At 35.6% G+C, this 144,179-nt stretch overlaps 3 protein-coding genes across 6 annotated transcripts in view; 1 reads left to right on the top strand and 2 right to left on the bottom strand.

The window, feature by feature from the left end:
• Nucleotides 1–41,396, bottom strand: part of LOC136025943 (E3 ubiquitin-protein ligase SMURF2-like) — a 74,252-nt gene extending 32,856 nt beyond the window's left edge. For both annotated transcript variants that reach the window (XR_010617181.1, XM_065702038.1), the window contains exons 1-3: nucleotides 41,249–41,396; nucleotides 10,939–11,022; nucleotides 7,402–7,440 (exon numbers count right to left, since the gene is read on the bottom strand). Coding sequence is in view for 1 of the 2 variants with exons in the window: in XM_065702038.1 (XP_065558110.1) it covers nucleotides 7,402–7,440; nucleotides 10,939–10,990 (91 nt within the window). In the remaining variant the exon portion in view is untranslated. The remainder of the gene's footprint in view (nucleotides 1–7,401; nucleotides 7,441–10,938; nucleotides 11,023–41,248) is intronic.
• Nucleotides 24,256–25,068, bottom strand: LOC136025687 (probable RNA polymerase II nuclear localization protein SLC7A6OS). Its single transcript, XM_065701665.1, has one exon. The coding sequence runs from the start codon at nucleotides 25,066–25,068 to the stop codon at nucleotides 24,256–24,258; it is 813 nt and encodes a 270-aa protein (XP_065557737.1).
• Nucleotides 41,397–48,217: 6,821 nt separating the features above from the next.
• On the top strand, nucleotides 48,218–126,935 carry LOC136025942 (tRNA (guanine(26)-N(2))-dimethyltransferase-like). 3 transcript variants are annotated; one of them, XM_065702035.1, is made up of 11 exons: nucleotides 48,218–48,373; nucleotides 80,174–80,633; nucleotides 84,068–84,089; nucleotides 84,211–84,376; nucleotides 87,498–87,726; nucleotides 102,094–102,242; nucleotides 109,713–109,866; nucleotides 113,239–113,459; nucleotides 116,908–117,060; nucleotides 120,169–120,309; nucleotides 126,506–126,935. In XM_065702035.1, the coding sequence occupies exons 2-11, from the start codon at nucleotides 80,238–80,240 to the stop codon at nucleotides 126,618–126,620; spliced, it is 1,746 nt and encodes a 581-aa protein (XP_065558107.1). In that variant the 5' UTR covers nucleotides 48,218–48,373; nucleotides 80,174–80,237; the 3' UTR covers nucleotides 126,621–126,935. The 3 variants fall into 3 exon arrangements, with proteins under 3 accessions (XP_065558107.1, XP_065558106.1, XP_065558108.1); XM_065702034.1 differs by lacking the exon at nucleotides 84,068–84,089 and having other exon boundaries at nucleotides 48,219–48,373; nucleotides 84,189–84,376; XM_065702036.1 differs by lacking the exon at nucleotides 84,068–84,089 and having other exon boundaries at nucleotides 48,235–48,373; nucleotides 80,314–80,633; nucleotides 84,189–84,376.
• Nucleotides 126,936–144,179: the final 17,244 nt, after the last annotated feature.

Here is a 144,179-nt window from a genome sequence, read left to right as displayed (position 1 = left end):
ATTAAATAGCAGTTTTTATCTTCCAATATCGAGGAAAAATAGACCCGTAAAAAGATAAGAGTATTTGCTAGAGGATTCATTGAACATTAAACGAATTTGCACATATTAGATAATATTCTTTGGTTTTGCCCATCGCAACTTAAAACTGTCAAAACAGGTATGGTTGCAATATCCGGGTTAACACCTAGCAAAGAGCTAACTACATCCCATACTAAGTTAAATTTTAAATTGGGAAAGTGAGGGACATCACATACACATTAAAGTTTAGTTTTTGCTCTCCTTCCAAGCGTACCACTTTTATCGTGGCTAAGCCTAAGACAAGAAGTTTACATTAGGAATTTTTGAAAATAGAACAAACTCTTCAAAGATATGATAAACTATCAATAAAAATCTCACCATTTAATTGACCAGGCCAGAAAGCCCTACATCCAAATTTTAGCCTCACCTCTCAGTTAAATCTGTGTCTTATAACATAAAACCAATGGCCAAAGACCATTGGTAGTGAAGTGGTGCACTGGAACACAAAAACCATTGAGTATCTGAACTTTCAAATGCGGTTTAATAATAATTTGTGAGGTATTGATAATACCATAATAAAATCCTAATGATAAATCCTCCCTAATGATAAATAAATCCTTATTTGGTAAATAATGCGCTTTTTAAATTTGACAGAAATCACACTTGTAGCTTCGTAGGTCTCCCCAATACCTCAAAGATACTTCATCGTTGGTTTTTGTGTTCCAGTGCACTACCCCACAACCAATGGTCTTTGGTTATTGGTTTGATATATACCTCTTAATTAAATCTGTATCTTATTACATGATCATATTTGCTTTAGCCCCCCCCCCCTCTCCCATGGATAATCGTAGCAAACCAATGGACAAAGACCATTGGTAGTGGAGTGATGCACTGGAAAACAAAAACCATTTAGTGCCTTATTATGCAATTAAATAAAAAAACAAGTTTTTTAACTGAAAGTAAGGAGCTACACTAAAACTTAAAACGAACAGAAATTACTCCGTATATGAAAGGGGCTTTTCCTCCCCAACGCCCCGCTCTTTACGCTAAAGTTCGACTCTTTCCCTTAATTAAATAAAAAAAAACTAGTTTTTTTTAACTGAAAGTAAGGAGCGACATTAAAACTTAAAACGAACAGAAATTACTCCGTGTCTCAACGCCCCGCTATTTACGCTAAAGTTTGACTCTTTCGCTCAATCCTATTTTATTAAACACTAAAAAACCTTAGCGTAAAGAGCGGGGCGTTGAGAAGGGAACAGCCCCTTTCATACACGGAGTAATTTCTGTTCGTTTTAAGTTTTAATGTCGCTCCTTACTTTCAGTTAAAAAAACTTGTTTTTTTATTTAATTTCTGATTGTTTTTGAATTAATGCATGTTTGGATTTTGGCTCTCCGCACATAAATAATTAAAACGAAATTTGCATATTAATTCTTTTTTTTGGCTAAATGGCTTTCTCATAGTTTTAATTCGAAGATTTTGAGAAGAAAAGGAGCGGGGGAGGAGGCATAGTTGCCCCCCCCAATTTTTTGATTACTTAAAAAGGCAACTAGAACTTTTGATTTTTTACGGACGTTTTTATTAGTAAAAAATGTACCGTAGCTTACGAATTAACTTACGTAACGAACTTCTATATTCATATGGTTTTATTACGTATATGAAGGGGTTCACCCCCTCGTCAATTCCTTGTTCTTTACACTAAAGCTTATATTTTGTCCCAATTCCTTAAGAATGGCTCCTGAATCATAAATGCCGTAGAATAAATAGTTGAAATTACTAAAAATACCGTAGCGTAAAGAGCGAGGTATTACGAGGAGGTGAACCCCTCACATGCGTAATAATTTCTGTTCGTTTTTAGTTTTAATGCTGCTCCTTCCTTTCAGTTGAAAAAAACTTTTCATAATTACTATTTCATTGTTTTTTTAAATAATGCTAGAAAATCCTGCCCCCTCCTTCATTGAAATTCTCTTCCCCCATTACAAATTCCATGATGGAAAGATCCTCCCACGTAACCCCCCTCAACTCCCCCCCCCCCAAAAAAAAACACCAAAAACATCCCCCTGAAAATGTCCGTACACTTCCCAATAACCATTACTATATGTAAACACTTGTCTAAGTTTGTAACTTGCAGCTCCTCCCATGGGGACTGTGGGGGAGTAAGTCGTCCGCAAAGTCATAGTTATTAGGTTTTCGATTATAGTGAATAAAATAGCTATCGCAGAATTTTGATCCGGTGACTTTGGGGGAAAATGAGCGTGGGAGGGGGCCTAGATGCCCTCCAATTTTTTTGGTCACTTAAAAGAAGCACTAGAACTTTTAATTTCCGTTAGAATGAGCCCTCGGAAAAAAAAAATAAACACGCATCTGTGATCTGTCTTCCGGCAGAAAATACAAAATTCCACATTTTTGTAGATAGGAGCTTGAAACTTCTAGGCTTGAAACTTCCCAGGAGCTTGAAACTTCCCAGGGATTGTGGGGGAGTAAGTCATCCCCAAAGACATAGTTATTTTGGTTTTTGACTATGCTGAACAAAATGGCTATCTCAAAATTTTGATCTGTTGATTTTGGGAAATAAATGAGCATGGGAGGAGGCCTAGATGCCCTCCAATTTTTTTGGTCACTTAAAAAGGGCACTAGAGCTTTTCATTTCTGTTAGAATGAGTCCTCTTGCAAAATTCTAGGACCACTTGGTTGATATCATAACCCCTGGGGAAAAGAAAAAAAAAATAAATAAACACGCATCTGTAATCTGTCTTCCGGCAGAAAATACAAAATTCCACATTTTTGTAGATAGGAGCTTGAAACTTCTACATTAGGGTTCTTTGATACGCTGAATCTGATGGTGTGATTTTGGTTAAGATTATATGACTTTTAGGGGGTGTTTACTCCTGTTTTCTAAAGTAAGGCAAATTTTCTCAGGCTCGTAACTTTTGATGGGTAAAACTAAACTTGAAGAAACTTATACATTTAAAATCAGCATTAAAATGTGATTCTTTTGGTGTAACTATTGGTACCAAAATTCCATTTTTTGGAGTTTCGGTTACTATTGAGCCGGGTCACTCCTTACTACAGTTCGTTACCACGAACTGTTTGAGTAAAGAGATTGTTTCAAAGCCAAGTGTCGTATTTTTACCAGAAAACCAACACTTTAGGCCTCAAAATAGCCAAATCTGGCATCGAGAGAGAAGAAAAAGTCTGAAACAGCCCATCAACAAAATTTCTGAAAGTGTAGACCAGTTACCTCAGAGTCTGAGCATTATGCTGAAATATGGTAGTGCTTTTGTCTAAAGAAGAGAAATGGACTACAAATAAATTGAAAGGTTTGAACAGGCTATAATTTGAGGTTCTATGTACTGTTGTAAATATTACAGCCAAGCCTGCAAAAAGGAGATATAAAGAAGAGAAAATTACCCTCTCCTTCCCCAAATTTACACGAAGGCCTACGTATAGCCTACGAAGGCGTCTTCTACGGGAATACGAAAACCATTAGCATACTGAACAAATTTTAAGAATCCTACCACGACCAGATTTAAATCTCGGGTGCCCCTAGGCCCAAGCAATTTTTAGGGGGAGACACCGAGATTTAAGGGGAGATCCTCGAAAATACGGAGATAATGAAAGTTTTGGACCGAAGGCAACTGGTGAGCGATGACTCCAAAGTAATGCAAGGTGATGCCGAGCTCTCTGTTGCGATTCTTGGAAGACATCTGACAGTTTATAAGCGGCTATGGCATTTCTGTGTGTTTCTTTTTAAATCACTTTTCCGTGAATGAGAAGTACAGCAGCAAAGTTCACCTTGCACTTTAACAACAAATCACATCAGTCCAGTATTTGTTAATAAAAAAATTGCTGTTTTTTTTTTGCTCTCTTAGGCCCGGGCCTTCTGGGCCTAGGCGTAAATCCTGGCCTGAATACTTCCCCTTCCTTCAAAATGGCAAAAACAGTGTCTAATAGCGTACGTGTCTAAACACATCGTTTATAAGATACTTAATCAAAAATATAAACGTGAGTTGACACGCCTGCCATTCGTGCTTTGTATGATATGTATAACCATCTTGCTGTTGTAATCAGGCTACCTGATGGGACCATAACACATTTCGTTATTCCAGCCCATCGAGGTGTCAGACAAGGTACCCTTACCTCTCCAGTTGCCTTCAATAAATGTATCCTTAACGCCCAATCCATCGCAGTTCCTTCGTGTATTTTAAAAGGGATCGATGTGTCGCTTATGCAGATGATATTTTTAACCCCAGTCGAACAGTACAGTCGTTCGAAAGAAATTTTGCTATTTAAAGGAAAAATGTAATAAGATTAACCTTAAATTCAATAGAGAAAAATCGGACGTGGTTCTGTTCAATTGGGGTGAAATTCGGGCAGGATTTACTGTGAATCTCGACGGCGCGTCAGTTTCCCCAAAATCACAAATGAAATATTTAGGGCTTCCTATCGGTGACACTCTTAAAGCAGCTAGAAGGCTCTTGATCCTTCATTTTCAGCGTCGAACAGCAACTGCATACGGAAGCTGTGTAGCAAACAAACTTCGACTCAACCGCAAACTTCTAGCTAAACTTTACAATGCTTCTACACTCCCCAATGTCTTATACCTCGCACCTGTTTGGCGTACATTTACGATAGCTGAGACGAAGGAGCTTCGGCGAATCTATTTCCGATATGCAAAATACCTGCTTGCCCTTCCACCATGGTCAAGCAGCTCCTGGGTCATTAAAAAATACGGCATCATAGAACCGAATGCTTCTATCAGAAAAGGCATAGAAGTTTATAATAGTAGAATTGGTCAGCAACCACGGAGCGCTATTTTGATACAATGAATGTTTTGCTTTTGCTTTTGTATGTTTTAATTATTTTTAAGTCAGATGAAGTTTTGTTTAGTCTTTTAGGTCATTTTCTTTTTCCTCTTTTCTTTTATTCACATTATACTCCGTTTTCCATGTGCAGTATAACGGGTTATAAATAAATTCAACTCAATTCAATACAACACTTGCAGGATTAGAATATTTAATATTGGACTGATGCACGAATACTCTTCTTTTCTGTTAATCGCTTTTTTTGAACTGACCTCGAGTGAGATAAGAGCCCCCACCCAGATAGAGGGAGTCATCCGTGAGAACTTGCCTACCTTAAATCACAACTTGGAATGATAAAGGACTTTGACGTCCTATAAACTCACTCCGTTTGCTAACTGTCCGTAGACTCGCCAAGCCAGTGTCAAATAGAGAATCAGTAGGGCAGTATAGTACATCAGTAGGGCCAATATGTTTTTGAACATCATTGCCTTGCTGATCCTCCTTCTCAGATCATCTTAGCAAACCATTTTTGACAGTTATACAGCAATTTGAAAGTATCGAAACGTGGGATTTATGCTTCAAAGTGACCCTAATTTAGTGCCCAATCTTGGGTGTGCACAACATGCCCATTAGTAGGCCGTTTATTGACGTTACTATAGAAATACGGTAGACAGTAAATCTACACGGTCCAAGCAATCAATATACGGTGTAAGTGTTGCAGCATATTTTGGATATTGGATATATTTGGAGAGCCAATATTTTGGACATATATTTGGAGAGCCAAAATCAAACATGCATTAATTCAAAAACGTTCAGAAATTAAATAAAAAAAACTAGTTTTTTTAACTGAAAGTAAGGAGCGACATTAAAATTTAAAACGAACAGAAATTATTCCGTATATGAAATGGGTTGTCCCCTCCGCAATCCCTCGCTCTTTACGCTAAAGTTTGACTCTTTGCCACAATTCTACTTTTTAAAACAATTAAAAGCTTTAGCGTAAAGAGCGAGGGATTGCGGAGGGGAAAAGCCCCTTTCATATACGGAGTAATTTCTGTTCGTTTTAAGTTTTAATGTCGCTCCTTACTTTCAGCTAAAATAATTTTTTTTTTTTTATTTAATTTCAAACAGTAGTGTCTATTTTGGATTTGCCTTTGAAACAAGTTGAAGCTTAAGAAAGAGAAGGTTAGAGACACCAATACAATATAAATTAGGAGCCTTCGAACTAATTAAGACAGCATTGCACAGAAGCCATAACATGTCACAAAGTTTCCAAATTTTAAGGTTTCTGTAATTCTTTTTTTACCAAACCAGTTAATTCCACAACAAGTGGTAAGCTTTATATGACATTGTGATATAAATTTTTGTAAGCTTAAATGGGGCCCAGCGAATATCTAATAGACGAAACAAAAGCCCCTTTTATCTAAAATGACCTATTGTCATGGCCAAGGCCGTATACAGGGGTACTAGGGGATTTGAACCCCCCCTTCCCTCCCGAATGTTTGTCTCACTCGTAAAAACATAAGAAAATGGAAATAAACAAATTTTATATACATTTTTTGAGTTTTTTTTTTTGTGAACCACCCCCCCCCCCCAACCGAAAAAATCCTGGATACGGCCCTGGTCATGACCAAAAACAAAACGACATATATTATACCTTACCAAGGAAAAAAGAAACTAGGATTTGTCAGAATCCCCCATCAATAATTATTTTTTCTCTTTCTTTCTAATACTTTATACTGTAAAACTAATAGCAAAGTTTTTCGATTTTGGTTTGATACACAGTACATAAAATTATTTGAGATATTTTTTTAGCTACAAGTCCACTAAATATTTTTGTTCCAGTCTTTGCTCCTGTCTCATCCTTTCCTGCCACACATGAAGCAAAAAATCCACTGCTAATACGAACAGAACACAAACATTCACTAGAAAACCCACTGATATTTGATATAAATTCACAGATTGAATGTATATATCTATTATATATATATATATATATATATAATAGCCTAAAACTTAAATATTTTATACAGCCTAAAACTTGTTATTCCAATTATTTTTATAGACACGCACAAGCATGAGAAATATTAATGAATTATTAATGAATATTAATGAAACTCTTTTAATGTCAATCCTTTAATGTTTGAAATTGTTTTTAAATCTCAACGGGCTGCTTAAGTAAGAATTCATTGGGTTTTTAAATTGACAAAATGAAAGATAGTGTGTTCTGAAAAACACGATCAGAAGGATTGTAAGACATTTTTTTCCAGGGAGGGAGGGGGAGGTTGAAATTCGAGAATACCTTTTTACGTGACGATTGCATTGTAAAAGTGCATTTTCAGGGGTAGAAGGAGGTCCTTTGGACTCACATTTGGGAAGCAGGATTTCCAATGTCCCCAAATGTGTGTATACATAGCGTGCTAAAGCACCTTGAGTGGATGATTCAGAAAAGAATATTTCCTGAATTCTGTTTAAGCCAATCACACATGCAAATACTACAGGTATATCAGAATTAAGGTGCCTAAAAGAAGAAAAAAATCCTTTTCTGATATAAATTAATTTTAAACAAGGAACATTACTTACGAAACAAATCTTTCTTTGCCAAATTCTTCGCACAGAGTACTGAAATACAAGGAAAGAAATGATTAAGAATGTCAACAATACCATATAACTTATTTTTGCCAATTTTTGGTAAGAGACTTAAGTTTTCAGTTATATATACATAAAAAGAGACAACCTATAGCTTTTTCGTCCTGGACTAGCCAAAAAATTTGTAAGGTCTAAACAAAATTCACTGTCTTAGGAGAATTCTGTGTTGTTTTACAATTCCAAACATTTGCATATAAGGGCTTAAGTCTCCACAATGGGTTATTATGATTGTTTTGTAGTTAGGGAAGGAAACACCCCAAAAGGGTGCATTTTAACACCACAACATCCCAGCTCTCAGTGAACCTTCAGATACAAAATTGAGCCTTCATATACAGAATCAGTCCTAAGGGAGAGACGAGGGTAGGATGAAGGTAGAAATTGATACATGATCCCCAAGGCTGTATCCAGGACTTTTGTTTGGGGGTTGGGGTATTTTTTCGGGGGGTGGGGGTTTAAAAATTTTTTAAACATATCAAAAATGTGAAATCAATATTTAATCCATCTTGATTTCTGTGAATATTTCTGGTCTATGAAAATAAAATAGCCGCCCTGGCCGAATGGGTTGGTGCGCTGGATTCGGGATCCCTTGTCTGAGAGGATGCGGGTTTGAATCCCGGTGTACCCAATTCTTCAGTTTGGGACGGGGGTCAGTGGCGTGACTCTGTAAGCTTAGCCAGAGTCAACCCAGCTCTAAATGGGTACCTGGAGAAATATGGGGAAGGTAAACAGGACGGGTGTCCGAAAGCACAGGATGGCTGGCCCCCAGCCCCCCATTGCACTTCCTGGCTGAAGGGCCAAGAAACGGAGATCAGCACCGCCGGTACAGACTGTAAAGTCTAATGCCGTATCCTTTATCCTTATGAAAATAAAGAGTAACATTAAACCCAAAAATGAGCAGAATTTATTCCGTATAGGAAGGATGTTCCCCTTCCTCTACCACGAAGACCAGTCTGAAATATCTACCATTTCTTTTGCTGTTATTAACCTTACTGGTTATGATTAGCTAGTTATCTTTGCAGAATATTATTGCATTATTACTTAGTACTTACGCAATCAATTTCAGCCCAATTTTTCCTTCTTTATCATAACCAATTGATCTTAAAAAAATACGGTAAATTGCGCAATTCATCAAAAAATCATTATCGTCCTAATTGGTTGGATATTACTCTAAATGCTACAGATAAACATGATAATTAGATTATTCTCTTGCCAAATGCTTTTTGCAAGTCTTTTGATCTTTAATAGAATTGCAGAAGATTTTAATTTTTACTTATCTGTACGTAAATTGTGGCTAGTTTTCGGAATAATAAATCCTAAGTAACTCGGTACATGGACATAAATTGACATGTTTGCTATAGAAGTGAGTCATAAAAATATTGCGGGTAAATTTTTTGGATATTATGGACAAAATTATCAACATATACGAATAATTTCTAAGACTACACTGGCTAAGCATAACAAAATGATAACAAAGCTTTCTATAAAATAGTTTATCGTGTTTTCAAATGCTTTCAGTGGCTGATGCTTTTATCTAGATGACCTTTCACCATTGCTTTGAGAGTCTTTTTAATTCAGTTTATTTTTATTTTATCCTGAGGAGTTTTATGTGTATTTCTACTCATTATTTTCTTTTTTTGCACCGAGGACGGTTTAGTGGAGGTTTAAACTGAAGTATCTGAAAAATATTCTCCAATTTTTCAATGGGTGGAATTAACCTCGTTTTTCCTTCTCTACATTTTTTCATTGTACCAACAAACACACGGATATAGTTTTTTACTTTTTAAATATCGATCTAATTTGTAATCCTTCCCTTTTCATTGTCATTTTCGTATCCAAAGTTTATGCCAAATAGCCAAATCAAGTTTGTCTCTAAGAAAAAAAACACCAAAGAACTAACAATGCCATCTAATGTTACCCACCAGAATCATTAAGTTTTATTTTAAGAACGTAATTGAAAATACAATTCGAATTTTCGTTTGACATTTTTCGTTTTGATTTAAAATGGGCTAAACCAGATTTTCTAAAAAAGAAAATATGGGTATCATTACTTTTTTTTAACTAGCGTATATTGTGCATACTAGCTTAGCTCTAGTTATTTATGATCACTAAAAATAATTTAAACAAAGAATATGCCCGCTTTTAGGACTTTCACGCTAAGCCTATATTAAAAGAGTAAAGCTGAAATTTAAATTGATTAAAATGAGCCCTGCTTTGCATTTTTGTAGTTTAACAGCACGGCCATATCCAAGGAAAGGATTACCTGGTTTGACCCCCTCCCAATTAAATTTAGATTCGATCAAATGTAGATTCAACAATTCAATTTGTAATCAACAATAAAGTTACTTTATTTTCAAATTCAGTTGACATTAGGACTTTTTAAGCTAGAATATGGCCTTTTTGTCAGTCGATTCAATATTGGTCCAAATTGGGATAATGAATTGAATATCTGAGCTTAGCTTCGACAGTAAATTTTTGTCCAATTCATACAAAAAAACAAAATGAATACGAAGAAATTTTTGGACACAGAAACCTCGATAGTCCCTAGTCTTTTTCTGGTACCCCCCTCTCCAGAGCAAGAATCCTAGATGCGGCCCCGGAATATATTCAAAAATCAATTTAACAATTAGCTTTTAATTTTTGTTAAATCCATGCTCTGAAGAGATCAGAACAGAAAAGAATTAAATGAATAAAAACGGTATCATTAGATTCCATATTTTACGCCCTTAAAAAATATCATGGTCGCTTTTCTGAAAATACACCCCCCCCCCCCGCTCTGTCGGTGCCAAATATAGCCCTAGGATATATAAAGAATTAAACAAAAACAAATCCTTACTTTGTAATAATCTGACAGTTTTCTTATATACAGATTATCATGTTTCCTTCTGCTGTTATTCATATTTTTTTTTATAATTTCGAATAATACTTTTATTCAATATTGTAAGAATTACTCGGGCGAAACTGGATTTCATCAAGCCAAGAATGCAGAAAACCATTTTAGCGAAGAAGTTGACGAATCACGACATTGAAACAGAAGAAAAATAAATTATTAGGGCTATGTATGGGGTCATCAGAGTAGTGGGGTGAATTGTCAGAAAAGTGACCATGCTATCCAGAAAGAGATAAACAAGGAGCCTAATATAACTACTATATCATTCATATACAATGTTTTCTATAAAAATAAATATATGAAAGAAGACCCTTAAACTAGATACTGTAAAACAGATCTTGTGTTTGCAGAGCTTTTACTAGGCACCCAGAAAAATTTAATTACGGCACCCTATCCGACTCAAATATAAAAAAAACTAAAGCCAAATCAAATCGAAAATTTGATCTAATTGGGCACCCCCCCACTTGCGACCCGGGTCAGCTGACCCTGTTGCAGCCCTTCATTGACAGACTCTGTGTGTTTGATTTTATGACCTTGAATTTCCAGTTTAGAAACAAACTAAGGGTGGTGAAACATTAACTTACTTGTTAGTCTTAATTTAACTCCACCATTACTCCTTCTACTCGAGGAAGTCATTTTTTAATCACTGACACCATTGCTATTTCTACCTGAAAATAAGGATACAGTGGTTATCTCATTTACAGACTGAACAGAAAGGACAGTATCCGTATTCGATTTTGTACTAAAAAAAATATATAAGAAAAACCAGAAATATTATCTTGTAATTATTTTTCGTGGCCTGGAAACTCCTTATTTTGAATTATTAGTTAAATTTTATTTAGTTTCGCTGAAGGAAAGTAGGATGAAGCTGAGAATAGATTTTCACAAAAAATTGTCGAGATATCCTAAAACACATTGATATCCTTCCCTAAGATTTTATCCCCAAACTACCTCCAAAGCTAGAAGCGAGGCCAGTTCGGACTCTGACAGAAATTAAATTAAAAAAAAATAACAAATTTTTTCAACTGAAAGTAAGGAAGAACATTAAAACTTGAAACGAACAGAAATTATTACGTATGAGAAGGGGGTTGCCTCCTCCTCAACTCCTCCCTCTTTACACTAAAGTTTTTATTACTTTTGAAAAAAGGTTCTTATTGTTCCAATTAAATGAGCACAGTGTTTCAGGAGTCGTTCTTAAAGAATTGGTACAAAATTCAAACTTAAGTGTAAAGAGCAAGGTATTGAGGAGGATGCAACCCCCTCCCCATACGTAATAATTTCTGTTTATTTTAAGTTTTGATGCTGCTCTTTACTTTTAGTTGGAAAAAAAACTCGGTTTTATATTTAGTTTCTGATAGTTGTTAAATAATCACAGGAAGTCTGGCTTCACCTCCACGGAGAAATACCCTTCCCACGGATATATCCTCTAGACAATTCAATCCTGGTGAAGATTTACCAAAATTCAGACGGAAAAGAGAAAGCCAGAAATATAAAAAGAATTTTGTACAGAAATTCTGGAAAATTCACCCAGTGTATAATTTTCATTGACAAGTTCACCCCCTGGAAACTTCTCTTCCCAAGGAAAGTTCCCCTGTGAAAAAAAAAAAAAAAACAGTAGAAAATTCGCCTTCCCATCCTAAGATGTATGCATGCTTCCCAATAACAAATACTATGCGTAAACAATGAACAACTTTTATAACTTAGACATTTCCCCTGGGGCCGTGGGAGGGGGGGGGGGGTTTAAGTCATATTCAAAGGCATAGTTATTGTATCTTCCAACTATGATGAACAAAACGGCAATCTCAAAATTTTAATCGGACGATTTTGGGGGAAAAGGGGTGGAGGAGGGGGCTAGTTGCACTCCAATCTTTTTGGTCACTTGAAAAAGTCACTAGAACTTTTAATTTTCGTCCGAATGAGCCCTATCGGAATATCAAAGGACTACTTGGTCGATACAATAACCCCTGGAAAAAAAAACAAACAAACACGCATCTACGATCTTTCTTCTGGCAAAAAAAAAAACACAAAATTCCACATTTTTGCACGTAGAAGCTTGAAACCTCTACAATAAGGTTCTCTGATACGCTGAATCTGATGGGTTTGACTAAACTTAATAAAACTTATATATTTGAAATTAGCATATAAATTCAATTCTTTTGATATATCTATTGGTATCAAAATTCCTTTAGAGTTTCGGTTACTATTGCTTACGTTACTATTATTCTGTTACGTTACTATTGTTCGGTTACTATTATGAGTCGCCTTTTACTTACAGTTCGTTATCACGAACTGTTTGACAAGCACGAGGCGTATTTGGCATGAAAGAGAATTTGTCTCGATCTTCGTGCACGAGTACAATGCAACCATGGTTGTAGCCAGGGAGGATATATCGGTTTTGAACCCCTCCCCCCACCAAAATTTTCGTCTGACCCGTAAGAACTTAGCGAAACTGCATATAAACAAACTTTTGGTGCGTTCTTTAAAAGCTTTTGTACTCTCCCTACTCCAAAAAGTCTGTCCAGATCCTAAAAATGTAACAAAATAAACAACAATTTTTGCACATTTTTTTAGCTTTTTGGTAAACTCACCCTCCAAAAAAATAGGCCTATCCCCCAACAAAAGCCCTGGATACGCCTTTGAGTTCCAGATTTAAGAATACAAAAAATATCTCTCAGCCCTCAAGATTGTTTAAACTTTAAGTCTAGAGTATAGTATTTTGATTTATAAACTTATACACTTTGAAGTGTACAAAGTTCTTTTTTTCGCACCCCAAAGGAAGTCCCAGGAGCCATAGGGATCCTTTTGATTGATAGAACTGTCAACAAAATGTACCTTCAATAGTCTTTGAATCAATATTCGGTGGAGCAAGGGGTTTGCAGAAATTTTTTGACTAGGTAAATATAAAAAATTCATGCGAAGCCAAAACGCTCTGTATTCAAAAGGTATACAGAGCTATCGAGAAGAAAGAGACAATTTTTTTTATCTAGCCAGGCCCAAATCCCCCTTCCCAGCACACAGGTGCCTCGGTAGTGTGCATTCCTCATTTTAAATGTATTTTTTAGCTATAAAGGTATCCAATCAAGATTTTTTTTTTCTTCTAGATTTATGATTTCATAATAGTCATATAAAGTAACAATAAATTATATCACCTTTTTCTTCTGATAAAAATAGACACTTCATGTTTCTGCAGTAATAGTTCAGTAAAATTAAAAAAAGGCCCAATCTCGGGATTCGACAGAAATGCTTTTGGCGGCAAAATGTTGAGAAAAATTTGCTCAATAGCCTATCCAAAATCGGCCAAATTGACCGTAGAGAAATATCGGTTTTTTTTCAGGAAAAAAGGGGGAGGGGTCTAAAATTTTGATCATTCCTAAGGTCATTTCCTATTAATTCAATTCCAGGTAGACCAAACCGGCATCAGGATTGGAAAATCAAATAATTGAAAGGAGGTTTCCTATTAAGTCAAATCTGGGAAGACAAAAAATGACATCAGAATTAAAAATTCCCTTCACTTAATATCTTGTATACCCATTTTTTCAATTATGTATTATATCATAATAATGCCACAAATGGTACCCTATATTTTACCCCTTCTGATCTCACCTAAGGGAGAAATGGGGTGGGCCTACAAAGTGATGAAATTTTTCACTCTTGATGTCATTTTCGGTCTCTCCCCACTTGAAATCATAGGAAATTACCTTTCAATCCATTAAAAATTGCAGAAACTTAGATTCTGTTTTTCACCCCCCCCCTTAGAACTTGCTTGGGTGAAAATGGGGTACTAAGCAATGAAATTTTCCGATTCTGATGTCATTTTCAGTCCCTCCAGACTAGAATTAACTGGAAAAGGCCTTATAATCTAGAAAATATCAGAAATTCAAATTCCAGATTTTCCCCTCTTTTCCCGAAAAAAGGCACATTTCTGCACGACCGATTTTGGATATGTTATTGAAGAAATTTTTATGAACATTTTGGTGCCGACCTTTCATAGAAAATCGAAGTTTCATTGTTTGTGTAGGTTCAGCTTCCTCACACAAAACTACAATAACCAAAGGTCTTCAACAGGGTGCAGTCCTGAGCTGCCTCCTCTTTTCCCTATTTCTCTGGGACATGAACCTCCCACACACCAATTTACAGTATGCTGATGATCTGGTATTATGGGTAACTGTCAACATCTTTGAGATTGCACATTCAAAGTTGCAAAAGTCACGTCTCCTATTTGAAAAGTTTTCTCAAAATTCTGATTTACCCATTACACTCACCAAGTCGAAAATCATCCAATTCCAACACAAGCAAAACAATCTTAATGCAAGGCTAACTCTAAATGGAATAATTATTCCAGAGGACAATCAAATCAATTACCTAGGCCTCACACTTGACCAAAAACTTAATTTCCACCTTCACATCACAAACACAATAAAAAAAAATGCTATAGAAAAATAAGAATAATAAAAAAACTACTATCCACACCTTGGGGCTGTAATGAAAAAAACATAACTCCATTTTTATAAATCACAAATAAGATCCCGTATTGATTATGGCCGCATTGTTTATGGTGCTTGTACAAAGACCCATTCGCAAAAAACTGAAACAACACAAAATGATATAAACCGTCTCATATTCGGTCTTATGAAACCAACAAACACTAAGTTTCTGCTTACCGAGAGTGGATGATCAACAAAAAATAAAAGACGAAGATTTCTTTTAATTAATTATCTTACAAAAATTGAAGCCAATAGTTCTCATACCCTGCACAACTGGTTAAGAAATCCATCCATATATAGAGGCATTGCAAAGTATAATATCAATACCCAGAAGAAATTCCCAGTGCCCCTAAGATCGATTGCACACAAATTTCCCCTAACCCCCCTCCAAGGAGTTGGTCAATTCCATAATAAATACTTATTTCTCAAAATGGACAAGAGAACTTACCCCCATTGCCTTTATCCAGAAAAAAATTGCCGAGCTTAATACAATCAAACAGTTCGTGGTAACGAACTGACTTGTGACGACAGTAACGAACTGACCGTGGTACTATTGAGCGACCCGACTCAATAGTAACAAAAACTCTAAAAAACGGAATGATACCTAAAATCTAAGAATGATATCAATAGCTACGTCAAAAGAATCGCATTTTAATGCTGATTATCTATATATATAAAAATGAGTTGTCTGTGTGTGTGTCGAGTGACGTCATGTTTGTGTGTCAACTGACGTCATGTTTGTCGACTGACAAAATTACAGACCGGGACATCGGGACACAAATGACGACCGGGACCCCGGGACATCTATATATATAAAAATAAGTTGTCTGTCTGTGGATCAGGTGACGTCATGTTTCTGTGTCGACTGACGTCATGAAGTTAGTTGTCGTCATTTTTGCTATGACGGTGACGTCATTAAAGATATTTAAAACATATATGTTCACGTAGAAATCTATTAATGTTTAAGTTTAAAATGACTGATGAACTTACAATGGCAAAAGCCGATGAAGATGCTCAAAGAGTCTATGCCAAAAAACTTGCTGTTGATAGAGAAAGTCAGAAAAGAAAGCGTGCCGAGGAATCAAAAGAACAGCAAGGAAACAGGCTTGAGGCTAAAGAACGCAAAACCGCGCAGTTAGATGAAGATCCACCTGGACAGCGAGAGTCAAAACATATCAAAACTGAAAATGATAGCGATGATGATTGGGTTTGGGATTTTGACTTGGATAAGGTCATCAATGCCTACCAGATTTTAGTTAAAAAAACGAAGGTTCGGCGATATGTATTTCATAGTGAAGCTGAAAAATAAAGAAGAAAAAGAAAACTGAAAAAAGAAAAAATGTAAAAAACTAAAAAATACTAAAAAGAAAAAACACTCAAAGAGAAATTACAGACCGGGACACAAATGACAACCGGGACAGAGGGAATATAAATGACGACCAGGACACAGGTATTTAAGAATATCGTTCGGGACAACTCAAAGAGAAATTACAGACTGGGATACCGGGACACAAATGACGACCGGGACACAGGGAATATAAATGACGACCAGGACACAGGTATTTAAGAATATCGTTCAAAGGCAAATTTTTAATTGTAAGAAGACCGTTGAAAGAGAAATTTCTAATTGTAAAATGACTGAAGAACCTACAATGGCAACACCCGAGGAAGCTGCTCAAAACGAATGTATTCAAGCCGAAGTAGCTGAGTTGGTAAAGCGTTATGTTTCAGGTTCTAGGTCCGAGAGGCTCCAGGTTTGAACCTTGGCTTTAGCATTCATACAAAGGAAGAAAAAAACTAATAAAGGTAAAAACTAAAAAAAAACTAAAAAGAATATTTATATATATATATATATATATATATATATATATATATATATATATATATATATATATATATATATATATCTTCTATATATATAAAATAAGTTGTCTGTCTGTGTAACGATGACTCTGGTCAAACATTTTCAGATCAATTGCTGGCAATTGGAAACGGAAAGCTCCCAGTAGTGGGAAAGCCAAGAATGTTGTATATTCGCAATTTTTACGTAGTTTGAAACACATATATAAATCTATCTATATTCACAGGTGGGACACAGGGACACAACTACAATGGCGCGTAACGACTTACGCGCGCGCGGGGGGGGAGGGGGGCTTGGGGGGTTGCGAAGCGCCCCGCCAACTAGGTGTTAGGGTGGCGCGAAGCGCCACCTTAGCAGCTAGTAGGGAATATAAATTACGACCGGGACACTCAAAGAGAAAGCGACCGGGACACAAGGAATGTTCGATTAGCAATCACCATCAACAAAGAACCGGGACACAAATGACGACCGGGACACAGGGAATATAAATGACGACCAGGACATAAGTAAAAAAAAAACTAAAAAAACTAAAAAAAAGGTAAAAACTACAAAAAAAACTAAAAAAAAAACAAACTAAAAACTAATAAAAAAACTAAAAAAGCTAAAAAACTAAAAAAACTAAAAAAGAAAAAAATAAAAAAAAACTGAAAAATAAAGGAGAAAAACAAAACTAAAAAAAATAAACATAAAAAAAAACTAAAAAGGTAAAAACTACAAAAAAAAACTAAAAAGAAAAAAGAAAAAACTAAAAAAAAGTAAAAACAAAAAAAAAACTAAAAAGAAAAAAAAGGAGAAAAACACAAAAATTAATTTCATCATATACCAATTTAAAAACGAATGTATATACAGACCGGGACACAAATGATGACCGGGACACAGGGAATATAAATGACGACCGGGACACAGGGACACAACTACAATGGGGACGCGGGGGGCACAGGGGGATATATAAATGACGACGGGGACACAGGGAATGTTCGATTAGCAATCACCATCAACAAAGCTCAAGGGCAATCGTTAGAATCATGAGGTATAACAAAAAAAACTAAAAAAAAGTAAAAACTCAAAACTCAAAAAAGACCAATTCAAAAACGAATGTATACACAGACCGGGACACCCGGACACAAATGACGACCGGGACACAAGGAATATAAATGACGATCGGGACACTCAAAGAGAAATTACAGACTGGGACACCGGGACATAAATGACGACCGGGACACAGGGAATATAAATTACGACCGGGACACAACTACAACGGGGACGCCGGGGGGCACACGGGGATATATAAATGACGACGGCGACACAGGGAATGGTCGATTAGAAATCACCATCAACAAAGCTCAAGGGCAATCATTAGAATCATGAGGTATAGATCTGAATACGGATTGTTTTCCCATGGACAGTTATATGTTGCATGTTCAAGATTCGGTAAACCTGACAATCTATTTATATGCAGAGACAATGGGACAGCGAAGAATGTTGTATATTCGCAAGTTTTACGTAGTTAAAAACATATATATATATATATATATATATATATATATATATATATATATATATATATATATATATATATATATATATATATATATATATATATAATATATTGTGTGTGTGTGTGTGTAGTGACGTCATGTTTTGTGTGTCGACTGACGTCATGTTTGTCGACTGACGTCATTATAAGGAATGAGCTGTATGCATCATGAAGTTGTTTGTCAACTGACGTCATGTTTGTCAACTGATGAAATTACATACCGGGACACAAATGACGACCGGGACACAGGGAATATAAATGACGACCGGGAACCTCAAAGAGTAATTACAGACAGGGACACCCGGACACAAATCACGACCGGGACACAGGGAATATAAATGACGACCGGGACACAGGGACACAACTACAACGGGGACGCCGGGGGCATAAGCGGGATATATAAATGGCGACCGGGACACAGGGATTGTTCGAATAGAAATTACAGATCGGGACACCGGGACACAAATGACGACCGGGACACAGGGAATATAAATGACGACCGGGACACTCAAAGATAAATTACAAACTGGGACACCGGGACACAAATGACGACCGGGACACAGGGAATATAAATGACGACCGGGACACAGGGACACATCATTAGAATAATGAGGCATAGATCTGAATACGGATTGTTTTTCCCATGGACAATTATATGTTGCATGTTCAAGAGTAAGTAAACCTGACAATCTATTTATATGCACAGACAATGGGACAGCGAAGAATGTTGTATATTCGCATATTTTACGTAGTTAAAAACAACAAAAATGTGGAATTTCGCATTTTTTGCCAGAGGGCAGATCACAGATGCGTGTTTTTTTTTTTTTTTTAACAGGGATGATCGTATCGAAACAGTGGTCCTAGAATGTTGCGGAAATGAAAAGTTCTAGTTCCCTTTTTAAGTGACCAAAAAAATTGGAAGGCAGCTAGGCCCCCTCCCAAGCTAATTATTTTCCAAAAGTCACAGGATCAAAATTCTGAGATTGCCATTTTATTCAGCTTAGTCAACAAACCTTATAACTATGTCTTTGGGGACGACTTACTCCCCCACAGTCCCCGTGGGAGGGGCTGCAAGTTACAAACTTTCACCAATGCTGACATATAGTAATGGTTATTGAGAAGTGTACAGTCGTTTTCAGGGGGGATTTTTGGTTGGGGGAGGGGTTGAGAAGAGGGGGATATGCTGGGGGAACTTTCCATGGAGGAATTGGTCATGGGGGAAGAAAATTTCCATGAACGGAGCACAGGATTTTCTAGCCTTATTAAAAAAACAATGAAAAAATAAATATGGAAAGTTTTTTCGACTGAAAGTAAGGAGCAGCATTAAAACTTAAAACGAACAGAAATTATTATGCATGTGAGGGGTTCACCTCCTCAAAATACGTCGCTCTTCGCGCTAAAGTATTTTCAGTAATTTCAACTATTTATTCTACGGTCTTTGTGATTCAGGGGTCATTCTTAAGGAATAGGGACAAAATTTAAGCTTTAGCGTAAAGAGCGAGGTACTGACGAGGGGGTGAACCCCCTCATACGTGGAATAAAAACATACGAATACAGAAGTTCGTTACGTAAGCTAATTTGTAAGTTACGTATATTTTTTACTAATAAAAACGTTCGTAAAAAATTAAAAGTTCTAGTTGCATTTTTAAGCAATCAAAAAATTGGAGGGCAATTAGGCCTCCTCCCCCGCTACTTATTTTCTCAATACCATTCAATCAAAACTCTGAGAAAGCCATTTAGCCAAAAAAAAAATATACAAATTTCCTTTTAATTATTCATCTGCGGAGAGCCAAAATCAAAACATGCATTAATAAAAAAACGTTCAGAAATTAAATATAAAAAAAGTTTTTTAAAATGAAAGTAAGGAGCGACATTAAAACTTAAAACGAACATAAATTACTTCGTATATGAAAGGGGCTGCTCTCTCATCAACACACCGCTCTTTACGCTGAAGTTTTTTACTGTTTTAAAAAAGTAGAGTTGAGAGAAAGAGTCAACCTTAACGTAAAGAGCGGGGCGTTGTTGAGGGAGCTGCCCCTTTTATATACGAAGTAATTTATATTCGTTTTAAGTTTTAATGTCGCTCCTTACTTTCATTTAAAAAAAAAAAAATATTTATTTAATAACATATAAAAACCATTTCAAAATTTTTGTTGATGGGTCCAAAATGAATGAGAAAGTGGCAAGTGGAGCGTTTATTATAGTTTATTCTGACTATTTATCAAGCCTAGAGCTGCTTTCTGCTGCTGTCTATATCCATAAGGTGGATATAGACACATTTCATTGTCATAGCATTATTGATAATCTTGCTTCAAGGGGAATAAAAACTTATCTCCTGTATGTTCCAAGCCACTCAGGTATAATTGGTAACCATAAAGCAGATGAAATTGCAAAAAAATGCATTAAATATTGACCAGCCCAGTGGGAGACCAATCCCCATTAGAGATATTTACTGCTGGAGATTACCAGAGGTACTGTTAAATAAGAATAATACAAGCCTATCGCCTTTCCCCAATAAGCAACTTTCCAAGATTTATCATAGAATTCGGTCTGGCTCAAATGGGCTAGATTTTAAGGGGTTTTCATATCAGTTTCCTAATTCAGGTGGCGCAGTTCCCTCTTCCCCCCTTTGCAGGTCTTGAAATTTTAAAAATAAAACAATTGATCGTTGCCTATTTGAATGTAATAGGCTGACGTCAGCACAGAATATTCTGTAATTTAAACTCTTGAAGTGCTTCAAACATCACAAAATCTCACGATCAGCCAAGAGTCTAGCTAACCATACCTGCACATAGAGAACAGAACTAAATGTATATCCTCTTATAATTCCACTCCTAAAATCAAAAGATTTACTACAAAAAATCTGAGCAGATTCAAGATAAATAGGAAAAACCAATCCACTACCTCTATCCATCTCAGAGAGTGAGTCAAAAGGAAAAGGGTTGAATAGTCATGACTGAAAAGCCCTCGTTTGCTGAAACAGAAGAAGAAGGAAACAAACCATATTTTATAAATCACATAATTTCAAAATGTTTGAATCATTCTGCCGATTACAAACTTATGTGGCATTACAAACATTATAGACAAAAAGAAGACAAAAGGTACTTGTATCTGAAAAACTAATTTTTTAAAACAAGTCCACTGAGATAAGCACCAACAGATGCCTGGGTATCTGTCATTCTGTGTGTAGTCAATATTTTGGGAAAGTGAAAAAACCTTTTTATTTAATTTGTCTTATGAATGAACGATTCTCCTCCCAAAAGAAGGAACATATCCCATCCCAAAAGTCAACCGAAAAATGTCAAAATGGAGAAGTACAAGACAAAGTTTATCCCAGCCTGTGTAAACTAGCACATTAAAATCATTTGTGTTCGATTTCTACATGAATAAAATACTATCTATATTCTTTATGTCTTTGTTATTGTTTGTGTATTTTTTTTTCCAGTTGGGTTGATTTGTTTTCATATATTACTCAATTCATGATGTTGTTTTATATTCTAGGTCAATCCTTGTTTTATCGACACCACCTTCTATTTTAGCACTTGTAACTTTTTGGAACCAGACACATCTTAGCTACATGTAGAAGGGGGACTCACGGGTATTGTTGTATATCATTATGGTTTTCTTTAAAGGGGATAATAATTGTCTAGTCTCAGCTAGTTTCCATAGTCTAGCTAGATTCTGATTTTTATACACGAATCTGGTTTATACACGAACTAAAAGATATAAATAACAAAAGGCCCAACAAGGAATTATTTAAAGACATCAACATGAAGAAGAAACAAAATGAACATATTGACAATATATCAAGCCCTTTTCAGCAATGTAAATGAGTAAAATAGACATATAATGAAAGCTAATTACCCTGCTAATAAGCAAGTCAGGATGCTTTGCCCCAATTTTCTGCTTTTCTTCCAAAAGTACTTTTGGATATTACATCAAAACCTCAGAAGAAGGAGAACCCTCTACTCTTCTGCATGCCAGTATATAAAAAGACGTGGGAAACTTTATAGGACAAGAGGGGAGATGATTAAAACCGCATGCTTCCCTTGAATCAAAATTCAGATGCGCGAATTTACCCATTGCAATCCTTCCTGTTATCCCATGCTGGAAAGGGTAGCATCTCTTAAAACAATTTCTTAGACAGAGAGGAATATTTTTAATCATGTATAGAAAACTCTGCATACAATCCGAATTGAACATTAATCTATAAATACACAGTTACATACCCAACCTTATCTTAAAAATTATTCCTTGTATGCTGCTTATAAGGATAGTTATATCTGCTTTTTCTGACTGATATGTTATAAATTAAACTAGACATGACCTTGGAAAGAAATGACTTTAATTATTATACCCAATTTCGATGCTAAGATACATAACAGACTAACTGGATCGAATGCTATAAGATCTTTACTAAGAATACTTTGCATTGAGCCAATACATATACCTCAATTCCCTAGTACACTATTCAATTGGCCATTTTAACAAAGGGTTTTATTATTAAACTTTGGCTTTTATTCATTTTACTGATTTAACCCCAGTGTATTTGCTAAAAATTGTCTTTAATGTATTGATCCACTTGCTTTAGTTTCAACCTTTAAAAGCTGATGAAGCGATGTGTTCTTTAAACTAAATATATTTCCACATTTTCTACTATAAATTAAACCAAAAAACTGGCTGCAAAATAGAAAAAAAACATAAGCCACACTAATTCACAGCAATTTATACACTGACTAATTGTGCTGGAACATAAAAGATGTCACTGAGCAATATCCCTAAAACAAGCATCCGTTTTTTAGCGATTCTTTCAAAAGATAGGAGGGACAGAAGAGTTTTGTATTATGTAAACAATTTTATAACCTATACCAGCAGTGTCAAGATGGAAATTTCTAGAGGGGAGTTAAATCCTAAGAAAACGACTTTTGGGATTTACCACACAACCCTCTAGTGTCCTGACATAGTTTTCTTTTAAGTTTAAAAAAATGTACACACTTAAAGACTTGAAAATCTCACAAAAATCACATATAATGACGATCAACTTCTTGAAATCTGCTCCTTTTTTTGTGACCCGATCCCACCCGAAATGCTAGCAAAACATGTTAAGCTCCTTGGTGTTACAATTTCTGATGATCTTAAGTGGGAGACACATGTTTCCAACATTGTCAAGCAAGCAAATGTTTCACTATCCAATTTTAAGCTGCTAAACAAATTTAATTGTCCTAAGATACATTCCCTCTGTGTTTACTTGTCCTTTATCAGGCCGTTATTGGAATATGCATGTCCAGTCTGGCATTCGCAACTTTCAAGTGAACTTAGTGACAAAATTGAGTCAGTCCAAAAGCGTTCACTGAGGATCATTTACAAAGAAGGCAAAATTCCATACTCCTCCCTCCTTAAAGCTGCACGCATTACCACCTTTAAAGAAAGGACGGAAAAAATTTGCTTGCTTTTTGCTAAATCAGTCATTTCCTATCCCCATACTGAGGACTTACTCCCCGAATTTCACAATTCCATTAGACCCCGACTCCCCCGGTCAGCCTCCTAAGCAATCCCAACTTACCCTCCAATCCATGCTGTTACAGAAAGGTTTTGTAAAAGTTTTATCCCCTTTATTCTGGAGCACCTTAATAATAATTCATGATTACGTTCTTGCTAAAATCCCCTTTTCCTCTATTGCTGTTTTTATGTTTGATTTATTGTAATGTTTTTGTAATTTAATTGTCAAGTTTACTGATTCGTCCTTTATCTTTGATGATTTTGCCTTCTTATTTTTTTAATTTTAAATATTTGACTTACTGTATTGATTTGAAATTTTTTTTTCTTAACTTTTACTGACATATAAAGCGAATTTGGCTCTATAGAGCTTGTGATAGCCTTTTGAAATAAATATTATCTTATCTTATGTCTAAGAACCCTGAAAATCACTTTAAAGTCATACAAAGTCAATTTCTGGCCATACAAATACAGCAAAAATTTAATCCAAAGAGTTATATACAACAAACTTAAAAAATAGGATTTAATAATAATCTTCATAGTCACTATCCTGCTTGCTTTCTGTCACATCTAAATTCTGAACATATTTCTCCCAATCTTGATATTCTGCATCAGAATTTTCAGCACTATCAACCACAAAACGACTGAAGTTTTTTACCAACTTATCATCACCATATAATTCATCATCTGAGTCATCAGGTGTACTTGGATATTCATTTGTATAATAATTTTCCTGATTTGAATCATCACTATCATCTTCAATGACAAGCTCTTCAGTGTCATCAACAATTACATCATCATAAGGGTGAACTGATAGAAGACCATCAACACAATTAAGAGGTATATTTGAAAAGTATAAATCATAAACAAAATCTTCTTGCTTAAGTGTTTCTCTTACCATTTCAGCACCATTTAATGTTAAGCCACTTGAAGCTGTTTCTTCAAGAAAATCAACAATATTATACTTTTGAAAATTTTCACCTTCAAATATTTTGTATTTCTTTGCACTAGAGTTTTCTGTTTGATTCTCAACCTTTCTTTTACAGCTCATATGCTGAGAAGCCTTCTCCAAAAGCTTCTTGTTTTTCTCACAACAATCCATTAATGCAAGTTCTTGTATCTCTGACATTTCTCTAACTGTTCCAGCAAGACTGATTATGTGAGAAAAATCTTCAGCTTCTTTATCCAGTCTTTGCCTTTTACCAGCAACAACCAAAATGGGACTTGGCTCTTCATCATGTTTTCTCTTAATTCTTACAAATGTTGGTGCTGAATCAATGGCTTGCCTATGCCAAAAGATTTTATATAAGTTTATTGGTACAACATGAATAGTCATAAAAACAAATAGTGGCTTATTTAGATTGTGATTCTACCAAGCCCATCTTAAGTGTGCAAGCATTAGATGTTAAAGGGTTTTAACATCAAAAATTTGTCATGCCATTGAGGAGGGATAACTTTATGCCCTGATAAAGGCCTTCTTCTGATGTGAAAAATATGGCTAGATCTTGTCTGTTAAAGTGTTCACATGCACAGGGTTCAGTTAACATACATGTCTTGTCACTACAGAAAATCAGATTGCTGAAGAAACTCTGATTTTGGTAAGAACAGGTTTTAGAGCATCATCATAATGCTCATTAGAAAATTTTAATTACAACTAGGACCATAAAAAAAATCACGACCCCCTGATCTGGAACTACCATTGGTCCCCCTTCACAAAGCTACATGGGACAAAATACAGTTTTTTTTATGTCAGTTACCATAATAGATGCCAGTGGAATATTAGTCAGTTTTTTTGCCATAATGGATGTCAGTGGAATATTAGCTTTTTTTTGGGGGGGGGGGGGGTCTGGCCCCTAAAAAAATCAAATCTTAAAATTCATTGCATACATCAGCAGGAAACCCATTCCACAGACTGAGAAAGATTCCTAGTTTTACTGCTCATGACCCAGAAGAATTTCCTGGTACAAGTAGTATCCTAACTTAAAGGTTATCCTTCTTTCTAATTTATTTAGTTTTTTCAAAGACTTGATTGTTAGAAAACAGCCATTGGACAATATAATAGCTACAAATCAACAAATTTAGCAAGTATGCTATAATAATGCAGTTAAAATAATAGAGACCTTAGAGTATATGAATAGGTCAGAATAATGTAATTACAAGGAAATGAGTTCTAAAACAGAATATTCTGCTTATGATAGAGTTTTTAGAGACGAGAGAAATTATTTATAGGCTTTTTAGATTGAAAGAAGATTATGAAGTTGCAGATAGACAAGGTTAATTTGGTTAATTGTCTGTTATAAGTTAAAGGTTTCTGCTACTTATAGTTAATAATTAATTTTGTTTATTTTTAGATCCTCGGAAGAACTGGCATTGTAGAAAACATGCAAAAGGGAAGAAAAATAAACCATTGAGACCAACAATGGATGAATTCAAAACTCAATGACCTTGACCTATACTGAAAGTTAAACATTATTTAAAAAACTTATATTATTTTTGCTGTATTCTCTGAGTGTTAATTTGAAGAGCCTCAGAGCAATAAAATATTTCATCTTAACAAACCTTTGTTATCTATTATAGCCTATATCTATTTAAGTTTTATACTTTTAAGCTCTATCATACACAATCAGCAGGGATGTGCTCCCTTGGCTGATCAGTGCTTGAAGGTACTGCTACTCTTACTGCCAGTACACCCAACATGATTTACCTTAAACCACACGTGCCAGCAATAAAGACAAATCCTGTAGACGCCAGTCTTGATGATGATGATACTGCTCAGTGGGTGCATCCTAAAGTGTGAGCCAAGGCTTGCTGCAACAGCCTCAACCAAATGTTGAATTGAAGACGTAAATGCTACAAGCCATAACCACGTCCTGGCTAAGGGAGCTCTATAGGTTGACTACATGGTTAGAGAATAATTTGTTCTGTAGCCCAGTGCTAGCAAACTTCGAAAATAGTTTCAAGAGGTGTCCCCTTGTTCTAGAGGCGCTGCCTATCTTGAATACATTGGGGATGATATTCTCGTCACTGATCAACGTCTGTCATTAATACAGGCCTGCATTGGTGTGCAAGATGCCATATTTTGAGCCAGGTAGAGTATGGTAGGTGCATGAGACCCTTTATGCAATTGCAGAGACTCTAAGATAGAATACCACAATCTATGCCTTGAGTAGGAGTGTGCATCCCAAATTCTATTTTTGGTAAAATTATGCCCTTCATGAGCTTGGTAATTGCATCAGGCCATCTACTAAGGAATGCGATTTTTACCATACCAAGAGTTTGTTTGGCCCTGGCCACTACACACTGTGTATGCAAACTAAGCTTGAACATATCGTCAATTGAAACTCCCAGATGTCTTTTGCTAAGACTATTTATAAGTTGCTGCTTTGAATTATCATTTGATTCCAAGAAGTATTGGCACTGAGGATTGTTTGCTCTAAAATGAATAACCCTACATTTCTGAATATTAAATTCTAGTTACTAGTTTTTTGTCACCCCAAATTCCAGCATATCCAATAGAAAAGCATTTACTAAACTATACTTCAGTTATTGCAACCATGCAGTTCTGCTTATGGCCAGTGTTTACATTTTACTTGGTACTAGAAAAATCGTTGATGTTAAGCTTATGTATTTCAGATATTTCAATTATTTTATTTGCTGTACCTGACTTGCAGATACAGCAATAGGAAAATTATGTGGGTTTTTGGTGCTCCTGATAAGTTCTTTTACAAGGCAAAGCTTCAATGTTAATAAATATGTTTATGCTTCACTGGTTGCCAGTTCCTCCCTCCCTCCTATCCAAATATTCACCACAAAGTAATATATTATTGGTGATTTTGATTTAGTTTATATATATATATATATATATATATATATATATATATATATATATATACTAGCTGTTGGGGAGGCGCTTCGCGCCACCCCAACACCTAGTTGGTGGGGGCGCTTCGCGCCCCCCCCAAGCCCCCCCGCGCGCGTAAGTCGTTACGCGCCATATTAGTTACGCGCCATTGTAGTTGTGTCCCTATGTCCCACCTGTGAATATAGATATATATATATATATATATATATATATATATATATATATATATATATATATATATATATATATATATATATATATATATATATATATATATATATATATATATGTTTTTAACTACGTAAAACTTGCGAATAAACAACATTCTTTGCTGTCCCATCATCTGTGCATATAAATAGATTGTCAGGTTTACCGACTCTTGAACATGCAACGCATAATGGTCCATGGGAAAACAATCCGTATTCAGATCTATACCTCATGATTCTATTGATTGCCCTTGAGCTTTGTTGATGGTGATTGCTAATCGACCATTTCCTTTGTTGCCGTCGTCATTTATATATTCCCCTGTGCCCCCCGGCGTCCCCGTTGTAATTGTCTCCCTGTGTCCGGGTCGTCATTTATATTCCCTGTGTCCCCGTCGTCATTTGTGTCCCGGTGTCCCAGTCTGTGATTTCTATTTGAGTGTCCCGGGCGTCATTTATATTCGTCAGGATATTGTAGGGCATCGTAGCATCGATGAGTTTAAGCAATTCTTGTCAACTGATTGTTTCGCCTATAAAGAATATTATCTCGAGGTAAGAACTGATCACCGACCACAACGATTGCCACTTTGTTGATAGTTGCGTATCAGCAGGCATCAATTCGATTGCTGTTTTTAAGCAGAAGCACTAAATTATTATTTTTGTGGAAAAGATGATATATATAAATATATATATATTTTTTCTTTTTAGTTTTTTTGTAGTTTTTACCTTTTTTAGTTTTTTTCTTCTTTTGTATTAATGCTAAAGCCAAGGTTCAAACCTGGAGCCTCTCGGACCTAGAACCTGAAACATAACGCTTTACCAACTCAGCTACTTCGGCGTGAATACATTCGTTTTGAGCAGCTTCCTCGGGTGTTGCCATTGTAGGTTCTTCAGTCATTTTACAATTAGAAATTTCTCTTTCAACGGTCTTCTTACAATTAATAATTTGTCTTTGAACGATATTCTTAAATACCTGTGTCCTGGTCGTCATTTATATTGCCTGTGTCCCAGTCGTCATTTGTGTCCCGGTATCCCAGTCTGTAATTTCTCCTTGAGTGTCCCGGTCGTTATTTATATTCCCTCTGTCCCGGTCGTCATTTGTGTCCCGGTCTGTAATTTCTCTTTGAGTGTTTTTTCTTTTTAGTATTTTTTAGTTTTTTACATTTTTTCTTTTTTCAGTTTTCTTTTTCTTCTTTATTTTTCAGCTTCACTATGAAATACATATCGCCGAACCTTTATTTTTTTAACTAAAATCTGGTAGGCATTGATGACCTTATCCAAGTCAAGATCCCAAACCCAATCATCATCGCTATCATTTTCAGTTTTGATATGTTTTGACTATCACTGTCCAGGTGGATCTTCATCTAACTGCGCGGTTTTGCGTTCTTTAGCCTCAAGCCTGTTTCCTTGCTCTTCTTTTGATTCCTCGGCACGCTTTCTTTTCTGACTTTCTCTATCAGCAGCAAGTTTTTTGGCATAGACTCTTTGAGCATCTTCATCGGATATATATATATATATATATATATATATATATATATATATATATATATATATATATATATATATATACTAGCTGTTGGGGTGGCGCTTCGCGCCACCCCAACACCTAGTTGGTGGGGCGCTTCGCGCCCCTCCAAGCCCCCCCGCGCGCGTAAGTCGTTACGCGCCATATTAGTTACGCGCCATTGTAGTTGTGTCCCTGTGTCCCACCTGTGAATAGAGATAGATATAAATATATGTTTTTAACTACGTAAAACATGCGAATATACAACATTCTTCGCTGTCCCATTGTCTGTGCATATAAATAGATTGTCAGGTTTACTGACTCTTGAACATGCAACATATAATTGTCCATGGGAAAAACAATCCGTATTCAGATCTATACCTCATTATTCTAATGATGTGTCCCTGTGTCCCGGTCGTCATTTATATTCCCTGTGTCCCGGTCGTGATTTGTGTCCGGGTGTCCCAGTCTGTAATTTCTCTTTGAGGTTCCCGGTCGTCACTTATATTCCCTCTGTCTCGGTCGTCATTTGTGTCCCGGTCTGTAATTTCTCTTTGAGTGTTTTTTCTTTTTAGTTTTTTTTTAGTTTTTTACCTTTTTTCTTTTTTCAGTTTTCTTTTTCTTCTTTATTTTTCAGCGTCACTATGAAGTACATATCGACGAACCTTTGTTTTTTTAACTTAAATCTGGTAGGCATTGATGACCTTATCCAAGTCAAAATCCCAAACCCAATCATCATCGCTATCATTTTCAGTTTTGATATGTTTTGACTCTCGCTGTCCAGGTGGATTTTCATCTAACTGCGCGGTTTTGCGTTCTTTAGCCGCAAGCCTGTTTTCTTGCTGTTCTTGTGATTCCTCGGAACGCTTTCTTTTCTTACTTTCTCTATCAGCAGCAAGTTTTTTCGCATAAACTCTTTGAGCAGCTTCCTCGGCTGTTGCCATTGTAGGTTCTTCAGTCATTCTACAATTAAACATTTTTGCGTGAACAAATGTCTTAAATACCGTTAATGATTTCACCGTCAAAGCAAAAATGACGACAACCAATTTCAAGACGTCAGTCAACACAGAAACATGACGTCACCTGATCCACAGACAGACAGACAGACAACTTATTTATATATATATATATATATATATATATATATATATATATATATATATATATATATATATATATATATATATATATATATATATATGTTTTTAACTACGTAAAACTTGCGAATATACAACATTCTTTGCTGTCCCATCGTCTGTGCATATAAATAGATTGTCAGGTTTACCGACTCTTGAACATGCAACGCATAATGGTCCATGGGAAAACAATCCGTATTCAGATCTATACCTCATGATTCTATTGATTGCCCTTGAGCTTTGTTGATGGTGATTGCTAATCGACCATTTCCTTTGTTGCCGTCGTCATTTATATATCCCCCTGTGCCCCCCGGCGTCCCCGTTGTAGTTGTGTCCCTGTGTCCGGGTCGTCATTTATATTCCCTGTGTTCCCGTCGTCATTTGTGTCCCGGTGTCCCAGTCTGTGATTTCTATTTGAGTGTCCCGGGCGTCATTTATATTCGTCAGGATATTGTAGGGCATCGTAGCATCGATGAGTTTAAGCAATTCTTGTCAACTGATTGTTTCGCCTATAAAGAATATTATCTCGAGGTAAGAACTGATCACCGACCACAACGATTGCCACTTTGTTGATAGTTGCGTATCAGGAGGCATCAATTCGATTGCTGTTTTTAAGCAGAAGCACTAAATTATTATTTTTGTGGAAAAGATGATATATATAAATATATATATATATATTTTCTTTTTAGTTTTTTTGTAGTTTTTACCTTTTTTAGTTTTTTTCTTCTTTTGTATTAATGCTAAAGCCAAGGTTCAAACCTGGAGCCTCTCGGACCTAGAACCTGAAACATAACGCTTTACCAACTCAGCTACTTCGGCGTGAATACATTCGTTTTGAGCAGCTTCCTCGGGTGTTGCCATTGTAGGTTCTTCAGTCATTTTACAATTAGAAATTTCTCTTTCAACGGTCTTCTTACAATTAAAAATTTGTCTTTGAACGATATTCTTAAATACCTGTGTCCTGGTCGTCATTTATATTGCCTGTGTCCCGGTCGTCATTTGTGTCCCGGTCTGTAATTTCTCTTTGAGTGTTTTTTCTTTTTAGTATTTTTTAGTTTTTTACATTTTTTCTTTTTTCAGTTTTCTTTTTCTTCTTTATTTTTCAGCTTCACTATGAAATACATATCGCCGAACCTTTGTTTTTTTAACTAAAATCTGGTAGGCATTGATGACCTTATCCAAGTCAAGATCCCAAACCCAATCATCATCGCTATCATTTTCAGTTTTGATATGTTTTGACTCTCGCTGTCCAGGTGGATCTTCATCTAACTGCGCGGTTTTGCGTTCTTTAGCCTCAAGCCTGTTTCCTTGCTGTTCTTTTGATTCCTCAGCACGCTTTCTTTTCTGACTTTCTCTATCAGCAGCAAGTTTTTTGGCATAGACTCTTTGAGCATCTTCATCGGCTTTTGCCATTGTAAGTTCATCAGTCATTTTAAACTTAAACATTAATAGATTTCTACGTGAACATATATGTCTTAAATATCTTTAATGACGTCACCGTCATAGCAAAAATGACGACAACTAACTTCATGACGCCAGTCGACACAGAAACATGACGTCACCTGATCCACAGACAGACAACTTATTTTTATATATATAGATAGATATAATTCTAAAATTGTCAGGTAATTTTCTATTTTGAAATAAAAACTAAAAATTATTGCTCAGACAACATAAATATTTTTGATATTTACATAATAGCTTTAGTGGTTCTGGACTGAAAACTAAATATGCTAATCAAATTGGGAATTGCAATCTTTTAGGTTGAAAAGGCAGATCCATTGGAATCGTGAGAATGCGTGGAATAAGAAAAGCCTCACCCTCAAAAGGCCCTGTCAAGATTGTTGCCTCTATTACGTTATAACAGACATAACACGTCATTTGTGTCCCGCTGTCCCGGTCTGTAGTTTCGTTAGTCGACAAACATGACGTCAGACAACAAACAACTTCATGACGACATACAGCTCAATCCTTATAATGACGTCAGTTGACAAACATGACGTCAGTCGACACACAAACGTGACGTCAGTCGACAGACAGACAAACAACTTATTTTTATATATATAGATATATATATATAGATTATATATATAGATATATATATATATATATATATACATATATATATATACATATATATATATATATATATATTTTTTTCTTTTACTATTAGTTTAATGCTCTGCTTTAAAATTGTATAGTGGGCAATAAAAAAGTATATATAACCCACCAATAGAAAAAAAAGAAGAAAAAAATTACACTTTCATCCTCTGTCCACACAGACTCTTTCTGTACAGTGACTCCTAATCAACCTCGAGTTGAGGAACTCAACATGAGGTACACCACCATGATTGAAGGTGTTGCAAAGCAGATCTCTGGTCTGACTCAAGTTATAATGTCTATTTGCAAACTGATTTCTAAGTTAGCACAAAAACATTTTCAAGATGCAGTCTGTAGCCTGAATAACTCAGTTGAAAACCTAAATAGAGAAGGTTCAAGCCTTCCCCAATGTAAGTAGTTACCAGTAGCCCTGGCAAAGCAGAAAGGACATGTAAAGGAAAGGAGTCTATACCTAGCCCAGAAGGTGCTATAACTAGGCTACCAAGGTTAGCCCCTTCTCAGACAAATGACTAGTTCTCTCTCCACCATTTTCCCTTCAACTTCACTGGATGACTAAGCAAAAAATTATCAAGTAATTTGGTTAAGCTCCCTTACCTACAAGGCTTGGTTGAGCTCCCTTACCCTACAAGGCTCTGCAAGCTGAAATTCCCAACTCTCGTTTATAGAAGAAGATGGGGTGATGCCATTCTGGTTCATAAACTTATTAATACAAAGGCAGTTCCTGGTCTTCTTCCTCTGGCGTCTCAGGATTCTCGTACAAGGGGACATAACTTGAAGTTATCCAGGCATTTCTCCTCAAAGCGGCAACGCGCCCATTTTCTTACCAACCGTGTTGCCAACCTCTGGAACAAATTACTGCCAGATACCGTTGCTGCCCAAACCACAGACAGCTTTAAGAACCATCTTGACAATGAATGGTCAAAACAAGAATGGAAGTATAACTGGGAAGCACTCAAATCAGAATCAGCAACATCAAACCACTAGTCAAGTGTATGTATTCAACTATGTGTCATGTGTTATCAACTCTGGAGTTTCTACAAGGAAAAACCCTTATATTGCTCCAAGCTACAATTTAAGGTAATTTAAGGTAAGACTACAGGTTTGCTTCATCCTCTAAAATTTTCCTGCATGTTTTTTTTTTAGAGTTGTCCTATTTGTATTTTATTTCTTTATATTTTTACATCTTGATTTAGGTAACAGGTTACAATTTATTTGTAGTATTTATTATAATTGAGATGTAAAAGTGTTATAATTGACATTTGATAAAGTACTTTGCATTATTTTGGTTCCTGTTTCTAAATGCAGGGTCTTGTTGCTGGTGAATAACCCTTCTAATAAGCAAGATAAGTGGTAGATGGCCACATATTATTTAAATCTTGCAGGCCATGATGCCCCCTTTCATATTATTTTATCTGTTTTCATTATCCTTTATTTTATCTGCTTAAATTTCTATATCTGGAAGTATGTGATAGGTTATAATGTAAAAATATATTATTCATCATAATTGTGTTGTATATGCACTTTAATTGCAGTATGACAAAGCGTAGTTGCATTATTTTGATTCCTGTTTTTCAATACAGGCAGCTGATGCAGGTGAATAACCCCCTACCAATAGCAAGTTAAGTGATACATAATCTAGTTCACTGGATATTGACTGTAGTCAAGCAAGCTGGTGATTACAGAAGGCACAGATAAATCAAGTGATACAAATGCATATGACTTATTGGTCAACCACCAAACAAACTAACATCATATCCAATTTCTTGGCAATATTGAGGTTGTTTACTGAATTTTCTTTGTCATGATGTCTGTTGCAGTACAGTTTTGTATTGATGACCTTAGAAGCACTTAAAAAAAAAAAAATCATTGTTACCTTTACTATTGTACTACATAAAGCAGCCAATCTCCTTCTCTCTTCACCACCCCTTTAAAATACTATTTTAAAATCCTACTTTTCATCGTTAAATACCATTTGCTACTAGAAACTGTTCAGGTGCATAAAACCAAATACATAGAAAAGATGCAAAATTTGAAACACAATAAGACTTTGCTCCTCTACACCATACATGCACACAGACATGAATAGGGAATCCTTCCAAAAAATTCCTTATAGGACCCTACCCCCAAAGAATATTGACTTCAATGTACAAATTAACCTACAAAAGGTAGCAGCAACAATGTTCACCAGTCCCAATTACCCCAGAAATGAAAATGATCTACATAAGAAAAGCACCATTAATTTTTGGTTAGATGAACTAAAAATTACAAAACTGATCCTGCAGAACTTACACAAGAGAAAAGGAACCAGCAAAATGTAATTTATATCATAAATGATGTTCCAAAAGCTGACCACAAAAACAAAGCAAAGCTGTATAAAGAACTTCATGCATAACAAGCTGATAGTGAAAAGAACCTCGCCATTCAAGGCAACAGAATTGTTCCAAAAAATATGTCGAGCCTCAGCTGCAATTATTGACAGCCTCAGATGCAATATATATGAACTAGATGATCCACAGAGAAGTATAAATAGCTCTGTAATTTAATACAGAAATCAGCACAATTCATGAACCAAGCACATCTTTTTACAGTGCAAGATCAGTAAGCTGTACCCTTTCCAAGCAGACTGTTTTCATGAGTGATGATTTTATACAATATCAGTATAGAAACTTAAAAAAGGTGTAGAATATAGCACCAGACTTATCAGTTCCTACTGGTGGTGCTGATCTTCATTTTGTGGTCACATGGAAAAGTACTTTAGACTATTGGACTAAAAAATAGTCCAAAAGTACTTTTCAAAAATATAGATTATTTAACATCAAAGCTCTATGAGATAGAACATGACATGACAATAGAAAAAGAAGATAATTATGCTTTTGCAAAATTTAAACCAAAATATACCAGTACACATCTTGAGAATGCTCAGATCCATACACCCAGGTAGCTAACTTATCTCAAGAAGGAGAAAAAGGAACAGCCATGTAAACTGCTCTGAAGACTGGAATTATGAATATGAATTCTGACTATGATCCATATATTGAACAAGTGCACTATATGTCCTCCTACCTTGCAGGCCTTTTTACAACAATAGCATGAGCAGAAGTGCATTTCTCCCAGAACTGAATCCTCCTAGGCTCCATGTTGCCAGGAACCAATTCAAAGAACTCATCTACTAATTACTGTATATACAGTCCTGATCAAATATACCATCCTCAGGAATTCATCCCAACTCAAGTCAGAGATCCGTTTCTACAGCAATATGTTAAGAGAAGATGAGACTATGCATAAGGCACTTCTTGAAGAATTGAAAGCCAGAGCTACCACTAGGAAAAAAGACCTCAGTATCTGCAATGGGAGTATTGTTACAAAAAGAGCAAGGTGTGTGTTACAAAAATGCACACCCCAATACCCCGACAAATATGAAACAATCATGTGTTTTAAATACTGCTAATAGCTGTGATAATAATGAAAGTGATTATATGTCTCCATATTATACTGCATCTACCTTATTTGTAATGTGTGTCACCACAGATAATTGCTACACAAATGATGATTCTCTTTGCAAAGCTACAGATTCTATCCCCACAGAACATGAGGAACAAGGAACAGTTACTAACAACTACTCAAAAGTAAGTCCAGACTTTTATGTTCTATTATCCAACACAGATCAACTTGCTAACAGTGAATGAAATGAGAAGTCAAATGTATAGTAAAGATCCATTTCTACTAACTGAACTATACCCTAACAATACCACGAACAAATTGGAAGATACACATTCAAATACCAGATTACCAAATCATTTCTTACTTCTTATCAGAAGAATGTAGGTGCAGATTCCTAGCTTACCTAGAAAGTGCAAATACTGTCCAGGATGTAAGCACAATCAAACATGTGTCATCTTTTAAAGGTGATTTTCTTATCACAGCTGACTTTTTCCCTAATCTCTTATGGAAGGAAGGGGTTCTATATAACCATTTAACTTCTAATTCAACCACTGTGAGTTCCTTTATTGACTGTATTCATAATCTCTATGCTTTCCAAGCAGTCAATCATCCTATGCATTTCTACCCCAACCAGCATTACTTGACCTAGTCTTTGTTAACAATAGCAAACAGATCCAAAGGATAATTTATATCCTCCCTACTGAAAAAAGTGACCACCTTGCCATTAAGCTGGTTTCTTGTAGATTCAAAGCAAGAACAAGACATTAAAAAAATACTTACAGAATACAAGGCAATTAAGACCAAATTCCCCATACACAAGACCTTAACATACATAATGGCCAGCTTGAGACAGCAAAGAAACTTAAGAAAATGTCATTGGAAAAACAAAAGGATAAGCAAGGTCATTATAAGAAACATGTCAAAGTCTAAAATAAATTAAGGAATCATACCAAACAACAGCACCATGATTTTAGGACAAGACTCACCAACCAAAGTAAGTAGAACCGAATAATTCTAGAACTATGTATCTAGCATATATCCCCTAAAACACCAAATCACAAGTGACAAATACAAAGTCACAGGCACTCAAAATATAGCCAATCTTCTAAAAGAGCAATTTGGTTCAATCTTCACCAATAAGACAGACTAAGACAACTCTCCCAAGCTAAAGCATGACATGGTAAAGCAAACGAGTTCTATTGCTGTTACTAAATCTGTGGTTGAAAAATGACTCAAAGGCTGGACACAAATACTGCTGGTCCTGACACTATTTGTCTCTATCTGCTAAAAGCTGCTAGTGAAATTGCCCAACAATGGCTATAGTTTTGCAACATTCCCTTAAACTGCACTTGCTAGCAATTGGGTAAATCCTGTGTCTACCAGCTTCAGTGATGATAGTTAGTCCTCTGTGGCATCCCAAGCAGCAGCCCATGGTAATGTCTGGTGTTATAATTATATTTCCTCTCACTAAAACTAGCCTATTTGATGTATGTCTTTAAAAAGAGGGATAGATCTAAAGCAGAAAATTAAAGACTTATCAGACTCACATATACTGTTGCATAAATCCTTGATAGGACTGTTAATGATGCACTTCTTTAGCAACTAGTTAATAATGGTATCATCTTCAACAAGCAACACAGCTTTCTCCCTGGGAAACCTGTAGAAACCTTCTAGACACTTATGGACAGATTACTCAGCTACTGAACGAAGGGCTTCCTGTTGATTTGTTGATATGCACTTATTTGCAAACTTGCAAAGTCCTTGAGCAGCATTCCCCAGGGAACTGTTTTAGGGCCCACACTGTTTCTTCTATATATTAATGACATGATACCAAAGTCAGCAACCACCTAACCATCAACTGACAATTCAAAACTATTTAGTGTATCCAACAAATCTTCAATTTAATCTGACCTTGATTATATACAGGCATGGGAAGACATGTGAATTCTTTTTTTTTTTAATATATAAATGAGTCACTATTCATAATGGCCAAAATAATTCTTAGCACCAATGCACTATGAATGATAACTAGAAATTATCCCCTATTCTACTCCCAGCAGCAAAGGTCAGGGAGTCAATAAAGTAAAATAAGTGTTTTGGATAATGTCTTAACACACTGCACCAGCACTAGCCATCTGTGTAGCAAATTTGAGCCTTGGACTTTGTGGAATTTTTTTCAAGTTGTAAAAGAAAATTGTGAGACCAGTCCTGGACTCTGGAACCTGCCTTGCTGGCCCCATTTACAAAAAAAAAAGTTATAAAACCCTTTTTACAGAAAAATGTATAAACCTGATAGAAGGTGTGCACAGGAGAGCAACAAAATGTATGTCTAGACTTCATGAAAAACATTGTAGCAAAAAGTTATCTGGCTTAAAGCTACCACTGTTAAATTTCCAATGTAGTTATAGTAACATGCTTGTTATACACAAGTATGTTAACCAACCCCAAAACAAGCTCTTTACTAAGCTATTCAATGAGAGACAAACACTAGGTCACTCCAAGAAGCTTTATAAGCCCCTTACTTAACTACAGAAATAGACAAAAAAAATTAGCCAAAGGGTTATCAATAATGGAATTGTTAAAACAAGGGGACATTTTCTTCAACATCAGCAAAATTTTTAAATGGAGACATAACAAAGAATAGGAGGCCAAATCTTCATGATATGGCAGAAGTGGAATAGAGATAAGGTAAAAACAGTATATAATTGAGCAAAATTATGGAAAACTAAAACCCTTACATTTTGTTACCAAAGAATAACTGTATATCAATGAATAGCTGAAAATATAAGCTATACATCAATATGGTTATTATTAAACTATCTAAGATCAAACACTTGAAATTATTAGTTTATTGACTTGCCTACAAGGATCTCATTTTAGCATGTGTATCCCACATATTGACAGAAAGCTGATTTTCTTCAGATTCTAAAACTGTAACTTTTATTGCTTGATATTTATTCTATAAATCCAAAATATTAATTTTTTTTAATTGCTTGCAAAACAGAGACCACATTTTTAATTTATGCTGAAAAATTATTTGTAAAAATTTCACTAAAAAGCCAGAGCTCTTGTTACTACCCTCCTATTGCATCATGCTGTTATAAAACAGGGATGGTCCAAAAGCACATCTCTATTTCTGGAATGCCAAAGAAAAGCAGTCTTTCCCAAAAAGAAGTCTTATACCCCAGGTACTTCAAAATGCCTTCTCAGGAAATACTTTAGTCTATAGATCTATCCCTAAGAGTTTCATTTTCCTAACCTAACCCTTTTCCAAGATAGCAAGAAGTAACTACACTAGAATTTTACTTTTATTTTCTAGTAAAATTCTAGCTTAGCTACTTTTTTCTATGTTGGAAAGGGGGTTAGGATGGGAAAATAAAACTTTCAGTAACTAATTCAAATGCAAAAACATACTTGGGGAAGGTATTGCCAAGCTTCTATGTTAACCATGCCCTGATCTCCAAGTCTTAGAAATTTGCCTACAGGTCTATAGCAACTGAAATTTGACAAACAAACTTTTACATTAATTTTCAGTTATCACTTTCTTTTTCTGTGTTTTGGATCAGAAAATGCAAATCTGAATATGTCATATCAATAAGGTTTCTCAAAGTTTGGGAAATGTATTTGCAGATCTTTGAAACCTTATAAATTGGGATTGAGCAAGTTGTGAAGCTGAAAGCAGTCCTGTTGTACTTCATTTAAGCAGAGGATCTATTTTGTAAAGTTCCATTTTTATAACACAATAATCATCTCTATTCTGATTGGCTGAATTATTACTTGATGTTTATACTGTGCTTTCTGACATAATACAGATTATACAGTTTTTCAGTTTGAGATTAAATTTGTTTTAAAAGATTCTTTGGCTATGGGAAGACCTAGGTAAAACAAGTTTGGTTGAATAGTGATCCTTGTGAGTGAATATTACCTATAGAGCAAAGCAAATTAGTCCATGAGCCCTGTGGGCAGTGGGGCAAGGTCTGTTATATTTATTGAATATTTATTTGGTCATAAGCCTGAAAGAGCAAACAAAAGTAGGTCATAAATATGAACTAACAATTTAACTAATTGGAATACAGAACTTGCCAAAATTTTGACAAAACAACATTTTACCTTAATTTTCAGTTACTAGTTGCTTTTTCTCTGCCTTTAGTTCTGAAAATGCAATTCCTGTTATTTGAGTAGAATTTTGAACCATATCAATGTTTTTTTTTTCAAAATTTAGGAAATGTATTTGCATATCTTTAAAACCTTATAAAATGGAATTGAGCAAAGTTATGAAGCTGAAAACAATTTTGTTGTATTTCAATTAAGCAGAAGATTTATTTTGTAAGGTTTCACTTTTATAACACATATTTTTAAAGGTCATCAAAGGTCAGGGCCCTCTACAGGGAGACAGAGTGGAGGAAGTTGCTTCAAATACCTTCCCAGGACATACTTTAGTCAGTAGATTCATCCCTGAAAGTTTCATTTTCCTAACCTAAACTCTTTCTGAGATAGCAAGAAGTCAATTAACTAGAATTTTACCCAGAAAGGGGTTAGTTAAGGAAAATGAAACTTTTAGGGATGGGTCTACAGACTAAAGTATATCCCAGGAAGGTATTTTGAAGTACCCATCTCTACTCCTTCTCTCTCTAGAGAGCCCTGAAATTTACCTACATGACAAGTCTATACCTATTGAAATTTTGACAACACAGCATTTTACCTTAATTTTCAGTTACCAGTTGCTTTTTCTCTGCCTTTATTTCTGAAAATGCAATCCCTGTTATTTGAGTAGAATTCTGAGCCACATCAATGTTTTTTTTTAAATTCAGCAAATGTATTTGCATATCTTTAAAATCTTATAAATTGGGATTGAGCAAAGTTGCAATGCTGAAAATAATTTTGTTGTGCTTCATTCAAGCGGAAAATCTATTTTGCAAGGTTTCACTTTTATAACACACTTAATTTTGAAGGTCATCAAAGATCAGGGTCCTCTAGAGGGAGAAGGAGTGGATGTAGGTACTTCAAAATACCTTTCTGGGACATATCATAGCCTGTAGACCAATCCCTGAAAGTTTCATTTTCCTAACCTTACCCCTTTCTGAGATAGCAAGAATTCAATCAACTAGAATTTTACTCAAGATGGTAAGATCCAAGATAATGATTTAGGCTAGTTAGTATTTTGGCATAATTTTCTTTAACCTAAAAATCAAGTCCAATCCTATTCATCTGACAGGCATGTTTCAAAAAAAGGTTAGATAAATAATTACCTATTCATATTTGGTCCTTGTATATATGCTTAAAACTTGTTAGGAGAATTAAATTTTTTTTTTCTATATCTTCTTATTAAGAGCTGAACTTCTAAATTGTCAGAAATTATTCTTCTTTTCTTTCCTGGACTGATGGTGTGATAGCAACATGTATAAAAGTAAAATCCTTAAATATAAAAGTGAAATATTTTGTAAATTAACAGAGCTTTAACTCAATAGCTAAATTATTTCCTGTTAAAAATTGGCCGCAAAGTTTTGTATGTACCTTATTTTGCAATATGAAATTTTGTCATTATGACAGGGCCCAATGACACGCCGTAAGAGAGGTCGGCTGGGGGGATACAATTTAAATCCACTCGGCAACGGTGGTCAAAAGATAGATAAGGGTTGGAATGGAATGACCATTCTTTAGTGGTCTAGGGCTGACGCCGCCACACAATAGCAACTTCCTAGAGAATATATATAATGGTCGGGTATGACAAGCAGCATCAGCCTCCCAGAAAGAGACTCTTATGACAAGGTGGGCATCAGTGGGTAATTGAATGGGATAGGCATTCCCACCTGTATTTCTATGACCTGTGCTTCCATCCTTTTGAAGCCCGAACTTCAAGGATGCAACTGTAGGCGCAATCATCGTTTCAGCTTAAATCAACGTTTCAGCAAGTCGTTGACAGCACGCTCAGAAAGCAAATGCTTCCAGATCCGTGTATTAACCCGATGTTTTGACTGTTTATTTGAGTGGCCTTATGTGTCAGTGGCTTGAATTTTTACTAAGGAGGGCGTTATTTGTTTAAGTACTAAACTTTTAAGCCAGCATTATTCTACAACAACATCGTCTGCAAATCAGTGTTTGCAGCTGCAGGTCCTTTTCGTTGTAAAAGAGATCTTGTAGGCTATCCATGCACTTTGTGGCACATGTTGAGTGCTCAGTTGAGTACTTCAACCTAAAACCCAATTGAAAATCATAACAAAAGTGTTTAGAATTGATCAAATTGAGGAGTCGAGAAAGCATAGCCTTTTCAATAATTTTACTAAACACTGATAATTGTAAGATCATTCCTTGATCCATCTTTAAAAAGAATAAAAACACGAGCACGCTTTAAAGCACTTGGGATGATACCATCTTCAAAAGAAAGACTGACAAGTCTCGTGAGGGCGGAAATGATGACAAGAAAAAATGAGTTTGACAACCTTAGTCGGCAAAGGTCTCGGCCAGAAGATGAAGAACCGCTTATACAATTGACAATTCTGGTTACTTCAGCTTCAGCCAGCTTCCAATGCAATTGATTTAGGACAAGGTGGTTCAAGGTAAGACCTAAAATCAGGTAAAGAAGAAGAAGGGCTTAGAGAATAATCTGCAGTTTTTCCGATATTAGCAAAATAGGAAGTAAACACATCTTAAACTTTTTGTTCACTCTTTACATTTTCACCATCAATCACGACACTTGAAGGAACAGAAGGAGGCAGAGATGTTGCTCTGATAACATAACTGATTACTTCCTATGTCTCCCTAATGTCATTTTACCACACACAGAGAGAATTTACAATAAAATAACCATTTAGCTTTTCTGCAAAGTGAATAGTAAACTTTTCTATAAACTTTGAAAGATTGAAGCTAAGAATCAAGCAAAACAGCTTAGAGGACATGTAAGCCTTCCAAAGATTATTTTTCTTCCTCGAAGTTTTATGGCGTTAAGGAGTCATCCAGGGATTGAAAGGGGCTATTCTTTTCGATGTTGTATTCGATTGGGGTGCATCACATGTATCCAAGGTAACTTCTTTCAAAGAATCATAAAACGAATTAAACAGAGAATCTATATTAGATTCATTTTCAAAAATACTCCTCGAACGACACACCAACCGTGACCTAAGAATCTGTAAACCCTGGTCATTGAATTTTAAGGAAGAAAAACTGCTCCTTCGCTCCTCTTAGGCAACGAATCAGAAAAAATATGCATGGAAAAAACAGGAAAATGGTCTGAGTTATCATTTATCAACATAAATTTTCGCACTAAGGTCAACGATGGAAAAATGTTATCAAATAAAGAAGTGGTAATGTTAGTTATGCGAGTTGGAATGCATGCAGATGATAATTTACCACAAGCGAGCATTGTTGAAAGAAAAACCAAAAACGAGGATAACCTCCAGTCACACAATTTAAGGTTGAAGTCATCCATAATGACAAGTTCACATGAATGAAGTTGGATTATTTCCAAAACCTCATCAAGAATCTGAAGGAAAGAAGGAACAGACCCACTTAGAGACGGATATATATATTATTAGCAATCAAAGTTTTAGCTTGGGTTTTAGTCTCAATAAATATGGATCAAAAAATTCCGTCTTCATTTCTTGACAGGTCATGTCTAAAATACTACGGAAGATATTCCGAAACGTAAACAGCAAGGCCACCTTTAGCCATCCTACTTCAACTCAAATATTCCATCTTTTACTCAGGGGGATGCAATATAGATTCATTTTTCCGATCAAGGAAAGTATTATGAAATCAATAAAATCAGGTTGGCCACCACACATTATTTTTTTTTCAACTCATCAAACGAAGAATAAAGACCCCGGACATTAAGCTGCAGCACAGAGAAACTACCATCTTGTTCTGATACTCTATCTAAATCTGATACATACTTACTACTAACTGAAAAACGAGGATTTGATGGTGATTCATTAGACTGACCAACTGAATTATTTATCAAACTAAGAACATCCATCAGGTTATTTTGAAGAAGAAACAGTTGCTCACCCAAGGAGGAGTTGTCGCCTGGACTAGAGTCAGACAAATTGAAAACACCTACAAACTATGATCCATCACGCACCACTTAAAACCCAGCTTGGTATCTCCATAACAATGAAATTTGGACTGCAACAGGCAAACAGAACCATGAACTCATTTTTTGAGACGAATGAAATTGAAACAGAAAAGATAAAGGCCAGAAAATAGAGAACTTGGATGAGAGAAAAATATAAAATGAAAAGCAACAAAAACATAACTAAATCTCACAATCCAGGAAAAAATTTATATATCATAACTTACGAAAAAACACTAGCAAATTAAAAAAAAAATGACTATAACTAAAGAATGAACGAATCACACCAATTACTCATCTCCTTTGACTGTAACAGCGGGGGAGGAAACCAAACATTAATTCAAACGGATTGAAACACGAGTCCTCAATTCGCAACCAAGTCTTACTCTTAGAAAATTTTTTGCTTCTATCCATAGATTTTTTGCTTCTATCCATAGATTTTTTGCTTCTGATATCCCTTTCGTTAACACTCAAGTTTCAGAAACTTTTGTTAAAATATCAGATGACGTACGCAGATTTGGTCAAAAGATAGCAGTTCTTTTCTACGCAGTGCCAATTTACGTGGGAAATCAGAAGCAATGTTTTTCCAGATCCTTTCAGTTTACCGCAATTTTTTATGATAGCATCTTCATTTGCCAAATTAGTTTGAGTCGCAATAACAGGCCCAGGTTTTACTGTAGACCTAGATGCTCCCCTAATGTTAAAGTATGATGGTTTGTTTCCCTCTAAACGGTAGCACTTGACGATGGGCATTGGATTCGCGTAACTGGCTCCTATTTCAGGGAGAAACTCACGGGTACCATTTTCTGTGTTACTACCTTGAACAGTTGGTGTACCATGAAGTAGAATGTTCTGTCTTTTTGAAACAAGTTCAACTCGAAGACAAATATTTTTCAGATTTGTTTTTTACTTCGGTTTTGAGAACCGTATTTTCTTCTTTAAGCTCCAAATTCTCATCAAACAGTTCGTGGTAACGAACTGTAGTAAGGAGCGACCCGCCTCAATAGTAAACGAAACTCTAAAAAACGGAATTTTGATGCTAAAAGATACATCAAAAGAATCAGATTTTTATGCTGATTTTAAACATATAAGTTTCATCAAATTTAGTCTTTGTCATCAAAAGTTACGAGCCTGAGAAAATTTGCCTTATTTTTGAAAATAGGGGTAAACACCCATTAAAGGTCATAGAATCGTAACGAAAATCACACCATCGCATTCAGCGTATCAGAGAACCCCATACCGAAAATTTCAAGCTCCTATCTACAAAAATGTGGAATTTCGTATTTTTTGCCAGAAGACAGATCACGGGTGCGTGTTTATTTGTTGTTTTTTTTTCTTTTCCCCAGGGGTCACCGTATCGATCAAGTGGTCCTAGAATGTCGCAAGAGGGCTCATTCTAACGGATTTGAAAAGTTCTAGTGCCCTTTTTAAGTGACCAAAAAAATTGGAGGGCACCTAGGCCTCCTCCCACGCTCATTTTTTCCCAAAGTCAACGGATCAAAATTTTGAGATATTTGCTCCACATAGTCAAATACCATAATAACTATGTCTTTGGGGATGACTTACTCCCCCGCAGTCCCCGAGGGAGGGGCTACAAGTTACAAACTTTGACCAATGTTTACATACAGTAATGGTTATTGGGAAGTGTACAGACGTTTTCAGGGGGATTTTTTTGGTTTAGGGGGGTTGAGGGGAGGGGGCTATGTGGGAGTATCTCTCCTTGGAGGAATATGTCACGTGGGAAGAGAAATTCAACGAATTTTTCTTAAGGAATTGGGACCAAATTTAAGCTTAGTGTAAAGAGCGAGGTATTAACGAGGGAACGAACCTCCTCATATACACAATAAAAATATAAGAACACAGAAGTTCGTTACGTAAGTTAGTTCTTAAGTTACGTATATTTTTCCTAATAAAAACGTTCGTTAAAAATTAGAAGTTCTAGTTGTCTTTTTAAGCAACCGAAAAATTGGTGGGCAACTAGGCCTCCTCCTCCACCCCTTTTTTCAAAATCGTCTGATCAAAACTAAGAGAAAGTTATTCAGCCAAAAAAAATTAATATACAAATTTCATTTTAATAATTTATCTGCGGAGAGCCAAAATCAAACATGCATAAACTCAAAAACGTTCAGAAATTAAATTAAAAAAACTAGTTTTTTTAACTGAAAGTAAGGAGCGACATTAAAACTTAAAACAAACAGAAATTACTACGTGTATGAAAGGGGCTGTTCCCTTCTCAACACCCCGCTCTTTCCGCTAAAGCTTGTACTGTGTAATAAAGTAGAATTGAGAGAAAGATTCAAACTTTAGCGTAAAGAGCGTGGCATTGAGAAAGGAACAGCCCCTTTCATGCACGTAGTAATTTCTGTTCGTTTTAAGTTTTAATGTCGCTTCTTACTTTCAGTAAAAAAAAAATTAGTTTTTTTTTAATTTAATTTCGCAAAGCCTCAAACCCCTTTTCCAGCCTAAGAATCTTTTTCATAAACTCTGTGTGCTTCTGATCAAAATACGACTTCGAAAGAGACATGATAAAATTATTCAATAATCTCCCCTTGATTGACTAACTATCAAATCAAAAATCTATTAAACAGAGACTTACTGGGAAGGATCCCATATTACTGAAATAAATCCGGAGAGGCCCGTGTTCAAACATAATTAATTAGCTGATACCACCTTGTTCCATTAGATTGAGTTGTTGCTTTAGTTTATCTCTAAGGGAAGCTGGATCCATCTGGCGGGATGAACTTTTAGAATGGTGCCTTCTTTCAAGTGGAAGTGGTATTCCCCTTCAAATTTTTTTGATGCCTTCAAGTACATATTTAAATTGCGAATTTTAATAGTGTCGTTAATATTCGTCTCTTCGGGTTTGTTCACATTCATAACCGGTTGGAGTAGATTCAGATCGTTGCTAAGTCTCAACCCTGCAATATGAACAAAGTATGTTCCGTCTTCATAGAATTGTAGCTTCAAGGCTACTGGGGACAACGGTTGCCCTTGACCTAACATGCTCCTTTGACTGAGACTTTCAACCCACAGTAGCTTGTTAGTTTTTGGGCCTTCTTGTTCAAAATTAGTCCGCTGTTAGTAACTTGTCAAAGTGTTAACACCTTTTGCCCAGTCCAGTAAAGTCAGGCAACTAAGTCAAGAATCGTGTTAATAATGAGCAAGTAAAGCGAACCCCGATGGGTTTGCTTAGTGCAGATCTTTCTTTTAGCTGAACACGCATGGAGAGCTGGAGAGTGTGGTCCTCCGCAGAATAAAGACCTCCCTGGGTTTTCTTTCAATTTTGTATATGCCATTTTGCTTTTTGCTTAGGTGATTGGAAGCGTTTTTTTTTTCTGAATAGAGTAGATTTCTGCTTTTACCAACAATTATTTTAAATTTGAATATACTCAACTGAGCCTAGGTTATTTTGTAGAGACCACATGTCTACTTGGAAATTTTTAAAGCAAGAGAGTCTCTTCCCACAGGCAGACGCTTTCTGATTCAAGCGTCTCTAAGGCCAATCACTGTATGATCTCTCAACATTTTGTCTGGCTCAGTATATAAACATGATCTTACCATTCACTTCAGTCACGTTATGAAATTTTCGGCACTTTTGTTTTCTAACCGCTCTTTTTGTGAAACAAGAATCGCGCAAACACAATGTTTACTTTTAGTGCTGCATATTCTTTAAAGTAGTTGAGGTATGGTTCAGTTTATATTTTTCTAGATCCATGAATGTAATTTTATCAAAGATTTCATGTCATTTGTCACGTGTCCAGTTTAGAAAGTATGGACACATTGCTTTTTTCTATCTTTCCCGAGAATGGTCCTTCGAACATTAGATTGATATGTTTCTTGAATCGCTTCGATTCAATTGTCAAGCATGGGGCGTTCCCGTTGATGGTTGGCTGTTCAGCATATATGATGAAGGCTCTCTTCACATCTGTAGCTGCTTACCGGCTTTTTAATTGGTGAGGTCGATTGGCGATCCAACTTCTGACACCATGTAATGTTTTTCAGATTATTTTTATCCACACGTGTAAATATAGTCCAGAAGCAAAACAAAAACAGGCCAATAAACGAAAGCAAGCAAATAAAGCAACATCACGTATTGTTACAGTAACTACCCCTCTTTTTCTTGTATGTCAGTGAATCGTGACTCGGATTCAAATTCACTGACCTTAGGCCTGGAATTAAAATTTTCAACAAAATTTATATTAGTAGTATTGGGCGACAACAGCGAAAATTAAAAGTCAAAATCTTCAAACGTGGATTTCATGTCTGCTTTGAAAATCAGATGCACGAAATAGCCTAGACCACAAAGGTGAGCTACTATAATATGACAGTTTAGGGTCTATTAATAGGAAAAATGGCACATTCATTGGGAAAAATACATGACTCACAATTTGATGCAACATCCCATAGTTTAAATTTCACAGTAGGCTAGGCTAACACATTGGTCTGATATTTTTTGAATTATAAGAAGGATCAACTCTCTTTAACTTTAATTTGGAATGCACAAAAACATATGGCTTGGGGCCTTCAAAGAATGTAAAAAGAACCTAAGCATCATATTGTAAAATTCTAGTTTATCTACTTTTCACTATGTTGAAAAGGGGTTAGAGTAGAAAAACAAAACTTTCACTATTGAATCTATGGCCAAAAAAATATTCTGAGAAGGAATTGCTAAGATTCAATGTTTACCATCTTCTAATTTTTTAGAAATGTATCCTATTGAGATTTTGACAAAACAACATTCAGGCCACCTTAATTTTCAGTTATTAGTTTCTAAGTCTCTGGTTTTAGTCCTGGCAAATATGTGACTGTTCATATTATTGAGTTACCAATAAAGTGAATATACCACTCAATATCTTTTTTATGCTCTTTACAATGGAAATAACACTTTGAATTTCTATTTCACTGAAAGGAGTGAGAAAAAAATATATTCTGCCAATGGGGATGTTACTCACAACCTGGTCACCAGGTTGGAGGGTGCCTGCAACCTGGTTGTAAGTGCTGAAATTACTCACTGCTGATTCATTGTTAATGGGTTGTTGTTTGCCATGCACTCTTATTTGCCCTGGGATCATTCAGACTTAGGGTCCAACTTTGAGAAGCTCAGGTATGAGAGCCACCTCAAAAGGACTGCTTGTAAAGCTGATATTCAAACCCTACACTGGTTAGATAAGGCTTTGTTAATTGTAATATTCTGTGACCTATGTGTTAGGTAATTTGTAATTCAAACCAGAGTTCTCAATCCAGTCCCATACTTTTGACATTTTTCAACAGTAGAGGTATTGATCTGTCAAATGCCTTGCAAAAACAAACATAAAGACAATCAAACTTTTGACCTGAGTCAGCCATCATTTGAAAATCATTAATTACCTCCATTAGCTGAGTATTACAAGACCTAATTTTCCTAAATCCATGTTGTGCTATAGGCCACAGATTATTTTTTCAAAATAATTTTGGAATTGATCAATGACTGCCTTTTGCATTATTCTAGAAATAATTGCAGGCTTGTATTCCTATTTTTTCAAAACTCTTCAACAACCTGAGTCATATGTATTTTGATTTAAGTATTTTCACTGCATCCACCATCTGCTAAATTTATCTGCTTGGTTAGTATTCTTGTTACTCCAAATACCCTGTCACCTTCATTGATTCCTATTCTAAGCAACTTGTTCACTTTAATATTAATTTACAAATTAATTGATTTCAATATTTTAATGTATCCTGGACTATTGAAACTTGAACTATTAGAAAATTTGTTTAAATATCTAGGCTTACCTTTATAACTTCTAATACTTGAACAATAGTAACCCTGTATGAAGGCTGAAGGCTGAAGGCTGTATTCCTAAATACAATCTTCTTACTGTAAAACTTGTACCACAATCCCCTCCCCCTCCTAATGAGGCAAAATTTTGCCTTAGAATATATACAAGGTTGGGAAATAGGGTAAATAAACATAAATGATGCCACAAATACTATCCATGAGAAGTTTACATTGGAGCTTAAAGAAAAAATTTAGTTATAAGGGTCATATTGTTTTTTTGTGAATTGTTATGTTATTTTTGGACTTATTTATCTTGAATCATTGGCTGATGCTGCCAAATGATGTTAGTGTGAATAAAAAGATTAAGTAACTCTTGTATTATTTGTAGCCCCCTTTTGTTAGTTTTAAAGCTTATTCCAGTAAGCAGTGCATAGACCCCCCCCCCCCAAAAAAAAAAAATACCCCCAGACCCTACCTCAAATACTACCAAAACTCACATTACCTTAATGATCTTAATCCATCTAAGAGCTTTATGGTCTCCTGGACCTGTAGTGCTCTTTGGTTGATGACTGCCAGTCAAATCTCCATTGCTTCTTCTCCTACTCCTTGTCAAGTTGTTTTTGAAGGACTGGATGGAAGGACCACTGACAATTGAGTCTTTCAGTTGATTCCAGTGGTTTCTGACTCTTCTTGAAAAGAATGATTGGTGAGTTCTTGATTGGGAGCTTGACATCAGTAGCTTCTTGGAGTGTCCTCTTGTGTTATGCTGGCTGGAACTGAGATTTCTGACTTTTCATTCTGTAGCTTGTAAGTAAGCATCATATAACTTTTTATGCATATGTAAACTAAAGCAGGTAGTTTGAGTTACCTAAGGTGATCCTCAAATGAGGTTAATGTGAAACTTTTGCACATTTTCTTGCTCATCTCTGTATATTTTTGATGAGCCTCACATCTTGTCAATAAGGACCAGCAAGACACATGCCAAAAACAAGATGGGGTCTGACAAGAGCTTTACATAGTTTTCTAAATATAGATCCATGTCTGCATTTTAATAGTCCATTTTAGTAATCCCAGACTGGAGCTTGCATGGGAAACAACATGCTGAACATGGCTATGAAATTTAAACTTATTATCAATGATGACGCCAAGATCCCTTTCTTCTGCTCTGCTCTCTTACTTTTGTAGTGGAGTTATAGATTGTGTAGTTATCCTTTGGGTTATTAGGCACAAAGTGAAATAAAGAGAATTTGCCTATGTTGGATTGGAGAAGTTTTGGATCCAATCTTGTTACTCATCTATGTCATGCTGGATGCTTTGGGGGCATGCAATACCTTTTGATTTTCGCTAACCATCCTTTGATTGACCTTCTCACTGAGTGCTTTTGTGCCTTTGTTGGGGTAGTCATCAAGAAGCAAGGCTTTATCCTGGGTGGAAATGGCAGGAAAAGGGGTACAAATGGAGGTGAGAAATGTATTAACATCACTGGACCCTAGTATTCACCATTATTGTTAGATATCTTGACACTGGTTTTCAAAGCATATCCACTGATTGCTTTGACTGAGCAGTGCCATTTTGCTGGTTCAATGTTGAGCAGGGGTCAACTCTTTCATGACCATATTTGCGTTTTTTTATTTCTGATCATGTTAACTATTAGGTTTCTTTTGGTTGCTCCTTGATTTCTCTTGCTGCCCGAGCAAAGGCGGCTCTGCTCACAGAACAGAGCCTTAATAGTGGATGTCATCCATGTTTTGTCAATTTCACTTTTAATCACAGTCTTTGTTGGAAATATCTCGAGGTACTTGGAGTACAATTTTTTGTTGGAAGTGCTCACCCTTTGCTCAAGAGAAATGTCTGCTGAAACTTCTGGGAAGTTGTATTTGGCAATCCAGCAGCCATATTCATGAATTGCAGATCAGTTATTGGTCTAGCTGTGATGTGTGAAAGTTTGGACTTTCTCACAGAACTCTTGGCTTTGAGAAACAGAGTATAGTGACCAGACAAGCTGACTGGTCCAAGTGATGTTTGGGGCAGTATAGGTCCTCAGTGTTTGTAAGGTTCAGATCAAGATTACTGCCAGATGAGTGAGTGGGAATGTTCTCAATCTGATTAGGAGAAAGAATGGAGGCTAGCCCAGATTTCTTTTTCTGGTTAGAATCATCCAGCAATTATAAAAACAGGACTGCTATATTGGCTTCTAAGTGTATCAACCATTGATGGGAGGTAGAAAACTAGGTAGTGTCTGTTTTATGTGCTTTCAGGGTAATATATAGATGCTGTTATCATGCAGGAAAAACGACAAGAGAGGCCCACAATTTCGCACATTACCCATATAACCTTGTGATCTGGATTTGTGAGTTTAGGTAGGAGTTGACATGAAATGTCTTTTTGCACATAGATTCCTACACCACTGCCAAGCCTGTTGTCACCTTGGCTATTTCAAGTACTTAGAAATGAGTTGTGTCCAGCAATTCGCCCTGCAGCCTCATTGAGGTTCTAAACTTCAGTCACAGTGCTATGGAGATAGAAGTCATCCATCTTGTTAAAAAAATCTCTTCAGACTCGGTATTTTAGGTGTTTTGATATCTTGATTTTCACCAGGTTTCACCTCCCTTTAGCTAAACTTGCAAGTCCTGGATTACCCTCAAAGCTAGTATCCTTAATGACATCTTTCATAGAAAATTGAAGTTTCATTGTTTGTGTAGGTTCAGCCTCTTGACCCAAAAATACAATCAACAAAGGTCCTCCACAGAGTGCAGCCCTGAGCTGCCTCCTCCTATTCTCCATATTTCTGTGGGAAATGAACCTCCCACACACCATTTTACAATATACTGATGATCTAGTATTAACACCTTTGATGGTGGCAACACTGCTGAGATTGCACATTAAAAGTGGCAAAAGTCACTTTTCCAATTTGAAAACTTTTCTCGAAATCTGATTTACCCATTGCACCAACCAAGTCGAAAATCATCCAATTCTACCGTAAGCGAAATATTGTTAATCTAAAACTGACTCTAAATGGAATAATATTCTAGAGGATAATAAAACAATTTACTTATATCTTGTACTTCACCAAAACAAACCAAAAGGGGCTTTTCCTCCTCAACGCCCTGCTGTTTACGCTAAAGTTTTTTACTGTTTTAAAATGTAGAGTTAAGAGAAAGAGTCAAACTTCAGCGTGTAGAGTGGGGCGTTGAGGAGGAAAAGCCCGTTCATATATGGAGTAATTTCTGTTCGTTTAAGTTTTAATGTCGCTCCTTACTTTCATTTAAAAAACTTGTTTTTTGTTTGTTTAACTATGTGTAAAAACCACTTTCAAATTTTTGTTGATGGGCCCAAAAGGAAGGAGAAGATGGCAAGTTAAGCTTTTCTCCCACCCCTTAATATTGCAATGGGTGAGAAAATGTATGATAATGTGTCTATCATGTTCACAGAGTTAAATGCCTTAATCATGGCATTAGAGCACCTCATGAATAATCATCCTTTGATTGCTAATTTACAAAATATTTTAGTTTATTCTGACTCTTCATCAAGCCTAGAGCTGCTCTCTCCAGCTTCTCAATACAAGATGGATATAGACACTTTTCATTGTGTTAGCAAAATTGATACTCTTGCCTCAAGATGCATAAGCACTTGCCTATGCTGATGTCTGCACAGTATACCCTTCAATGTAAACTGTTAAAGTGCTTCAAACACTACACAATCTCACTATCAGCTAAGAGTTTAGCTGACTATACCTGCACATAAAGCACAGAACTCAATGTCTATCCTCTTATATTTCAACTCCTAGAAGCAAAAGATTTACTGAAAGAAATACAAGCAGATTCAAGATAAATAAGAAGCAACCAATTCAGTAGCTCTGTTCATTTCACAGAGTGAATCAAAAGGAAAAGGGCTGAACAGTCTGGACTGAAAAGCCCTCGTTTGCTGAAACAGTGGAAGATAGATGGGCTAATATAAAAATGAGACTGCAATAAGTATTATATCTGGAACATTGACAGCCGCAGTGGTGGTTGGAGGTATTCGGTGACCACATAGTAATAATGTGGCACCCAAAAGAATGGAAAGCATATTAGAAACAAACAAACAAACAAAAAAATTATGTTCCGAGGGGGTATTTTCTACAGTGGGGTTGTGTTTTTCTGGGGTGTATTTTCCTTGGCGGTATTTTCGGCAGAAGACTATTTCTGCAGGGGTATTTTTTTTTTGTTTATTTTCCTTTTTATTCCACGGGAAGATTATCGGGGTCGGGGGGTAAACACCTAGAACCTTAGAATCAGCATGAAAAACCAGTGATGTGCCAATTTTCATCACATTCCCTTTTTAATTTAAGTTTAATTTACTCTTTTAATTTAGTTTATGTTGTATTTAAGTTTTAATGTTGTCCCTTACTTATAGATTGAATTTTGTCTATTGAATTTACCTATCTCGAAACTGCAAACAGTATTTGTTTTAAATATTATTAATGAATTACTGAGATTAATGACCTAATGAAAAATTCCTACTGGTATCACATGTGTTCACTATTTCTTTTTTTTTATTTGAAAACAGATTTGAAGTTCTTGCCGCTATGTCAGCAATAAGTGTTTTCAGCTGTGGGTTTCGATCTTGTGCTTTAGCTCTAAAACATACTCTGTAAAAGGCTAGGTTTACTACGCGGATCCAAGCCCTACTTGAGCCTCAAAACGAAGCTAAAACCAATTTTGGCTCCCAAATTCTTGCATTGAAATCCTATTTTGTTTTTTTTTCTGAAAATTCCCCGAATTTTGAATTGTTCCCGAAAACTCCCTGAAGTTTTCGAACTTGTTCCTGAATTTTAAGATTTGAGAGGGGAAACCCTGCTTGAAACCTGCTTGAATCATTCATGTTGCTAACTCTATTATCTAAGACACTCAGATTATCAGCATAATCTGAGTCTAGGGGAATTTTACTTTGGATTTGATCCATCCTTTCTCATTGGCTTTTGCTGTGTTCCTTAAGACAAGGTCCATCAAAATAAATTATGCATATAGGGATGAAATGCAACCTTTCTTATCTTTTGATTCAGTCAAAACTGCCTACTAATCTTATTTTCTACCTTAAGTGCAATGATATTATTCTTGTGAATACCACTAATCAATTTAATATATTTATCTGGTATACACTACAAGGATAGGACCTTTGCTAAAGCTCTGCTATCTACCGAATTAAACGCTTTACCAGAATCTATAAAACTGAAGATTAAAGTGATCTGATGACTCAAGAACTTGTCAATTCTTAATCTAAGAGTGAAGATTCACTCAATTCCTTCTCTCTTCTTCCTAAAATGGAATTGTTCTTCTCATAAAACCTATCCTACAGCATCTTTAAGTCTAAGAAACGTTATAGCCCACTAAGTAATTTACTTCCTACAGAAATCAAGCTGATGTGTCTATAGTGACCATAATCGCCCTTCACCTTTTTATAGAGGGATTTTATTAAACTTTTTCTAAACCTGCTAGCTACTTCCCTTTTTGAAAGTCATCTTCATGGTCTTCAGTAATTTATATTCAACTTCACAACCATCATGTAATTTACTACGCTATCAGCACCTGGAACCTTATTATATTTTAAGCTTTTTTTCTTGTCTCCAATTCTTCTGCACAAAATAAACGTTCTTTCAATACATAGTATCATAAACTGTTTCATTCTTTTCTATATATCCTGTAACTTTATCATGGTTTAGCACATTCTCAAGATGTTCTGCCCATCTCTCTTTAACTCTTTTTTTTTTCATTAATTGTTGCCCTATTCCCATCTTTAACTGGGACAAGTCATGATTGTCTATTTCCTCTCAACTTTGTAACAGACCTATACAACATTTTACTATTATAGTGTCTGGTTGCATCTTCAGCACTTCTATCCATGGCCTGCACATCAACATTCTTAATTCATGTTTCAGGTGTTCCTCTACTTTCCTTACATTCCTCTTTTTTCATATGACCTGTCACTCAAATATATTGTATACAAGTCTCGTCTCTACTAAACTTAAAGTATTTTTGCTAATAGTTTTGTATACATTTCTAAGTTTCCTTTCTAAGGCACCATATGCCACTTTACAAACTATTTTCCCACAATTGTTCCATCCATCTTCTATGTAGTCAAATTTTAGACTCTTCAGTTTAACATTCAACTACCATCTTTGAGTTAGTTCTATAGGAACATATACTACCATGAATGATACCCTGAACTTTATAGTTATATTATGATCAACTAACAGTATATAATGTCTATAACAGTCTATAAGTGTAAATAATGAACAAGATCTTGGTGTCACTATTGAAAATAAACTAAAATTCAGCCGTCATGCTGAGAGGTCTGTTGCAGGTTCCAGTTCAATTATAGGACTAATTAAGCGTGCTATTTCCACTTGTTCTTCTAAAGTCATCAGTTTTCTATATAAGGGACTTGTCCATTCTAAGCTTGAAGTTGGAATGTCTTTTGCCTCCCCGTATTTTAAAAAGACAAAAATTCTTGAAGATATTTAGAGATGTGCCACTAAAGTGATATCTGGCATGTGTGAGCTTTCCTACGCAGCAAGACTATCAAAGTTGAATCTCCCTACACTTATTTAATAGAGAAATAGAGGGGATGTCATTTTAGCCTATAAGTCAATGAGGGCTAATATGCTCCAAGCATTCTTCCCTGCTGTTGGTCCCAACTCAAGAACTAGAGGTCATCGCCTGAAACTTGCCAAGCATACTTCCATACATAGAGTGTGCACTCAATTATTTTTATCACAAATTGTCAACAGTTATAATAAGCTAGCTAATGAAACATTTACCGCCGAATCCGTTGATGTTTTCAAATGGAGGCTTATGCTGAGTGATTTTTCATAAAATGTAAACTCAATCGGGATGCTACTGATCATACAACAGCACCTGGTCATTAAAGAACTTTGAATACAACACAAGACATCATTCTGGAGCTCTACAAGGAGGAATCCTTTGATTGCTCCTAGCTGCAATTTAATTCATAGCAAGATCTGGCTGCTTTCTTATTCATCATGAACCCTAGTCCTTATTTTTGCACCCCACCCTTCCTGCCTGAATAAATGAATTCTATATTATCTAATTTCATAGTTGTTTTTGTCTGAATTTGTCAGTCAAAATGTCAATGCAATACCATAGTTTTTTTTTTTTTAGTGTTGTAAATGTTCAAAGTTGCATTTTTATATTATTTAAGTCGTTGAAATTATTATTGCCTCAGGAAAAGCAATGGGCTCCCAAGCCATTGCAGGACAGGGACTGTCCTGCAATGGCAGTCCCTGTCCTGCATATTGTCAAGTCTATACAAAGCACTTAAGCCACCTTAGAACTTGATGGTAAGGAGTTCCTCTAGTATGAATAATGGCTTTGATCAATTCTGGGCCCATCTTTGTCAAAATAGATATACTTTTTATTCAGACTGTATCTGGACTAGCAGTCAGGGGTCTCTTAGAGGGCAGCATTTCTGCGAAAATTTGCAACTCCTCAAACAACTCGTTGACGTTTGCATCGCAGTCTTCTCCTGTACTCAAAGCGATTTGAAGATGTTTACAGGCCTTCTTCAATTCTTCTTTATCTGCAAAATTCTACAAGCTTTGAATATTTTCGAGAAATTTAAAACTGTCACTGTAGTTTTTCATTAGCTCAAATCTCTCCTTTAGTCAGGATATTGCAGTGTCTAGGACAACAAAGGAAAAATTGGTCTTAAACAAATGTTCTCCAGAATTATAGTTTCATCTTCCCCTTAATAAGAAATTTTTCTTTCGTTCTCCTTCGGCGGACGGTGGTGTCTTTTTCAAACCCAGGAACAATACCGACCTTTTCTGCAAGTTCCTTAGCATCGGCAATCATGTTATTTACTCCTTCATCAGATTTTATCTTGGTTAGAAATAATTGAACACTCTTTGATCTTCGATGGATCAAAGATCCATCGAACTCATGTTATTTAACGGAATGCCTCGTGTTTGCAACTCTTTTAGTAATACTTCTGCGAGGCTTTAACCAGAAGAATTGGCAGTAGGATCAAAGCATAAAAATTTTTCCCTAATGAATATATCCTCATCCCCTGCAATTTTAACGAATCTTACAACGAATGTCATTCGCTCTGTGTGGTTGACATAGGGAGTGCAGTCTAATATTATAGAGTAATATTTTGCATGCCGCTCTGCTATAAAATGTGGTCTTGGGTCTTTTTGGAAAGGAAATCAACCAATTCATTCTGTAAATTTTTGCTCGTGTAATGAATATTTATTTCTTTTCAAGTAATCCTTCTGACATGCTTGGCCATGAAACTATCAAACTTTGCAACGTGTTTTTCGAGCTTTAAAAAATTTCTATTATTACGTTGGAAAGAAGTATCATTTTTCTCTCAAAACAGAAGCTCTTGAACTCTTAAAAATTGTATTATATATAATAAACCTTTGAGAACTTTGTTCCAATGTTTGGTTTCAGCCTTAATATTTTTTTCATTCTCTTCATCAATTGTTTTGTTCAAAGTAAGGGTTGGGATAATTCTCACCAAAACTAACAATCTTTTATGTGTGCCGGGGACTTCTCGTGCTTGTTCAAAATCTTGGCAAAGTTTTGCCAATCCGAATAACCAAAAGACGGGCATGCACTGACGAACAGTTTGCAGGCAAAACAAAATGCTGCATTTTTTCAATGATGAGCATATTAGCCAAATTCTATGGGGTTTCTCTCCGTTGCTAAGCTTTCTTGAAAAATGTGGTAAGAAAAACTGATTTTTTTTAGCATAGGGAGAAAAAACTTAGTCTGTAGCTTGATTAGGTCGTCGTTCAACAAGGAATGCCCAGCCTGTGTCAAAATTACGTCATGGAACATGAATGGAGGAGTCCCCAACAAACTTGCCATAATTCAAAAATATTGTGCAGACTGTGACATTATGTTTATACAAGAACATATGCTCTCTCCTCACAATATTCCTCTCCTGAAGTTCTCGCACGAACTTACTTTTTACTTCGAGCCCGCAAAAATTCGGTCTTTCGGACGCCCCTCCGGTGGCTTGGCAATTATTTGCCACCCGTATATTGAAAGTAAGGTGTTATTTACGCATGATCACTTCTTGGCTATATCTTCCAGCAGTATCGCATTTCCTACAAACTACCATGATGACAAATCGGAGCGAAAGTTTATGAACGCAGTTCGCGAACTAGCGAAGGGCCTGAAGTCTGTGACCCAGAGAGATTTGCATTGCGTAGTCATGGGGGACTTCAACTGCAACCTGTTTGACAGCACGTGTGCCCGTAGTCAGCTTCTAAACGGCATCTTTGATGACAAACTTATCATCCTCCCAAAAGACAGTGATTACTCCTTCGTTCATAATTCTGGGTCCGTTTCAATCATTGACCATACGGCCTGCTCTAAGAATATTAACGGAAGTGTAACTGTTCTAAAAGACGCTGTCTTCGCTGATCACTTACCCCTACTAGCATCTCTACGCATAAAACCAGCTCTGCGTCAACTCAAGAACGACAAGTGGAAAGTAGTAAGTGAATGGGATAAAATTAATACTACTTTGTATCATCAGGTGCTGAACTCACTTCTTGTAAAGATACGAATCCCCTTCCATTTACTCCAAGTGAATTCGAATTTTGATCCCGCGGATGCGAGAGTACTCATCAATATATTTTGTGCCGAGATTAATCACTCGCTTCTCGTAGCTGAAAAAAAAGCAGTTCCTACTAGAAAGGTTAAAATGAAAACAGAAATTCACAAATTCTCGCAAAATCCGGCCCTACTTAAGTGTTGCAACGATGCTAAGTTTTCGTTTAGAATCTGGCAAGATTGTGATAGGCCCAAATCCGGTCCTGTTAACTCTGTCCGTTTATGGACTAAACGAAAATTTGACAAGCAACTGATAGCTCATCGTACCAAATTAAAAGAAGAGTACTCCTCCAGAATCGTAAGTGACCCAAAACTAATCTGGAAAGCCCGGTTGAGCGAATCGGTCGCCGGAAAACCCCATGATTCGATTAGCGAAAAAGATTGGGAATTGTACTTTTCCAACGAATTCAGTTCCCCCGACCCAAATACGTCTAATCCCTTCGCAAACCGGCTAGAATCGTATCCAGCCAGTGTGTCCCTGATTTTGTCGTTACTTACGAAAGCGTACATGAAGCTATTTTAAAGCTGAAGAAGAAACATTCCCTTGGTGTAGACGAACTGTGCGCGCTAAATCTGCTACACGGTACAACTATGCCTATTGAATATCTGACGCTGCTATTTCAGATTTTTTCACCACTGGTATAGTGCCTGACTCTTTTTGTGTCGGTTTGCTCTCGCCCATCCTTAAAAAAGGGAAACCAACAGACCAATGCTCTTTGTACAGGCCAATCACTGTTGTTCCAGTGCTCTGTAAACTGCTAGAGATCTTAGTCTCAAAATAAATTCAATATTCCTGCCGAATGCCTGACCACCAGTTCGGTTTCCGACCGGGTCTGGGTTGTGCTCACGCTCGCTTCAGTCTTGCCGCTATTCTAGCAGATTCTCACGAATCTGGTGACCCTATAGTGATTGGTGCTTTTGATGTGAGTAGAGCGTTTGATTCGTCGATTCACGCTCAGGCCCTTTTAGCCGCTTACCAGCAAGGTGTAAACCTCCGTGTCACTAGGATACTGTACGATATGTATTGCCGTTTAAAAGCGCGTATAAAAATAGGTAACCGCATCACATCAGTGGTTGTTCCAGTAAAGAAAGGTGCCCGCCAAGGTTCATTATTATCCCCAAGTTTGTACAATAACAGTGTTTTAAATGCCCAGGCATGTGTAAATATTTCATGTATCTCCAAGAATATAAATGTGTCACTACTTACATACGCGGACGATCTATTAAATCTAAGTCGGTCTATTAGGGGTCTGCAATCGAATTTCTCGATCCTGTGTGATGAATACCGAAAAATCGGCCTGGCTTTCAATACTTCTAAATCTACAGTTCTTTTTTTCAACGATAGCCCTTCTCAGCCTGAAAGCCTCCTGCTGGTTAGCGAGTCAATTACCGTTTCATCTCACGTTGTGTATCTGGGTTTACCCATAGGCCGTAACCTCAATGAAACTCATCTACTGCTCGTCAAACACATCGAGAAAAAAACTCCGCACCGCGTATGGATCTATCGTCGCCAGCAGCTTCCTCTTATGCCGAAAGTATCTCGCGAATATGTATAACGCTGTCGCACTGCCGCATATTCTATATATCGCGCCATTTTGGAATTTATTAACTGACACCCAAAAACGCAAGCTCCGGTCCCTTTATTTTAGGTTCGCGAAGTTCCTGCTGCGATACCCCTTGTGGACGAGAAATACTTATATGATTGATAAACACAGGATTGCAGACCCCAGTATCGCGGTAAACCGGTTGATTTCTAATTTCCAGGCAAAATGGAACCACCCTTGGCTTAAACATTTCTACAGTTCTTGATAATGTATTTTTCCATGTTGTGTTTTAAATTTCTCTCCGTTTTTCTTCTCTTTTTTTTCTTTTATTTATTTATTTATTTTTTCATTGTACTCCGTTTTATTCCATGTGAAAAATACGGGTAATAAATATTTTACTTACTTACTCCAATGTCACTATAAACGTCAATGACGTACTCCTGCTTAGTTCCTAAAAAAAGGTAAAGAATACGGCATTGGACTTTATAGTCCCTACTGGCGGTGCTGATCTCCGTTTCTTGGCCCTTCAGCCAGGAAGTGCAATGGGAGGTTGGGGGCCAGCCATCCTGTGCTTCCGCACACTCTTCCTGTTTACCTTCCCCAGATAACTCCAGGTACCCATTTAGAGCTGGGTTGACTCTGGCTGAGCTTACAGAGTTAAGCCACTGCCCCCCGTCCCAAACCAAATAATTGGCCTAGTTCCTGCAACAAAAATAAACTCATTACTCTCTTATGATTAAATGTGCACAACTGTTGAGTCCTATTATTACACAACTTACAATTTCAATGGCTTTGTGACTCATACATGACTTGTCCACATTCTCTGATGAATTCTCATCACGCCTTCAGTCACAGCTACATCAGACTTCACATGCTGATAAATGTCTGCCAATGCAGGAAGTTCCAAGCTCTGACTTTGAAAACTCATATTGATTATTGTTCTCATTGTTGACTTGCTCAGTTGATTCATTGCTAAACTTGTTTGACGGGTACCACGGTGTTGAAGTTGTAAAAAAATTTTGCAACGCTTTTGATTGCTTTCTATCTTCTATCAAATTCTGCAATTTTCTTTTCCTGTTATATGCTTCTGAAGGCTTTTTACTACTTGACCTAATGTATAAATTGTTGAAAATGGGGCCTAGCACTGACATATTACTGTAGAGCACCCTGTTAAGGGAATATACAGTAGCGACAAATCCTATAATCTCCATTAAAAATATACGACACAGATCTGAACCCGCACAAGATTCATGACCCCGCCTTCGCGCACGCGCAATGACAAATATTTCCGATAGACACATCACGATGAACTTATGAGAAACCTGTTTCTGTGGTGTTTTTTATTCATGACTCGATTAGCAAAATTATAATTAAACTATAATCAAGAAAAATAAAAAAATGTTATAAGGGAGAACTTTTTTCTTTACAAGAATAAAAATTAGTAGAGGGAAACTTCTAGAAGTCCTTCTTTCCAAGGGGGAAGGGAAGTAAAGTAAATGGTCTCGTCGAAGAATGACAAACATGTCTTTAAACAATAAATAGATAAGTTAGATAATTTTATATTTATTGACATATAGATATTTTTGAAAATTTTTACATTAAAAAAAAAGAAAGAAAAAACCTAAATTCATAATATTTGCACTATGGCTGAAAGGAATCAAGCTCAGCTAATCAAGCAAGGTCTGCAACAGTTCTCCAGAACCGGAGAACTTTTTTTATTGGATGAAAATGGCTTGTCGGATCGAAATTTGATTCCAGTCAAAACAGATACGAATCTTGACATTTACCTCAGAGGATGAACAACTTAAAACCGCGAACAAAAATGCATTTTACAATGTTTATTTGACTTAGAAAGTGTTATAAAGACAGAACACAGAAGATCACAAGACCTGCTTTCCTGAAGCGGGTCTTGCCCCAAGAGCCTCCCCTGCCAGGAGGTAGGGGGATATTGTCAGAAAGAAACCATAATATTCGAAAAGAACACAAACTAAGGAATCTATTTGTACTATATTTCTTTCGTTATCCACATGTTTCCTTTAAAAATTGGTTAACTACTTAATGTTTGCTTACACTTTTTAGATGGTCTTAGTATATCAGTTGGTTTAGATCTGAACTATTTTTACGACATAAATCAGACAGAAAAAAAAAATTAATTTGCCATTCAGGGCTTGGTAACACATACGAACAGGAAGATCCTTTGAAGGAAACATTAAAAATCTGAAAACTACTTTTTGACACTCATAAATGCTTATCCTATTTCTAAAGGTACATTGCCTAGTCTATATAAAATAAAAAACAGAAAAGAAATAAATTAAAAACAAAACAATATTTTAAGAAGAATGTCAGGGTAAAAAAAATCTTTGTGTGAGATATGAGGGATTTGCTAAATACATAACCAGGATTTCATCCAGAAGGGTCTAACTTTTTTTTTTTACCTGTTGTATGTTGCTGTGATCTTGAAAAAAAAAAGAAATCAAGGAAAAATTCGTTATCACCTGGAAATCATCCCTGCACAAAACTCCCCCTCACAGGTCCCCCCTTGTATTAATAGCGATTGTATTTTTGAATTTAAAAGTAAAAGGATAATAATCTCCTTAAAAAAACTCCTCCTCCATGGAATATTGCTTCCCCAGAAAACCCTTTGAACTAAATATCCTCCCTTGTATTGTATGTGAAATCTACTACCACCTTGTTTCATCCCTCTCAACACATCAAGAAGAGTTTCAAAAACTCTTGAAAAAGCCAGTTCAAAATGCCTAAATTTGCCAGTGAGAGTATTAAAGGAGCAAATATCTTTTGATGTTGTAGTGTTTTCCAAGGGTCTTCAAGAGAATCGTTTACTCCAGTTCCAGTTCCAAAAATTGTAGGGAGGTATATGGACTAACAACAAGTCCTTTCACTTTTTTGACTTCTTCTCCAGAAAAACTCGCTACTGGAAGCGCTATTTTCCTCCAGTCTGCAAACAATGGATATATACGATTATGAACAATAATACACTGTTATTGATTGTGGGAAGTGCGAGTACCTGAGCTACCTGTCCCCAGCAGTTTAAGGCACTAGGCCGGCCGGTACCAATACGGCTCTTCCTATTCATTCCCGCTCTCTTCTGCACAATCAAAACTATGGATAAATCGTGTCCCTTTAAAAATAGACTTCTTCAAGCTTTAATCTTTATTAAACAATATTTCTCTTCTTTAAGGTATCAATTGCTGCCTTAAATATCTTACGATCAATTTCCCATGGCAGGTTAGAATCCAGGATAGCTGTATAAGTATTTGGAATCTTAGCCAAGGAGCAGAAACGCTTAAGAGCAACAGTCTCCTCACTCTGAGCCTGGCAATCAAATAAAATATGCTGGATTGTTTCCTCTGATGAAAAGCAGATTCGGCATAAAGGGGAATGATGTAGCTTCCAATTAAATAACAAGCTATTTAGAAGTAGGGCACCTGGTTTCAGCTGGTAATATAGCACTGTATTTAATCTTGTATGAAAAGGAGATAACATTAATGTACTGTGATTAACTTTGGATCTTTGCCTGATAATATCTCGTGAATTGAGGTCAGAGGAAGGACTAGGAGATAACATGGAAGCCTTTGCTGCTAGAGAATCAGCCATATCATTATATTTTATACCTTTATGACTAGGAACATGTTGAAAATAAACTTCATTTTCCTTGATCTTAAGATTAAGAAGCTGTCTTCTAATATTATATAAATCTTTGTCATTAGCAATTCTATTAATATTTTGGATCAGTAGTAATGCTGATTTAGAATCGGAGAGACAGAGTATATTTTCAGATTCCATGTTATAATTTATAAGTGCATCCAAGGCCAGGCGGATGGTACATATTTCAGCAGACAAGATAGAAGACCCCAATGGGAGAGGAGAATAAATGTTCAAATTCAGGGATGGGATACATGCTCCTGCTCCAGCTCTTTCCCTCTGGACAGATCCATCTGTATATATTTTTCTATAGTTGGGGTAAGCCTTTGAGATGTGTTCAGCCAAAATAGTCTGGATCTCGTAATTAGAAATCAAATCTTTACTAATAGAGATAAGTTCTACTTGACACCGTGGAGGACTCATTTCCCATGGGGGGATTCAAAAAAGGGATATGCATAAAGCGAATGTTGATTCCAGTTTGGGACCTCCAGTTGAAAGTGATTCCATGATGAATGGGCATTGGGACAGGCTGACTTCTCAGCAAAGGTATGTGCATATACAGCATGCTTGGCTCCATAAGCCTGGATTTGCGACAAATATTTTATCCTTAGACTAGATGCTCTTTCACTTAGGGACACCAATCCCGACAGTATTCTTAACTTTGACAGAGGAGTATGCTTATGCACACCCGAATCTATTCGAATAGCAGAATTTTGTAAAGATTCAAGGATTTTGAATAAGGATGGAGGACGAGCTGAAAAAATTTGAATCCCATATTCTATATTTGAACGAATAAATAATTTGTAAAAATCCAAAATAATTTTTGGGTGACATCCCCACTTACTTCCAGCAAGTCTTTTAGAATACAAAGTCTCTGAATAATCAGAGATTTCAAAGAATTAATATGTTCACGCCACTGCATTTTAGAATCCATTAATAAACCAAGTAACTTCACTGAATTGCAATATGGGATCTCCCTTTTGAAAATTGTCAGTGGATTAGGATGATCTAGAGTACCATTAGTAAATATAATGGCTTTAGTTTTACTGATTGAGATTGGGAAGCCAAATGCTAAAGAGAATCTCTGGACTAAACTTATATCCAGATCTAACTCAGATGTAAATAAGATTTTTTAAAAATGTTTTTACCTTTCGGTCCTTATGCTGCAATAAGAAATGTGGTAGTTGTAGGGAAGTTTGAGAATTGAAAAATGTGCTTTCTAGTCTAATATGCTTGATTAACAAGCTCAGAGCATAGATAACAATCTGGATCATAACTTGGTCTATTTTAAGCAGAATCTAAATGCTCTTGTATATTATCCAGTCATGGTTTCAGAAATTGGTGCAAACTACACATAAACCATGGGCCATAGTAAACAAAATTTCAAAAGCTTGTTCTGCAAAAACCATATAGTGAGAAAAAATTACCATTTGTAGCTGTTCCAAGAGTGGTAATGATGATTTTCATTAGTTTTAATGTTAGATTTACTGTTTTGAAAATAGATTTACGGGAACCAAACAGTTCGTGGTAACGAACTGTAGTAAGGAGCGACCCGGCTCAATAGTAACCAAAACTCTAAAAAATTGAATTTTGATATCAATAGCTGCATCAAAAGAATTGCATTTTAATGCTGATTTTAAATATATAAGTTTCATCAAGTTTAATCTTACCCATCAAAAGTTACGAGCCTGAGAAAATTTGCATTATTTAAGAAAATAGGGGGAAACACCCCCTAAAAGTCGCAGAATCTTAACGAAAATGACACCATCAGATTCAGCGTATCAGAGAACCCTACTGTAGAAGTTTCAAGCTCCTATCTACAAAAATGTGGAATTTTGTATTTTTTGCCAGAAGACAAATCACGGGTGCGTGTTTATTTGTTTTTGTTTTTTTTTTCTTCCCAGGGGTCATCGTATCGACCAAGTGGTCCTAGAATGTCGCAAGAGGGCTCATTCTAACGGAAATAAAAAGTTCTTGTGCCCTTTTTAAGTGACCAAAAAATTGGAGGGCATCCAGGCCCCCTCCCACGCTCATTTTCTTCCTAAAGTCAACGGATCAAAATTTTGAGATAGCCATTTTGTTCAGCATAGTCGAAAACCATAATAACTATGTCTTTGGGGATGACTTTCTCCCCCACAATCCCTGGGGGAGGGGCTGCAAGTTACAAACTTTGACCAGTGTTTACATATAGTAATGGTTATTGGGAAGTGTACATACGTTTTCAGGGGGATTTTATTTTGTTTGGGGGTGGGGCTGAGGGGAGGGGGCTATGTTGGAGGATCTTTCCTTGGAGGAATCTGTCATGGGGGAAGAAAATTCAATGAAAAGGGCGCAGGATTTTCTAGCATTACTATAAGAAAACAATGAAAAATAAACATGAAAACGTTTTTTTTTTCAAATGAAAGGAAGGAGTAGCATTGAAACTTAAAACGAACAGAGATTATTACGCACATGAGGGGTTCTAAAACACTTTAGCATAAAGAGCGAGGTATTTAGGAGGAGGTAAATACTTCGCTCTTTATGCTAAAGTATTTTTAGTAATTTCAACTATTTATTCGACGGCCTTTCTGATTCAGGGGTCATTCTTAAAGAATTGGGAGAAAACTTACGATTTAGTGTAAAGAGCGAGGTATTAACGAGAGTACAAGCCCCCTCGTATACATAAAAAAAATATAAGATTATGAAAGTTTGTTACGTAAGTTAATTTTAAGTTACGTATATTTTTTACTAATAAAAACATTCGTTGAAAATTAAAAGTTCTAGTTGCCTTTTTAAGTAACCGAAAAATTGGAGGGCAACTAGACCTCCTTCTCCACCCCTTATTTCTCAAAATCGTCTGATCAAAACTAAGAGAAAGCCATTTAGCCAAAAAAAGAATTAATATACAAATCTCATTTTAATAATTTATGTGCGGAGAGCCAAAACCAAACATGCACTAATTCAAAATTGTTCAGAAACTAAATAAAAAAAACAAAACAATTTTTTTTAGCTGAAAGTAAGGAGCGACATTAAAAATTAAAACGAACAGAAATTACTCCGTATATGAAATGGGTTGTCCCCTCCGCAATCCCTCGCTCTTTACGCTAAAGTTTGACTCTTTGCCACAATTCTACTTTTTAAAACAATTAAAAGCTTTAGCGTAAAGAGCGAGGGATTGCGGAGGGGACAACCCATTTCATATACGAAGTAATTTCTGTTCGTTTTAAGTTTTAATGTCGCTCCTTACTTTCAGCTAAAAAAATTAGTTTTTTTTTATTTAATCTCGAAAAAGAGCCTAAAACTTTCAAAAATGGAATTCGGTCAAAATGAAAATTGTGCCATTGCCATCACTATTGTTGAAAATGTAACACAGGAAACTGACAGCCCTCCATCTTGAACAAGAAGAAAAGCCACTTTTTTTAGCCCCATTTTAGCAATAAATCATGTGACTTCTTTAGTTTTTTCACGTTTGAAACCACATCTTTAGATAAGGTTTATTATGTATAATTTTAAAACATAAAAACCAAAAAAATTACTACTTTGCAGTTCATGCAATTCAAATATGCATTATTGGTTCAAATAAACTGACTCGGCAACACATCTCTAAATCAGTAGAATTCTAAAAAACCAGCGCTTTTGAGAATTTTAGAGAATTAAGGTTTTGTACTAAAATTTACCGATTTCATGACGAGGCAAGGATTATTGAGAGCCTCATGAATTAGTGTTTTTTTTCTACATTTTATGTTTTCAGCAAAACACTAGTTTTCAAAAATCCTTTAAATTCTGGAAAATATCACAAGTCTGTTTATTTATATATATTTTGTTTATATATATATATATATATATATATATATATATATATATATATATATATATATATGTATATATATATATATATATATATATATATATATATATATATATATATATATATATATATATATATATATATATATATATTTATATAAATAAATATATATATATATATATATATATATATATATATATATATATATATATATATATATATATATATATATATATATATATATATACTAGCTGTTGGGGTGGCGCTTCGCGCCACCCCAACACCTAGTTGGTGGGGGCGCTTCGCGCCCCCCCCCCCCAAGCCCCCCCGCGCGCGTAAGTCGTTACGCGCCATATTAGTTACGCGCCATTGTAGTTGTGTCCCTATATCCCACCTGTGAATATAGATATATATATATATATATATATATATATATATATATATATATATATATATATATATATATATATATATATATATATATATATATATATATATATGTTTTTAACTACGTAAAACTTGCGAATATACAACATTCTTTGCTGTCCCATTGTCTGTGCATATAAATAGATTGTCAGGTTTACCGACTCTTGAACATGCAACATATAATGGTCCATGGGAAAACAATCCGTATTCAGATCTATACCTCATGATTCTAATGATTGCCCTTGAGCTTTGTTGATGGTGATTGCTAATCGACCATTCCCTGAGTCGCCATCGTCATTTATATATCCCCCTGTGCACCCCGGCGTCCCCTTTGTAGTTATGTCCCTGTGTACCGGTCGTCATTTATATTCCCTGTGTCCCGGTCGTCATTTGTGTCCCGGTGTCCCAGTCTGTGATTTCTCTTTGAGCGTCCCGGGCGTCATTTATATTCCTTGTGTCCCGGTGTCCCGGTCGTCATTTATATCCCCCTGTGCCCCCGGCGTCCCCGTTGTAGTTGTGTCATTTATATTCCCTGTGTCCCGGTCGTCATCCCGGTATACATTCGTTTTTGAATTGGTATATGATGAAATAAATTTTTAATTTTTTCCCTTTTTTTCCTTTTAGTTTTTTTTTATTGGTTTTGACCTTTTTTTAGGTTTTTTAGTTTCTTTCTTTTTCTTTTTAGTTTTTTTTTGAAGTTTTTATCTTTTTAGTTTTTTTACTTTTATTTATATTTTTTTAGTTTTCTTTTTCTCCTTTATTTTTCAGTTTTTTTCCTTTTTTTAGTTTTTTTTCTTTTTTAGTTCTTTTACTTTTTACCTTTTTAGTTTTTTTTAGTTTTTTAGATTAAATTTTTTTTTAGTTTTTCACCTTTTTTCTTTTTAGTTTTTTATTGGTTTTTACCTTTTTTTTAGCTTTTTTATTTTTTTTTCGTTATTTCTTTTTACTTTATTTTTAGTTTTTATCTTTTTTATTTTTTTTTTATGTTTATTTTTAATTTTATTAGTTTTCTTTTTCTCTTCTATTTTTCAGTTTTTTCCTTTTTTTTAGTTTTTTTTTAGTTTTTAGTTTTTTAAGTTTTTTCCTTTTTTTAGTTTCTTTAGTTTTTTTAGTTTTTCGGCTGTTTTATTTTTTTATTAGTTTTTATTTTTTTTTGTAGTTTTTGCCTTTTTTTAGTTTTTTCAGTTTTTTTTTAGTTTTTAGTTTTTTACCTTTTTTAGCCTAACCAGGATTTGAACCTGGGACCTTCATTCTCCGTTCTGACACCCTCTCTCACCGAGTGACTACTCCAGCATGTTCATTTTGGTGTTTTAAATGGTATATTATTAACCAAATTAATGTGTTTTACAATATACTAAGCATCGTCATAACAAAAATGACGACAACTAATTTCATGACGTCAGCCGACACAGAAACATGACGTCACCTGATCCACGATCCACAGATCCACAGACAACTTATTTTTATATATATAGATATATATATATATATATATATATATAATTCATAAGTAGGATTTGAAGTAAAACCTTTATATGTATAATGCCCCATTTTAGCAATAACTTATGTGACTTCCTTAGTTTTGCCATGTTTAAAACCATTTCTTTGTATAAGGTTTATTATGTATAATTTTAAAACTAAAAAGCAACAAAAATTGCAGTTTATGCTATATAAATCTGCATTATTGGTTCAAATAAACTGACTCGCCAACACTTCTCTAAATCAGTAGATTCCTAAAAAACCATCGCTTTAGAGAATTTTAGAGAATTAAGGTTTTGTACTCAAATTGACGATTTTATGACCAGTCAAGGATTATTGAGAGCCTTGTCATTTAGTGTTTTGTTTTCTTCATTTTATGTTTTCAGCAAAACCCTAGTTTTTAAAAATCCTATAAATTATGGGAAATATTATATATATATATATATATATATATATATATATATATATATATATATATATATATATATATATATATATATATATATATATATATAAATAAGTTGTCTGTGTGTGTGTGTGTCTGTCGAGTGACGTCATGTTTGTGTGTCAACTGACGTCATGTTTGTCGACTGACGTCATTTTAAGGATTGAGCTGTATGCGTCATGAAGTTGTTTGTCGACTAACGTCATGTTTGTCAACTGATGAAATTACATACCGGGACACAAATGACGACCGGGACACAGGGAATATAAATGACGACCGGGAACCTCAAAGAGAAATTACAGACTGGGAAGCCCGGACACAAATCATGACCGGGACACAGGGAATATAAATGACGACCGGGACATAGGGACACAACTACAACGGGGACGCCGGGGGCACAGGCGGGATATATAAATGACGACCGGGACATAGGGATTGTTCGAGTAGAAATTACAGACCGGGACACAAATGACGACCGGGACACCGGGACACTGGGAATATAAATGACGACCGGGACACTCAAAGAGAAATTACAAACTGGGATACCGGGACACAAATGATGCATGTTCAAGAGTCAGTAAACCTGACAATCTATTTATATGCACAGACAATGGGACGCCGAAGAATGTTGTATATTCGCATGTTTTACGTTGTTAAAAACATATATATAGGATTGAGCTGTATGCGTCATGAAGTTGTTTGTCGATTGACGTCATGTTTGTCAACTGATGAAATTACATACCGGGACACCGGGACATAGGGAATATAAATGACGACCGGGAACCTCAAAGAGAAATTACAGACTGGGACACCCGGACACAAATCACGACCGGGACACAGGGAATATAAATGACGACCGGGACATAGGGACACAACTACAACGGGGACGCCGGGGGCACAGGCGGGATATATAAATGACGACCGGGACACAGGGATTGTTCGAAAAGAAATTACAGACCGGGACACAAATGACGACCGGGACACAGGGAATATAAATGACGACCTGGACACTCAAAGAGAAATTACAAACTGGGATACCGGGACACAAATGATGCATGTTCAAGATTCAGTAAACCTGACAATCTATTTATATGCACAGACAATGGGACAGCGAAGAATGTTGTATATTCGCATGTTTTACGTAGTTAAAACATATATATATATATATATATATATATATATATATATATATATATATATATATGTATATATATATATATATATATATATATATATATATATATATATATATATATATGTATATAGATATATATATATATATATATATATATATATATATATATATATATATATATATATATATATATATATATATATATCTATTCACAGGTGGGACACAGGGACACAACTACAATGGCGCGTAACTAATATGGCGCGTAACGACTTACGCTTGCGGGGGGGCTTGGGGGGCGCGAAGCGCCCCACCAACTAGGTGTTGGGGTGGCGCGAAGGTCCACCCCAACAGCTAGTATATATATATATATATAAATATATATATATATATATATATATATATATATATATATATATATATATATATATATATATATGTATATATATATATATATATATATATATATATATATATATATATATATCTATATATATAAAAATAAGTTGTCTGTCTGTCTGTGGATGGATGGATCAGGTGACGTCACCTGAAAAAACTGGATCAGGTGACGTCAAAACTGAAAAAACTAAAAAAAGGCAAAAACTACAAAAAAAACTAAAAACTAATAAAAAAAAATAAAAAAGCTAAAAAACTAAAAAAACTAAAAAAAGGCAAAAACTACAAAAAAAACTAAAAACTAATAAAAAAGCTAAGAAACTAAAAAAACTAAAAAAAGGCAAAAACTACAAAAAAAACTAAAAACTAATAAAAAAGCTAAGAAACTAAAAAAACTAAAAAAAGGCAAAAACTACAAAAAAAACTAAAAACTAATAAAAAAAATAAAAAAGCTAAAAAACTAAAAAAACTAAAAAAACTAAAAAAAGGTAAAAAACTAAAAACTAAAAAAAACTAAAAAAAAAGGAAAAAACTGAAAAATAAGCTAAAATAAAGGTAAAAACCAATAAAAAACTAAAAAAAAAACTGAAAAAACTAAAAAAAGGCAAAAACTACAAAAAAAAACTAAAAACTAATAAAAAAAGTAAAAAAGCTAAAAAACTAAAAAAACTAAAAAAACTAAAAAAAGGTAAAAAACTAAAAAAAATAAAAAATCAAAAAAACTAAAAAAAGGAAAAAACTGAAAAATAAGCTAAAATAAAGGTAAAAACCAATAAAAAACTAAAAAGAAAAAAAGGAAAAAACTAAAAAAAATTTTCATCTAAAAAACTAAAAAAAACTAAAAAAGGTAAAAACTAAAAGAACTAAAAAAGAAAAAAATAAATGACGAAACTCAAAGAGAAAGCGACCAGGACAAAAGGAATGTTCGATTAGCAATCAACAAAGCACCGGGACACAGGGAGTATAAATGACGACCAGGACATAAGTAAAAAAAAAAACTATCTATATATATAAAAATAAGTTGTCTGTGGATCTGTGGATCGTGGATCAGGTGACGTCACCTGAAAAAACTGGATCAGGTGACGTCAAAACTGAAAAAACTAAAAAAAGGCAAAAACTACAAAAAAAACTAAAAACTAATAAAAAAAATAAAAAACTAAAAAAACTAAAAAAAGGCAAAAACTACAAAAAAAACTAAAAACTAATAAAAAAGCTAAAAAACATAAAAAAACTAAAAAAAAGGCAAAAACTACAAAAAAAACTAAAAACTAATAAAAAAAATTTTCATCTAAAAAACTAAAAAAGAAAAAAATAAATGACGACACTCAAAGAGAAAGCGACCAGGACAAAAGGAATGTTCGATTAGCAATCAACAAAGCACCGGGAAACAGGGAGTATAAATGACGACCAGGACATAAGTAAAAAAAAAAATTAACAAAACTAAAAAGAAGGTAAAAACTACAAAAAAACTAAAAAGAAAAAAAAACTAAAAACTAATAAAAAAACTAAAAAATCTAAAAATCTAAATAAACTAAAAAAGAAAAAAAAAGGAAAAAAATAAAGGAGAAAAACAAAACTAAAAAACGAATGTATATACAGACCGGTACACCGGGATACAAATGACGACCGGGACACAGGGAATATAAATGACGACCGGGACACAGGGACACAACTACAACGGGGACACCGGGAGAAACAGGGGGATATAAATGACGACCGGGACAAAAAAACTAAAAAGAAAAAAAAACTAAAAACTAATAAAAAAACTAAAAAATCTAAAAATCTAAATAAGCTAAAAAAGAAAAAAAAAGGAAAAAAATAAAGGAGAAAAACAAAACTAAAAAACGAATGTATATACAGACCGGGACACCGGGATACAAATGACGACCGGGACACAGGGAATATAAATGACGACCGGGACACAGGGACACAACTACAACAGGGACACCGGGGGAAACAGGGGGATGTAAATGACGACCGGGACACCGGGACAGGGAATGGTCGATTAGCAATCACCATCAACAAAGCTCAAGGGCAATCATTAGAATCATGAGGTATAGATCTGAATACAGATTGTTTTCCCATGGACCATTATATGTTGCATGTTCAAGAGTCGGTAAACCTGACAATCTATTTATATGCAAAGACAATGGGACAGCAAAGAATGTTGTATATTCGCAAGTTTTACGTAGTTAAAACCATATATATATATATCTATATATATAAAAATAAGTTGTCTGTCTGTCTGTGGATGGATGGATCAGGTGACGTCACCTGAAAAAACTGGATCAGGTGACGTCAAAACTGAAAAAACTAAAAAAAGGCAAAAACTACAAAAAAAACTAAAAACTAATAAAAAAAATAAAAAAGCTAAAAAACTAAAAAAAAGGCAAAAACTACAAAAAAAACTAAAAACTAATAAAAAAGCTAAGAAACTAAAAAAACTAAAAAAAGGCAAAAACTACAAAAAAAACTAAAAACTAATAAAAAAGCTAAGAAACTAAAAAAACTAAAAAAAGGCAAAAACTACAAAAAAAACTAAAAACTAATAAAAAAAATAAAAAAGCTAAAAAACTAAAAAAACTAAAAAAACTAAAAAAAGGTAAAAAACTAAAAAAACTAAAAACTAAAAAAAACTAAAAAAAAAGGAAAAAACTGAAAAATAAGCTAAAATAAAGGTAAAAACCAATAAAAAACTAAAAAAAAAACTGAAAAAACTAAAAAAAGGCAAAAACTACAAAAAAAAAACTAAAAACTAATAAAAAAAGTAAAAAAGCTAAAAAACTAAAAAAACTAAAAAAACTAAAAAAAGGTAAAAAACTAAAAAAAATAAAAAATTAAAAAAAACTAAAAAAAAGGAAAAATTAAAAAAAACTAAAAAAAAGGAAAAAACTGAAAAATAAGCTAAAATAAAGGTAAAAACCAATAAAAAACTAAAAAGAAAAAAAGGAAAAAACTAAAAAAAATTTTCATCTAAAAAACTAAAAAAAACTAAAAAAGGTAAAAACTAAAAGAACTAAAAAAGAAAAAAATAAATGACGAAACTCAAAGAGAAAGCGACCAGGACAAAAGGAATGTTCGATTAGCAATCAACAAAGCACCGGGACACAGGGAGTATAAATGACGACCAGGACATAAGTAAAAAAAAAACTATCTATATATATAAAAATAAGTTGTCTGTGGATCTGTGGATCGTGGATCAGGTGACGTCACCTGAAAAAACTGGATCAGGTGACGTCAAAACTGAAAAAACTAAAAAAAGGCAAAAACTACAAAAAAAACTAAAAACTAATAAAAAAAATAAAAAAGCTAAAAAACTAAAAAAACTAAAAAAAGGCAAAAACTACAAAAAAAACTAAAAACTAATAAAAAAGCTAAAAAACATAAAAAAACTAAAAAAAAGGCAAAAACTACAAAAAAAACTAAAAACTAATAAAAAAAATAAAAAAGCTAAAAAACTAAAAAAACTAAAAAAACTAAAAAAAGGTAAAAAACTAAAAAAACTAAAAACTAAAAAAAACTAAAAAAAAAGGAAAAAACTGAAAAATAAGCTAAAATAAAGGTAAAAACCAATAAAAAACTAAAAAAAAACTGAAAAAACTAAAAAAAGGCAAAAACTACAAAAAAACTAAAAACTAATAAAAAAAGTAAAAAAGCTAAAAAACTAAAAAAACTAAAAAAACTAAAAAAACTAAAAAACTAAAAAAAATTTTCATCTAAAAAACTAAAAAAAACTAAAAAAGGTAAAAACTAAAAGAACTAAAAAAGAAAAAAATAAATGACGACACTCAAAGAGAAAGCGACCAGGACAAAAGGAATGTTCGATTAGCAATCAACAAAGCACCGGGAAACAGGGAGTATAAATGACGACCAGGACATAAGTAAAAAAAAAAATTAACAAAACTAAAAAGAAGGTAAAAACTACAAAAAAACTAAAAAGAAAAAAAAACTAAAAACTAATAAAAAAACTAAAAAATCTAAAAATCTAAATAAACTAAAAAAGAAAAAAAAGGAAAAAAATAAAGGAGAAAAACAAAACTAAAAAACGAATGTATATACAGACCGGTACACCGGGATACAAATGACGACCGGGACACAGGGAATATAAATGACGACCGGGACACAGGGACACAACTACAACGGGGACACCGGGAGAAACAGGGGGATATAAATGACGACCGGGACAAAAAAACTAAAAAGAAAAAAAACCTAAAAACTAATAAAAAAACTAAAAAATCTAAAAATCTAAATAAGCTAAAAAAGAAAAAAAAAGGAAAAAAATAAAGGAGAAAAACAAAACTAAAAAACGAATGTATATACAGACCGGGACACCGGGATACAAATGACGACCGGGACACAGGGAATATAAATGACGACCGGGACAGAGGGACACAACTACAACAGGGACACCGGGGGAAACAGGGGGATGTAAATGACGACCGGGACACCGGGACAGGGAATGGTCGATTAGCAATCACCATCAACAAAGCTCAAGGGCAATCATTAGAATCATGAGGTATAGATCTGAATACAGATTGTTTTCCCATGGACCATTATATGTTGCATGTTCAAGAGTCGGTAAACCTGACAATCTATTTATATGCAAAGACAATGGGACAGCAAAGAATGTTGTATATTCGCAAGTTTTACGTAGTTAAAACCATATATATATATATATATATATATATATATATATATATATATATATAGATATATATATATATATATATATATATATATATATAGATATATATATATATATATATATATATATATATCTATATTCACAGGTGGGACATAGGGACACAACTACAATGGCGCGTAACTATTATGGCGCGTAACGACTTACGCGCGCGGGGGGGCTTGGGGGGGGGCGCGAAGCGCCCCCACCAACTAGGTGTTGGGGTGGCGCGAAGCGCCACCCCAACAGCTAGTATATATATATATATATATATATAGATATATATATATATATATATATAGATATATATATATATATATATATATATATATATATATCTATATTCACAGGTGGGACATAGGGACACAACTACAATGGCGCGTAACTATTATGGCGCGTAACGACTTACGCGCGCGGGGGGGCTTGGGGGGGGGGGCGCGAAGCGCCCCCACCAACTAGGTGTTGGGGTGGCGCGAAGCGCCACCCCAACAGCTAGTATATATATAAAAATAAGTTGTCTGTGTGTGTGGGTCTGTCGGGTGACGTCATGTTTGTGTGTCGACTGACGTCATGTTTTCGACTGACGAAATTACAGACCGGGACATCGAGACACAAATGACGACCGGGACACCGCCACATAGGGAATATAAATGATGACCGGGACACTCAAAGAGAAAGCGACCGGGACACAAGGAATGTTCGATTAGCAATCACCATCAACAAAGCACCGGGACACAAATGACGACCGGGACAAAGGGAGTATAAATGACGACCAGGACATAAGTAAAAAAAAACTAAAAAAACTAAAAAAAAGAGTAAAAACTACAAAAAAAACTAAAAAGAAAAGAAAACTAATAAAAAAACTAAAAAAATAAAAAATAAAAAAAAATAAAAAAAGGAAAAACATGAAAAATAAAGGAGAAAAACAAAACTAAAAAAAAAATAAAAATAAAAAAAAGAAAAAAGAAAAAAGAAAAAAACTGAAAAAACTAAAAAAAGTAAAACCAAAAAAAAAACTAAAAAGAAAAAAAAGGGGAAAAATCCAAAAATTTATTTCATCATATACCATTTCAAAAACGAATGTATATACAGACCGGGACACCGGGATACAAATGACGACCGGGACACAGGGAATATAAATGACGACCGGGACACAGGGAATATAAATGACGACCGGGACACAGGGACACAACTACAACGGGACGCCGGGGGGCACAGGGGGATATATAAATGACGATGGGGACACAGGGAATGTTCGATTAGCAATCACCATCAACAAAGCTCAAGGGCAATCATTAGAATCATGAGGTATAACTAAAAAAACTAAAAAAAAGGTAAAAACTAAAAATTAAAAAAAAGACCAATTCAAAAACGAATGTATATACAGACCGGGACACCGGGACACAAATGACGACCTGGACACTGGGACACATAGAATATAAATGACGCCCGGGACACTCAAAGAGAAATCACAGACTGGGACACCGGGACACAAATGACGACCGGGACACAGGGAATATAAATGACGACCGGGACACAGGGACACAACTACAACGGGGACGCCGGGGGGCACAGGGGGATATATAAATGACGACGGCGACACAGGGAATGGTCGATTAGCAATCACCATCAGCAAAGCTCAAGGGCAATCATTAGAATCATGAGGAATAGATCTGAACACGGTTTGTTTTCCCATGGACCATTATATGTTGCATGTTCAAGAGTCGGTAAACCTGACAATCTATTTATATGCACAGACAATGGGACAGCAAAGGATATTGTATATTCGCAAGTTTTACGTAGTTAAAAACATATATATATATATATCTATCTATATTCACAGGTGGGACATAGGGACACAACTACAATGGCGCGTAACTAATATGGCGCGTAACGACTTACGCGCGCGGGGGGGGGGGCTTGGGAGGGGGGGCGAAGCCCACCCCACCAACTAGGTGTTGGGGTGAAACTAAAAAAAATAAAAAATAAAAAAAATAAAAAAATGAAAAATAAAGGAGAAAAACAAAACTAAAAAATATAAAAATAAAAAAAAAGAAAAAAAGAAAAAAACTAAAAAAACTAAAAAAAGTAAAAACCAAAATTAACTAAAAAGAAAAAAAGGGGAAAAATACAAAAATTTATTTCATCATATACCATTTCAAAAACGAATGTATATACAGACCGGGACACCGGGATACAAATGACGACTGGGACACAGGGACACAACTACAACGGGGACGCCGGGGGGCACAGGGGGATATATAAATGACGATGGGGACACAGGGAATGTTCGATTAGCAATCACCATCAACAAAGCTCAAGGGCAATCATTAGAATCATGAGGTATAACTAAAAAAACTAAATAAAAGGTAAAAAACTAAAAACTAAAAAAAAGACCAATTCAAAAACGAATGTATATACAGACCGGGACTCCGGGACACAAATGACGACCGGGACACCGGGACACAAGGAATATAAATGACGCCCGGGACACTCAAAGAGAAATCACAGACCGGGACACCGGGACACAAATGACGACCGGGACACAGGGAATATAAATGATGTAGTTAAAAACATATATATATATATATATATATATATATATATATATATATATATATATATATATATATATATATATATATATATATATATATATATATATATATAAATATATATATATATATCTATATTCACAGGTGGGACATAGGGACACAACTACAATGGCGCGTAACTAATATGGCGCGTACGACTTACGCGCGCGGGGGGGCTTGGGGGGGCGCGAAGCACCCCCATCAACTAGGTGTTGGGGTGGCGCGAAGCGCCACACCAACAGCTTGTATATATATATATATATATATATATATATATATATATATATATATATATATATATATATATATATATATACTAGAGGTTTGGTCACTTATCATTTGTTTAAAATAAGATAATGTTGATAGATTTATGCCAGGCCGTGTTTAAGCTAAGGGGCTATTTATTGGTTCTGTCCTAATCATGATTTTTCTAATCAAGCTTTCTCGTAAAATCTTAGATAGAGGATTTTGAAATTTGTTTTTACCAGTTTTTAGGACAAATGCCAGGTGTGCCCTTTTTCTATTTGTATAAGGATGAGAATGACACTTTGTAATCCATCAACAATTTCTTCCAGCATTTTGAAAGTAGTGATTTCTGAAGTTTGTCAACTGTCACAATTCATCATTGCTTAAAATTCAATGTTTCTACTTAATGGACACAGTGTATTGAGAATATATACACCATTCACAATAAACCAGTTCAATTTTTCCACAGCTTTGGTGAAACTTTTGAATATGGAAACTAGTAACATTAAACAGGTCAAAGAAGGAAAAGCAGAAATTCTTTATAAAACAAGCAGAGATGTATTTTACAATCCAGTCCAGGAATTTAATAGAGACCTTAGTGTGAGTGTTCTAAAGTTATTTAACTACAACTGGATGAAAAAAGTTGAAGAAAAGAAAGGAAAGCAGAAAAGTGAGGAAAATCTAAGGAAGGATAGTATTGTTGATGAGCATCAAGGCTCAGATTTGGAAGACGTTTTAATACAAACAAGAATTGAAAGGAAGGCCTTAGAACCAGGAAAAATTTATGAGGTGAGAAAGTGGTCATTTGTCTTTACTAGCATAGCAATCAATTAATTTATATTCTGCCATTAAGCTGGTATTCGGGGACAACTGCATCTTTAAAGCTAAAACATGCGTCAGGTGATCTTGAAATGGGGTGTATAAACGTTTTCTTCCTGCCTCTACCCTTTTTAAGAATAATTCCTGGACTTAAACTTTTTTTTCTACTTACTAATTAAAATAGCGACGAAGACCACACTGCCTTTCCATATCAAACAAACACAAAGTAGAAACAACTGGGAAACTTTTTTTTCCAAGACAGTGGAAATGAATTCAGTGGATATTTCGGCCCTATGCCCAAGGTCCATCGGTCCATCTTCGGCACAACACGAGAAAGAATATATATATATATATATATATATATATATATATATATATATATATATATATATATATATATATATATATATATATATGTATATATATATATATATATATATATATATATATATATATATATATATATATATATATATATATATATATATATATATATATTTTCTTTCTCGTGTTGTGCTGAAGACGGCCCTTGGACATAGGGTCGAAATATCCACTGAATTGAATTCCACTGTCTTGAAAAAAAAAAATTCCTATTGTTTCTACTTTGTGTTTGTTTAATGATTACCAATTGCTAGGTAACAATGTTAAGTAATAGTTTTTGTAATTATGACGGAAACAGAATTGTTAATAAAAAAAAAAAAATGTTAACAATTTGTGGAAACGTACCAAATAGGCGGTAATTTTAAAACCAAAATCGTGAAATGATCTCGAAAATTTCAGAGATTTTTTGTAGAGCCAGAAAAAGGTTAAGGCAGGAAAAAAATGCTAAATGTAAGAAACATTAGTAGTCCTGAACCCTCTATTAGTGTCATAAGTATAGAATCTAGTGATTCTGCTTTGCTGTGTTATCTAGTTTTGAATATCCCTCTAAAAATTCTCTAAGAATTTTATCCAATTGTGATTTGATTAGTTAGAAAAGGCATCTAACGCTATTAGCGAACAGTTGTATTAGGCAGCGGAAACATAATTGTAGGGAAAATCCTATGCTAACTCTTTATTTGGATGGCGGGAAAAGCCTACATTGTCAGGACATTTTAGCGTTATTCAGAATTCTTGTTTGTGGTATTGTTTGTGTCCTTAGGGTTTTATCTCCTTTAATAAAAATTCGTGCTCTTGGAATGCCTTTTAAGGCTTTGTACTATAATGCTTTTTTCCTCTCTTGATCGTTAGCCAGTAGTATTAACAAAGGGTTTTATTGTGACAGTGGAAACAAAATTGTTTGTCAAAAGTCTCCACGTAATAATGAACGGGAAATTTAGTAACCAACATCTGGAAATGATCTTGAATATATCAGAAATTGTTTATAAGGTCAAGAAGACCTCAATTGAAGAAACAATCATATAATAAAAATAAATGCTAACTGTAAGAAATATTAGCAGTCTTGAACCGCTCTATCAGTCTTGCAAGCGTAGAAACTAATATTACTGTATTACTTCGTTACATGGCGTTTGAACCTTGCGCTTTAGGCACTTTTCTGTTGTCCAAACAAAAACTATTTGCTAACAATTTTCCCAGCAATCATTTTTCCACCGCCCAAACAAAACTATTCACTACATTGTTAGAGAGTTTCTCTAACAAATTGAATTATTGTTGGGGAAATTGCGGGAGAATTTTAATGCATAATATTCAAAACCAGATGATGCAGCACTGTAGGATGGCTAGTTTTCAGGCTTTTAATTTTATTAGAAAATTCTGGACTGCCAATGTTTCCGGACGAGACTTCTGGAAAAATTGGAGGTAAAGCTTGAAGACAAATTTTTCTCTTCAGTTATTCTTATTTGACCAGCGTATTAATGATTTTTTTTGGCTGCCTTAGGGACCTCTTAGACCCACATAGGGCATATAATCCCTAAGAATTTCAAGTCTCATCTCCAAGCTTGTGTTTTGTAATATCCGACTCAATTGCTACATTATTATGTTAGCAAATTATTAGCTAACAAAGTTTGTTAAGAAACAACTCTGTTTCTGGTGTACTAACAAAAACTGTTAGCTAACAATTTGAAAGTGAAGAAGTGCCTTTGATTTGTTAGAGAAATTATCCAACAATATTAGCGAATAGTTCTTTTGGGCAGCAGAAACATAATTGTTGAGAGAATTATTTGCAAATAGTTTTTGTGGACAGCGAAACAAAGTCTATAATGTCAAGACTTCTTAGCATTACTCAGAGCTTTTGTTCAGAGTGTGGTCTGTGTAAAATACCAAACTCTAACATTAAACCAATAGTAATGAAAGTTCGTCTCATGATTTATTTGGGTTTGCATTGTTTGCATTATTTGGGTCTGCTATCACTAGACCTATTTAGTCTTTTCTTCTTTTAGCTAAATTTGTGGTATTAGAAAGTCAAAGCAGGGACTAGTTTCATGTGTGCATTGAGTTAGAATCTTTTTCAGTCTTAAAAGGTTTCTTTTGTGTCTAGGAAATGAAAGCATTTTTTTAATTTTTAAATGGAATTAAATCAACTTACTTTGAAGTTATACATAAAAGAAACACTAATAAGCGAGGAAACTCAGTTCTTCACTGAGAAAAACCACGCCATCTAGTTTTGTCCAATAAAACCGTAAAAATGGCTGTAATGATTAAAATGAAAATTTGGTTCCCTCTTTTTTTACTTTTAAATTTGTATATTCCAAAGAAAATTTTGTTTTTTCAAGAATGGCAATATTTGGGAATTTTTAATCATGGATAAATTAGTACACTTTGAAAAATTAATCTAATATCTGCTTGCTAATTTAGCGCTAACCTTTTCATAATCAATAAAGACTGTCAAAAACTAAAGGTACCAGCCTTGTTCAAGATAATTTCTGGCTAACATTACTACTAATAGCTCATCGCAACACCAAGCCGCCTGAGACCAACGCAGCAACGCACGCTCCTCCTCCATACCAATCCATGCAAAGGCTCCCTTTTTACACCCTTCTAGGAAGTCCCCTATTTTTCAAAAATCTTTTTTTTATGACATCAACCCACCTCAACCGCGGACATCCTTCTCTCCGTTTAGCCCTAGATGGTGGCCGAATCCAAGTAAGTTTAGCACTTCAATCAAAATCGAAATTTTAATCAATTGAAATTAAGCTTGTTTTAAATTTCTCTATTTCTTCTGTGTAATGCTACACTGTGGTTCTAGTCGGTTTTAGTTTTTATTACAGTCTTGTTAAAGTGCATGCTCTATTTTGAGTCATTCTCTTTGACGTTATCATATAAGTAAGGGGTTAATTTAGAGGTTGTCTACTCTAACCTATCATATAGATGGGCACAACAAGAAAGAGATCTTTGTTAAAATGTCAATAAAAACAAATTCTGATTTTCATAGTGGACTATTTAGTATTTTTTTTTTTGTATTCTAGGATGGTGTTGCTTTGTTAGAAGGTATGATATACAATCTGGTATGCCAAAGAAGCAGGTTGATTTCTAAAAAATGTGATTTTCATAGTGGGCAATTTATTAATTTTGTTTGTTGTATTCTAGGATGGTGTGGCTTTGTTAGAAGCTCTTGCGGCTAGTGGGCTACGGTCCATCCGGTATGCCAAAGAAGCAGGTGGATTTCGTTCTATAATTGCTAATGACCTGTCTAGAGCTGCTGTTGAAAGTATGAAAACAAATATTGAATATAATGAAGTTAGCCATCTTATTTCTACATCTGAAAATGATGCAACGTAAGCTCTTTCTCTCTCTTTCTTTCTATCCCTTTTGCTCTCTCTCTCTCTCTTCTTCAGGTCGCATGGACTTTTCTTTGTTTTCCTGTGTCATTCTTTTACTCTTTCGAAGTTACTGAAACATCCAAAATTAAAGGAGTCCTTCGTTCTCCCCTCTTTCTTGCTCTCTCTTCTTCAGGTCAAGTGGACTTTTGTTTATCTCTGTCTGTAATTCTCATAATCTCTTTTGAAGGTCCTGACAATTCCGAAATTTATTATTATTCTAGTGCAAAATTGAGAAGTAATGCACAGATAAGGAATAAAAGGTTCAAATCACGAAAATGTTAAATAACAAACTCAAAATAATAAGTACGACAAAATTACATAACACATAAATAAGTAAAATGAAATACGGTTCATTGCAGTAAATTGTATTGTTTGTTTTTATTGTATATTGCTTATATTTTTATTGTTCTTTTGTACAATAAACTGTATTTACTGTATGTTTTATTAAAGCAGTCCAGTTTCTAAGAAACTTTGGGTTTTGAAAAAAAAAGAAAAAAGAACAAAGCGCAAAATCACTGCTTTAGAATCAAATTGAAGCTGAAAAGAGAAGAAAACAGAAGGTTCACTTTTGCCAAAGAGTATAATAGGTATTTTTGTTTAACTCTTAAATACTAGCTTTTGTCCTGCACCTGAACCTAGTCTTAGTCGTTTTATCATACAGAAAAAGATATGTTAAAAACAAAGGAACCCCCTCGTTTTTTATTTATTTTTTTTTGTTAGATCCAAGAGGAACAGAAAGTTATTTTATATTAAAATAAAGTTAAAGTACTAGGCAGATACTAGACAGACTAGACTAGGAAGACTAGACACAAGATAAATGCGAATCAATGAAAAGCTGCAGTGAGAATTAATTGTTATCAAATTATAACCTTAAAAAAAATTCTGTAAATTTACATGACTTTTGTTTGTATTTTCTGCACGGAGCAGACGAATCCAAGAGCGTAAATGAATTGGGCATGTAAATATCTGTACTTTGGGTACGTGCCTAGCTTCTATGTATGGATTCTTATTGTCGCTTGTCTTCTAACCGGAGACAATTTGAGCCTTTTCTTGATGTCATGACGTCACCACAAGTTCGATGCAGCCACCCCGTGAAAAATAAGAAGTCTTTCTTAAAGTCCTGAGCTATTTAGATCGTTTTGGATCGTTCTCCAACCCTAGATTTCCTTGTCCATTTTAGTTCATCTTTACCTCAGAAAGCTCCTTCCACGCCTTTTGCTTTAGCAGTTTAGATTCCTGCATCACTAGTTGTCTAATCACATTTTATATTTGCATCATTTTCATCAATCAACCCCTTAAACATTCTAAATGACCTTAAATCAGAATTAGCGCCTTTGTAAAATTACGTCTTTTGTTGTTGGACCTTCAACTCTTGCCTTGGCTTGTCTTTTGTCATTATGAAAAACATAACGCCGAACATTTTCTTTAAACAGAGGTTGATGCAGCATCAGGTTCTTGGCTAACGTAGTTATACGCTCTAATGTTGTTATTTTTTGGTATTTCATTGCTTGGGGCTTTTATAATATGTTAAACGTCGACGTTTGCCCCGGCTTGTCTTTTGTCATTATGAAAAACATAACGCCGAACCTTTTTTTTTAACAAAGATTGATGCAGCATCAGGTTCTTGGCTAACGTAGTTATACACTCTAATGTTGTTATTTTTTGGTATTTCATTTCTTGGGGCTTTTATAAAATGTTAAACGTCGACGTTTGCCCCGGCTTGTCTTTTGTCATTATGAAAAACATAACGCCGAACCTTTTTTTTTGAACAGAGGTTGATGCAGCATCAGGTTCTGGGCTAACGTAGTTATACACTCTAATGTTGTTATTTTTTGGTATTTCATTGCTTGGGGCTTTTATAAAATGTTAAACGTCGACGTTTGCCCCGACTTGTCTTTTGTCATTATGAAAAACATAACGCCGAACCTTTTTTTTAAACAGAGGTTGATGCAGCATCAGGTTCTGGGCTAACGTAGTTATACACTCTAATGTTGTTATTTTTTGGTATTTCATTGCTTGGGGCTTTTATAAAATGTTAAACGTCGACGTTTGCCCCGGCTTGTCTTTTGTCATTATGAAAAACATAACGCCGAACCTTTTTTTTTAACAGAGTTTGATGCAGCATCAGGTTCTTGGCTAACGTAGTTATACACTCTAATGTTGTTATTTTTTGGTATTTCATTGCATGGGGCTTTTATAAAATGTTAAACGTCGACGTTTGCCCCGACTTGTCTTTTGTCATTATGAAAAACATAACGCCGAACCTTTTTTTTTGAAACAGAGGTTGATGCAGCATCAGGTTCTGGGCTAACGTAGTTATACACTCTAATGTTGTTATTTTTTGGTATTTCATTGCTTGGGGCTTTTATAAGATGTTAAACGTCGACGTTTGCCCCGGCTTGTCTTTTGTCATTATGAAAAACATAACGCTGAACCTTTTTTTTTAACAGAGGTTGATGCAGCATCAGGTTCTTGGCTAACGTAGTTATACACTCTAATGTTGTTATTTTTTGGTATTTCATTGCTTGGGGCTTTTATAAAATGTTAAACGTCGACGTTTGCCCCGGCTTGTCTTTTGTCATTATGAAAAACATAACGCCGAACCTTTTTTTTAACAGAGGTTGATGCAGTATCAGGTTCTTGGCTAACGCCCTAATACACTCTAATGTCGTTATTTGTAGCTATCTCATTGCTTGGGGCTTTTTACAAAATGTTGAACTTCAACTTTTGCCCCGGTTTGTCTCTTGTCATTATGAAACACATATCGCCAAAACTTATTTTAAAATAAGACATGGAATGCATAGATGATCTTATCCATGTCAAAATCCTAAACCCAGTTTTCATAATTATCATTTTCAATTTTGGCACACGTTTTGACTCCGCTTTCGCTTATCGTCTAACCCCATTTTCCTTCTTCTTCATTTTGGATTTTCATTACTTTGAACAATTTGCCAATGCCCTTTGCTTTAGCTGCCTTCATTGGTCTAGTCTTACATGATGGTCCAGGTTGTATACAATGATTTCTACTAAGCTTCAAACTTTATATATAACTTAAAGTACTAACATTATGTTTTAGGGCGCTTATGTATCAGCGTAGAAGACGAGCTGATCGATTTAATGCCATCGACCTAGACCCCTATGGTTCACCAACCCCATTTTTAGATGCAGCTATACAGTCGATCAGTGATGGTGGATTATTGTTGGTTACAGCCACTGATATGGCTGTTCTCTGTGGAAACTCTCAAGAAACCTGTTTTTATAAATATGGATCTCTTCCTCTAAGGACAAAGGCTTGCCATGAAATGGTAAATCGTATGCCTAAACTATTTAAATGACAATTAATTACATTTATTACAGTTAATTAAAATTAATTGTTGTCTATTATTGTAGAATAGACGATTCATTAATTGGTTGGTAAGACAATAGTGTGAACGATGGACTATAGAATAGAAATAGAATAGATCGTTTGGTAATGGTTTGGCAATTTATGGTAATTACTGTAAATGATAATAAAATCATCCGAATCATGAACTGTTGTCAAAAGCATGATGCACACAGAAATTTATTTTTAACAATATATATATATATACCCTTATACATATATACCCTTATATATCTCCTTATATAAAAACTAAGACTGAAAAGACAATAGTTAATATCTTACATTCATTTAATCTTTTGCATCTTTCAAAAAGATTTCGGGGATGGTAAGCAAGGATTAGTTAACATTATTAAACCTGTAGAGTGTATGGTGTGAACCTCGTGCGAGTTGCTCGCCAAATCCTAATTTAAAGGTTGACTTTAATTTAAAGCTGGAAAATGCAACTCCGAAAATAACACTCACAAATAGTTCTGATGCAAAGTGCTAAAACAGGTGTTATAATGAGCTCGATATTACTTTTCTATGCGCGCGTTGGAAACGGCCTTTGAAGTCAATTTGCTTCTTGGTCTTTTTGTTTTTCCTTTTCATTGTTTGTTTTTTATGTTTTTCATGGGGACGGCCTTTACGGCCTTTTACGTCAATTTGATTCTTGGTCCTTTTATTTTTCCTTTTCATTGTTTATTTTTTTTTTTTCATGGGGACGGCCTTTTCATTGGAAACGGTCTTTTACGTCAGTTGCTTCTTGGTCTTTTTATTTTTTCCTTTTCATTGTTTATTATTTTTTGTTTTTAATGGGCTGGAAATTAGCCTAGGGGTTTACTGTATTCACCACCATTAAGCATTTTCTCTGGAACTACTGATAGACGACTATTTTCAGTTTTTTGACAGTTTTAAACCGACTTGCGATATTCACTTTATCAGTACCTGGAGTCATATGACCCTTTAGACAACCAGGCAATATGGATCCTGGCGGAAGCGTTCAACACTTGACTACCTAATGGCCCAATGCCAGGATTGAATTGAACTTCCCTAAAATACCACACACTCCAACTTCATCTTCATGAAGAAGCTATAAATAAATTTGATGAGCTTTGTCTCCTTGAAATTCACTTTATCCACAGATCTCTCTTGGAAAACCCTCTAATAGGGTAAGAACCTCCTGCGCAAAAAAGCTGGGGATCACCCACCTTTGCCGCAAAAAGCTTCTAAAGCTAAGCTCTCCCATCCCACTCTACAAGTCTTCCATCAAACCCATGGCCGAATTGCTGGCACTACTCCGAAAGATTCTGGATAGGACTGGTAAGGTAGGTTCACTCCTTCCTCACGACTCCCTCCAGTGTATTAGTGCCAGGTTTGATGTAGCGTTGATGACAGTTTTCTACAAGTACATATTTTCACCTGGATTCCAAGAGCTTTCTCGTATTTACCCGCTAGGTTGACACGCCGAGCGTAGTCACAGTATAATGAGTTTAACCGGGCTATCCCTTTCGAATTCCGGATCTGCGCACTATTTTTAAACCTTCTTCAAGATGCAGGTGCATGTTACATAATAGGGAATGTTTTACAAAAGGTGAATGTGTTAATTACATCATAGGTAATGTTTTTGAAGAGATGCAGATGCATGTTACGTAATTGGGAATGTTTTCTAAACGATGCTTGAGTTAATTACTTAGAAACCTAAGGGTTTAGGGGAAAACCTTCAGAGGCCCGCAAAATCAGGATTGCAAAAACCTTCTAAAGCTAAGCTCCGCCATCCCACTCTACAAGACTTCCATCAGACCAATGACCGAGTATGGGCGGCCGATGTATGTGGTGTTTCGAAAAAGTTGCTGGCACCACTCCGAAAGATCCAGGATAGGACTGATAAGTCAGGTTCACTTTTTCCTCACTACTCCCTCCAGTGTGGTAGTAACAGGTTTGATGTAGCGTCGATAGCAGTTTTCTACAAGTATATAATTTCACCTCTATATCTAGAGCTTCCTCGCATTTTGCTCGCTATATTCCAACCGACAAGACTGATATGAAGACACACGACTCTTCCAATTATCCTGAGGTCGACACGCCGAGAGTAGGGACAGTATAATGAGTTTAACCGAGGCCCTATCCCTTTTTTTAGTCGTCCTAACCAAGTCGGTTGTTGCGCTGGATTTGGGATCCTTTGTCTGAACGGACGCCGGTTCGAATCCCAGTGTAACCAATTGTTCAGTTTGAGACGGGAGTCAGTGGTGTGACTCTGTAAGCTTAGCCAGAGTCGACCCAGCTTTAAATGGGTACCTGGAGAAATCTGGGGAAGGTAAACAGGAAGGGTGTGCGAAAGCACAGGATGGTTGGCCCCCAACCCCCCATTGCACTTCCTGGCTGAAGGGCCAAGAAACGGAGATCAGCACCGCCGGTAGGGACTGTAAAGTCTAATGCCGTATCCTTTACCTTTTTTTTACCTATCCCTTTCGAATCCGGACCCGGACACTTTTTAAACCTTCTTCAAGATGCAGGTGCATGTTATGTAATAAGGAATGTTTTATAAAAGATGCATGTGTTAATCTGTATATATAAAAATAAGTTGTATGTTTGTGTGTTTGTACATATATGACGTCATTATAAGTATATAAGGCTTTGTATATGACGTCAAAGGCTTTGTCGACGGCCAACCTACCATCTTCAAAGATACCGCGATAGGAAGACTCTACACCATTCACCCCAACCAACATGAATGCTTCTTTCTCCGTCTGCTTTTTGGTGAATATACCCGGTCTGATGTCCTTTGAGTATTTAAGAACTGTAAACGGTACTATACATGACACTTACTGTAGTGCAGGCCAAGCTCTGAATTTATTGGAGAATGACCAACACTGGGATAACTGCATCAATGACCGTGCGAAACGTCAACTCCAAGTCAAATTCGTGCATTGTTTGGAATCATTCTAACTTCGTGCTCTCCTTCAGCTCCTACAGAGCTATGGGAGAAATATAAATCGAAAATGGCCGAGGATATACTCCATCGAAAACGGTTAGAGACGTTAGATATGACCTTTGATTTTACATCAGAAATTTATAACTACACCTTAGTTATTATTGAAGATTTGTGCGTATGTATGGCAAACAAACCTCTTCAGGATTTGGGAATGCCTTCACCTAATCGTTACGCTGCTGGTTCGACATGTGCAGAATTGGATCGTGAATAAAGTTACAACACGAGTGATCTATTGTCGTATGTAGAAAATAATATTTCTAAGTTAACGTCTGAGCAAAAAGACATTCATGATAAGATAATGCATTGGGTAGGTAACAACATTGGAGAAATCTTCTTTTTGGATGCGCCAGGAGGTACTGGTAAAACGTTTGTGATAAAATTGATTCTGGCATCAATTCGATCAAAAAATGACATAGCGTTGGCAATTGCGTTATCCAGAATAGCCGCAACGTTGCTGCCTGGTGGAAGAACTGCTCATTCGGCTTTGAAATTGCCTCTGAATTTGCATTCTACAGAAACTCCCGCGTGCAATATTTCCAAATCATCTGGGATGGGTAAAGTATTGTAGCAATGCAAACTTACTATTTGGGATGAATACATAATGGTATACAAAAAAATCGCTCGAGGCTCTGGAGCAATCATTACGAGATTTGCGAGGAAATTCGAAACACTTTGGCAGCACATTAATATTGCTTGAAGGAGATTTCAGGCAAACATTACCGACTGCAACCCCTGCGGACGAAATGAATGCTTGCCTGAAAAATTCTAATTTATGGGCACACGTAAAGCAGTGGTTCCCAACCTTTTTCGGTCCGCGTACCCCTAGTCAAGGCCCAAAAAGTTTGCGTACCCCTTTCTTGAGAATCGTTGTTTTACTTTTTTCTTAACTAAAATCAGATTTTCAAAAACACGAGATTTATTGTCCAATATGACGGTGCTTAAATGTACGTACAAAATCAATGAGAAACTTGAGGCTGCTTTTTTGCTAAAATATTATCAAATCTTGGCTCGATGTCACTAACGGCAATTATAAGGTCATTTTGTACACTCAGTCTGTTTCTGTGTTTGGTTTTGATCAATGACATTGCCGAAAATGACACTTCACAAAGGTAAGTGGATCCGAATGGTAACAAAGCAGACATGGCGATTTCACTTAGTTCCTTGTATTCTCCTTTCACCTCCAGCCAAAACTGGGAAACAGTTACATTTTGGAATTTCAGTTCTAAGGCGCGATCACTGGCAAGTTCGATCAGATTCTCTGTAAGCTTGTCACTAAGACCGGAGCTTGAGGTCACGTCTTCAACAAATGGATTTTGGATCCAATCCTGCGTTCTATCTTGGTTCATAATCGATGGGAAATATGACACAAGTTCATCTCGCAACTTTGTCAGATGCTCCCGAATACAATCACAGATTGTGTTGAGGTTATCAATTTCACTATCGTCTGCAAACTTGTCAAGGGTCGGGAAGACACTAACGCTGTTTCTTTGAACCTTTTTAAGCCAGAACTCCAATTTCTTGATGAAAGCACACATCTTCGAATTCAGGGAGAGTTCGTCCGTCCGGAAACCTTGAATTGACAGATTCAAGTCATTCAGTTTGTCGAAAATATCTGCAAGATAGGCCAGTCTGCAGACCCAGTCCTGGTTTTCAAAAAGTGAACTGAATGCAGATTTTTGCTCCAGAAGAAACATATGAACTTCTTGTCGAAGCTCGAAAAGTCTGTTTAAAATCTTCCCACGAGACAACCAGCGAACTTCTGTGTGCAGAAGTAAATGTTGATGTTCTGAACCCATCTCTTGGCACAGCAACTTGAACATTCTTGAGTTCAGTGGTCGGGCTTTGATGAAGTTGATCACTTTTACAGCCTCGTTGAGGGTCTCGTGCAGATGTGCGTTCATCCTTTTCGATGCAAGAGCTTGCCTGTGAATGATGCAGTGCAACCACTTCACCTTTGGATTTTTCTTTCTTATCCAGGCCATGAGCCCATTATTCTTCCCTGTTAGGGCGGCAGCTCCATCACTGCAAACTGATAGACACCAGTCCCACAAGATGCCCCCTTCTGCGAAGAATTTGTCAATCACCTTGAATAGCTCTTCTCCTGTTGTTCTTGACTGTAGGTTTTGACAAAACAGAATATTTTCGCTTATGTCAGAGCAATCTTGATATCGAACAAAGACGATCACCTGGGCTTCACCTGACACATCCGTGCTTTCGTCAAGCTGTAACGCAAACATCTTCGTCAACTTTATTTGCTCAATAACCTGCATGACAATATTGCTTGCAGTGTCTTCTATCCTTCTTGAAATGGTATTGTTCGACACAGGTATAGGCTGAAGGGCAGTAGCAGTTTTCGTGTCAAACATTATTTCACTGACTTTCACTAGTGCTGGTAATATCAGACATTCGGCGATGGTGTGCGGTTTTTTCTGTTTCGCAACTAAATATGAAACAGCATACGAAGCCCGGAGAGCCTTTGAAGAAACTGATGCCACTTTTGCAATTTCCAAACAGTTACTAGCGAATGCTTCTTGTTTACGCTTGAAAAACTCTATGGGCTTACCGACATGAGAAGGGTGCACAGTACTGAGATGCCGGTTCATGTGCGCAGGTTTCATGGAACTGTTGGCCAAGACTTGACCACAAAGAACGCACTGTGCATTCACTGGATCAGACTTCGTCGCACTAAATCCGAGCGCTAGGTATTCTGACAAATATCGACGCACTTTGACCGATGATTTGTCATATTTCTTCTTCTTAGGTGCAGGTTCAGAGTTTTGGGTACCATCATTCGGCTTCTTGTTATTCCTGATCAGGAATCTATCCATCTTTGTTTGCAACCACAATTCACGAGCTTTATGTTTCAACAGATGACAAGATACTGAACCCGCTGAGTTTAAATCGAGACCTTACGGCTATGGAGAAAAATTAGCGGGTTACTGAAAGCAAAAGTTTTGAAAATGAGTCTGAAATTACGTACAATGGGTTATGTTATCTGATTTTGAGGGAAATGCTGGAACTGAGTCAGAAACAAGTTTTAAAGATGTAGACTAAATTAATTTTGGGACCTTCGCGTTCCCCCTGCGAGGGTTTCGCGTACCCCCTGGGATACGCGTACCACCGGTTGGGAACCACTGACGTAAAGACATTAAAATTAACTATAAATATACGTGTTCGATTGCAAAACGATGACTCTGGTAAAATATTTTCAGATCAATTGCTGGCAATTGGAAATGGAAAGCTCCCAGTAGACTCAATTTCAGGACGTATACAACTGCTTGCTGAATTCTATAATTTAGTGACGTCCAAAAATGAACTTGTTGAAAAGGTATTTCCGAGTATTATAACCAATTATAAAAATCATAAATGGCTCAGAGAACGAGCGATATTGGCAGCCAATAATAAAGACGTCCACGAAATCAACAATGATATTTTGACCAAGATTCGAGACCAGGAAGTAATTTACAAGTCAGTCGACACAGTTCTGGAACCAAATGAAGCGGTTAATTATCCATCTGAATTTTTAAATTCCCTGGATCTCCCAGGGTTTCCACAACACGCGCTACAACTAAAAATAGGCGTACCAACAATACTGTTACGAAATATTAACCCACCAAAGCTTTGCAATGGCACGCCGTAAAAAAACAATGGAAAACGTAATAGAGGCAACAATCTTGACAGGGCCTTTTGAGGGTGAGGCTGTTCTTACTCCTCGCATTCCCATAATTCCAACGGATCTGCCTTTTCAATTTAAAAGATTGCAATTCCCAATTCGATTAGCATTTGCAATCACCATCAACAAAGCTCAAGGGCAATCATTAGAAAAATGCGGTATAGATCTTAATACAGATTGTTTTTCCCATGGCCAATTGTACGTTGCATGTTCGAGGGTCGGTAAACCTGACAATCTATTTATACGCAAAGACAATGGGACAGCGAAGAATCTTGTATATCTGCAAGTTTTATGTAGTTAATTTATAGTGTATATGTATATCTATTTACCTATCTATGTATATAAAACTAAGTGGTATATATGCATGTTTGTTTTTTTGTAAAAAGAGGGTTTGCATATGACGTCATTATAAGTATATAAGGCTTTGTATATGCAGAGACTATTGGACAGCGAAGAATGTTGTATATTCGCAAGCTTTACGCAGTTAAAAACATATGTATTTCTATCTATATTCACAGGTGGTGCACAGGGACGCAACTACAATGGCGCGTTACTAATATGGCGCGTAACGACTTACGGGCATGGGGAGCCTGGGGGCGCGAAGCGCCACACCAAAGGCTATTACATAATAAAAATGCTTTCTAAGAGATGCAGGTGCATGTTACGTAATTGGAATGTTTTCTAAACGATGCATGCGTTAATTATTTAGAAATCTAAGGGTATAGGGAAAAACCTACAGAGGTCCGCCAAATCAGGATTTCTTTGGATGCCATGTAATAGGTTTTGGCAGTTACCTAATAGAGAGTGTTTTTTCTTTGGTTGTCATGTAATAGGTGATGTTAAATTTTGGTTGCTACGTAATAGGGAGTGTTTTTCTTTGATTGTTACGTAATACGAAGTATTTTCTTCGAGATGCAGGTGCATGTTACAATTCTAATGGGACCCTTAGCTAGCAATTCCACTGGACCCCTAGCAACGAATTCCAATAGAGGCCCTAGCGAGCAATTCCACCGGGGCCCTTTGCAACCACTTCCAACGAACCACCGAGCAACCTTTTTCACCAGGGCCCATAGCAACCTTTTTTCTGGGGGGACTAACCTAGCAACATTTTCAGCTGGTGGACTCTAGCAGTGTATTCCACGGTGGGAGGGGGCTTAGCAACCAATTTCACCGAAAAGAATAAGAATATTGACTTTTTTTAGGTTGACGCATTCTCGCCTGAAATGCCTGACTTCACGGTCATGTGGGGGATCCTCGGTTGTAATTGAGGGAGCCACAAACGCGGGTAATACGCAATGACGATGTACACGTGGGATTTGTCGCGGTCTTGATTGGCTTGATGGATTAATTGGGAGTGACATAATCTTACGTGACACGGTAGACTTATTGGAATTGGCGTAATGGCAGAACTTACGTGACTTACGTGTTACGTACTTACGATGCACATACGGGTGTTAGTACAAGTAAGTAAGTAGGTACGACAGTACTAGACCCTTAAGTTCCAGACCGGCGGTGCTGTTTGTGGTCCACACGGGTGTTTTGCAATACTTTAAGAGAGCTTTTTGCTTCAGAATTTTATTTTACTTCATGATTTCAGTTTCTTTCAAGGTGTTTTTTTCTTTCAAGAATCTTTTTAGATTTCATTTTCTTTCAAGTTTTTTTTCTGAGATTTCGTTTTCTTTCACTTTTTTTTTCAGGGAAACTTTATGTTCTAAACATTTTCGTCCACTTTAGGATTCGAATATAAGACCAGAGATTACCCCAATGACCGGACAAGTGCCTTAACCATTTGAAGTAGTAAACTTCATAATATTTTGATTCGAAGAATTCTTTCTACATGTTAACCAATGGAGCGCAGAGGGTAATTGCCTGCCCGCCTTCTAGAACGATTAAATGGTTCGCATGTTTCCAACCCTTTCCACATGATATCGCATAAGCATCCCCATGCTATTGATTTTCGCTCTGTTAGATACACCTGCATGTTACAGCACTATTAATTTTCTAACCTGACCTAGACAGATATAGTTACATAGCTGATGGTTTTTAGCAATGGCTTTAGATATTTCATTGCGTACATGATTAAGTATTGAAGTTTTATCCTAGAACACGTAATCTAAAGAATGAAGGTGTTTTATTGTACTTACAACTTTACTAATAAAAACCAATTTATAAGCTTTATTAAAACACAAATAAAGCAATCAAAACACTACAAACGAAAAAAACTTGAAAAAAGCTTATAAAGGATAAAATGTCAGCAAAAAGAACCATAAATTAAAGAAAGAAGGGAACCATACCAGTCAGTCCCAGAGGGGAGTATTCATATTATAGATCATTAAGACATATTCCTGAGAAATCCTAATGAAACTACCACGTTTCTATTGCTGTATTAGACGCACTTGCAAGAAAAAGAGACACATTTTTGCATCTGGCTGTTTCTGAGAGCTTTTAATGAAAATGACGTTTCTTTAAGCCAAGAAAGAAACAGCATTCATGGATATGCATATATCCATGCCACCTTGACAATATGCTGCTATCCCACCCCTAACAAGCAATTCCAGATGAGGGAGGGTTGTTATTAGTGGGAAAGTTTTATTTACGCTTTACTTCACGATCTACAAAACTCCTGTAAGCAAAATTAAAGAATTTTTCGTTTTTGCTTGAAGAAAAATCAAGGATGCCAGTGTGCGGTGGGACAGTCTTTTTGGCTAGAATAAATGTCTAATTTAACGGTTTATTTTGTAGGACTACCTGCAGCCTTAGGAACCAATGCGCTACTGTACGGCATTACTGCCTGCCTCTAAAACTTGAGGCTCAACATGCGTATTGATTTTTGATAATTCTAAATCAACTGACTATCTCAGAATTTTCACTTGATAGTATTTTGGAATTCCTTCGGCTAGAATTTTTGTTTTGCAGCTCAAAATGGCTGGAAACACCGCTTTGCTGTGGGACACTCTTTTTTGGCTAAAATAAATGTGTGTTTTAACCGTTTGTTTTGTAGGACTACCTCCACCTTTAAAAAAAATTCGCCATCATACGGCATTACTGTCTCTTTAACTCGAGGCACAATATGCGTATAGATTTACGGCAATTCTAAATCAATTAATTATCTCAGAGTTTTCACACAATATAATTTTAGCCCTGTTTTGGCGAGAATTTTTGTTTTGCACCATAAAATGGCTGAAAAATGCCGCTTTGCTCTAGGACAGTTTTTTTTGCTAAAACAAGTGTTTATGTTAACCTTTATTCTGTAGGGCTACCTGTAGCCATTTTGCTGTGCAAAACAACAATGTTAGCCAAAGAAGTCTATAATGTCATTACGTAAAGATCCTGAGATAGTCAGTTGATTTAGAATTTTCGAATATGTGCACGCATATTGAGCCTCGAGTATGAGAGGCAGTAATGCCGTACGGTATTGCATTCGTTCCTAAAGCTGCAGGTATTCCCACAAAATAAACGGTTAACTTAGACATTTGTTTTAGTCAAAAAGTCTGTGCCACAGCACACACGCATCCGCAATCTTTCTTATAGCATAAAAAATGCAATATTCTTAAATTTTGCTTATTGGAGCTTTGTAAATCTTGAAGTAAAGCGTAAATAAAACGTTCCCTCTTATAATTACCCCCTCCCCCTTCGGAACTGCTTAATAGAGAGTGGAGTAGCCACATATTGTCATGGTGGCGTGAATATGCATAGTCTTGACTCAAAGAATTATAGCATTTTCATTAAAAGCTCTCAGAACCGGATGCAAAAATATCTGATTTTTCATGCAGGTGTGTCTAATACAGCAGTAGAAACGTAGTATTTTCATTAGGACTTCTCAGGAATGTCTTAATGATCTCTAATACCAACCCGCCCCTATTGAATTGATTGCCAGGATTCTCAACTTTCTTTAGTTCATGGTTCTATTTGCTTTTATTTTATCCTTTGTAGGTTGTTTCCCTTTTTTTCGTTTATTACGTCTTAATTCCTTTTTCTGTGTTTTAATAAGGCTTGTAAATGTTTTCCTATTGATAAAAGTTATATTTACTACAAAAAATCTTCATTCTTTAGATTACAAGTTCTAGGATAAAACTTCAGTACATAATCATTTACGTAATGAAAATGTAAAGCCATTGCTATGCAACTTAACCTGTCTAGATCACGTTATCAAATTAATAATGCTTTAACAAGCTGATGTATCTAATAGAGCAAAAATAATAGCATTTGTATGCTTGTGCTCACATGTGGAAAGGGTTGGAAACATATGAGTCATTTCATTGCTGGTACAGATGGTTAAGGCACTTGACTCCCTGAGAAAAAAACATCATGAAAGAAAATGAAGTCTAAAAAAACTCCTTGAAGGAAAATAAATCCCGAAAAAACGCCTTGAAAAACTAAATTAAATCCTGAAGGGAAAATCTTTAGTAAGTAGAAGTAAGACGCGTTTGAGTACAGTCATTACGTGACACTCTACATGTGTCCTGCCATTACATCAGTCCTAATAAATCTACCAAGTCACGTAAGACTGCGTCACCCCCAATAAATCTATTAAGTCACGGAAGATTGCGTCATATCCCACTTATGAATCGTCATGACGTAACACCCACGTGTGTGTCGCCCTTAGTCACAACTGGGGATACCCCACGGGCCCCTGAAGTATGGCGTTTTAGGCGAAATTGCGTCATCCTTAACAAAGGTTAACGTTCCCCTATTTCCATAACATCCGATGAAATCTTAAAACGTGAAAAACATCTTGTCGGTGAAATTGGTTGCTAGGCCCCCCGATGGAATTGGTTGCTAGCCCCTCCCCCCACCCCTTGGAATTGACTGCTTGGGTCTCCCGATGGAAAAGGTCGCTAGGTTAGGGACTCCCCTCTGATGAAAAAGGTTGCTAAGGTCCCAGGTGGAAAAGGTTGCGAGGGGGTTCGAAGAAATGGGATGCAAGAGTTGCTAGTTGCAAGAGTTGCTGAATTTGTTGCTAGGGGCCCCGATGGAATTGATTGCTTGGAATTCGTTGCTAGTTTACCAGTGAAATGGCACGCTAAGGGTTCCATTGGAATTGGTTGTTGTGGCCCCATTGGAATTACTGGCTAGTGTTCGGTGTCTTGAAGGATCCCCACTAGCCGGCCCTGAATGTTTTTCATTGCCCTTTTCGGGTTTTTGAGAAAAATACTATTATGTAACAAGCATCTGCATCTCGAAGAAAATATTCCCTATTACGTAACAGTTGAAGAACAACACTCCCTATTACGTAACAACCAAAATTAAACAATGCCTATTACGTGAGAACCAAAGAAAAAACTTCTCTATTAGGTAACAGCCAAACCCTATTCGTAACATCCCAAGAAATCCTGATTTGGCGGGCCCCTGAAGGTTTTTCCCTACACCCTTAGATTTCTAAGTAATTAGCATGAGCATCGTTTAGAAAACATTCCCAATTTCGCAACATGGACCCGTTTCCCGAAGAAAACATTCCCTATTACGTAACAAGTACCTGCATTTTGAAGAAGTTATAAAAAGTGTACTGGTCCGGATTTGAAGGGACTGGGCCTCGGTTAAACTCATTATGCTGTCACTACTGCCCAGAACAAATTGTTTGAAGAACAGCTTCATCCGACGTTGCGTTTGATGTGGAATGATTTTCTTAGGGAATTTATTCCCAGAAGTTTATCCGTTGACTCTTTCAAAAGAAGGTCCAATGGTCATCTAAAACCTCGATAAAAGACTAGCGACATATCAGATACTTAATTTTGCCTGATACCACGAATTTTGGAATGAATAAAAAAAAATCTCGGATAAGCTTAATTATTGTGCTGTATTTCTCATTTCAAAAAATAAAAGAAAAAAGGAAGAAAATCCTGTAAACCCATAGAACCTTTCAAACTAACAGAAAAATTATAGGTTATATATAGTATGAGCCTTATACTAATAGAAAAATTTTCTGTCAGTTAAAGGATGAACTAGAGCTCATTGAGCTATGTAGGCTAACACTGATAGCAAGCAATTAATTGCAGTAGGTTTCAATATGTGCTTTTGAATTCAATTTACTAATTACAATTGACTATTGGACGCTGAAAATTACAAAAGTCAATTGTAATAAGCTTATGGATATCGGGGTCCTTCTGAACCCTGATAAAAGCAGCCCTGTCTTCACTAGCATCTATCGGCAGTTTTTTCCTTCTCTTTCCTCTTTTCTTATTTTACTTGAGTGATTTGTGTTAATGATGTATCGTCTTTAGTGTCTTACAGGATATAGCCTTCTCAACGATGTGATGATCTATGCATTTGTTTATGAATAAAATTAATTATTATTATTAAAAATTGTAACTGGGTCAAATAATATGTTTGGAGGGGAGATCATGTTTTATATCTTTTTTATAGGGTAAGCATTGCCCTATAGCATAGTAATGTGTTAAAATATGTAAGATAATTTAATTGAAAATTGATTAAATAACAATACACTAATTGAAAAATAATTATAATTAGTAATAATACTATTTAAAATATGCAAAACACTAACAATTCACCGTCTGTCTGTACTCGCTTTAAGTCATACTCTAATTAGCTTTTGGGATAGACCTAGTGGTGAATATATCTGGTATAGTTAATCTATTAGTTCTGAGCCTTGCTTTTCCGCTATATGCCCGCATATGTGAATGTTTCGTAGCAAATCGAATTCTTTTTCTTAGCGAATTTTACATGGAAACTACGAGTAATCCCTAGAGGGATAAATTAATCCATTGTTAATCCGTACTATTTTTTTTTTATAATTTAAATTCATTTTAATTGTTATTCCATCTTTAAGGGCTTAAACATTTTCAGAACTTTTTTTGTGACTAGTCAGGACAAATTAAGTTTATTTAGATTACTATATACAATGTTTTAAAATTCAAAAAGCTACAAAAAACATTTAAACTCAAATTAAGAAGAAAGAAAACACAGTTAGAAAAAGCCTGCGCCAAAAGGTTCGTAGAATAATATGTAATCTAACATATATCAAATATAAAACATATAGAATATGTAATATATAATTACATATAAATACAATTACATATAAAACACGTAATTATATCTTTTTTAAATTAGAGATTATATAAAACTTTGCAATAGCCTCCCTCCAATCGCTTGTATTAGTTTCCACTTTTGCTGACAACTTACTGCTGCACAATTCAACCTGAGGTCATCCCCAAGGTTTGAATGCCCGGTTATGGCCTTTGGCTTTAATGTTAATCTTTTGCGGCTTTTACGGCCATAATTATTTACCGTGATGTAGTGGGGTTATCTGTTCCTTCATGCGTATAATGACAGAGAGAGATTGCTTTTCTATAGGGAGTATGCTCCAATTTAAGCGGTTTGAATCTGTAACATATTTTTGTTAGCCAATCCCATTGACTGTACAAATTTTGTGACTAGCTAAATTTTGTATAGGCTTCCTTTGTTTTCTTTTTTTTCTATTTCCTTTATTTCTGTAATTTAACCTCAATGAAGTTGAAACCTAACTTCTATTTTGTGTATGTAAAATTACACAGAATTTGGCACAGAATTCAATTTGCACAGAGCAAAATTTACACAGAATTCACTGCTGTCAACTGCTAAAATTGTAACGCTGCTAATACCTGATTCAATGTTTGCGTCTAAAACAATTAGTTTATTTTCTTTTTTAGGCTCTGCGAATTTTGCTACAGCATGTCCAGTCTTTTGCAACGAGATATGGCCGATATATACGTCCTATTTTATCAGTGAGCGTCGACTTTTATATCCGAATTTTTGTCCAAGTTTTCTCTGGAAATAGAGAATGTAAAAGAACTGCCAGGTAAATTTAGAGTCATTGCCAATCAAGAGAGCTTATGCGGGCAAAACTTTCAAAATTGTAATCCCTGTTTTTATTGTCACAAGATAATGGATAAGACTAAAACTACAATTAGTTTCAAATGGATTACAGTTGTCATTTCTTGCCAATCAAAAGAGCTTATGCGGGCAAAACTTTTAAAATTGTAATCCCAAAATTTATAGTCATTGGCATTTTCCATGTGTTTTTTCTTCTAAAACTTTATATTAATTTTTAAACACTATTTCCGAAAGTTCATGAAGTTTTTCTGGTTTAAAACCTACATTTCATCTTAAAACCTTATAACTCGCCTGTTCCAAGTTTTGGGTCATTTTTTATTTTTATTTTTTACAAAATTTCGATTCGTTTAATTAATTCCATTGCAGCCACTGACCAATAAAAAAAAAACTTCGTAAGTGGAGGGGAGGGGGGATTTTTGCCTTCGTTTTTAGACGAGCAGAATCCAGGAACAGACGGTACAGAATCAACAGAAAGCTGCGTTTTCAAAAAGAAAATGAGAGAGCAAGCTGAAACGAATAAGCAAACTCAAATGAGATTCAAAATTCTTTTTGCTGGTTTAAAACCAGTTTTTCTGGTTTAAAACCTACATTTCATCTTAAAACCTTATAACTCGCCTGTTCCAAGTTTTGGGTCATTTTTTATTTTTATTTTTTACAAAATTTCGATTCGTTTAATTAATTCCATTGCAGCCACTGACCAATAAAAAAAAAACTTCGTAAGTGGAGGGGAGGGGGGATTTTTGCCTTCGTTTTTAGACGAGCAGAATCCAGGAACAGACGGTACAGAATCAACAGAAAGCTGCGTTTTCAAAAAGAAAATGAGAGAGCAAGCTGAAACGAATAAGCAAACTCAAATGAGATTCAAAATTCTTTTTGCTGGTTTAAAACCAGTTTTTCTGGTTTAAAACCTACATTTCATCTTAAAACCTTATAACTCGCCTGTTCCAAGTTTTGGGTCATTTTTTATTTTTATTTTTTACAAAATTTCGATTCGTTTAATTAATTCCATTGCAGCCACTGACCAATAAAAAAAAAACTTCGTAAGTGGAGGGGAGGGGGGATTTTTGCCTTCGTTTTTAGACGAGCAGAATCCAGGAACAGACGGTACAGAATCAACAGAAAGCTGCGTTTTCAAAAAGAAAATGAGAGAGCAAGCTGAAACGAATAAGCAAACTCAAATGAGATTCAAAATTCTTTTTGCTGGTTTAAAATCAGTTTTTCTGGTTTAAAACCTACATTTCATCTTAAAACCTTATAACTCGCCTGTTCCAAGTTTTGGGTCATTTTTTATTTTTATTTTTTACAAAATTTCGATTCGTTTAATTAATTCCATTGCAGCCACTGACCAATAAAAAAAAAACTTCGTAAGTGGAGGGGAGGGGGGATTTTTGCCTTCGTTTTTAGACGAGCAGAATCTAGGAACAGACGGTACAGAATCAACAGAAAGCTGCGTTTTCAAAAAGAAAATGAGAGAGCAAGCTGAAACGAATAAGCAAACTCAAATGAGATTCAAAATTCTTTTTGCAGAGGTCGGAAACCTGTACGATATCCAGCGTCATATGAAACTGACAAAAAAGATTGCGCGAGTATTTGCTCGAAAGTGACGCAAGTATTAACCAAACTTGAAGCTTAAGGCTCAGAAACGAATAAAGCAGTGTTCACACGCATATCTGGCTAGAATCTCATTGTGTAGACACGTGTCAGGCCAGAAATCAATGTCTAGGCAACTACCGTTCCCTAGAAGAATTCAGTTCTTAGCTAAAACTGCAAATTTAGTTTTAAATGGATTTCAGTTGTGATTTCTTGCCAAGCAAGAGAGTTTATGCGGGCAAAACTTTCAAAATTGTAATCCCCGTTTTTACTGTCACAAGATAATGAATAAGACAAGCCAAACAATTACCTCAACGTGCTTCAATGTTATGTTTGGTGTTGCATATTTGCCTAAAATGAAGAAACAATTAATGAGTAAACAAAAATTAAATTTCAGTTTAAAAATATAAACATAGATGATGAAAATAACGGAATTTGACACATTCTGATTGGCTGTAGTCGAAAACCCTAGACTTTAAGTATAGAGTCTAGAAATGGATGCTTAGCTGTAACTTATATGGCGAAGCACCAAATTTATTTTGTGAACAGTAGTTGTCTAGACCTTAATTTATGACCAGACTCATGTCTAGACATGGAAAATAATTTGCACTTTACCGAAAAAAAAATTATGGATGTGCAGTGTCAATTTAATATACATACGCAAATATGTATTCCGTGAAATATTAATAATTGTTCATGTATTAAAGGTAAAATAGTGAAAACATTTAAAATGTTTTTTTTTCAGTAAAGTGCAAATCATGTTCTGGTCTCAAGAAGGCATGGGGGTTGTCAACCCCACTCATTTTAATTTCTGCTTGTTTTGAGTCTGACTTGGTTAGTCTGTTTGTTGTAATTGTGTTGCGAGAGCAACACTTTGGTTTTGTCCCGTTTTTTTTTTTCTATGCCGCCGACCTCAGCTTATTCCCGGAAACTGGCAAGGGTCTAACCTGTGCGGTTTTTACGGGAAGTGTGGACCTCAGGCCGGATTGATGAATATGACTTTACATTTTGGAAAGCTCCGCAGAACTCTTGCCTGGGGCCAAAAGGGATGGTTTTTTCTTGTCCACGAGCCATAGCCTATGGTGTGCGAAGTGAAGTGGAGTTGTATAGCCTATGTCAGAAAGGATTATCTGAAGTTGTGCAGCCAAGCTTTCGTTTCATCAAACCATGTTTCTGCTTTCGAGTGGAAAGCTCCGTTCTAGCAGGCAAGCAGGCAGGCACCACTTTCAAATTGAAGATGGACTAAAATCTATAAGTGTTATATATATGCGGCAGTTACCCGGCCCCACAGCCCATATATCTTCTTTGAGTGATAAATAGAAAAATTTACAGAAACAAAAATGTGGCATTTTCCCACGGGTCCGAAAGTGCTGCCATCTATTGTTTCTACCCATTTCTGTTCGTGATTTCAGCTGAGTTTATCATTCGGTTTTTTGGACTTGGGATTGCGGTAGAGAATGGTATCAGATGTGCCTAATAAACTTTAAACGTTCTCTCATTGCTAAAGAAATTGGAGCCTATCCTTTGCTCCTTCCTAAGTGGTGACGTTAGAAAGTTGGCCTACGTAAAAAAAAATCAACTTTTGAACTAAGACAGATATAATTTTTATTTCGACGGCAATCGATAGCTATTGATGAGCTGATCAAATTATATGACATCCATTTTTTGGTACAAAAATTCGTTCATGAGGTATACGCATTTGAAAGTTTCAAGGGGTTGACAACTTCAGTAGTAAGGTACACACTGAAACGAAATTTAGGCAGATAAAAATTGTGAGACATATAGAAGACTTGTAAGCAACAGTCGGCTGTTAGGTAATAATCACCTTCGGCAATGGAGGGTTAGCAACTTTTGCTAGCTGGTGTGTCTATTATTTGTTTCCAGTGTATTTGACGGTAAAATCAATTTTGTTCCAGTGGTAAGACATGTAGGGGACTTATAAGTAATAATCTGCTGTTAGGCTACAGTAAACTTCAGCGATGAGGGGTTTGCAAAACCCCCCGCTTTTAAAGACTCTTTTGTACAGGTTTTTTGTTGTGGGGGGACTTCATTGTTACTAATTACTAGTTTCGGCGCAATGGTTCTCCTGTCCTTTTGTGTTTAACATTTTTCGAAGTTATTCCATTATTCATTCATTTCAATTTTTTGTTAATTAAAAGAGGGCCTTTCCGAAGCCAAGAGCGGGGGGTTAGGGGGGCGTCAGCCCCCCACAACAAAAAACCTGTACAAAAGAGTCTTTAAAAACGGGGGGTTTGGGGGGCGGCAGCCCCCCAAATGCCTCTCCTAATTCCTGTACGTTTTAAGGTTCGACTTTGGGACGCAGCCTCTTTAACTCTTTAAGAAAACGAAGTTTTTTTCATATTATTATAAGTAAGAATCGGTTCACTTTGGGTGAGAAACGGCTGTTAGCTAATATTCATCTTCGGCAATGAGTGGTTTGCCACTTTTGTTAGTTGGTGTACCTATTATTTGTTGTATTTGATGGTTAAACCAATTTCGTTCCAGTGGTAAGACATGTAGGGGACTTGTAATAATCGACTGCTGGGCTACAATCATCTTCAGTGATGAGGGGTTTGCAACTTTTGCTAGTTGGTGTACCCATCTACTTGTTTCCGGTGAACTTGATGTCTATCACGGGAGAGGGACTTGTAAGTAAGAATCTGTTCACTTTGGGCTCGAAATTTGTGCAAATTGGTGCACATTGTATTCGATCTCTTTAAGTTTGACAGAATTAAGTGTTTACGCAACGGGTACAAACGATAACGTAAAACAATGAGGTAGTTTCGTAATGAATAGTGTCACCTATGGTATTTTAATCCTGAAAAGTTATGGATAGCTTTATAATACCAACTAGATTATATAAGATTTTGTTCCAAGTTTTATTCGTCACGATGTCTACGATTGAAAAGGATAAAGTTCAACTGGCTGCAAAGTCAATTTAGCCCCTTCTTTCGATATTATTTTGTATAAGGATCCATAGTCTTAGTTGGTATTTGTATGTTGGAGAAACTTTTTAATCAATTTTTATTCTGGACACGAATAGTTTTGTTTAATGTAATTTAATTTAAATAATTCGTAGTTTGGCTTGCTGTTTGTATGTTGGAGAACCTTTTCCAGCAATTTTTAAATACATATAGCCTTTCGGAAATCTCGACACATACCTAGTTTTGACAATACCTTACTGACAATACCTTAAAAGTGACAACACCTAGTGACAATACTTTAAAATCTTGACATACCTTAGTTTTACACTACCATAGACGACCTTGAAAATAAAACTTAGTACTTTTCCCAAAAATTCTAGCTATGCTCTTCTTCGACAAACTGAAAACACTTACACTCTTGATTTAGTTAAATTGTAAGATCAGAAGCGGTAATAGTAGTAGCCCTTAAAGCTTCAACTTAATACCCTCAGTCATTCTTGGGATATTGCTGAGATGTTTTATGGTCAACCAGTGTACACACAGTGCCTTTTGATTTAGTTTTAAAGCATGATAGGCAAATTGCATAATTTCAGGGGGTTGATATTCTCAATATTCCTAGAGACACGATTACTGGACCATTAACAAAGTGTTTTGGAAACTATGGGCTAAGGAGGAGGGCTGCATGCCCTCAAATCTCTTTTGACTGTTCAGATGGACACTAGAACTTTTAATTTCCGATTGAATTAGCTTCTTCGAAAGCTTCAATGGTATTAGTAGCTATGATGAAGCACCGCTGCCAATGATATTGCTTTTTATGCTCTTTTCAAAACCTGCATGCATATAGTCTTTTTTTAAACTTTTTTTTAATAGTCTTTTTTCCCCCTAAACGTTCCTTAAAAAGTTTACTTTAATACCTTTAATGCAATTAGTTACAGTAAACGTAGAAGTAGTATTAAAAGTATACACATAGAGTCTTCTTGGTACTTCAGAATCTGCCACGACCTACCTTGAAAGGTCTAAATTGATGATGTAATCGGTTCTTTAGATATTGCTTTTTCATCATTTTGACAAGCTTTTTCAATACATGTTCATAGTTCGTCTCGATTTAGTTTAACATCCAATTAAATATTCCAACTGGGAAATGATGAGCTTGGGGGGGGGGCTGGTTGTCTTCTAATCGCTTTTGACTCTTAAAAAGAACACTAGAACTTGCGATTTTTCCAATCAAATGAGCCCCATCCCAACTTTATAAGACCATTCATTCCATAAGAACCTCATATGCCCCCGGGGCATAACTTACAACCCTGGGTTCTGTTTTTTTGCAATCCTGGAGGCATTGTAATACTTCCTTCGGACCATTTTTGAAAAAATCGCTATCTCACAATTTAAATCTCGTGCGTTTGGGGAAAAAGGGCTCTGGGGGGGCTGCTGCTTGATCTGCGATACTTTTGACCCTCAAAGGGAACTAGGACTTTCGATTTGGGTTATATTTTGCAACCCTTGTACCAAGGCTCTGGGGTGTGCTTCTACCACGAAGACGTTTTTTTATGAGTTTTGCACTATTTTGAATAAAATTGCTATCTGAAAATTTCTATTGGATGCATTTGGGGAAATGAGGACGGGTAGGGGGGTTGCTAGTTGCCCTCTGATCACTTTTTACTCTTAAAAAGGCACTAGAACTTTCGATTTCCAATCGACCATCACTTCCGTATACACCTTATGTGTTATTAATGGGAAGCTAGTATAACTTATAGCCCTTGCCCTTGGCGCTGTGAAGTTGTCATCCCCGAAGAAAAAATTACTGGACCTCTCAACTGTGTTGAACAAAATGGCTATTTCAAAATTATGATTGAAGGTGTTTCGGGAAATGATGGTGTGGGGGGTCTGGTTGCCCTCTTGTCCCTTTTTACTCTTAAAAAGGGTACTAAACGTTTCAATTTCCAATCAAATAAACCCCTTTCGAAGTTTCTACAACAACTCCTTCTAAGCGAAGTACCCTGGTCTGAAAAAAAAAAATGTGCCTTTGATGTCTCGACAAACGTACACTTAAATGGGAGCATTACCAAACAGAATTACCCTATGTCTTGAAGAAAAATCATAAGAATATCCAGGGAATAGCCATGTGCTGGCCAGGCTGTAAATTGACACGAGTTAGGGTCCAACACAAGATGCTGTGGTATTGACTGTATTTAATGCAAATATATACTAGCTATGAGCATTGTGATAAAAACAAAATAATATTTAATGAGCCGAAATACCAAATGTGGAAAATACCAAAATAAAACTCGTGAGTAAGCGTAGAAGGAAATGAGCAATCATTATCAAATTGAGGTTACTAAAGGAACGAAAGTTGAATATCAGAATATATCCTCCAATTCACATTCCCAACGCAAAGATCCCATGTTTATATCCCCAAATTGAAGTCTGTTAATATTGAACCATATAATCCTAGTCAACGTCACTTAAATTAAACCTTACAAAATTATATATTTTTGAAATGGTACTAAAAAAATGTAAAAAAAAAACGCATAAAAAACAGCAATAAGAGGTAACAGGTATTAGTATTCGTTTCCAGTGAAAAATGGGTCATTCATTCTACAAAAAATTTATTTATCACTAATTGGACCCAATTTTGTTATTATGTACAACAATATTTGTTGCATAGTTCATATGGAATTGCTCCCTCAAGCTTTTATTCAGCCCTAGAGGATTTTGCCGCATGTCATATTATTGAATATAATGACGTTATCATGTTGGTAATATTTATACTTGGAGCCTGGTATCTCCGGTGCAAAGTCTAAAGATTTTATACAGGCTCATTCTGAATTAAGGTATAGGGCATTATACTTTATGTCCTACGCCCTAGTCGGTTTTGTTTTAGAAATATTCTGTTTTTAGCTGAAAAATATTTTCTCTTACAGTGAGACTGCAATGGGTTTCCTGTGTACTGGTTGTGAAACTCAGAGCTTTCAGTATTTGAATACCGTTTCGATTGAAAATAATAATGAAAAGTTTGGGCGAACCACTGGACCCCCTGTTAGCTCCTCATGTAAGCACTGCGGGAGCTCTCATCATGTAAGATTTTACATCCACTTCTTCTGCTTTTTTTTTTTGTCAGAAGGGGCACTTATTTTCTAATGATGGTAAACCAAATATTTGGGAGTTGAAGAATGTGGGATTGTAAAAGTTTACTGTTTCGATCCAGATACACATTTCAATGGTGTTTAATTAATACTGAGGGATAGACTTGGTTAACGCTAATTTTGAAAGCCGTTCAGTAAAACCCCTCTCATGTACAATAGTCGTTTAGCTAGCGTCCAGGCATAACCATCATCATACAAATTTGTTGCAAACTCGGAGTAACACAGAGTCAAATTTTTCAGGTAGTCGGACATTTTAATATCTAACTTACCGAAAAAATTAAAATAAACTCAAGTTTAAATAAAAAAAAACAACAACTTTAAAATCAACAACAAAAAGAGGGACAATGGACGAAAACGAATGTATCATTACAATTATTGATAAGTGAGTGTAGCATTGAAAACTGACGAACGAGGGACGAAATCATTTGCATAAAGCATGTGTCGTGCTGCTACCGGCTGAAAGCTAAGTTCCAGTTCAACTTCTTGTTGCGGGAGCTGTTGGCGTGAAAAGAGATGCTCAGAGGGAAGATTTCACGAAACCGCGGGTTTGCCCAAAATACCGGCATCAAGCTTAAAACATAATTCATTAAGGCATGGCTGAAGAGTTGTAAGGGAAAATTATTTTAAAAGGAAGCAACAAGGGACTTCGGGGAATTCAGAAACTACATGAAGAGCTTAGTATAGGATTCTTTCCAGGCAGCATGTCGTAATGCCGAACGGGGCAAACATATTCTACTAGCGGTCGGATAAACGTAAGGAAAATACGTAATAGGAGGGGAGGTTGGGTCACCAGGATCATTTTTTGAACCTCATTTTTTGGTTCATGAACCTTTTCATTTTTTGGTTCATTTTTTTTTTGTATAAAACAACCGCCGCTGTAAACCATCTGGAATTGGAAACTGCACTGTAGCTAATAATAGTGCTGCTCTTAGTGCCCCTTAGTCAGAAGGGCACTTATTTTCTAATGATGGTAAACCAAATATTTGGGAGTTGAGGAATGTGGGATTGTAAAAGTTTATTGTTTCGATCCAGATACACATTTCAATGGTGTTTAATTAATACTGAGGGATAGACTTGGTTAACGCTAATTTTGAAAGCCGTTCAGTAAAACCCCTCTCATGTACAATAGTCGTTTAGCTAGCGTCCAGAACCGGATATAGCCAAAACAAAAAATATGAGGAAATGCTGAGGAAACTCAAGTTTTGTTTTGAGGAAAAAAAAACAATCAACCTTATCTTGCGATACCAAGAAAAATAGTAAAGTAAGTAGTGAAGTGGCTAAGAAAATGTTATTTTTATTTACTTTTTCACCTCTGTAAATTACGTTTGATTCAAATCAGGCAAAAGTTGACACATCAATTTATTTATTTTTCAAAATGGTGGCCATAAATATGTCGTTTAATTGTTTTTAAGACTAATTCAAGGGCTGTCTACAAAGTATAATTTTGAAAGATTGGAATTGAACCCGATGCAACTCAATCTCCATGCCACCCACCCCCCTTTTAGCCAATTCTATTTGATTCAATTTCTATTCAAATCAATCCCATTCAGCTCGACCCTCCTTAAATCAACAATATAAATCGCATCTAGAAAGTATAATTCAGCCCGTTTTGTCGAAAGCCGTGGGGCATGGGAGTTTGGTTAATTGAGGGTTGAATTGCACAGAGGTTGAGCTAAATGAGTGTTGAGTTTCATTGTGGTTTATTTAAATGGAGTTGAGTTGAATGTGGTTGATTTAAAAGGGGGTTGAGTTAAATGGGTGTTAAAATGAATGAGGGCTCAGTTAAACGGGTTGAGTTGAAAGGGGTTCAGTTAAGCGGAGGTTCACTTACGCGCAAATCGTCCTTGACTCTTGAACCAATTCATTAAAATCCTTGTATCCATAATTAGTAACGAATGGTACATAGAGGGAATGTGTAATGGCTTAAATTTACGAAATTAGTTTTTTTTTTTGGGGGGGGGGGGTAAAAAAATGTTTTTGAAAATATTTTTGGGAGGAAAAACTGAATCTGGCATTTTCCAATGAAAATACCCCCCAAAAAGGTATAATTAGTCATGTTTACCAAAAAACTGAGACTACCAAAATCATGTCGTCAATAATTAATCGGGAGCCAAAATGGCATATCATTTTTTTATGGAAAAAGGAATTGATTCTGGGAAAGAAGTCCTAGTTCATAATTAAACATATTAACAATTAAGAGTTCAAAATTCACAATTAAATGCACGACTTTCCATAATTAAACTCTTGATTAAATTTCAATACCTTTCATCCATACATACATATCTTTTGTCAAGCCGTTATTAAAACGTGCTCGCTAGCCGGGCATTCCCATGTTTCCAGTGAATTGAAAAACATACAAAATTGAGTCTCTTCTACAACAGCATTTTCTCAAGATTATCTACAAAAAAAACTCCGAGAACACTAATCCCCCGTCCTCCTTAATGCGTCATTCATCCTTTACCACCTTAAAAGAATGGAAGGATAGCATTTGGTTACACTTTGTTTTTGACCTTTTTTCTTCATTCTTGCTCTTGTCTGAAGCATTGTTTGTTTTGTTATACTTTGCTTTGCCACATTTAATGTATTCTTGTCAACTGTTTTTAGTTTTTAGAATTTAGATTGTGTTTTTTTTTTTTTTTTTTTTTTTTTTTTTTTTTTTTTTTTTTTTTTTTTTTTTTTTTTTTTTTAGATTTAAAGATTCCATGACATTTAGTCAAGTTTTGGATATGTTGAGTACAAAACAGTTAACTGTTTTTAGTTTAAAAAAAAAATATGTTAATTTTGTCAAAATTACTTTAAAGCAATAAATTGTGTCAGTGAAGCTAATATTATTGTAATAGAAATTGATAAATTGCAATAAAAGACATGAAAAATATTATTTTGAATATGTTCAATGCAAGGATGAAATTACGAAATATGAATGTTGACAGTTGCCACATATCAGATTTACCAGTCAAAGTGATCATTAACATTTCTTAAAACTAGTAGCAGTCATTTCTGTTAGTATGAATTTTTTTATGCATTATGATGCTTATTAAAAAACAAATCAAACTCCGTATTAATCAACAAGAAGTAACGTTAAAAAAACTCTTCGAAGTAGAATTGTGTTAATTTTGTCTGAATTGTTTATAATCCTATATCTCTTTTGTCTTCCTTGACATTGTATTTTTTTTTTATTTTGAATTGCTCTTTCAGTGTTTTTTTTTTTAGATTTAAAAATCCAAAAATTGTTCCATCAGGGCAAAATGTATATTTATTTGCTTTGTAAATCTTATCTTATTTTTTAGTTGATCTTTTTTTTCAGATTGGAGGTCCCTTCTACATGGGTCCTTTACACGATCAAAGCTTTTTGAGAGACTTATTGAACAATATAAAAACGGATCCAGAACCCTTGGGTACAGTTAAAAGGTTGGAAGGAGTGTTAACTATGGCTATGGAAGAATTGTCAGATGTGCCTTTCTATTATTTATTAGACCAGATGAGCTCAAAAGTAAAAGTGACTATGCCAACGGCCAAACAGTTCAGGTATAATCATCCTATAGTTTAGAATAGCCACGCAGGGGTGGTCTTAGGGACACGTAACCACTTCCCACCCTTCGAAGGTTGAATGTTGTTGGCCTACTAATTACAGGGCTCGAGGTGGAGAAACACCAACAAGACTCAAAATCAATCGATTTTGCTGTCAAGCGCCTCACATGGTCATGCCGATAAGTGGCACTTCTTGTCACGACAAAAGATAAGGCATTATAATCACATTTGGATAATAATCACAGGCATAACCATCATCATACAAATTTATATGTAAATTTGGAGTAACACAAACAGATTCAAATCTTTCAGGAAGTTGGACATTTTCATATCTAACTTCCTGAAAAAAAATAAAATAAACTCAAGTTTAAATTAAAAAAAAAAAAAACAACTTTAAAATCAACAACAAAAAGAGGGGCAATGGACAAAAACAAATGTATCTTTTCAATTATTGATGAGTGAGTGTAGTATTGAAAACTGACGAACAAGGGGACGAAATCATTCGCATAACGTATGTGTCGTGCTGTTACCGGCTGAAAGCTAAGTTCCAGTTCAACTTCTTGTTGCGGGAGCCGTTGGCGTGAAAAGGGATGCTTAGAGGGAAGATTTCACGAAACCGTGGGTTTGCCCAAAATACCGGCATCAAGCTTAAAATATAATTCATCAAGGCATGGCTAAAGAGTTGTAAGGGAAAATTATTTTAAAAGGAAGTAACAAGGGACTTCGGGGAATTTAGAAACTACATGAAGAGCTTAGTATAAGATTCTTCCCAGGCAGTCCTTCTGATCTAAAGTCAGGTCTTAATGCCGAATGGGGCAAGCATATTCTACTAGCGGCCGGATAAACGTAAAGAAAAAACGTAATAGGAGGGGGGTGGGGTCACCATGGCGACCAAAGAGTTTTAAAGATAGGAAACCTAGGTCTGCCCATTTGATCATCTCCTATGTCTGTTTCTCCCACTCCAGTTCATCTGTGAGATATATTCTTAGAAGTTTGATGTCCGCGATGCTGCACCCTGAAACATTCTGTAAAGTAAGAGATGAGTTGTCCCTCTGAAAAAAAAAGTTAATACGAGCGATTTTTCGCGATGGACGACCATTTTGTCCTCCGCTTGGCGTATTCCATGACATAACAGCGTTACTTGAAATGGGAGGTTCTGAAAATTATCAAGTTCCTAACTTATAATTTCTAAATTTAACATTGAAGACAGTTAATGTGCTTTCTTATTTGTCATAAAACCACTGGAGGTGTAATAACTAGGTGCAGAATAGGGAGTGTCTAATTACAGGACGGGTACCTATTTCAGACTTCGACAGAAATGAATGGGAAGGAAACTGTAAATGCAGGTCTCCCTAATCACCATCTCAATAGTTTTATCTATTATACCACCTGGAAAATCCTTTTTTCTCTACTTACTCTGTCTAAATTTTCTTAATTCCATTAGTTTGAATAGTTTACCCATATACAATCGTTACTATTTTAAACGCACACACAGTTAACAGTAGAGGACTAATTGTAATTGCAAATTTTTAGCTTGAGCCTAATTTTGGAAATTAGGCTACTGCCCACTCTTGGACAAAGGATCTTAAAATTGAAGTATCTCAATCATTGACAGATTCAATCACTGACATGTGTAGTGAAAACGAGAAATCATATTTAAATAGGCTTGGATATAAGATTGTAGTCAGCCAATCCCAACTATCTGCACTAGGTCCAAGATTAAGAAACTGCTGTCCTTGTTTACGTAAGATACATTTTAGTCAAAACATTTCTCCAAGATTACAAACAGTTCAAGTACTGTTTTTTTACCCTAAATTCTCCAAGCCCCTGTCGCACATTACCTCTCCCACCACTCATAGTCGTCACACTGACCTCTGGAGTAGGTTCTACCTTCTCCCTAATGGCCCTCATAGATGACTTTTACAAAGTTGCCAACTGCAACCCAAATGAGAACTAAGTTCACATTCCTTTTCACTATCTTACCCAAGAGAACTGTCTGAGTTGTAATAAACAGTCAAAGTCTGAACCTTTTCAGTTTCATTTTCACCCTCAGCGCTATCTTCTCACCAAATCTCTTATCAGCCTGCTTCTTTGTTTTTCTTACTTTTGTCGCTTCATTTTTCTTTTCCATCTCTTCTTTGCCTCCCTTGTAGCAAAGGCAGCTTCAATCTTAGCGTTCACTGATTTATGAGTGATCACTTTTGTTCTGTCCTCCTTTCTTCCTTGAAGTATTTTGTTTCCTTGGTGGTGCTAGGATGTGGGTTTACTTGTTCCGTTGTGACTATCCTGTTTCACAATGACTGCAAATCACAGGTCTTATGAGAGGATGGCAGTGCAGGTAGGGATGGAGTTGGAGTTAGAACCTTCGATGAGCTTAGTGATTTGCCACCAGCTTCATAGGCTAAAAAAACATTTGGATGGTCTGTATTTAAGAACAAAGATCTTCCTTCTCAAAGCAATCTGGATTGAAAGGGGATATACCATTCAAATCCCTTCTAGTTCACCAACTCAGCTGTGATGTAAATGGTGACATTCCTTCTCATTGGTGAAGTGTGCTCGATGAAGAAAATAATACAAATTTTGATAACAATTACTGTTAGGAATGCATAGCTGTTAGATTCAACTATTATGCAAGGGTTCTGAAATGCCACAGCCATTTTATTTCTGCCAAATTTCTGCTTCTCTTAATGAATAACGAAGAACACCAGCCCTACTATACCCTACTATACTACTATACATACCATAATTTTTTTAATATCATATGATTATTTTATATGCTCTTTCATTATTCAATAATCATTTGTGGGGGACTATTCATTTTGAGCCCTAGGTATTAAAATATTCTAAATGATTTATTAGTTGTGTTAATGAGGTTAATGTCTTTATTAAAATGGAAATTAATTGGTTTTAAATAGATCTGATGACAAGGGGATGGGAGGGTGCAAATTGTCTGTTAGGAGAAGCAAATTATCAGTCAGATCGAAACTTTATGGTATTGACGCTTAATTTAATCAATATAAACAATTACTGATGTATGCGTTTGTCGCAAATGAAACTCACTTGGGTATGTTTCGGTTTTTAGTTTTCATCCGTCAATATGAAGCTGTTTCACATCTTATTTCTGATACTGAATTGTTCTTACGTGTTACACTAGCTTGAAAAATGGTAAAATATAGTAAGTGATTCAACTTTAGCTATTCACAAAGGCGCCTGCAAAAGTTTTCGAGAGGGATCTTTTGAAGAGATGATCTTTGTATTTTGGTGTTCTAAGGGGGAGGGGGGTTATCCTGTACTGTCTCCTTTTAAGGATCTTGGCTACTCGACTTTGAAAAAGACTTTTTCATACCCCTTCTCTCTTCGATGTGCCCTCTTTCATGGGTATTACAGTCTAAATTGATGTGTGGTCACCTTTGTTTCTCCTGTGTTTATTTCACTTACTTTTTAGGTCTGCAATATGCAATGCTGGTTACCGAGTGTCTATGTCTCATTGTGCGCAAAATTCAATAAAAACTGACGCGCCGCCATCCTTCTTATGGGACATTTTTAGAGAACTGGCGAAGGATATACGGAACAAGATCCCAAATAACGTGGCAGATGCGTAAGATATCTTTTATTGATATTTAGCTTTTTACCTTGTTTTTTCGTATTATTCTGAATATAGAAATGTGTGTCCAGGTTATCAGGATAAGGTTTACCGGGGATTCAACTAATTAAAAGCACTCATGGAATCGTAGGACACAACTAATTTCCTAGGTTTTGGCTCTGACTCCAACGACTTTTTTGAACTTGGAATTATTATCATATTATCAAACTTGGAATCATGCTACCATGCTTTGTAATACTTTGAATATAATTTATTGACACAAACGCCTTATGGCAGTAGTTATGAAAATATATACAATAAAGAAAGAGTTCCCATATAAAGATGAAACAGCACTAAGCTGTAGCCTAACTTAATGAATAGGGAACCTCATCCCTAATATTCTAAAAAACATTTTTTGTGTTCCATACCCATTCTCAGGAATTTTCGATTCTCTATGCCTCCCGTGTCTTTTCTCAATAATGAATTTATTATTTCTCAAGCCTGTTCTCTCAAGCCTTGACCCTATAAAATTCTTTCCTTAAATCTATTAATGCGGCAATATACCTGAAATGAGCCAAATCTACCCTCGTCTCCGCACATGGGACACAATTAAGGACCAGTAGGCTTCCTAACCCCTCTTGGACACTTTCCTTTCACCAAGTGGTAACCCGTCATATTTGACACAAATAATCAACTTTAAAACCTTCTTTCACAGCCCCTAATTAAAATGCAGTTCCTCTTTCACCGGGCTGACCGGTGAAAGTGAACGCAACTGGGTCCCGTTCACTCTTGCCTGCCATATTTGAATCTCCTGTACCCTCAGCCTCCCTCCAACACCAAGCCCACTATTCTATAGCTCTCCACAAACATTCCAATCTTCTTTGTCTGTGGTGGCCTTGCATCACGCTTTCAGATCATCAGAGCTTCTAGGTATACTGCTTTTGTTACCCTCATCTTGACATACTCAGAATATTTTTCCATAGTCTTGTCATCCCAACCAGCCATAGAATTCTTAACCAGCCATAGAAAATAAACTTAAATTCCCCCCTCGGTATTAAACTAATCGTTGAAGATCTTTTGAAATGCTGAAGCTGAATTTTTTCAATCTTCTCACTCGTTTTGCATCTCAGATCCATATCGTATAATCGAGATCCATATCGTATAATCGATGCAATTTTTATTTAAATATCTGCCTAGGCAGCTTCATGCTCCAGAAGTTCGCTAGTTGGCTTGCAGTCACAGCGTATAAGCAGTACTTTCCTTTAGCCCTTTTACCAAGCGCCAGATGCTTTCCAAATAATCAGTTCGATGAATTATTACATCCGAAATAAGTGAACTCATCCTAACCTTCTCATACTATGCCCTCTCATTTTATTCTAATTGTAATCTTATCCCCTTTTCTGAAAAAATACCACTAAAATTATTACTATTTCTGTAGGTGGCTCCACGAAAACTTTATTTGAAGGTTTTGCGTGTCAAGTCAATTTTTAGTGATACGAATTAATATTTGACTTGTGACTATGGAACATTCAAGGTTTAGAGTGAAAATATTGATCCCAACTTTGACTTTTAAAGTCTTAAATTCTTATGACCCCGCTTTTATTTTAGTTGGTAATTAGTATTGACTCCTCACACCTGTTCTTATGTTAAAGCTATTGTTTTCTTTAAAGTCTCTAAAACTGTCAAGGAATTGCACAGGAAAGCACAAGAAATTCTTGCAAATTATTTGTGTACGCACTTTTTTTTTAATGTTGAAAACCGAACTTGATTTCTAAGCAGGAAAATAGAAATCCCTAACCACAAAACGAAAGGACAGGTACAACATTCCGGTTGAAGCAATAGCGAATTGCCTCAAATTAATTCAAAAGTCAGCGGAACGCCGCCACCTCGGCTGGCGGTGTTACGACATTTCGGTAGCAGTTGACAGCTCCTCTCATCGGTAGTGTTCGATGGTTGCGCCGGCACGGCGCCAGGGTCTAATCCTGGTTGACTTAGTTTTAATGAACTTATTCTGATCTTCATGAAATATTAGTTTACTGAAATAAAATTTAGTTTACACGCCCTTTGGTTTTTTATCCTAAAGTATTAACTCAGGATCTCTTATTACAACTTGAGTGTCTAATTTCTCTTCTTCCCTAAATTTATAAATAAAATTTTTGCATTGGATCCATCTTGGGCCGCATTCATGGTTTTAGAAGACTCTTTGGGCTACCGAAGTTCAATATTTGACTTAAAAATACAACGGGTAGTCACTACCCGTAATTCTATAAAAAGGAAAAACTTGTCAGGGTGAGTCCTGGTAGAATTTTTTGGTGCTTGGCTTGACAGATTTGTGTTTTTTTCTGGCGCGGTATATCAGTGAAAATGTCAAGATTTTCTTCTTGTATCAGAAAAGCTTTAGATTTGCACTCTTACTTTGTCTTTTCCCATAATTATGCAAATAGTTTATGTTAGTCATTTTTTTGGGTAAGTTTCTAATAACTGAAGTTAATATATTTACAGTATATCAATATTGAGATTCGTTTCGTGCATATAGCATTACCAAAACGACATTTTTGAGAGTATTGTTCATTATTTGCCGTTTAATACCATATATGGTTGGCAACGGACCCGTTTGACATAAAATGGTGCTTAGCTTCGCAGATTCTTTTTTTTTGGGGTGTGGTATATTATTCAAAATGCGAAGAAAAAACTGCACCCCAATCAAGGTAAGGAATTGCCTTTTTGAGTCAGAATTGCTATAAATTTGCACCCTTAGTTAAGCCCTTTTTCAGAATTATGTAACCGTTTTATGCTTTCAATTTATGCTTTCAATATTTACAGTATATAAATATGAACATTCGTTTAACGTATTTATTATTATCAAAACTCAATTTCTGAGAGCGTTGCTCTTTATTTGCGGTTTAATACTATTAAACCGCAAATAATGGGACTCATTTGACATGAAATGTTGTTTATTTTTATTAATCTAGTGTGCTGGTGAGTGTAAGTTGTTTCAGTCACAAACAAATCTTACTCCTTTTTTACTTAAAAATCTCCCTTAAAAACGGAAGCTGCATTCTTAATGTCTTATCTTTACGTAAATTTGCAGCAAATACCTATTAAAGCATCGTTTCTTTTTAGGATTTTATCTAAACCAATGGAGCACACAATTGACTTTACTGAAAACAAATTGGCTATTCCTGAATCTCAATTGAAGAAGCTAGTTAGATTTCAGGAAAATCCGGAGCGGAACTGGGGCCCAAAGCACAGAGCAAAAATTAGGTAATATCGGTTATTATAAAAGTGTTTGGATTTGGTTGCAAAAAATCGGCCATCAGTAGGAATTAAACGCTCAACCTCTTACTTACTCGGAAGGTGAGCTCTATATCATAGGCCCTTCATTATTGTAAATTATCTCCCTTGAAAATAAAACTTTTCAAGAACCATCTATAAAGATTAGCGCTTACAAAGAATCTATGGACGAATATTTTTACTTATTAATATTTGTGCAGTCAAGTCTAGTCGACAGGAATCAAATTTGCTTGAGTAGTAATTGGGTAGGTGAATTCCATAATCCGTGAATCTTTTATCCCCTGAAGTTTTGGAGCAAGGTTGAAAATTAATTTTTTCGACCGGTAATTTTTTTTTTTTATAATTTCCCTACTTGTATCCTGATAATTTTTATGACTTTTGACATTTTTTTTTAATGAAGCGTACGCCATATATTTTTTTTTTCTATCAGAGCATTTTGCTTTCAATAAAAAATATCACGCTGCATTCGCATACCCATATCTTTTGACAAAACGTTTTGCCTCTTGTGGCAGAACCCGTTTAGGTTTTGCTCTTTGACTTAGAAACACTAACAAAGTTTAAAGGACCAAGGGCATCAAAATGAAAGCAATTTTTCTCACCTGAAACGGTTTTTATTTGGTTATTATGCAACCCTGTTGTAGTGCAGTGGATTGGTGCTCCGCCTGTTCGATCCCTGCCGCAGCAAGATTATACGATAAGCTTGCTATTTGTCTCTGTAAAAAAATACCCAGCAACTAAAACGTCGATTTGACGCCCTAGGCTCTGGAGGATCTTTATCCTTTTTTATCCCTATTTATGCTACTATTAATATCTTTCTCATTATGTAAATTCATATATGTCAACGTAAAAAATACCCAGCAATTGAAACGTCAATTCGACGTATTATGCTCTGGAGGATCTTTATTCTTTTTTAACTTTATTTATGCAATTATTAATATATTTCTCATTGTGTAGATACCTATTTGTCCCTGTTAAAAAATCTCTGCAACTGAAACGTCAATTTGACGCCCTAGGCTCTGGAGGATCTTTATCTTTATTTATCCTTATTTATGCAACTATTAATACTTTTCTCGTTGCGTAAATTCATATTTGTTCCTGTAAAAATACCCAGCAACTGAAACGTCGTATTGATATCTTTCTCATTGTGTAAATTCCTATTGGTTTCTGCAAAAATACCCAGCAACTGAAAGTCGATTCGATGCCCTAGGCTAAGAAGGATCTTTAGCCTTTTTTATCCTTATCCTTGTTCGTGCAACTATTAATATCTTTCTCATTGTGTAAATTCCTATTTGTTCTTGCAAAAAATATACAGTGACGGAAACGTCGATTCGGCGCGCTAGGTTCTGGAGGATCTTTATCCTTTTTTTTCGTTATCACTGTTTGTGCAACTACTAATATCTTTCTCATTTTCCTATTTGTTCTGTATAAAATATAAGCAGCAACAGGATCGTCGATTCGATGGTCTACGCTCTGGAAGATCTTTATTCTTTTTTATCGCTACTATTGTTTGTGCAACTATTATTATTTTTTTTTTTCATTTTCCTATTTGTTTTTGTATAAAATAACCAGCAACTGGATTGTCGATTCGATGCTCTACGCTCTGGAAGATCTTTATCCTTTTTTATCGTTGCTATTGTTTGTGTAACTATTAATATCTTTCTCATTGTACTATTTGTTTTTGTATAAAATAACCAGCAACTGAATCGTCGATTCGATGCTCTACGCTCTGGAAGATCTTTATTCTTTTTTATCGTTACTATTGTTTGTGCAACTATTAATATCTTTCTCATTGTACTATTTCCTATTTGTTCCTGCGAAAAATCCCCAGCAAGTGAATCGTCGATTCGACGCCATACACTCTGGAGGATCTTTATCCTTATCATTGTTTGTGCAACTATTAATATCTTTCTCATTGTGTAAGTTTCTATTTGTTCCTGAAAAAATTCCAAGGAACTGAATCGTCGATTCGACGTCCTACGCTCTCGAGGATCTTTATCCTTTTTTATCCTCGTCATTGTTTGTGCAACTATTAATATATTTCTCATTGTGTAAATTCCTATTTTTTTCTGCTAAAAATATCCACTGACTGAAACGTCGATTTGGTGTGCTAGGTTCTGGAGGCTCTTTATCCTTTTTTATCCTCATTTATGCAACTATTAATATCTAATATCTACACTTTTTCTTTATTTTTAAACTTGGCGCCCGCTAAGTGTAAAAACTGCATAACAGCATCGAATATATTTTGCATTAAAAATGGAGGCATTTTTTTTTCTAATGACGTATTTGGTTGCGTTACTTTCCACTTAGCCAATTTAAAGAATCAAATTTCATTTTTAGTGTCCCTGGTACTTTGACAATTCCATTCTTAACTGCTTTAACACCAAATACTTCTAGAAGGGTTAAATATAGGCATAAGTGCTGTATCATTAAGTCAAAGACGTTTGTCTAGAGTACTTGCTTGTTCTCAGGGGCGTGTCTTTTTTTTTGGGGGGGGGGGGGTCAGTTGCCCCGCCTGTCATTTGGAGAGGAAAAATGATTATATAGCCAATGCTCCTGGACTATCCGGATATTTCTCTCTCTCTCCCCCCCCCTCCTCAATAAAAATGATGGAGCTACGCCCCTGCTAGTACTCTAGAGTACTAGAGAACTTACTTCTCTAGAGCTCTACTTCTCTAAACGCAAAGGAGGTTTGTGTTTGGTTAGGCTACCGCTTGGATTTACTGCCAGAAGGAAAGAAAAAAAATTCTGCTATGAAGTTAAAATATAACTTCCTCTGATATTCGAGATGGAGGTACGAAACGTCTGGTTTTGGATTTCGATCTGAGCATGTTCAACTTATTTCATTCAACCGCCGTTTTGAGGGGTTTCTAGCTTTTTTGAGCTTTCAGACTAGTTGTTTCTGTATTAATTTTATTGTTAGTTACCCCTTATCGATCAGCTTCAAATGGCAACTCTCTTCCACTAGACAATATGTTCTAGACGTGTTTTTGATTTTTACGCCCTTTGAGCCATGGTTTGCTCTTTATTAGACTGCAGCTGTCTTAATAGAAAATATTAGGAAGAAATTCAGTTCCTCAGCTAACAAAAATCTGTTCCTAGTAGTTGATATTGAACGTCTCCAAGAATTCGCTACTTTTGTCGGAGAAAAGTCTTCATGGAGTTTGACCGCAAACTTCAAAAGGTTAGAAAAATGACAATAAAAATTGCATATTTGGTTTTGTTAATAATTAATTGTAGGCAACTTTAGTCTTTTACTGAGCCGTTTTCTAGGAAATTTCTTTGTTTTGCAAGAAAAAGTGCTTTTTCAAATGTTTATACAGGTGAATGTCCCAGTTTATAATTTGCTGCTTATTTTACTCGTTTTTGTGAATTGTTTGTTACAATGAAATTGTTAGTAACAATGATAGTGACAAAAGCAGATCCTTAAATGATAATGTGTCATCAATACTTTCTATGGGAAATGCATTACCTTTGTTCCCAAGTAGCATTATTTGATTGACTTTTCCTTCGATTGTGCATACCAAATTGTATTTGACACGGGACAAATCTCGTTGAGATAGAAATACAAAAGTCGTCTAGCTGTCCCTAAGTAATTTTGGTTATGACTCATTTGGGTTTTGGTTAGTCCTGAGGCTCATAACTAGTCTCTAGGACCCTGAAGATAAGATACCAAATAGAGAAATTCAGTATCCCAAATGTGATTCAAATGAGATAACTTTCTATTTTAAACTAGCTGCTATAATTCACTGTTCGTTCCACATATAGCAGTGCAGCAAGATTGGGTCTCTGTCCTTCCTCACATGAAATGTGAAGCTATCATAGCTATATTAATTGCTATATATAAGGCTTTTTTTCCTTCTGTCAAACTGTTCGCTAATTTTTTTATTAGCTAGGGGAAACAGAAGTGTTTTCTAATCCTCAAAAATTTTAGAAAATGTTTTCTAATCCTCAAAAATATATTTGTTGGGTGGAAAATTGAAAAATGTTCATCTTTGAAAAAGCTCAGCATAGCTGACTAGGCTAGTCTATCTCTAAAATTATTTTTTAATAAATCAACGACAGAATTTGCTAACTGTAAGAAATATGAGCTATCATTATATAGAACTTTTTCTCTTGCAAACTGTAAACTAGCTTTTTGTTAGTTCGGAGGAACAAAACTGTTTGTTAACAATCCTCAAAAATATGTTTGTTGGGCGAGAAATTGAAAATAAAACATTGAAAAAAATGCAGTAAGGCAAAAATATTATTAAGAAATTAATAAAAGAATTCGTTAACAGTAAGGCATATGAGTTCTCGTTAAATAAAGCTTTTTCTGTTGTCAAACTGTTCACTAACTGTTTATTAGTTTGAAAATAAAAAGTTTTTCCTAACAATCCTCAAAAACGTGTTTGTTTGGTGGGAAATTGAAAAAACATCGTTTTTTGAAAGAAAAACGAAATTTAAGAAAAAAATTTAACAATTTTATTCGAAATGCGGAAAACAGTGTATGTATAATACTACACCTAATAATAGTGCGTTGCTGCCCAAGACGTCTGAGGTTAACTTGGCTGTGCATCCACTTGATCTATTCAAAGCTGCCCTCTTTATCCCCTCCCATGAAGTTCCAATTTGCTCAAATTCCTTTCTTATTATTTCTTTTCACACCATTTAGAACAACCTGCATTTTGTTGACCCCAGATGGCTCGCCAAAAATTTTAATTTTTGGCCATCTATCAACTATTTATCTAAAATATCTATCTATTGCCCTAAAATATGAAATTAAACCACATTTTTTACAGTTTCATATTCAGGCAATCAAACAAGTTCTTAAGACTATCGTGAGACAATTCCTCTAGAAAATATTTTAAGAATCTTCCTTAGGCTCCCAAAGCGCCCACGTTTCAGAAATTACTCGACTACTGAAATTATCGTGGGTTCCAATATCTTAGTTTGAAGGCTTATCTTCCCATTTTTTCATTTTTTTTTTTTTCAAGCGTACAAAAACACTACGCCTTGGCTATTCTATCTTTTACATCTTCACGACATCCACCATCTCTATGAATAATAATATCCACTTGATTAATGAAAGTTCTTAAGCCGACCCCCTTTATTCTTTACCCTTTCCCATGAATTTTCAATTTTTGTCAAATGACCTGTTTCTACCCCGTTCGGGGACAACCTGCTTTTCCTTTGGCCTCAGATGTATAGCCAGATAGTAAAATCTTTGGCAATCTATAATTTGTTAAACATGGCCTATCCATCTTAAGATTCCTTTCGTCAAATCAAGTTTTTTGTACAGCTTACTGTTTCATGTGCAGTCAGTCGAAAGTGTACCCAAGTTACTATCCTTGAACCATACATCTGGAAAACATTTACCGTCTCTTTTTAAGCCTTTACAAGCGTCCACGGTTCAGGATTCTACTCAACCTCTGTAATTGCCACTGCTTCCTGTATTTTAATTTTAGTTAGTGGATTTTTTTTAGCTGTGACAAAAAAACCAACAACGCCCTCCACCTCGTATATTGTTCTTTTTACATCATCATCACGTTCACAATCTTTACTACTAATACTACCTGGGTAAGTAAGGCAAAACACTATAAATTTACTTGTTATTTAACATCCCCTCTTCATCCTAACTTGTTTCTAGTCTGAAGTGACTTAATCTCAAAATCTCTAAAAACTGTATTTGTTTCGCTAGTATGGTTATCAAGGACACTCAAATCACCTTCATAAGTTTTATCTTCCATTTGATACCATGTTCTCCCTTAGCCTTTACGGTCTTCCTTAGGACTCAGTACATTAGAATCATGCGCGTATGCAAGCGGGGAAGTTCCTCCTTTTGTAAATTCATGGGAAAGTTCCTCTCTGTATACAGCCATGGGTGTGGCTAGGGATTGGTCATTAGGGATGGGATAAACAACTATGAAGTGGTCAAACTTATCGTCAAATTCTAACTTTACACTCACTCTTAGAGACTTTCTCTCTTAGAGACTTTTTAAGTCACTCTCAGTGACTTTTTAACTTTACACTCGCTCTTAGAGACCGCAAATTTTTGAGGCCCGGATGCTTCCTACACTTGCTCCCCTAGCCATGCCTGAACAGGCCCAGGACAAAGGGGACAGAGGCTATTGCAAAAAAAAATTAACCAGATACATTAAATATAGTGTTCGCCATCTCTTTTTTCTAGTCTCCAAGCAAGCGAAGAAGAAAAGAGGATAAGAAACCAAGGGAAGAAAAAGCGAAAAATGACGAACGATAGTGATGCTACAGTGGTTGATGACTCTGAAAACATGAAAGATTAAACAACCTCAAGGCCTGATTACTTCAGATTAGTTTTTTTTAAGTCAAAGTGAAATTTTAATGTGTTGCTCAACACCTTTGTGTTAATTATCCAATAAGCAAGATAATATATCCTTGGAAACAGCATAAACTGTAACGGTACTTATCCTCAACAAAAACTATGACAGGAACCGTAATTTAGTCAGAGATTGCATGGCTCATAAGCTTGAAAGGCTGTTAACAACAGTCAAGACTATTTACTGTAGAGTGTAAGGATATAATTGAAATCATTGTGCCTCTGTTGCATCCTACTATTTTTATTACAATATCCGCTCTGACTTTTGTTTTCCAGTTAAGCAGATGTTTCAATTGACAAATATCTGTTTGGGGCCGTTCAGTTCACCAACATTACTAATCCAGTAAGATAGGGATGAATTACGTAAAATAATATTGAGGTTACAATCCCGGAACGCTTTGGATAAAGTACTGGGATCTTCAGCGCCGAGTAATGCCAAACACGGGAATCAATTTATTTTCGGACGAACTTTTTTTTTCAAAATGGTTAAGCTACATGAAAACCCCTCAGAGTTTGTAAGAAACTGATATCTTGAAGCATGCATTCACTTGATCACTACCTTCATCAAAATATCAAAGGAAGTCCGTCTGAAAAGGGGTAAAAGAGGACAACGAAGGGTAACCGATCATTTTGATTGGCTGTTGTCCTATTTCATATATAATTAGTACAAGCGTGATCAGGCTATTATTCATAGTAATCCCAACCATTTCAGGCAAATAGCTGGTTAGGCAGTCGTGGTTATGTATTGCAGATTACCCTGATAGGAATTTAGTGTCAACCTTGTAATTGACGCGCTATCCCCTGGTATTTAGTGGGACAACTGGTGCATGAATGGGTAAAAATCCCATGCTATTCTCTTGATAATGGGCTTTCATTTGAGTTATAAGCAAGTTCTCTAGTTTAAGACTGTGTATTTAAAAAAAAAAAAAAAAAAAAACTGTCCCTGTACATACTATTTTCCCCTACACCATTAAGTGTCTTAACTTGTTACAGCACATAATTTATGGTAAGCTCTTTGTAGAACAAAGCCAAATTCAACAGTAAAGGTGGATACTATCCTGTTTTTTAAAGCATAATTTAAGTACTGATTTCCAGCATACCTTTTGCTGCAATTTAGTACTAAAATTACAGATGCTTGGAGCTTAAAAAAAAAAAAAATCAAATTAACAATTAGTATTCTGTAAGAATCATGATTCATTTTTTTCAGGTTTTTTTAACCTGCGTCTTCTCTTCCAACATAATAATTTTCTATACACCAGGAATGTTTCAGCACTTAAAATTTATACCAATTAATAAAGTAAAACCAATATTGGAAGTAGTTTTAATGTCTAAAATATAAATGTGTACTCGAAAAACATTGGAATATTGCCAATTTTTGCTTTTGCTTTTGCTTCCGTTTTACTGGCCTTTGATTTGTAGTCAGCCATTCTATTCTAATAGGACATTAGCAGTCTTCTGTGGAGTATGTTTCATAATTAGTGGATGAAAACACAAGAACAAAAATCAGCAGCTCAGTATTCTGCACTTGTGAGAAAAAGAAAAAGACAGTGGAAATAATATAAAAGGTTTTGTGAATTTTTGTAGCTTGCAGACTGTGCAACTTCAACTATCATTTTTGTATTGTTTCTTTGTGTGGATAAACCGAGTTTATCTACAAAACATAATTAACCTTTTTGTACTTTTAATTTGCAACAGATTTTTAAAAAGATTAGACCCTTATTTGCTTGCTTAGTGGGTACAAGGCCGGATTTGATGCTATGACGCTTTTAGGCCCAAGCGTTTTTGCCGCTCCGTTTTTGCTAGATTTCCAGGGAAATAGCCAAAAATTCGGGGATAGTGAAGGCAATGAACAGAACTCAACTTATGAGCCAAGAATAATAAAAGAGAGAGGTGATACTGAACCCTCAGCTTCCATTATTGAAAGACATCTGACAGTTTATAACTCACCACAGAATTCCTGTGTTGTTTTAAAATCACTTTTCTGGGAATAGGCAGCGCGGTGGCGAAGTGCACCTAGCATTTTCACGGTATATGACATCAGTTTAGTTTTGTTAAGAAACAGAATTACTGATGATAATTTATTTCGCCCCCTTATATTGTGTGTTCATTGGCCTGGGCCTAGTGGGCTTGGTCTGGGTGGGCATTTGCTTTTGAAAAAAAAGTGTCAAAAATCTATGGTAAATTTTGTGTGAAAAATAAAATTACGAACTCTAGTGAATTTGAAAAGATGAGTAGTATATTTGGCAGGTCTGTTTGGAGTAAAAAAAAAGTGTTTTGAGTAGTACAAAATCCTCACAGAAAGTTGCAAAAGATCTTTGACAATGATTCCCATCCTGGGCGCTACAACTGACAAACGACCAATGAAAACATTGAAGATGGAAAAAAATTATCTTGAAAAATTGCTGAATTATCGTCATGGGAGTTGTTGACAAGGGGGTGCAGTGAGGGTTTTGAGTTTGGAGAGGGGATATAATGTGCCAATAAAATCCTCCAGTTTGCCAATAGACGCAAACATAAGCTAAATTAAACAAAAAGACCAGTTGAATTCCGAGGTGTCAGCACTGCACACCAACAGCAGGGACCTTTGCCCCCCGCCCAGCTCCAAGATACACTCCTGGTTGTTGAGGATATAGGTATATTTCATTGACCATACCACACATTTTTTTTCTTTTTTGGCATGGAACATGTGATAACCAACTTTGTTTCAAACAACTGAAATGACCAAAAGCATCATTCCGTAAGTCTCACTTGGGATCTTTTGAACACCATAAACGAGAGTAAAGATCTTCTTAAGGGGGCAATTTCTCTGCCATAATTAATGACAAACAAAGTATATGGCTATCGCGTCAAAACCAAAGCTGAATTATCCGTTAGTGAAGTAAACAGGTCGTATCCGCTAGATGTAGTAAAGTGATCTGGAAGGGGCGAGACTAGCTACCTCTACCTTCACCCTGGTTGGGATAGCTAATAACTACGAGTAACGTCTTAATCTTTGGGTAACCGAATGTAATTATAAGGAATCGTTTGCCTACTGAGCTTTACGAGAAAGACAAATAGAGATTGATTACTTTTAATTGACTCTAGACTACAAGGATACAGGGTAATTGACTCTAAACAACAACGGTACTGGGCATGGTATCCCAACAGGTTATAGATTTTTAAAGACCGAATGCTCAAGTCATGATCTTACCATTAACGTAACCAAGTCGAAGATAATTCGTTTCAACCCTCTGAAGCGGAATATAGATATGCTTCTAGTCCCTTTCCCGATTGTGAACGAAATAAAAATCTTAGGAGTAACTTTCACTAGTGACTGTAGTTTCAGTGCCCATAATAATTTAACCGTCCACAAGGCTAATGCAAGCCTTCAGACACTTACCAAAATGAGGATTTTTGGGTGTGATACTGAAAGTCTTCTCCATGCCTACATGTGTTTTGTTCGCCCGTTCCTCGAGTACGGGTGCCCGGTGTGGGGTCCATCTGCTATCCACACAGCGTACCTATTACGCGACATAGAGTCCGTCCAGAAAAGAGCAACAAGGATTATACTCCAAAACCGAGACATACCCTATGATCAAGCCCTTGCTAAATTAAATTTATCTCCACTTAAAGTCCGGCTTGAACACCTTATTCAGCAATTTGGAAAATCCGTCCTAGCCAATAAGAGCCACCGATCAATACTACCCGAACCAGCCCCTCCCAATAGCCGAATTCGGTTACAAAATAAACTTGTACCCCCTAAAGTACGAACAAATCGTTACGCCAACTCATTTCATTTTATTAAAATCGATATATGACAGAAATGTCAGCTAACAACAGTCCCAATGGGTTAAACAAAACAGACAAAGGCGAAAGAAGACTGTATTGCTGGTAGCATTTGGGGCACCAGCAAAGAGAACACAAGATGTGCTTCAAAGATTAATTAAAGCTCTGGAACAACAGTATTGTATCCAGGGAGTGGTATAGCTTTCATGGGGACAAAATATGTGCAAATGAATAATTCACCTTTTTGTTTGTAAATTAAGAATTTCTAGCATGCATTCAATTCCTCCTTTGTTTACTGCTCACAGATGCTAAAATAACATGCTATTTCACTCCATTGCAATTTCCGATTGGATTATTATTCGGTGTGATTCTTGCTATTGCGGGTATGGCAGATCGAACATTCTCTTTTAGCTTCTCTTGGTCTTTGCTGTCGATTGAAGGTGATTTTTCTCCTTCCTTAATTTTTATGTTTTCTATTGTCTAATGTATATTTAAATAAAAACAAGAACTAAGAGCTCATATGGCACTTGCGACGAGGTCGGAAGAGCCAAGAGCTCATACGGCGTGACCTCTAGCAAAATTATAAGAATCAACAGATTGATTTAAAAGGAAAATCAGAGGCTTAATGACGGTCGGGATTTAAAATAATAGCTCTGAGAGGTCCTCCTAAACATCAAAATTCATAAAGATCAATTTACCAACTCGTAAGTTAAAAATACCTAATTTTTTCGAATTTTTCCCCTCCCTTCAGCCCCCCAATGGTCGAATCGCGGAAAACAACTTTATCAAGTCAATTTTTGCTGGTCCCTGACACGCCTACCATTTGACGTCGTCCTAGCGCGTCCAGAAGCACCGAACTCACCAAAGCACTGGACCCCCCTAACTCCCCCAAAGAGAGCGGATCCAGTCCGATTACATCAATCGCGTATCTACGATATTTGCTTATTCTACTCACCAAGTTTCATCCCGATCTCTCCACTCTAAGCGTTTTCCAAGATGTTTGGTTCCCCCCTCCGACTCCCCCCAATGTCTCCAGATCTGGTCAGGATTTAAAATAAGACCTCTGAGACATGAGTTCCTTCTAATATCAAATTTCATTAAGATCCGGTCATCCGTTCTTAAGTTAAAAAAAGTCAATTTTTCTCATTTTTTCCGAATTAACTCCCCCAAAGAGAGAGGATTTACTCCGATTACGTCAATTGCGTATCTAGGACATGTGCTTATTCTTCCACCAAGTTTCATCCAGATCTCCCCACTCTAAGCGTTTTCCAAGATTTCCCGTATCCCCCTCCAACTACCCCACTATCACCGGATACGATCGGAATTCAAAATAAGAGCTGTGAGACACGGGATCCATTTAGATATCAAATTTCATTAGGATCCGATTACCCATTCGTAAGTTAAAAATACCTCTAATTGTCTTAATTTTTCCTCTACTTCTAGGCCCCCAGATGGTCGAATCGGAGAAACGACTGTTATTAAGTCAATTTGTGTAGGTCCCTGACACGCCTACCAATATTCATCGTCCTAGAACGTCCAGAAGCACCGAACTCGTCAAAGAATTGGAATTCCTCCCAACCCCCCCAAAGAGACCTGATCCGTTCCAATTCTGTCAATCACGTGTCTAGAACTTGTGCTCATTCTTCCCTTCAAGTTTCATCCTGATCTCTCTATTCTAAGCGTTTTCCAAGATTTTCGGTTTCCAATATTCCCCCCGAGCCCCTTATGTCCCCGGATCCGATTCAAATTGAAAATAAAGCATCTGAGACGTAGGATCTTTCTATATATCAAGTTTTATTAAGATCCGATCACCCATTCGTAAGATCAAGATACCTCAATTTAAATGTTTTCCAAGATTTCCGGTTTCCCCCTTCAACTCCCCCCAATGTCACTGGATCTGGTTGCGATCTATAATCAAAGCTCAAAAGCACAAGATCCTTCTAAATATCAAATTTCATTAAGATATGATCACCCGTTCGTAAGTTGAAAATACCATATTTTTTCCAGTTTTTCAAATTACTCCCCCCCACCAACTCCCCCAAAGAGAGTGGATCCTTTCCGGTTATATCAGTCACGTATCTTGGACTTGTGCTTATTCTTCCTACCAAGTTTCATCCTGATCATTCCGCTTTAAGAATTTTCCAAGATTTCCGCCCCCCCCCAACTTCCCCAATGACACTGGATTCGGTCGGTATATAAAATAAGAGATCTGAGTTATGAGGTCCTTCTAAATATGAAATTTCAATAAGATCCGATCACTTCTTCGTAAGTTAAAAATGTCTCATTTTTTCTAATTTTTTAGAATTAACCCTCCTCCCAACTCCCCCAAAGAGAGCCGATCCGTTCTGGTTATGTCAATCACGTATCTAGGGCTTGTGTTTATTTTTTTCGCCAAGTTTCATCCCGATCCCTCCACTCTAAGCGTTTTCCAAGATTTTAGGGCCCTCCTAACTCCCCCAATGTCACCGGATCCGGTTGGAATTTAAAGTAAGAACTTCGAGAAACAATATCAATCTAAATATTAAATTTCATTAAGATCGATCACCCGTTCGTAAGTTAAAAATACTTTCTCTTTTTCTATTTTTTCCGAACTAACCGTTCCCCCCCCCCCCCCAGATAATTGAATCGAGGAAACGACTATTTATAATTTAATTTGGTCTGGTCCCTGATACGCCTGCCAAAATTCATCGTCCTAGCTTATCTGTAAGTGCCTAAACTAGCAAAACCGGGACAGACAGACCGACAGCATTTGCGATCGCTATATGTCACTTGGTTAATACCAAGTGCCATAAAAAGAAATAAAGCTATTAATTGAAATAGGGCTGATAGTTTGCCACTAGAACAAGAAAGGAAGTTTATTGGGAAGGAAAGGTCAAAGGCTAGTCTATGTTTTTGTCCTATGTGTGGAGGTTTGAATGAAAGTTTATATCATTCGATGTTTGAATGTGAAGAACCAAACGAGTCGCTAGTTAAAATGTTTGGCAGGAAATATTTAATTTTGAGTGGTTTGAGAGAGACTGTGGATGAATGTTTTATAACTGCAAGAAATTTGGCTTGAATCTTCCCTCTTGGGATGGATCACAGAGTTAGGACTAAATTTGTAGGAGTTTAAATTACTGACCTACTAATAATGTGAACATACCGCTTGATGATTTTTTTTAAGTTCTTTATGAATATAATAGTCGTTTTACTCAGAAATTCAATTCTAAGCCCTTTAGGAACCCTCAAAGATGATACCTTTTCTCTTATTTTTGGTCATATAAAAGGGTTAAAAACAACAATTCTTGTAGTTAACACATTTCAACTGTAGTTCTTCTCTACCTTGCCCCCAACCCCCTTAATACTTCTACTACTACTCACAGCTCACCACCACCTGAGGCCAACACAGCTACGCACGATCCTCCACAATCCCAATCTATTAAAAGCCTCCCTCTTTACACCCTCCCAGGAAGTTTCCATTTCCCTTTAATCTTTCTTTATGACATCCTCCCGCCCCAACCGCTAACGACCTGCTTTCCGTCTTTTCCCTAGACGGTTGGCGGAAAACGACAATCTTCGGCAATCTGTCATCCTTCATCCACAGAACCTGTCCTAGCCATCTCAACCTTTCTCTCATTAAAGCTCTAGAAAGCGGAACTCAACCGCACTTTTCGTACAGTCCATTGATCGAAATACGGTCAGTGAGTCGGGTACCCAGACCAATCCGTAGACAATTTCTCTGGAAAACCTCTAGCAAATCTTCATCCGCTTTTCAGAGTGCCCATGCTTCAGAGCCATATTTGATCACTGACATCACTGTAGCTTCCAATATTCTGATCCTGGTTTGCAGACTGGTATTCCTTTTCTTCTAAACGTTTTTTAACTGTGAAAAAAATACCCTGAGCCTTGGCTACTCTACAACATCTTCACTACTCCCACTCCCTTTTCCAATAATACTACCAAGGTAAGTGAAGTTGTCCACCTGCTCAATCTCTTCGTTATTCAACGTCACCTTTTCATCCTCACTTATTCTAGCCTTAACGACTTAGTTTTCTTAACACCAATTACATAACATATTCTAGCTCCCTGAACTCGCAAACCTCTAAAAGTTCATTCGTTTTGCTCACACTTTCATCTAGATGCTCAAATCATCAGCATAATCCAAGCCCAGGAGAGTTGTTCCCCTCCGTTTGATTCCGTGTTCTTCCATTGCCTTCCCTATGCTCCTTAAGACAAAGTTCATCAAACTGATCTATGTAAAGTGGGATAGAATACAACCCTACTTAACTTCTGATATAGTACGAAACCTTCTGTTAACCTCATTTCCTTAATGCATTTGTTTGATATACCTTATAGAGATGAGACCTTTGCTAAAGTTCTTTTATCAACAAGATCGAGCGCTTGCTCATAATCTATAAAACTGAGGATCGAGGTGTTTGATAACTCAGGCACTTCTCAATTATTAACCTGAGAGTGAAAATTTGGTCGATACATCCTTAACCCTTTTCTAAAACTGCACTGCTCTTCTCTTATAACTTTGTCTATAGCATTTCTCAGTCTGTCATTATACTAACTAATTTGCTACTTAAAGAGACCAGGCTGATGTCTTGATAATTACCTCACTCACTCTTATCACCTTTCTTATACTGTGGTTTAATTAGGGTTTGCCGAAAATTTCTAGTTACTTTCCCTTTTTCTAAAATCTGATTCTTAATCTTCAATAACTTATTTCTAACCTCAGAGCCACCATATTTAAGAAACGTATTTACCACACTATCCGCACCTGAAGCCTTATTATTTTTTAATCCTTTTAGTACTGTCGCTAATTTTCATCATAAAAAAATCTTCCTTTACATCCAATGTATCACAAATTTTTTTCCTGCAACTATATCTTTTCCTGCAACTCTATCTCGGTTTAGCATATTCTCGAAATATTCTGTTCATCTCTCTTTAACTCTTTTCCTATCACTAATTGTGGCGCCATTCCTATGTTTAACCGGGACAAGTCCAGATTGACTACTCCCTCTCAATTTATTGGAATTCCGTTACAATATTTTACTGTTATGTCGTTTAGCTGCAACTTCTACATCTTCGGCAATTTTATCCATGGCTTCTATTTCACACCTCATTAGTACACATTTTAATGCTTCCTCCACTTTCTTTACATTCCTATTGCTTTCATGCAATCTATCACTCAGATAACTCTTGTACAAGACTCTTCTCATTTGCATTAAACATAATAAACTTTTTCACTAACGTTCCTTGCTGCGCTCCTAACTTTCGTCCCTATGACACCGTCGGCAACTTCACAAATTGTTTTCCTAAAATTATTCCATCCATCTTCTACATTGCCAAATTTTTAACTCTCCAGTTTATTATTCAACTGTTCCTGGCAAGTCTTTCCCAAATTTTGATCCTGGAGTCTTCCAACATCATTACTTCCCGGGAAGTAGTTACCCTTTCAAAATGTTATTTAAATTAATCCTAGAAACAATTAGAAGGTGATCTTTTCTTTTAAAATCAATAACAGCACTCCCATATACCCTAGTATCTTGTATTGATCCTGCCAGTCTTCGGTTTACAATAACATGATCAATAAAGTTTGCTTGTTTAGCATCACATGAATACTATGTTAGCTCATGGACCATTATATGACCAAACACTGCATTGGTCATGACTAGATTTTCATACCTATAAAATTGCAGCAATCTGTTTTCAACATAGCAACACTGACGAAAATTTTGGCGAATGAAAAGCGTTGTCCAATGTATCTAATTAATTTTGCTTTTTCTTTTGACGTTTCAACATGGCAACACTGACGAAAATGTGGTGGTGCTCTAAAAGCTTCACAGCTTTGAAACAACTAAAAGGGAAATCTTTAAAAACTACAGTTTTCAGGTACAGCTGAACTAGCTATGACCAAGTTCTAAACAATTCTCTATGGCAAAACTTTTTGTTTTGCTTATAGTCTTATTTGTACACTGTAGTAAAATCAAAATTTTGTCTTTGTTTTAGATCATAAACATTAGTTTAATTATATTTTTTCTCTCATTCTCAGATTGGAGACCGAATCCGTATGATCTTGGACTTGGAGGAAAATACAGTTGCCTTTGAAATGAATAATAAATTTTTGGGAGTTGCATTTAGAGTTATGCTTGATCACATAATGACATGTTCGTTTTTCATGGTTTATATTTGGTTGGTTCATAAACAAAGTGTAATACTGAGATATGCACCGGAAATATAATAATTCAGCTCTAGCTTATCTTTATTAATCAAAATATAAACTGTTTGAGTCAATATTGTATTGGGAACAGAAACAGGTGTGTTTTCCCAGTAATGTGGAAGTTGGGTACTGGTAAATAATGGTAATACTAGTTAATTGTTTTAGTAATAGTAGTAAAATCTTAGTAGTATCCTTAGTTTTAAATTATAATGTATTAAATTATTGTTCAAATATTTAAAAAATACAACAGGCCATTTTTCCTTGGGAAATTATAACACCATCTGTCAGAAATCACTGTAGTTTTTAACTAAGTAACAGCTGACTAAAACATTAATTTGAAGTGCATAATTAACATAACCAAGATTTTTTTGGTAAATTACTATAAAAAAGTTAAATATAGTAAATAGGAATAAATAGTATTATATTAATAGTAAATAGGTAAATAGTAAAATAAATAGTAAATAGTAATAATAGTAATAGGTAAAATAAAATAGTAAAACTAGTAAATAGGTAAAATAAATAGTACATAGGAATAGAATAAGCGGTTGAAAAATCATTTTAAAATAATATATTTTTCTTACTGTTCTCATATATGTAACTCCTGTCATTTTTTACAATGGTCTAGTGTCCTAGATTCATATAAGAATACAAATCCTTGTTAACGAATAGAATATATTAAAAGAATAAAAATGAATGATATTTAAAGATTACAGATAAATGATTCAAGCAATGAACAACAATGGATAGTTGTGTTTCTTTTTTATATATTTATAAATTTTATTATTTTATTATTTATTATTACTCTAATGCTATTCTAGTTTTTTTTTTTTTTTTTTCAGAAGAGCCCATAACACACATTGTTACCATAGTGTATTTGCAAAAGTTATTGTTTGTGTAAATTAATTATTTCGATTTTATTTCTGTAGAAACTAAAACTTAATGGCTTGGAAAATGCTACCATTGTCCTTGTTTTGCTTAATATCGGTTATAAAAGTATAAGTTCGCTTATTATTGGCTTTCAATCAATGCTTAGTGCTTCATTCAGTACTTTTCATTCAGACATGGTGAGTTTAACCTCTCTGTCTGACTCGTATAAGCTAGCTTGTATAAGTTGTATTATGCTAATTTAGTAAAATTTTTAAATACCGGTATCTTTCTTTAACCTATTTTAGCCTTAATCTTATCAAATCTAATTTTGTCATGATGGGGGTGCTTTGGCCTCATTTCTTAGTTTAAGTTTCTTAGAAAGGAAAGATACCTAGTATTTTTTTTACAATGTAAAATATTGCCATTTGTATTTTTCAGAACTGAAGAAAAAAAAATATTTTTTTGTCGTTCTAATTAAAATTGGCAGCTATATAATGCGTTTTTCTAAAATATACAGAATTGCTTCACCTTAGGACTTCTTCTTACAATTTTTCTATAGAAAAAAAAAAGATTAAACGATCTTTTACATTTTTCTTTTATTTTTCTTCATGTATTTGTCTTTTTGTCTTAATGTCGCTTATGAGGACACGAGTTTTCACTTCAGCAGGTAACTTGTTTATTGCAACAATAACGTCATCAGAGATTATAGAATTCACCATCGCAGCTGATGAAAGCTTAGGAAAGTATTCAATGTAACCAGCCAACTGAGTCGAAACGACATAAAGAAGCTGCTCACACGTATTACCTTTAGATGAAAGGTGAGAGTAAGCAACTTCTGGAATGTAGGGTACATCGGTTGGGCGGTAAACTACGAAATTGGGGACTTAGGTAGTATTAGCATGACATTTGCTGAAAGGGTCAAAAATGTTTTCAGATTATTCAGTTTTGCATTAGTTCCAAACCACTTAAAGACCCAGTCATTTACTAAATTCTTACTTCACTTGAAAATTTCAGTGCTATCACAAGAGGCCGAACCATAACGTATAATGTCATCTTTATTAATTCCTGTGTTAAAACTCCTTTGAACAAAATTCAGCATCGGGGAAACTATTAGTTTATCGTGATTGTCCGTTTCTCGCATAGCTCATCGGTTATTATTGGCTGCATGGCATCATATCTATTTCTTCTTTATATAAGTGTTTGGAGAACTAGGTTAGCTAGTCTTCAAGGGTAAAAAAGCTTCCACCCCCTGTATATAAGTTTGGTGGCACGTCTTTCGAAACTGTTGTATGCTTTTTTTAATATAGGGAGGATATAAAAATTATATCTTCGAGCTTAAAACCAACAAGTCCATCCCACGGAAGGCTTATACTGAACTAGCCACAGATGGGTGCTGAAATTTAGTTCACTGTGAATAAAAAATATCACTCGTTGTTTACAAAGAGGATAGGATGGCTTCAAAGAAAATAGAATTGACAAGGATTCATTTTGCTGATATGAATGAATTGACAATTCTTTATATTTAAGTCAAGAAGCCACGCCTTATTTAATCTACCAACTAAAGGCAAGCCGATACATCAATTAAGACAGGGCTTAAGTGTGACATTTACGATACTTGTGACATACGATATATGTGACATAGACAGAAAAAGTTGCAACGCTGTACGGTTATTCCCTCTATCACCATCATCAAGCTCTCCGACATTTTGTCTGAACTTGGGCTGCCATTTCAGCCAGCCCTTTTGCTGGCTGAGATCTAGTATAATAAATAAAATTGGTAAGTATAAAGATTTTTGTACATTCTATAGATGTATAGTCGACTTGTTCAAATGAAAATTAGGCTAACAAAAGCTGCAGGCCTTTGGTGTGTATGATTAGCCTATATTAACAGAGGTCAGACTCCACCCCATTAATGTGCAAATATATACCATGCATTGCGTACTTAATCCAAATTCATTGTTTTCGATCCAGTAAAATAGAAGGCTTTTAACATTTCTGACATTTTGTTTTAAGTGCATGATAGCCTATATTGTTGAAAATAATAAATTTCTCTTCAGTTTTTTGGTCCCTAAATGGGTCAAATTATTGACATCAAACTTTCAAACTCATTGTTTATTATAGATTTATTTTTAAGGTGTAATAAGCATTAAGGTAAAATTCTAGTTTAGTTATTTCTTACTATCTTGGAAAGGGGCTAGGTTGGGTAGGTAAAATTCTAGTTAATTGAATTCTTGCTATCTCAGAAAGGGTTTAGGTTAAGAAAATGAAACTCAGGGACAAATCTGCCAATGAAAGTATATCCTTGGTAGGTATTTTGAAGCAACTACCTCCACTCCTCTCTCTAGAGGGCCCTGACCTTTGATGACCTTTAAAAATGTGTGTGTTATAAAATTGAAACCCTGCAAAATAGATCCTCTGCTTAATTGAAGTACAACAAAATTATTTTCAGCTTCATGACTTTGCCCAATTCTGTTTTGTAAGGTTTTAAAGATATACAATTAAATTTCCTAAATTTTGAAAAAAAAAACCATTGATATGGCTCAGAATTCTACTCAAATAACAGAATTGCATTTTCAGAACTAAAGGCAGAGAAAAAGCAACTAGTAACTGAAAATTAAGATAAAATGTTGTTTTGTCAAAATTTCAATTGGTATAGACTAGTCATGTAGGCAAATTTCAGGTTCCTTTAGAGGGAGAAGGAGTTGAGGTGGGTACTTTAAAATACCTTCCCAGGACATAATTTTTGCCTGTAGACCTATCCCTGAAAGTTTCATTTTCCTAACCTAAACCCTTTCCAAGATAGCAAGAAGTCAATTAACTAGAGTTTTACCAAATGAAACTTTCAGGGATGGGTTTACAGGCCAAATTTTGTCCCATGAAAGTATTTTGAACTACCTAACTCCACTCTCTTTCCCTCAAGAGGGTCCTAACCTTTGTTGACCTTAAAAAATATATGTGTTATAAAAGTGAAACCTTGCAAAATAGATCTTATGCTTGAATGAAGTACAACAAAATTGTTTTCAGCTTCACATTGCTCAATCCCATTTATAAGGTTTTAAAGATATGCTAATACATTTCCTAAATTTTGAAAAAAATATTGATATGGCTCGGAATTCTATGGAAATAACAGAAATTGCATTTTCAGAATTAAAGGCAGAGAAAAAGCAACTGGTAGCTGAAAATTTAGGTAAAAAAGTGTTTTGTCAAAATTTCAATATGTATTGACCCATCATTTAGGCAAATTTCAGGGCCCTCTAGAGGGGGAAGGAGTAGATGTCAGTGTTCAGACTCGCTATAAATTCCTATATTTTAATGCACTCCTATAAAATGCCTATATTTTGGCTAAAATTCTATTATTCCTATATTTTCAGCTGAAGAGCACTAAGAACATAGCTCATGATTTGCAATTTTCTGTCTTTTGGTGTAGATTGATAATTAATTACAACTGTTGAGCTTTTTGAACTTAACTAATGCTTTGTGTTGGGCTTAGTAAGCTGCTTCTGCCTGGGCTATGCTGTTGTGTTGACTTAGTAGCCTATGTTTTGTTTTTTGTCATGTTGGGCCTGTCTGAAAAGAGCAAAGATCAGTATATAGGCTAGCAGTCTCTGCTTAATGAGACTGGAGTTCTTGCTACTTATGTGTTTCCTGGATGAAAGCTGGCTGGCTGATGTGAATACGTTCCAGTTATTCAAATGGGCTATTCTAAGATAGTTGCTAATTGAGGGAAGTATAATAGACGTGCTCTGGGTAGGCTATATACTACATTCTGTGATCAATCTGTCCTTTATCTATCTGGTCTTTATCCCCTTCTAAAGAGAAATGATGTTAATCAGATTCGGACTTTTTATTTCAGCTATTATAATTTTTACTTTATATCCCCCCTTGGTATAGCAATGGTAAGATAATTTGTAAGTTTGATGTTCCTGATATAAGTGCAAAGTTGGCCCTCCTGCATGGAAGATTGTCGGAATCAGCTTTTTATCATTTATTGCCTCATCATCCTTTGGTCCGTCTGTTCGGTTAATCTCATTGTAGCATACTGTTTTTATGGCACTTGGTATTTACCAAGTGACATATAGCAATTGCAAATTCTGTCGGTCTGTCTGTCTGTCGGTCCTGGTTTTGCATTCTTTAGGCACTTCCAGGTAAGCTAGGACAATGAAATTTGGCAGGTGTATCGGGAACTGGACCAGATTAAACTAGAAATAGTCGTTTTCCCAATTTGACCATCTGGGGGGAGTGGGGGGCCTGTTAATTCAGAAAAAAATGGAAAAATTAATTAGTTTTAACTTACAAACGGTTCATCAGATCTTAATGAAATTTGATGTTTGGAAGAATATCGTGTTTCAGAGATGTTATTTAAATCCCAACTGGATATGGTGACATTGGGGGAGTTTAGAGGGGAAACCTAAATCACAAAAATAAGCACAGGTTCTAGATACATTATTGACATAACCAGAACAGATCCGCTCTCTTTGGGTTAGTTGGGAAGGGGGGGGGGGGTTGATTCTGAAAAATTAGGAAAAATGTGGTATTTTTAACTTACGAACGGGTGATTGGATCTCAATGAAATTTGATATTTAGAACGATATCGTGTCTCAAAGCTCTTTGTTTAAATCCTGACCAGATCCGGTGACATTGGGGGAGTTTGGGGTGACCTAAAATCATGGAAAACGTTTAGATTGGAGGGATTGGGCTGAAACTTGGTGGGAAAAATAAGCACAAGTCCTAGATACATGATTGACATAACCAGAACAGATCTGCTCTCTTTGGGGTAGTTTGGGGGTGGGGGTTGATTCTGAAAAATTAGAAAAAAATGAGGTATTTTTAACTTGCAAATGGGTGACCGGATCTCAATGAAATTTGATATTTAGAACGATGTTGGGTCTCAAAGCTCTTATTTTAAATCCTGACCGGATCTGGTGACATTGGGGGGACCTAAAATCATGGAAAACGCTTAGATTGGGGGGATCGGGATGAAACTTGGTAATTTATGTGACCAGGCATCCCATGCCATCACAGATCTGATCCCGAGGACTTCTGAATCCTATAATTGGCCTATTTTTGGGCCTGGGAAATCCTATAAAAATAGGTCAGAGCCTATAATTTGAAACGAACCAACCTGTCCAAACCCTGAGATGTGGGTACTTTAAAATACCTTCCTGGGATATACTTTAGCCTGTAGACCCATACTGTAGATCAATACAGCAGAGGACCCAATAAATTATATTTAAATGTTTTTGAGTAATTAGTATTTACTTTTCCTAGGGGGGACTGCAAACCATATTATTGGAATGAATATAAATATGTTATAGCCCAGTTCTAAAGATGTTTTTTGGTCACATCCTACTTCCTCTTGTTTTGCCTTATGCTGCTTCTACAGAATTGCATATCATGTATCAGGGTAGGAGTCAGTAAATATTTTGTCTTTTAGAGACAGGTCTAAATGTCTTGCATCCTTTGTATTAATATGAATAGGATAATCATTTCTCAGTCTTCCCTTTTTGTGAGGAAAATAGTTTGTGTTAGTGTTAAAATGTGTGCTGAAGAAGAAACATGCAGTATAACTTATGAAAATGGTTTTCAAAAATGGAAAAAAAAATGCATGATACTATTAGGCCTAAAAGGGAATAGAAATAAACTACTTTATGTTATATATTACAAGTGAAATATTGTTTTACAAATCAGAGGTGTATTACTTATTATTAAAAGATGCATTATAATAAGTTAACCTTAATATCAACATGACCAGTTCTTTTTAATATCGCTTCTCAGATTCTACCTCTCTAGGGTTGAAATTTGTTCCATCACCTAGTTAATAGGCAAATTAAATGTGTAATCTGTTTAATTTAATTTGCTGGCAAGAGGGGGTGAGGAACAGAAAGAAAATTTATTTTTAGCTTTAGTCAATCTATATTAATCCATTGTCTTCCCCTACCTTAACAGTTTCAGCAAGTGAGCTGTGGAAGTACTAGTCACTGTCTATGATTTTTTTTTTACATCTTTAAATTTCCTTGGCATAAAGTAAAGGTTTGATTATAAGTTGCTTCTGGCTGGCACAGCTATTATAATTTTACCCTTATGTGAAGATTTATAAACAAAATTTATTTCCATCTCTTTCAAAGATGCTGTCCATGCTATTGTTTCTATTTCATTAATTGAGCAATAATTGTGTACATGAAATTTTTTATAATTTTCATTTCTAAGAATTAGCTAAAATATTTTTATGAAATATTATATATGTTTGTGCATCTGATACAGTGTTTTTTCTACGCATGACTGTATATTGTTTTCCTGAAAACTGGCATCTCTTGTTTAAATGCTCCTGTCTGTGGAGAAGCACTAGGGCTATTCTGGTCCCCCTGGCCCTGGGGAACTGTCTTAACCCAGAAGTTTTATTTTTCTGATGTGCAAAGTAGTTTTAACAAAATGATTATCTCAAAATATTTGTCAGATGGGTTTTTGAAAAAAGGGCACAAGGAGGGTAGATCTGATATATTTGGGGGAAAACAGCATGGTTAGGATGGCTAGTTGCCCTCCAATCACTTTTGACTCTTACTAGTGGCACTAGAACTAAATTTTCAATCAAACGAGCCCCCTGTGAATTTTATATAACAATCCCTTCCATATGAAGTACCTCTGGGAGAAAAAATTTCAACCATATGACCT

Source organism: Artemia franciscana, chromosome 4, assembly GCF_032884065.1.
Source record: "Artemia franciscana chromosome 4, ASM3288406v1, whole genome shotgun sequence".
Classification (NCBI taxonomy): domain Eukaryota; kingdom Metazoa; phylum Arthropoda; class Branchiopoda; order Anostraca; family Artemiidae; genus Artemia; species Artemia franciscana.
The sequence above is the reverse complement of the archived record's forward strand: the minus strand, read 5'-3'. Positions and strand labels throughout refer to the sequence as shown.

Excerpts from the sequence above, each read along its gene's own strand:
- LOC136025687 (XM_065701665.1), bottom strand. The coding sequence starts at position 25,068 with ATGACTATTCATGTTGTACCAATAAACTTATATAAAATCTTTTGGCAT.
- LOC136025942 (XM_065702035.1), top strand. The coding sequence starts at position 80,238 with ATGTTTCTACTTAATGGACACAGTGTATTGAGAATATATACACCATTC. Across the intron at positions 80,634-84,067 it reads AACCAGGAAAAATTTATGAG|GATGGTGTTGCTTTGTTAGA; the intron begins GTGAGAAAGTGG and ends TTTGTATTCTAG. Across the intron at positions 87,727-102,093 it reads CAAAGGCTTGCCATGAAATG|GCTCTGCGAATTTTGCTACA; the intron begins GTAAATCGTATG and ends TTTCTTTTTTAG.